The sequence below is a fragment of the Engraulis encrasicolus genome, chromosome 9 (assembly GCF_034702125.1).
Source record: "Engraulis encrasicolus isolate BLACKSEA-1 chromosome 9, IST_EnEncr_1.0, whole genome shotgun sequence".
Classification (NCBI taxonomy): Eukaryota; Metazoa; Chordata; class Actinopteri; order Clupeiformes; family Engraulidae; genus Engraulis; species Engraulis encrasicolus.
In genome coordinates this window covers 16,043,847-16,148,846 of record NC_085865.1, presented here as the reverse complement: position 1 = coordinate 16,148,846, position 105,000 = coordinate 16,043,847, and the positions used below count along the sequence as shown (strand labels likewise).

Genomic DNA, 105,000 nt, shown 5'->3' with positions numbered 1-105,000 from the left:
TACCATTGTGTCTCACTCAGAAGTCGCCTAATGGCTTCATAATGACGATGAGAAATGTTGAAATGTTTGCCAAGAAATTTGCCGTTTGTCTTTCTCAATTATAGAGAATATGGTAGGCTATTGGTTACAGACCCTTGAGCAATGTGGGATTGCAATGGATGTAGAGGGAGAGGTACGGGTGGGATTCAAGTTTAGCTTCTTACAGTACAGTGATTGGAGCCCTGCTCAAGAAAACTTCAGCAATGGATGTAAGTGGAGAGGTAAGGATGGGAATCAAACCTGTAACCCTCTGGTCCATAAAGATGAATCCACAGCTGCCCTGTTTTCAGCATGTCTGACCGTTCAGCACCTGACAGCTCAGCAAACTCATTTCAACGCAGCGCATGCTTGCTGGAGCCATGTCCAGCCCCCGAAGACACAACACCGATTATGATTTTGCTAAAGCCATAAGGGCAAAGCTGGAACTGCATGTGATTGTGAGGAAATTCTGTAATGTTGAAATTGTTGACAGCAAACATGATTTCTACAGTCAGAATGGTGTGCACTGAGAGGCTATAGACACAGTTCACGTGACACCTGACATGCTCAATATACCCACGGCATACAGCATTTTCACCTCCAATGTTCCTAATAAGGGATTTTCACCTAATAAGGGATTTTCACCTGTCAGTATATCAACAAGTTAAAACAGTGCACTGAAGCATCAGCCATGCTCAGCTGTATGTTAGTGTGTTCACGAGAGAGAGAGAGAGAGAGAGAGAGAGAGAGAGAGAGAGAGAGAGAGAGAGAGAGAGAGAGAGAGAGAGAGAGACAGAGACAGAGACAGAGACAGAGACAGAGACAGACAGAGACAGAGACAGAGAGCGAAACAGAGGTGTGGGGGAGGCCGCAAGAGACAGAGGCAGTGAAATGAGGAATAGTTTACTATTTATAGGATTCATTCAGCTAAATTGGGCCACTTTTAGGCAAATTCAGAAAGACTGATGAAATCTGAGGAAGAACATCAATACATTTACCAAATTTAAGTTTGATTGCATAAAGTGACTCATAATCTTCCATTTCATGACAAAAAAACAAGATGATTAATGTAAAAATTATACATTCTTAGAAGTTTTAGTGACAGGTGTGTCATCCTGGATGGAAAAAATTGCATTCAGGTAAAATTGGCCACCTATTCAGGGAAAATGGGTCACCTATTCATTCCAATGGTAAAACTAAGAATTGCACAAAAGAAAAACAAAATTAGGCAAGACTGAAATGTACTTTCTTCTGTCACTCTCCATATGAGGGTTCCCCCTGCCCATCAAAAAAGTATTATGCTATTCAAATGACTTTAAACAGATAGAGTAGTAATGTTGCAACAATTTCAGTACATTTGTGGTGGTTGGTATGTAGAATTAAAAGAAATGAGACACCCAATGCTTATCCGGCCCAATTTAGCTGATGGCCCTATTTACCTGAACGCACCCTACATCTCTGCAGTGACTGCTTCACCTTTCCTCTTGAGATGGTGTGGAGCACAGCTGGGCAAATGATAATGGACATATCTGTCTCCGTGCCTGCATGGCTGGGAGACCATTGGATGGCCACGGTTGCTGCTGCTGGGTCTCTGTCTGTCTGCTGATATGGATTGATTACTGTCCAGGGTTGGGCAGTGACGGCAGCTCTAGTGCACACATACACATGCACATGCACATGCACATGCACACGCTCATGCACACGCACATGCACATGCACATGCACACGCTCATGCACACGCACATGCTCTCTCTCTATCTCTCTCTCTCTCTCTCTCTCTCTCTCTCTCTCTCTCTCTCTCTCTCTCTCTCTCTTCTCTCTCTCTCTCTCTCTCTCACACACACACACACACACACACACACACACACACACACACACACACACACACACACACACACACACACACACGCACACGCACACACACACACACACAGGTTCTCTCTCTCTCTCTCTCTCTCTCTCTCTCTCTCTCTCTCTCTCTCAGCTCAATGGTGTGCCTATCTATCGATCACCGACTGCCTGCCACTGCCATTGTGCAGCCCAGTAGCCCAGGAAGGTGTTTGGCATCGTCCCCGTGGGCACATACTGAAGCAGATATCTGAAAGGGCCACACACGGCTGAATGATAACACACATTTCTTTCCTTTTTTAACTCGGGGTTATTTTTGTTATTTTCTACCTCTATTTTTCAAATAACAGTTGCCTTCCCAATGCAACACAACCCTAGCACTCATCTCCACTGACCTTGATATGCCTGTGTAGTGTGTATACGGTTGATTATTATGACCTTCTTTTGTAAGTCATTTGAAATATTGCTGATTACGTCCCATTTATCTTAGATGCTTTGGATAAAAGCATTTGCCTAATGCAATATAATGGTTTGGCTTGGCCTTCACTGTTGTTGCTGGAGCTTGGTATATGGTGTACATTTTTGCCACTGTTGTTATTGTAATTATTATTGCTTTTGGGCTACAATTTATCAAACAAATGCCACACAGAAGAGGTATAATTACAGTCATTGTCCTTCACATCATGTCCGTGTGTGCAGGTGGCAGTGCCAGGCAACGCTGTTGGTGGCTGTCATTATTAATAGCCAGGGACAGGTGTGTGTGTGTGTGTGTGTGTGTGTGTGTGTGTGTGTGTGTGTGTGTGTGTGTGTGTGTGTGTGTGTGTGTGTGTGTGTGTGTGTGTGTGTGTGTGTGTGTGTGTGTGTGTGTGTGTGTGTGTGTGTGTGTGTGTGTGTGTGTGTGTGTGTGTGTGAGCTCGCTCTCCAATTGGAGGCATCTATTTTCATCTGGTGTTCCATGGGGGGAAACCCGAGCCACTCTCCACAGCCCTGCTGGGATTCAAAATATGTCTGGCACATGTTCCAAATGGACTGGCTGAATCCACTGTCTATATTGATGATGGAGTAATGGGCCTCCCCCTCTAATTTGTGGGCCAACCCCCAGGAAAACAACAACAACAACAGCATCGGCCCCTGAGGACTGTAAACCCATCTGGAAAATGCTCTGTATGCCAGATGACCAGTCCAGCCCTGCAAATGGATGTGATGGAGGATGACACTGTGTTTTTTTAGGCCTACCTCGACTTCTTTATATCCAGGTCTGTCTCTACTAGAGATGCATGTCCCATTTGATCTGGCTGGAGACTCGCATTTTGCAGTGCCAAGGAAGTGCTTTGTGATTATGAGCAATGTTGTGGAAAGAAATATTTCTCTTATCTTTGGATTTGGACAATCAGTTAGAGTCCCCATTCATAACACTAATGTCCCATTTTGTTTCTTAACAGGAATTGTTCATAATGTTGTTTTTGTGTCATCTGAGGTTAAAGCTTTCTTGATGTTAGTTGGCATCACTTCCACATTCATATACGTCTGTGTCTGTGCACGATTCTGTGCATGTGTCACACACACACACACACACACACACACACACGGACCAAGCCCGGGCCAAATCAGGGCCAAACACTGGAAAAAAATCAGCTGAGCCTACGGGCCACATAGACCCCCACACCCACATCTCTTATTAATCACTCACAAGGCTCTCTCTCTCTCTCTCTCTCTCTCTCTCTCTCTCTCTCTCTCTCTCTCTCTCTCTCTCTCTCTCTCTCTCTCTCTCTCTCTCTCTCTCTCTCTCTCTCTCTCTCTCTCTCTCTCTCTCTCTCTCTCTCTCGTGTTCTGTTGCCTTCAGCAGGGTCAGACTAAATGGAGAATGGCATTTGTTTGAAAACAATGCTAGTGAGCTGAACTCCCACTCCCATCAGCACACAACTGACATGTTAGGGGGAGACAGGCTTGGAGACAGCTGTAGTCATTACATTTGCCCCAAGTTAGTTGCTAATGCATACGGACAAAACACATGTCAGCTCATGGAGCGTTATGTCTGGCCCTGTCCAATGATTTCCAATCGAGAGTCCTCTCCTGACCTCTCCCTTGTTGAGGTAGCGAGTATGAACTGACAACAAGAACAGCAAAATGCTCATAAAATACTCATGAACCGGCTGCACTTAAAATAAATAAATAACATAATGGAAAAGTGCTGTCTGCATTGCATTCAGAGCCCATTGCATTCAGAGCCCTGGCCCATCCCCTCGCAGTACTGCATCAATAATATCACACAAAAAATGCCCTTACCATTTTTTCCTGACATGGAACATATAAACCAATCTCCACTGACCTCCCATCATAATTATTGAAGGCTATGTTTCATACCATTTCACCGGACTACGCAAACAAACTGCCCAGACCTCCCATTATTTACAATGAATACTGTAGCACCCTGGAGAGCATGGCACACATCTACAGTATAGCATCATGTCCTGGGCTAGTGCAGGTGCACCAGGCACTGTGATTATACCCTACACAGGTAGGCCTACTCATTATACACAGGAGGAGAGGGGGGACACATGACAGGGGGTAAAGGATGGCCCACTTACCTTTATCATTCAGTTGTGGAACCTGATACTTAAACAATAAGAACAGGAGATATTGGAATTATATTTTCAGTAACTACGCGAGTGCATATGAGTGTATTTGAAAAATGATCACCATGGAAATGTGTGTGATATCTGTAAAAGAGTATTTGACCTGCTAAGATGAATGGATCCGCACAGTATTGCTGTGTGTGTAGCTACTGTGGTGGTGTATTTGGAGTTTAATGTCTCAAATTAATTCAACTAAATAAGCTCTGTGCAGCTGTGTTTTTACTGTAGAGGGTTTGTCTAGAATGACTTGCTATGTCTCTTCTGAGGATGGTGTGTATGTGTGTGCACACATGGGTGTGTGTGTGGCAAAATAGTGGCTGCTACATCTTTCATTTGAGTTCAAAGTGCCACAAAGAGGAAAAGTCCAGTAGTACACAAGCCTTGACAGTGAGAAATTACAGCAAGACGACACTGTCTTATTGGTCTTACTGAGGGTGAGGGAGAGAGAGAGATAGAGAGAGAGAGAGAGAGAGAGAGAGAGAGAGAGAGAGAGAGAGAGAGAGGATGAAGGTCTGAGATTGTGATAATAATATAATAATATAATACTTTCGTTTTATATAGCGCCTTTCAAAACACCCAAGGACGCTTCACAGAGTGTTGTGTTGGAGAGTGTGAGTGTGTGTGCGCGTCAGTGTGTGAGCATGTGTGTGAATGCGTGAAAGTGCTTGTGGAACTAGCAGCCATAAGCCTCCAGGAAGAGATGTGTCTTAAGGTGTTGCTTAAACATGGCCAGTGAAGGGGCATTTTGGATGTGGTCGGGCAGATTGTTCCAAAGAATGGGAGCAGCAACATGGAAGGCTCTGTCACTGGTGGCCTTGAGCCTGGCACGAGGGACGATCAGCTGGCCCTTGGAAGAGGACCGCAGGGATCTTGAGGGGTCATAGGGGTGAAGGAGGTCACTGAGGTAGTGGGGTGCCAGACCATGGAGGGACTTGAAGGTTAGGAGGAGGACTTTGTAGGTAATCCGTGACTTGATGGGGAGCCAGTGAAGCTGCTTGAGTATGGGGGTGATGTGCTGCCAGGGTCTAGTGCCTGTTATGATCCTGGCAGCAGAGTTCTGGACATATTGCAGTCTGTCTAGGGCCTTGTTGGGTAGACCAAGCAGGATGGCATTGCAATAGTCTAGACGGGAGGAGATGAAGGAGTGAGTGAGCGTCTCCGTAACTGTCTTAGAGAGTGAAGGCCGGAGTCTGGAGATGTTTCGGAGATGATAGAATGCCGATTTGGTGACTTTTTTGATGTGGGAGTGAAGTGAAAGTGATGAATCCAAGATGACACCCAGGTTACGTACTTCGGGGGATGGGGTGATGGTGCATCTATCGATGTCCAGGTGGAGATCTCCAACCTTCCTTTGCAGCATTGCTGGTGCCACCACCATGAGCTCAGTTTTATTGCTGTTCAGTTTGAGGAGATTGTGTGTCATCCAGGTTTTGATGTCCTGCAGGCAGTGGACGAGAGGGGTGGGGGGGGATAGAGGGGTGGGGGGGGACAGAGGAGATTGTGATGACAGAGGGAGGTGAGAGTGGATCAGCCCTCTGTGATAAACGACATCACTCCTGAAGTGTTGCTTATTACTAAGACCAGTCAACCTGCTGAACTGGCACAGTGCAGAGACGGCACTACACGCACGCACGCACGCACGCACGCACACACACACACACACACACACACACACACACACACACACACACACACACACACACACACACACACACACACACACACACACACACACAGCTCTGATGACGCATAATACATGTGCTGTATACACTAAAGGACACACACACACACACACACACACACAAACACACACACACACACACACACACACACACACACACACACACACACACACACACACACACACACACACACACACACACACACACACACACACACACAGCTCTGATGACGCATAATACATGTGCTGTATACACTAAAGGACACACACACACACACACACACACACACACACACACACACACACACACACACACACACACACACACACACACACACACACACACACACACACACACACACACACAAACTTACTTACACTGCTCAGTGAAGTGTAGTCCTTTCACACCAGGGTCAACAGAGGCCAGAAAACCAAGAGTGCATCACGCCAAGTCAATGTCCCCCTTGAGAAAACCTTGTGCACTACACACACAAATGCTGTTCACACACTCTATGGATAAAAATAGAGCCTGGTTTCCTGATAGACTTTGTCTATGGCAATTTATTTATTACCATGACCTTTGATATTTGATTAGATTCAGTTAAACTTTTCGATTAACTTTTTTTCTGTGATCTTATTGGTTTATTGCTTTTACAATCAGTTATTACTTTTATTTCATTTTTTAAATGTATTATTCATGGAAGATGTCACATGCTTTTTTATTCATTTATATATCTGATGTTTTTATTTTATGTACAGCACATTGGGTTACCTGTGTATGAAATGCGCTCTATAAATTAACTTTACCTTTAACTTTTACCTTTATGCTCACCCATCACTTCCAGTGAGGGCACAGTGCATAGTGTCCAAACTTTTCCACGATACTATGCACTAATACCTCAGTGTGCACAATGCACTAACCTTCAGTGCACTGAATGTTTCTGTAAGTATTTTAACACATCATAGGACTGAAACTCCTCAAGTAAGCAACTGTGTGTGTATGTGTGTGTATGTATGTGAGTGTGCGTTTACAACAATCATTTACAAAATCGTTTACAAAACTCTCTCACTCCCACTCATTTCCTGTCTCACTCTTCATTGCACTGTCCTCATTGTTAGAGCCATAATAGAAAATAGAAATAATAATAGGAAATAGTGAATAATCATTTTATTTTAGAACGGCATTATGTTTAGTTTTAAGATTTAGAAACATTTTACTGCTGCTTATTTAGTAATGTTATCTTCTTAGATTTAATATAACTTAATTGGTTAAGAAGATATGCATGATGTCATTTTGTGCTGAATTAACCCATTGATGCCTACACTGTAAAAAGAGAGACTGCAGTTCATTAATATTTAAGCATTTATGATAGAAAGATAAAACCCTGAAAAAATGGGTTTGTGCATTTTTGAATGGAATTGAGTAAAATTAATCATTTTCCAGCAATAATTCACTACATTTTACACACTTTTGAGCAAATAAAATTTGCTCTGAATACCAGAGTATTTATTACTTGGTTTAAATGAATTAAGTCAATGATATGGTGTAAGTAGTAGATTTTACTAGAATCGTATCTTAAGAACTTTGATTTTATTCATTGAGAAGAAGCTGTTTCAATGACAACTGCATTTCCGGCGCAGCCAACAGAGGAGAAGTCGCTGCACATGGTCATGGACTGTTCACGTTTTGGACTTCTGTAAAGGTAATGAACTGGTTTCATTATTATTTTGTCAACATCTTAAGTTTGCAATTCGATGTAGGTGTACAGTCGAATATCATTCCGGTCTCTCGCGTAATACAACTACTTGGTCTATTTGTAGGTAGGCATGCTGTCCAAAGCAACAACAATTCCCATTTTTAGCCGTGTTCAGTTCTAGACAAGTTCAAGAGCTCGTTTGAAGCTAGAAACGAAAATTTGTGTGAATTACATTAAGTTTCTCTGCTTTTCATCGCCAGTGCCTCTTTTTGATTAGGCTAACTGCACAGTTAAGTAACTTTTTAGTCCAGTGTAGCAGGCTAGGTACATTAATCTGCAAAGACTTTTTTTTCTGTCGAACTCGCTTTCACTGAACAGCTCGTGTTGGAAAGGCCGGGGTTTTGTGCACGTGCCCTTGCCGTGTTTCTCATGAATTCATGATTCACGTGCACAGTGAGTGGCAGGTAGATTATTCATGTTCCTGGGCACGAGTTGGTAAGTCCTTTAGTTGACTCTATGCCGCTTGCTGTTGAAGTCCTGCTGAAGTTTCCTTTATCCTATGTGCATAAATGACCAAAATGTAAGTAATCCTGACGAAATATTGAATATCTAGCCTTGTTTTCCTGTGTATGTGATGTGTGAGATGAAAGATAGAAGTTTTAGAGATCGTTTTTTGTCTACTCATTTCCAGCTAAGTTACCTTGAGTTTAGCTTGACTTTACTGCAGATTTACGGTGCTATTTGCTTCCTATGTATGCGTGGAGTCATTTCGAGTGCAGTGTGTCATAAATCAGCCCTTTATTAGACAGTGTAGGCTTATAATCTTGATGCAGAAGTTCGTTGGATTTTGTATTCATTTAAAGTGAAGATGCTGGAACTTCCCATAGCTGTCAGCAACCTGTTTTACCGCTCGTTGCCTACAGATGACGATCTTCCTCCATATTTGTCATGTGTCCTGTATCTCTGAGTTAGTGCACCAGTATAGTTTTAACTGGAAGATATTTTCCTGTCCCCCTTTTCCCTTGTAGACCACACACATACACACACACACACACACATGCCTTTGTTACCTTCATAATGTAAATAATTGGAAACCTACTGAAGAATATTTTATTTGGAATTGCATTCAATTGTACCCTGGTGCTTTGCTGTGCTGCATTCATTGTATTACCTTATATTGAAGAAAAGGCCAGTGAATTCCTTTTATTCCACATGTCCATACACCAAGGAGACGCGCACGTATTTTCCAATTTTCCTAATACAGTCCACCCATTAGTTACTGAGCTATGCCCGTTGTAATAGCTCGTGCCTAGCTGGATCGATGCCGCGTGAAGAGCGGACATGCTTTGTTTTGTCAGCGAACACACATGGTGGTGGTCAGCTAATGTCTCTAGATTCAGCTCTCAGTCAGATGGAGTAGCAGCAGCTATCACTGTAGACCAAACAAGAACATTGCTTGTGTGGTTGTGCATCAAAGGAAAACGTTAAATGCAAAATTCCAAATCGCATAGGCATGAACCCATTGAACTGTGCATACAAAATGTTAATGTGTAGAGTAAAATGGTGCAGGTTAAGGGCATTAAAGATCCATTTTGCCAAATTAATTGAACAGGCTAATGGCTAAAACGGAATAAAAAAAGGTTTTTGAAGGTTGAATTTGTGTTGAAATAATGTTCAGATTATCCTCATGCACTTAGTACACTATCACAGAGTAATTTAATCATCTGATGCATGTCCTTATCTTGTCCCCTCCCCCTTCTCCCTTCTTTTTCTAGCTGTTCGTGCAAGAGCATTTTTAAGTGAACTTGGTGCACGCATCACAGGGACCCAAGTGGTTGAACAGCACAGAAAACAGTGAGTTTTGAGTACAAAATGTAAAATTCAAATTTTTGTGCAGAGTAAAGGTGTGAAAGCCCCATATTTAAAAAAAGGCTTCACCTATCTGCAGACGGGCTGAACTTGGGCTGGGCATTAGCTTAGCGTGATGGAAGCCCAAGACAACATTTTTTGGAGATATTAACACATTAAAGGCTGACTTAAAGGGCAAAATGACTTATTTTGAGGCATTGCTTAAAACGGTAGTTTCATGTTTTGATATGTCTGTGATGGTATGTTATAGAGCTTGTCTCTTTCTAACCCATGCACAATTTATTATAGGATATTCTGGTGCCTTTTGAAATGGCTTAATGCAAAACTATGGTTTTGAACTGTTTATGTGTTTCATGTTTTAATGATGTTCACTTACTGCCCTCATATGTCTAGATAATACAAGGTGTGGACCTAAGATCTGATGTGTGGGTCTCTCTTGTGTTTTCTTCTTTCTCTAGTTGTTTGAGCAGTGAAAGTGTGATTCAAAGCAGATGATTTTAACAGCACCACGAGACAAACAGTTCAGCGGCACAGAGAACAGTAAGTTGTGCATTCAAAGTGTCAATGTAGATATTAAGATGATACAAAGTAAGGGCATTGAAGGACCATGGTGCAGTTGAATTGAATGGGCAAATGTAAAAATGAAGGTTGAAATGTTCATTTGTTTTCTACATGTGATTAAAAATGCAATGTTAAGGTCTCATATCTGATGCATGGGTATGTGTATCCTTTTCTTTCTCTAGGTGTTCATGCAAGATCCTTTGTAAGTGAACTTGGCGCACGTGGCATTCAACACAGCTGAGTGGGATACCAAGCATAAAACGGCACAGAAAATAGTGAGTTTTGTTTCCAAAATTTTAAATTAAAAAAGATAAAGGAGTAAAGTATTATTTTTATTTTTTTCCTAATATGCCAACTCCCGGCCTCCATTGCTCCCTTGCTCTCTCTTTCTCTCACTTTCTCCAATATGCAACCTTTCTTCCTTCACTTGTGCTTGTGGCCTCGCCCCGCCTCCTGGCCCCTCCGTGGTTACTCTCACTCACTCTTTGTCTCTGTATGTCTGTCTCACACCACACACCCGCACTGTCTAGTTTTCTCTCTCTCTCTCTCTCTCTCTCTCTCTCTCTCTCTCTCTCTCTCTCTCTCTCTCTCTCTCACACACACAAACTCTGTCTCTCTCTCTCGTGCACATGCATTATGTTTCTCTCCTTACGCCCACACACACACTCTAGTTTTCACTGTCTCTGTGTCTTATCTCTTCACATCTCTCATGTACTCTTGCCCTCACTCTATAGCTCTGTCTTGATTAAATACTATGTGAGGAATGACTGCTGTAGGATGTGAGGCTGAAAAACTGATAACTGGCCCGCTAGTTTTGGACAATTGAAAATAAGTGCTCCTAACTATTTCAAAAATAATCCACAATCAAATAAGGAAGTGTCACATGGAAACAGATTGTGTAGAGAGTGATGTATTAAATTGCAATCACAGGATGCTCAGCTAAGGCCTTTTGCTTTGACTGATCAGATGATAAATAAGATTTTGCATTAATATTTAATGTTCTTTTTATTTCAGGACGCTGATGAAGAACGGATGTCCGAGGACCTTGCTGCTCAAAAAATGAAGATCTACAGCATCATGTCCAGCTCAGCAGAGGGGCCGAGCGATGTTGGTGTCGTCATTGAGGGAGTGAAAGTTCTCACCACTCTGGGTACCTTTGCCAGGGCTTGCTGCATGCTCCTCGGGCTGACTTATGCACTAAATCTGGCCTACCCTAAGGAGCTCAGATATACATTTGAAATCTTCCAGAAGCTCCTTCTGGAGCTGGACTGTTCGAAGCAGTCCCCAAAGCTGCACACTTTGAAGAGTAAGTTGTTGGACTAAGGAAATGCCGAACTGGACACTTGAGCTGAGGCGATGCAATGGACACTTGACTTCAGTTTTTCAGAACTTAATGACTTAAAGATTTACCTTTTAATTTCTCCAAACACTACTTTTTCAAGCAGGTTGACACGCACAAAAAAGTCAAATGTGTTATGCCATCATCGGTTGATTTGTTGATATCTGATGTGTCTGTAGATGTGTTTGAAGCTGTGAACGAAGCATTAAGTTATATCTACTGTGCCGTTAGCAAACTTATGCTAAGACCGTGCGATGGACACTTGAGCTGAGACAGTGCAATGGACACTTGAGCTGAGGCAGTGCGATGGACAGTGCAATGGACACTTGAGCTGAGGCAGTGCAATGGACACTTGAGCTGAGGCAGTGCGATGGACAGTGCAATGGACACTTGAGCTGAGACAGTGCAATGGACACTTGAGCTGAGACAGTGCAATGGACACTTGAGCTGAAGCAGTGCGATGGACAGTGCAATGGACACTTGAGCTGAAGCAGTGCGATGGACAGTGCAATGGACACTTAAGCTGAGACTGTGCAATGGACACTTGAGCTGAGGCAGTGCAATGGACACTTGAGCTGAGGCAGTGCAATGGACACCAGTGTTTCCCACAGAAATTTTGGAAACTATGGGGGCAGCCGGGATTTTTTTTTCCGGGGGGGTCTTTTCATGCGTGGCTTTTTTTTGTGGGGGGGGGGTTGTATTCACGCAGTGTAAATGCAAAATGGCAAAACAATGAGTACAGTATGACATTGGCGCATGGAGAAACTATAGGCCTAGGCCTACATTTCAGCCATTTATATTTTGAGAAAGAAGGCTACATAACATTTTACACATGATATTAGTAGTACATTGTAATTTAAATATATTTTTAAAAATGCAGTACAGTGAATCATTTCTGTTTGCAACACAGTTTCATTCGTCCCTCATGCAGGGGTCTATGTAATGAAAAAAATAATAAAACAAAATAGGAGCAGAGATAAGAATTTACTATGAAATTGTTAACGCATAGACAAAAAGGGTCTAAGAGGGTAGGCTGTGCCTTTTCCCCACACACACATAGGCGTACACATTCTACATGAGTGGTGCTGGTCACAGGGCCAGTTTTTCAAAATTCCTCCCATTAAAAGGGCTGAACAACTTATTACACATTTATGTCTATATTCACAATCATTACACATTCATTTCTATATGCAGCCCGATGTCTCCTGTGTCAATGAAGGCCTGTCACCTAAGTCCTCATTACAACTGTCTGGGGAGTGTTAGTAAACTCATCCCAACTGTCCCTTCTCTGAAGGTTATTTTTATTGCTCCCAAACCCAAGTTAACTACAACAACTTGACTAGGCTTTTGATCCCTCTGTCTTTCAAGCACTTGTGTTTTTCTCTATAGGATGTATTTACTCCAGGAGGAAAATGCGAAGGAAATCGTAAATCGTTTTTAACAAAAACGGAAATCGTTAACAAAAAAAAAAAAAAAAATAAAAAAAAAAAAAAAAAAAATTTTTTTTTTTTTTTTTACATTTTCGAAACTATGGCGGCCAAATTTAAACTATGGCGGGCCGCCATAGTTTCCTCAATGTATGGGAAACACTGGACACTTACGCTTCTTCTAGAGTTCTTTAGTTCTTTATTAGAGATGCTCTGATGCCTCCTCTTACAGGTCTTGCTTGCTCAAACTCTGTTTCTCTCGCTCGCTTGCTCGCTCGCTTGCTCGCTCGCACACTATCGCTCACACACACACACACTCACACGTTTGTGTAATTGCAGGTACACAGTGAGGTCATTACTTCTTCATTAGAGCCTTTCAGGTGACTCCTTACACAGACCTCGCTCACTCTCTTGCGCACACACAAGATTGTGCATGCCTGTGAACTTCAGTTTTTTGGGGTTTTTTTTACATTTTTTTTCTTTATTTACATAAACATTGCACACGGTGCATTCCTCTAAAACCTGTTTGTATTTTGTGTGCACAAATGAATATGCTTTTGTTTTTTTTTCTGTTGAGCAACCCATTTTAGTGTTGCTAAATTGAAGTGGGAAAGACAAATAAATGTTATCTAATTTCCTACTACTTTTGTGCATGGTAGTCTCCTTTAGCAAATAAAACTAGCAAATATAATGTAAATAATATGAGGAGAAAGTAGTAAATATTACTTAAATTAACTTTGGTAAGTTGCACATTTAAATTGAGAGTTTTTCATAATAAATATTTTTTAAAATTTACTCATTATTTTTAAGCAATATAAGCTGTCATTAAACCTCTTAAGCTTCGGGGCTATTTTTGAGTGTTTTTAAAGTTTTGCACAACGTCTACTTAGATGCTTCCTGTGTCTGCATACTTTGACCCATCATGAAGTGGCTGGTACCATTTGAAAGTAGAGACTCTGTAGAATCTTCAGGAAGTGACAGGAAGATTTTGTGATGTACTGCCAAGGATTTACAGGGGTTAGAACATCTTTTTTCTGAAATGCGTTCATGAAGACCCCCTAGAAATTACTACATTTCAGCAGTATAGCTGATACATTTGGCATTGGAAACATATTTAAGACTTCATCACAGGTCTACTGAAGCTGTTTGTCAAAGGAGAACTTGCTACATCTATATATGACCTTTACCAAGACAATTATGTGTGGATATACACATGCGTTTTACCAAGTGTCTTTTTGTATTTTTTTTATTTAGTCAAAATGCACCCCCCATATAAGGTCTTACTGTACAAGAACCTTTTGAGCTAGAAGCCTTATCATAGTCACATATGAAAGCATACTCCTGGAGGTGTTATACAGTAATCAGCCATGGTTGGATATGCCTTTTGGGTAGTATTACAGAGATGTTGCTGTACAGTACTGTACGGTACTGTACACTATGTACAGTAAAAACATGGTAAGAAAGGGGTATTGTTGAGCAGATTTGAGATTCCTTTGTCCCTGGGTGTAATACAGAAGAGCTATATGACTCATTTGAAAACCTGGACTCTGGGCTATCACTCAGTCTTTGAATAGAGTTTCTAGCTCTTGCTTTGAGGGAGCTGCAGTCATTCAAAGCAAATGAGCCAATACGAAGCTGTGTAAAACAGGACCTGCCTACTTCTCTTCTAAGGCTTGTCTTTCAGGGTAGGAATGTCACAGAGCCACCCCAGTGCTGCCCATGTAATCAGCAGAGTCTGGGGATCATGTGGAATATCATTGATCATGTGAAAAATATGGAAGTGTGGACAAAAACAGCACAATTCCTGAGGGGAAAAAACATGATCATTTTTTTCACAATAAAGTGGTTTTGTTTGACTGGAGTTGTACAACTTTTGGTTGAAATAAAGTAAAAAAAGACTACACTTTCATAAACCTTGGATTGTAACAGACATTTTGAGACCATGCTGATAAGGATATGTTCATGTTTGGATGTCCACTCATCCTAGGAAGGTAGGGAGACATCAGGCGAGGGGTGCTTGAGGGGGTCAAATTTGAAAGGTGACATTGTGTAATAAATTGATAATAATGCACATACAATATGTTCAAATCCCTGTATAGTAGTGCTAGGTGTGTTCCTGAGGTTCTAAGCTTTCCAATGATATATAATGTTCCTGGGTTTATTACACCACCTGGATTTTAAACAATTGCGGAATGAAGATCAAGTTCAAGTTCAAAGTCATTGAACCCGGTACCGACCACCCCGAACTTTAAGAGGTAATACACACATCTATAGTGTCTTCTATTAGCCGGTATATATTATTATCACGTAAATTTAAGTGATATTTCTCAATTCATTTTAATCAATATTGTAGTCATAAAATATAATCAATTATATCACGTGTCACTTTCTTGCCACAATATTATTGAGTTAACCCTCTTCAAATTTTTTACAGTGTAAGGCACCTGCAAAAAAAGGGTGATGAATGCCTGAACACTTTTTAAGAAAAAGCTGCCCTCAGCCTATAAAAACCTAAATATCTCCGCTTCTGAAGCACATAAAAATATGCACTAAGTTGCATTTAAAAACTAAGACCCTCATCTTTCATTATAATGTGTTCATTCATCTCAAACAAACAGAGATTTTTAATAAAGTTGTCTCAAATCTCATGAGCCTGAATGTTGCGTAATGCAGCTCCAGGCGCCAGGGCTAATGTTGCGCAATGCAACATCAGGCATCAATGGGTTAAAACTGTTTTGCGTGACGAAGGTCAGAGCGCAGCAGTCTTTGACCGAGACACATCGAGACAAGCTGAGGCAACAACGAGACCACGCCAAGTCGAGATGACACGGAGACCACGAGGCGCGATAACTATGAGGAAGATTTCAGTTTGATTTTATCATTTTTTATTTGTCATGTGAACAATTTTCTTTAGCAAACAGTTTGAGTCTCGCGTCATGGACTTAAGCTCAAAGAACTGGTCATAAAATAAGAATGGAAGAAACTGCACCTACACTAATCAAGGCAAAAATGCCCCAAAATATAAGCTATTTTTGAAGAGGATCAGTAGAATAATTTCAAACTTTTCCTCTGCTGATTAACTGCGGGAAAGTCCATTTATCAAGTTCAACCAAAACTAATCAGAGTGTCAGACTCAGACCTCCTTCTTTATTTTCTTTCCTGCCTGAAACTTTAAATGTCAAGGTGAAGGTTGTCAATGCCAAATGAAGATGGTCACAACAGGGTTCCTCAGACAGCTGTGAAAAAAAGGATTTCAATCACTGAGGCTCAAGTCTGCTATCCACCCAAAGCTTCTCCTCATGACACACCATATGGTGACATGCTCATCACAGCCATGCACAAACAACATTCCTTGTTATTTTTTATTTACTGGTGTATTTTGTGGACCTTTTGTGCGTTTATTATTTGTTAGGACAGTAGAGAGAGGAAAGGAAAAGGTTGGGAGAGAGGGATGGGACAGGATCGGGAAATGACCTCGGGCATGCAATCGAACTCGATTATCAATGAAATGAGATGGATAAAGTTTAATTCAGGTGTTCAATTCAGTACAAAAGTGAACACATTATAGTAACTTTAAATAACTAACAAAAGAAAAGAAACTGACTGACAAACACAGCCTCCAGTGAGAGGTACCAGTCACCCTCCATAAACAAAGAAACCTAATCTGAATTCAAGGTGTAGCATGCCAAAGGCAATTTCTGCTCCTGACTGTGAATTTACGTAAACAACTTTCCATTCCTCCCACAGTGTTGCTGTTTTTAAGGCCCATATTTTCACTCAGTAAATCAGAGATGTTCTATTTTGAGTTTCACTTCAGTTGTCATCGCAAACTCAGAACCCCAATTTTTTTTTTTCAATCGAAGTTTCAGCCTCTGCCTTCATCAGGGTCATTCATATCAGTGTGCGAGGACAAATGTTTTTTATATGAATTTATTTAAGTATTAAAAATAGTATCAGTAGCCCCCAAAGGAACCCTGTCAGTGTTGTGTTTACAGTATATCACGTAAGTGAGTACACTCCTCACATTTTTGCAGATTTGTGAGCATATCTTTTCATAGGAGAGCAAAAGAAATTTCACTTTGACACAATGATTAGTGACCTTTTAACAAATTTGCTTTAGATGGTGTCAGGCATGTGTGGTGGTAAACAGTGAGTTTTACAAAAAAGAAGTGTATCCTCTCAATATTCAAGCATGGTAGTGGGACTGACATGGTTTGGGGATGGATTCATGCTGTCAACATTGGCAGTCTGAATTACACCTAAAAGAAACATGCATGTCAACATACTGTACACTGTGACTACTGAAGCAGATCATGATCGTCTCCATAGGATTGCATTCAAATCTCACACCAATCTATTTAAGCCAGGTGCAGACTCAAAATGTAAAAGTTCAATGTAAAGGCAAACTGTAATGTAAGGCACAATGTAAACCTACACTGATGACCTCCCTTTTAATACCTTTTCATTTCGAGACGGCCCCTACTCTACCGGATTTTAATCTGGGTTTGTACTAACTTTTGTGGGCATTGTTCAAACATTAATGGCTGTATTTAGATTTTTTATGAGTGAACAAGAAATTTAAGCGGTTATACACACTGTAAAAAATGCCTGTTGAAATTACGGCAAAAAACTGTCAAATTGCAACAGTCAGTGACCGTAAAATGTAAAACAGTTTATCTCTGCACTAAATATGGCAAGCCACTATTTAGTCAAAAAGCGCTACATAACTTTATTTTTGACAGGTGTCATATGTAGAAAATACTGGACTGTTCTCTGTAAACGAAGATATTGGAAAATACCGTTAAGTGAGATGAAGTAGTCAAGAAACGGTATATAACTTTATTTTTCACTGGTGTCAATATGTAGAAAATACTGAACTGTTCACTGAAAAGAAAATATTGGAAAATACCGTTAAGTGAAGATGAAGTAGTCAAGAAACGGTACATGACTTTATTTTTCACTGGTGTACACATATGTACACAGCAAATTTGCCAGAGTTCGATTGATCAGAGTTTGACTGGTGTTCAGCCAAAATCTAAACATCAAGAGTTGCAGCAACACTACAGAGTGTTATTTGACTCCTCTGGATCTGAGTTGTTGAGCTAAGAGAGCTAGAGAGTTAATGTTTAACTCCCTTGAGAGTTATGAAAAACATGCCTCCCCAATTTTCAAATGTTTTGGCAACATGAGCAGCCATTTTTGTTGAGTCCCCTATAAGTGAACCAAACTCAATCCTCTGTTAGTGAACCAAATTGTGAACCAACAGACAAAGAACTCTGTTCTGCTTTTCTTCACATTGTGTATACTACAAAAAGTAGGTGCTCTTTCTGGTCGTGTTAGGCTTTTTGTCCTCTTTTAGTCCAATAGATCTCTTGTGATTGCACTTGTTCCAGGTGTAACTTGTCAAACCACTGATAGGCTGGTTGTAACAGGCAGAGTTTGATGTCAACACGGTATTTGATTAGTAGCCATCAATGAGTATTTACTTAGAGTACAACCCTCTGCATGTGTTGTAGTTCATCCTGCGAAAAATTCTCCACCGCAATAATTTTTTCCCTTATTGGACTTTGAGGCTTTGCCATCAGAGTTTTCGATTGAGAGGCAAATTGACACGGTAAACCTCTTCAAAATTCAGAATATCTTTTTTTGCATTCCTCCTACCCAACAGAAAGCAATGGAGGTTATAATGAATTGAATATTAATTACTCCACAGAAAACATATTGCCTGTCTGCTTGGCTCCAGGTGCCTCCACGTTGTAGATTTGACAACAATGAAGCTGGCAACTGAATAAACTGTGCAACAGTTAAGGACTGCAAATGGCAACAGTTTGCACATTTTGCAGTAATTCACTGTAACTTATTATTTCTCCAGTAACAACCTACAGTTTAGCCTCATTTAATGTGTAAAATATACCTATAGGCTAGTATAATCTGAAAAAGTCTACCTGGGACAGTAATCCCTTGAGCTCTTAGAAGTAGCCCAGTCTATTTGAAACTGTCATTCTACCCCATCCAAATCAATCTATCAATCAATTCCTGACCTCACCTGAGTGCTAAGGGCTGTCATGCAATGATTAACTTACTGCCTGCACCTGCCAAATGCTTCATCACTCGGGTCACATGGTTCACTTGAACATGTATTTAAACAGGGACTGTTGCATTGTACTGCTCACTGGTTGCTAGCTAGCTAGCTGGCTGGCTGGCTGTAAGGCCGGCTGGCCGGCTGCTGGCCTGCCCTCACCTGGCCGGCCCGGCTAGCAGGTCACGTTGTAAGGGTGGCTGCATGGTGGCTTGCTAACTAGCTTGTTTGTTAGCTTGCTTGCCCCGCTAGCTTTGGCCTTCATTTTCCTTAAGGTTATTTTCAGGCCTTTTTTAAATAAAGAATGGATTTGCATACCCTTCATTGATGATACTAGACTGGTCCACCTGCCTGCACTAGACAATCTGGCAATTGGGCATTTATTTAGGTATCTAATTAAGTTGATGTTTATTGGACTCCAATGAGTAGAATCAGTCTAATCAGTTGCCCATGATTGCAACTCTATAATTGGACTCACCTGAGTATAATCAGTCCAATCAGTTGTCTGATTAAAAAAAATAATACCGTTATTTATTTAACGGTAGGCTTTGGCAACCACTGCTGCCATAATTTTACCGTAAAATGTAAAAAAAATTAATACCGTTATTTATTTAACGGTAGGCTTTGGCAACCACTGCTGCCATAATCTTACCGTAAAATGTAAAAAGGAAATATACCGTTATTTGTTTAAAGGTAGACTTTGGCAACCACTGCTGCCAGCAATTTTCCGTAAAAACAACAGTTCTTTTTTTACTGTGCATGTTGTTAAAAGGCCACTAATCATTGTGTCAAAGTTAAATTTCTTTAATGCTCTCCAATGAAAAGATATACTCACAAATCTGCAAAAAATGTGAGGGGTGTAATTACGTACGTGCTATGCTGTAGAATGTGTGTGTGGTTCTAGTAGCCTAGTAGTAGAGGTAGACTGGTGTGTGTGTGTGTGTGTGTGTGTGTGTGTGTGTGTGTGTGTGTGTGTGTGTGTGTGCGTGTGCGTGTGCATGTGCGTGTGCGTGCACACGTTTCTGCACTTGTGTGTGTATGCCCATCTTTAAGAATACAAATTGCCAGAGGAAAGGTTATGGTTAGAAGCACAGCATGGAACTCAACAGCACTGTAAGAATTACAGTATGTACGTAACATACTGTATGAAGGCTTCCTCCACATCACCACAGGGGCTGCGTCTCGTGCTCTGAAGTGATCAAATATCACACCAACCTGCCCTGCAGGTACAAACTCCTCAGTACAGCCTCTTCCTAACCTTAGGGGCTGAATAAGGAGGAAAACAGGAGGCTGCTGTGGGGAATAACATGCTGTCTACTAGACCTGCTTGATTTCCCAGCACAACACACATGAAGGAAGCCTTTGTAGACAAAGTCAGAAACAAAGAGAACAAGAGCAACAAATGATAACACTCCCCCTGTCCATCTCTTTATCTTTCCCTCTCTCTTTACCCCATCTCTTTATGTTGCTCTTTCTCTCACACACTTGTTTTTTTAGTTTAACTTTCTTTTTCTTTCTCAGGGGATCTTCCACAGCTTGTGAAAGGAATAAACTTGTGGAATATCACACCAGCAGGTTTAGCTACAGTTTGACGCTATTGTATCAGACAAGAAGATGGCTGTGATTAAGGCGAGAGCTTAGAATGCGTACACTGTATGGTTTGAGAATGGAGGATATATAAAGAAAACCAGGGGAAAGAAAGAAAGAAAGAAAGAAAGAAAGAAAGAAAGAAAGAAAGAAAGAAAGAAAGAAAGAAAGAAAGAAAGAAAGAAGGAAAGATTTAGCCTTTTGCAGGAAATTACTTTTAGTCATCAATAGAAAAGCTCAGTAGGCTACCTCTTCAGGCTTTTTCTTTCCATTCCACTCTCTTTCGATCACAGGGGTCTTCACACCTCCATAGCAGCTGAACCATTTGCTTTTTTTCTATACTGCAAACCAATTACATAGGATCATCCAAACACAGTGTTCAGAGCACAGGGCACATTGTAGGACAAGCCTTTGTGCAGCTGTAAAGTCCTTGAAGGAAATGGAAGTCTGTGTAATAATGGTAATAATAAAAGAAAGGTCATTGTAGATCCCATAATGTGGGGGATGTATTGCACTGTATGTAAGCCTACTGGATGTGTGTGCGTGCCGCACCAGGGAAACTCAGCAGGAAGTGGACTCAGCATGTGTCTTAGTTGTCATGTTGCCCTTGACACCCTGTCAAGTAGGAAGACTGGAGTAAGCACAGACATCATATAGGAAGACTAGATACGTCATCGCGTATTTCAAGCTCGTCCGCACAGGTCGACCATATTAGCGCAGCCTAAACTCTCCACAGAGCCCCCGTTACACCTGAAGTTAACTGAGGAATTCAGACGTTGAGATGCTGAAATATGTATGCTGTTATTTCGCTGAAATATTGACACGTGTATATTATAGTACGGCTCCTTAAAACTTAAGTGCAGACTGAGGTAAAACGCACAGGAGAGTAATATGCTTCCCACTTATTTATTTGTCCAAAAATAGAGATGGACCAATAGCAAATACACATTTTAACCGTTGTTGTGCATTACGTTGATGGAAGGCATATATTAATCGCATTTGCATCAAATTAAAGGCGACAGATGAGGTACTGGAAGAGAGATGACATCGCAACTATTTCATTCTAAGCGTCATGACTCATTTTGAACACAGGGTGGAGCTCTCGAGCCCAAAGCAGAATGTAGCACACATGGACCGTTTAATTGTTATTTTACTCAAAATATAAAAGAATAATAAATGCATTTGTTTATGGGATCTATTTAATTACTTGAATAAGCCTACTAAACCATATTATACATGATTGTAGGCCCATGTACATTATAATGTAATGTAATATAATATAATATAACGTGAATATTAATCACTATGCAGTATCAACATAATACTTACGTTCGGAATTTTTTATACTGTATAACAAACCAAGCCTTTCGAAAATACACGTAAATTTGAGGGAATTATGACCATCTGAAGAGTATGGATCACCAAAAACTCAGTGCAACTGGTTGAGCCAACAGGCTGCTCTAACATGGCCGCCATGCGCGGACGTTCGACTTGCATGACGGGAACGCGGATGGCGCATCTAGTCTTCCTATATGATGTCTGTGGGAGTAAGACCCTGCACCAGTAAGAGGGGCTGGTAAGGAAATACTATGATTCATGGGGTTTCACCTCTTTTCTATTCAGTCTTAAAGGGACACTGTGCAGGAAATGGTCAAAAAAGGTACTGCAACTATGCTGCTCATTGAAACTGTGCTGCCTGTTGCCATCTTTACATGAAAGTTTACTTAGTAATGAAGAAATATTTTCTAGGATGGTCCAAGTACAGTCATTTTTGCAGCTAAAAATTGATATTTTTGGAAATTCAAAATGGCGGACCATGGAGAAGATCCCCCTTTTCATGTATGAAAAGTGCAATTTTTCCAGTCATAATGAATACCTAGAATTTGATGGTGGTGGTAAGTATTCATGAAAAAGGTAACATTAGTGAATGGGCAGCATGAGTTCTGGAAATAAACAAAAAATCTCACACAGTGTCCTTTTAACATAACATGCCATTTACTGGATTACTGGGATACATCACAGTAGCCTATGTATGGATTGAACTACATATGACACATGAATTGAAATGGACATTGTACAGTAGCCAACATGTTTTGTTGGCCTAACCCAACCTAGATGAGATGTTCCTTTGCTGGTATCTCTTTCTTGAGGCAGGAATGAAAGCAAACATAAGGACAAACTGTATCTGGCTGGATAACAGATGGAAATACAAAGGAGGCATGAGTAATGATTTTTTTTTTTTAAATCAAAGAATGTGTCACACATGTTCATTACAAGTGAGAGCTATATACTGCAGCAAGGTGTGTGAAGGTAAGCGGATGAGTTATTTTGCCAATATGCGTATCCAACAAAATGTTTATATAAAGTAGGCTATGCTATTATGTCTTTACAGTACATTACCCCTGAAATGTGACAACATTTGTTTGGTCTTATTTATTCACAGTAGTGTTGATTGTTGAGTCTGGTGACACATAAAGGCAAGGCCAATGGCTCTCTACTCATCTCTGACTAATCTCTCTTCTCAGTGGTGCTCGAGTATAGAATTGCATTCCCAACCAATCTATGCACTGTGCGTTGGTATTCCACCAATGATGCAATCACTCATGACCTATAAAGTCGATGCCAGAACAACAGCAATTAAATAAGTGCTCAATGAAACGTTAATGTAGACTGTGATACAAATATGGATTCAGCATTGAATGGACGTCTCATCTGTGCTATAAAATGAGTAACTTTCCCATGTGCTATTCTAGTCAATATGAGGTTTACGAGTCAAGACAGGCCCACAGTTCAGTTCATTTGAGAAAGACACAGAGGAGCCTGTTTAGATGTGGAGCACTGTGTGCTTCTGCTTTGGTAATAGGTGTTCTGTTCTGGTGCGTTCCTGTGATTTCCAGCCACTAGCACAGACATCCATTTGGCTAAGAGGTATCTCTAGAGGGGAATAAAGGCCCAAATTGCCTTCGAAGTAATTAGATTGGTGTTACAGCACCAAAAAGAATAGCATTACAGATACCATTGAGATTTAGCCAACAGGATAGAACAGACTCAGACACAACAGAGGCAGATGGCATGTCTGATGTCTGAGTCTGATGCGTGATGGTGATGCCAGTGGTTAAAGCAGTCCCATTGTTCTGCCACTGAGTCTATTACTGCAAATGACTTTGTCCACACATAGGCCTACCATAATATCTGATCATGTTGTTGATGTGCACTAATGGACCACAGTGCATTTAGCAGTGTGGAACTCAACACTTGGAGGGTCACCTTCGCCTTTAGCACTAATGGAGTTTATGTACATTACTCTACAAGTGTGGCATTGACATGGCACATTTTATTGAGTGCAATTTATTGAGTATTACCGGTATATTAGAGTGCATAAAATAACTACTATATCATTCAGCCACGTGTCCACTAATCTTCTTCTGTAGCGTTAGCTCAAATGTGTTTTTGCCTGCACCCCCTTTTGGACCTATTTTTTCTGTGACCCCAAACACTCCCTTTAAAAAAAAAACAGCAAACATTGTTGTTCCATAATATTGGTAAATTTAAAATTCAAAGGAAATTATTATTTTTTATGAATCTGTACAACTAAAAACTGTTGCTAAACAATAAAACAATGGAATGGTTAGACCATATGAATATTCAGGGTTTTATTCACACATTCCCTTATGTCTGCAAGAAGCTCATTTGGATGGTTTAGACTACAGTATTGGCAGTAATGTTGTAAATCGTACCTGTACATGTGTGACTAGACACTCCATAAATACTGGGACTTTATCATAGCTGTTAGCAGTAGTAGTAGTAGTAATAGTAATATTAGAAGTAAATGGTCTGATCTTGCAGCTCTTATCAGGTATAGCCAGGCTCAATTTGTGAAGAAGGTGTGGGCATCCTTATTGTCTATGTGACGGAGGTCATCTTGCACCTGTTCACCCCCCTCGGGGATCGAACGTGCGATCTCGTCAACTACAACGGTCCGGCAATGGGAGACACAGTACGATACCGCTGGGCCAAGAGACTAGTCTCTCGGCCCAACGGCACGAGACTGTATGAAGCTATCGGAGGGAGGTTTACCAACGTTCCACGCCAACTCTGTGCTAGTTAGCCTCCGTTACGTCTAGTCAATACCCAAACATGAGACATATAAAAGCCTGTCTCCCCTCAACCCTAGACCCTCATCAGTTTGCATACCGGACACACAGATCCACCTAGGATGCAATAGCCATTGCTCTCCACAATGCACTGGAAAGTCACCTGGAAAGACAAGGGAGATATGTCAGGATGCTCTTCATCGACTATAGCTCAGCTTTTAACACCATAACTCCTGACACCCTAATCCCCAAGCTGAGACATCTAGGGCTTCCATCATCCACATGCTCCTGGATCAAAGACTTCCTTGTTAATCATCCCCAAAAGGTGAAACTAGGTCATCATCTCTCAATCATCCGCACCCTCAGCACCGGCTTGCCCCAGGGATTTGTGTTGAGCCCACTTCTGTACTCACTCTACACGTTTGACTGTAGCCCCATCCACCCACAGAACACCATTGTCAAATTTGCAGATGACACAACAGTGGTGGGGCTGATAACCGAGGGAAAGGAGGAGGCCAACAGGGATGAGGTCCTGAAACTTGGAGAGTGGTGTGCATCGAACAACCTGACCCTGAACATCTCCCTGACGAAGGAGCTCATCCTGGACTTCCGGCGAAAAAAAGATGCTCCTGCCCCCCTCTACATCAATGGTGAATGTGTGGAGCAAGTGAGCTCATTTAAATTCCTAGGTACATCTCCGCTGATCTCTCCTGGTCAATAAACACCTCAGCTCTGGAAAAAAAGGGCCCAGCAGCGATTGCACTTCCTGAGAGTACTAAAGAAACAACATCTAGACTTAAGCTTGTTGGTGACCTTTTACCGTTTCACCATAGCGAGCCTGCTGACCTACGCAGTGTCAGTGTGGCACTCAAGCTGCACTGAGGCTGACAGGAAGAGACTGCAGAGGGTGACCAAAACAGCACAAAAAAGCATAGGCTGTCCCCTGCCACCCATACCCACCATGTACAACTCCTGCTGCCTAAGTAGAGGCAGGAGTATCATTAAAGGTCCCTCACATCCTGGCTTTCATCTCTTCGCATAGTTGCCTTCTGGCAGGCGCTACAAGGCATTACCAGCCAGAACCAATAGAATGAAGATCTTCTTCCCCAAAGCTGTTATGACACTTACACTTACTGGACTATGTTCATCTGTAAAGGACTGTGCACCTTGTAGGGAAGCTCAAATCTCAGTATACTTTGTATAATGACAATAAAGACTTTCTATTCTAATCTATACCACTGTTTCACCAGGCAGGTACATATCAGAGTGTGGAGCCACATCAGCCTGGTTTCCTGCATGCAATGTTTTATTGGTATTGCCCCGTGCAGGGTACAAGGCCTCCTATGCAAATATATGATTTACTCTCAGTGCCGGCTATATTTTCTATTCAATATGACCGTCGCGACCTCATGAAGAGTAATTGATGGCAGTTTATTCACTTGGGTGGCACCTTGAATTGACTAACTCCTTCACCCTTGCTGAAATCAATGACTGTGTCACTATGTGCACTGTGTTACATCAAGGTCTAAATTGCATCTGCAACAAGATTTCCCCCTCAGAGAATGTGAAACTAGTTAGCCTACTAGCCTATGACATGCATGGTGGTGTGATAAAGTGTGGTGCTTCTCCCTTTAGCTCGGTATGCGTGCCTGCAACAATTTTCCTCCTCCAAGACCCTTGTGTTATTTTGCACATTTGAATCTCAATATAATGAAACTTTTAAGAGTTTACATAAAAAACAGGATAATTTTATTGAGTGGTTGAGAAATCATTGGAGATCACAAGTTTTACAGATTATGCATTTGGACAATAATATGGGGCATAACGATAGAAAGGAAGTTTATTGTTTTGATCATTTACACACTGTTCTTCATACAAGTACATGAATGGCATTGTGAACGTATTAAAGGGATCACGACTCTCATTCCAGATTTAAGTCTAGTCTGTAGGAAGAAATCTGAGCAGCAGGGAAATGCCAAGATAGAGAGAGAGAGTGTGTACGTGTGTGTGTGTGTGTGTGTGTGTGTGTGTGTGTGGGTGTGTGTGTGTGTGTGTGTGTGTGTGTGTGTGTGTGTGTGTGTGTGTGTGTGTGTGTGTGTGTGTGTGTGTGAGAGAGAGTGGTGGGGAATTGGGAAGGAGGGGCGGAGGGCTGAACTACTCTTCTGTACTATCCATCCCTGCGTATGGAGTGGGAATGGTGTAAATTATTGAGTGTGGGTAATATACTGTATGTTGGGTTGGATAAATGGTATAGGGGCACCATTAGTATGTTCTAGCCTAGTTTCCCCACAGCTTGTTAAAGCCAATTGTCTGGCCAATTTGTCACGCTGCCCATAACGTCTCTTCTCCTCCAGAAGGCCTCTGACAGGATATGGAAGGTGTGCGCGCACAGTGAAGATGAATGTCCTGAAAAACCAACCTGCCGAGGCCTAACATTTCACTTAACAAATGATAAACAAAGTAAAGTTAAGACAGATAACAAATAACACCACACTGGTGAAATATGTCCACCTTGTGTTGCATGTCTTCTGCAATGTTTAGTATTCAGAATTGTTGGGGTGGGGTAAAACAAGTCAGCACTGCAAAGGAGAGCAAAGATTTGGTGTGAAAAAAGGACACGCCTTTAGTGAGACACTAAAACACCGAATGCTACTGCAGTAATGTAGCCTACTGTACATTCACCACTTTAAAAACAACCCAAGACAAGAAAAGTAGACTATTATTATGTCTTAAGTGAACCAGTAATGGTTGGTGTGTGTAATGAAATGTGAAATAGCACAGAATTGTAAAATAATGAATCATGAATTAGTTTGGAATCGAGGTTTCTGTGAATTACCTCGGTGTGCTTAGTTTACTGTGTGTGTTCAAACTGACATTTCACACACAAACACACACACACACACACACACACACACACACACACACACACACACACACACACACGCGCGCGCGCGCGCACACGCATGCACACACACACACACACACACACACACACACACACACGCACAAACACACACACACACACATGTACACCCACGCACACTTACCTATATGCATATACTCACAGTGACACTCACAGATAACTCAAACACACACAGCGGGGTGCCAGCTTGAGATGCAGTAATGTGTTATTGCTGCATAATGCAATTTGGCTCAGAGAAAACAGATCAGGACTGTGTAATAATAACTCTCCAAAGGAATGGCAGAAATTATAATAACACACATACACACTCACACACACACACACACACACACACACACACACACACACACACACACACACACACACACACACACACACACACACACACACACACACACACACAGACACACACACACACACACACACACACACACACACACACTAATATTGATGAATACTGCAGGGCAACTCATATGTTTACATTAATTTAACATTGCATTGGACTCCCCCCAGCCCCTTCTCCCCCAGACCATTACAATAAAACGATTATTTTGAACTTCCATTGATGGCAGTAGCACCATTTAAACTGATTTGACATCCCAGAGGCCTTGGAGTGTAATGTAAACATGATGAGAATGATTGTGGTGATTACCGGCAACCCATGCAGGTGTGTGTGTGTGTGTGTGTGTGTGTGTGTGTGTGTGTGTGTGTGTGTGTGTGTGTGTGTGTGTGTGTGTGTGTGTGTGTGTGTGTGTGTGTGTGTGTGTGTGTGTGTGTGTGTGTGTGTGTGTGTGTGTGTTTGTGATGAGGATGCTACTGGGGATCGTAATGGATTTGGTGCGAAGTGAAGAATAGGTCGCCTCCACTTGGTGGGTCTCATCTGTTAATGACTTTCACAGGTACAGTACACAAGAGTTGCAAGTGATGTTTTAAATCACCAACCTTTCTAATATACACAGATCCATTTGAATATAGAATGCTTTATCACTCTGCATTCTGCTGCACAATTTATCCTTCTAAGGTTTTGACACATTCATGTATATACACATATTGTCTGTGTATGATTCTACAATCTAGAATACTGCATACATGATACATCAATGCATCTTAAAACATTCAATACCAGGCATTTTTTGGAATTTAGCTGTAGACTCCAAGCCAATGTCATCATTTTTTGTCATTCTTTGAACAGCCACCGAATATTTTGTCATCAACCCACAGTAACATGTCAGGGCTTGTTCGGACATGTTTTGATGCTCTAGAAAGAAAATGGAGACGTGACATGACGTGATCAGGAAGTGGTTTGATTCGCTATAATAAAACTCAAATACTGTGTGTAATAAAATGCACAGATTATGAAATATCCAGATCCTGACTTTGTAGATGTTTTCATGATCTATGTCAGTTCTGTTCATCACATTATTACGAAAATCACACAGAAGGTGCATTAGAATGTGTAGATTCAGAATCCAATAATAAAAAAAAAAACAGTAAAAACGTAATTTTACGGTTTGGGAGCCACGCATGGGAGGCAAAACATATTTTTACGTGACTTGGTAGTGAATGTGTTAAGACGAGCAGAAAGCTGTTTCAAAATAAATAAATAAATAAATAAATGGTACTACTAAATCATTAGCTATTTAAGGTGAGGTGTCAGCTGGCAGATGAGTGGGATGGGGGTGCGAACCTGCCATGGTGTTGTAGAGGGCAAGAGATGAATGAGAAACACCTGACTCCAATAACATGCCGTCATATCCATCACCACACCCATGTCATAATCAACACCCCTCAATTTCAGGAAGACCTTTGGGCTTAACTTTGCCCACTACTCATTGTCAGACAAGCTCAAATCCCATAATACTAGGAAGAATTAAGGTGGTCATACCCTCATCTGTGTATTAAGTTTTCCTCAATGTCATTAAGTGTTTTGTGCTTCACTTTAACTATGACTCACAGACAGATGGTGTACAGGCCTAGAAGACTAGATGTATGGTGCAGATCTGAACTCATAGGGATTTGTTCTTAGGACCAGATGGGGACCGGTTCAAATCTCATTCCAGTCGGGAGAATGTAAGTGGTCTGACCCTAAACTAGCTGTTGAAGTGTCACAGGAGTGGGTTTAATTCAGCATCCTTGCCTCAACTGAGGGTAGGTCCAGTGAACAAAATGCATTTAGAAGGTGAGTTTAGTGGGCAAAAGTGTATCAGTTGTGTATGTGTTTGTGTTTCATGAAAGTGTGACTCTGCTCAATGCAGTGAGAGTTGGTGTGGATATGCTGAAGGGAAGTCCCCTGTTGACCAGAGCTGTCAGGGCCTGTGTGTAATTACAAGGCAGGCCGAGGCCCATTGTGTGGCAGGGCTGGCTGGAGTGATTGACTTTGACAAGTGCCAGAGGGGCTTACAAGTAAGAGTGTACTGGGAAGTCGTTGCAGTTGCTACAAACAAACAAACAAACAAACAAACGCACACACGTGTACCTACGCGCATGCACACACACACACTCACTCACACACGCATACACAAACACACAGACACGCACACATGTCGGCACGCCCGCACGCATGCACGACCGCATGTACACATGCACACACACGCAATGAAGCTGTAGGAACTTCCAAGCTGCCTGATTATGGTGACATGGTGAAAAAGGCCTCAGAATAGCAAGCAATATGAATTCACACCCCTGAACACAGAGGGGTAGGAGGGTGAGCCAGCAGCCATGAGATGAAAAATATGGTGATGTCAGCATCCTGACCATAATACAAGATGTCCCAAGCTCTGCTTGATCTCCAGTTAGAAGATACATCTCACGGATGCGCTGGGACACATCATCAGTGATGTTTTTTCCTGAGCTCACAGGGTGTTTCGGGTCTTTCAGCATCAGACACCCTGACCCAGGCGACCCAACCGGAGGTGATCAGACTCCGGCCTGTGTCCCAGCAGCCCCTGCCCACGAATTTGCCCTCTTAATCCATAGCCACCTTGTGGTTTTCTCGGCGGCTTCAGTCTCGGATCTTATGGCCTTCCGCTTCGCCTCCCCTGTGAGGCCTAGCATTGAGAATACTTTGCAGAGGGTCAGCCCTGCAAATCCTCGGCAGCCCATCTCCAGAGGCTCACAGATGGTTTTCCAGCCCTGACTCCTGCATTCATCCACCAGTTCCTGGTACTTTGCGCATTTCCTTTCATTGGCCTCATCCATGCGCTCTTCCCAAGGAACAGTGAGCCCCAGCATGACCAATTGTTTGGTGGACTCTGACAAAAGGATCATGTCTGGTCGGAGCCGTGTAGGTGTAATCCTGTCGGGAAACTGAAGCTGTTTGCCCAGATCAACCTGCAGTTGCCAGTCGCTTGCAGTGGTGAGGAGGCCTGACCTTGCCCGCGGTTGTTCGTCGGGCTTCTCCCCGGCTCTGTGGAACCTGATGGTCTGTCCCCTGCTGTGTCCCTTGGTGCTGATGGCGGTGGCTATGCTGTCTTTAACTGCCTTAAGGACCTGGTCGTGGCGCCAGCGATAGCGCCCTTCTCCCAAGGCCCTTGGGCAGCTGCTAAGGAGGTGTTCCAGGGATCCCCGTCCTGGACAGTGGTGACAGGATGGTGTTTCTGATTTTCCCCAGACATGGAGGTTACTTGGGCTCGGTAGGACGTCATAAACGGCCTGGACTAAGAATCTGATGTTGTGCACGTCTGCTCTCCAGATGTTGGACCACGACACCTTCCTCTGCAGGACGTTCTGCCACTTCGTCCATGCACCTTGTTGCCCCATCCCTACCATCCTGCTGGTTCGATCCTCCTCCACGCCTGCCCGCACCTCCTCCTGAATAAGGCGCTGCGCTCTTTCCCCTGGGCCTTGTCTGCCCTGGTTACTGGGAAATAGCCCACCCCTGCACGGCCTAAGGCTATGGTTCCCACCAGGGCCTTCTGCATCAGCCTTGACTCTGCCACCTCCAGGAGTGCGTTGCAATATGCGACCTTGCCTCCTCCACTTGCCTCCTCCACTTGCCTCCTCCACTTGCTTCTCGTCATGATGACATCACTGACAACAGCATTATATTTCAATATCTTGCAAAAGCTCAATTGTAAAATCTTTTTCTCATTTGCAATTGGGATGGTGAATGAAAAACAGTCCCTCAAAAGTTGTTGTGGCTAGGCTGACAGCTGGGAAACTTTATCGTTTTCTCCACGGAGGAGGGGCCAGGAGGCGGGACGAGGAGACAAGCGCAAGTGGAGGAGGCAAGGTCGCATATTAAAACGCACTCCTGGATACCTGTTGATGCCACCATCTTATTCGCAGACTGCTGCAGGATTTCCTGTGTTCTGGACACCTTGAACTCTTCAGTGAGTCCACTGAACGGGAGCTGCAAGATGTTACTGCTGCCATACAGGGCAGAACTGCTGAGACTGCGCGGTAGGCCAAGCCATCTTCGTAAGAAGCTGCTTATCTCCCTCTCCATGGCTTCCACTGTTGTTATGGGAACAGCATACACCAACAGAGGCCACAGGATCCGGGGCAGGATGGAGTAGGGCAGGCCTGGTGTATCAACACGCTTCAGCCAGTATACTGTAATGAAAAAAGCTATTTTGACCCAAAATATCACACTGAGATCAAACAATACTGCAGACTTTACCTGCTTTTATTGTGCTTTAGTTCTTATTTGTCTTGCACTTGGCAAGCCTGGTGGTGCATACACACATCTAGTAGCCTATGTCTTTGAACAGTGTCAGCATCTTGGCCATCAGTCTGTCGGGGGCAAATGATGGATGGCCAGTATATTTTAAACATTAAGACCCTGCTGAGTGTACGGGTATGTGCTGTACTGAATGCACTTTAAGCCAAAGTGATTCTTCAGCCAGTCAGCCCTTTTGCTAAAGCGGTGACACTGCTGCTGCATCCATTTTGCACACATTCGACTGACAAAAACACACAATACTTAGCCTGTGGGTTGAACGTTTGTTGTGATGGTGTTTGGTGTATAACAATCCCTGGGTGAAACCAGCTCTGTTCTGAGTTTAGAGATATAAAATTGAGATTCAGGGGTAATAAATACCGTAAGTAGGCTACGTTATGCTAATTCGCTACCTTCTGAAAATGCAAAAGGTGCCTCTTGGGGTCTGAAATGCAAATATCTATCTGTTGTAACTATCTGTTGTATCCCTAGTCTAGATGGTGCATCTAGATACAAAATCCTTTGTAATAGGTTTTTTAAATTTAAAATCTTCAAATGAACTGTACACACACACCAATTTGTAGAATGCAAAAAAAAAATCTTATTTTTAAAAAATAATTTAAGGATTAAAATAACCAAGTAAAATCATCAAGTAACAACAAAGCGTGCCATGTTGGACTTCCAGTCGAGGTAGACTAGTAAAACAGTTTCTGAAAATGATTTAAAATAATCATACAGTGCATCTTATGGCACACTCATTGCCAATAGACATATATAATTATTTTTCTAGTCATGCAATCTTGTTTACTCCCACAGATATGGGACTTTTTCAAGTAAAGAACAGAAGCGAGAGCAATGTGAACTGCAATTAGGCCATTAATGCTTTAGGTGTCCCATACGACCCGTTACAGTGTAATGCATTCAAAGCCTTTCACTTCTTAACAATAATGTGCTGCCTTGACAGTCTTATCTGGGCATAGGAGCGGATTATCCTTGGCAGAACTTTCATCGAGGACCACCATTAAAGTTTAAAAAAAAAAGTACTGTGTGAAAAAATACAGTACAGTACACTACCATCTTTCTACTACCTCGTAAATACTTCACTGCTTCGTATTACTTAACCTGCCCCTCTGTCTCTGTCTCTCTATCTCTGTCTTTCTCTCTGTCTCTCTCTCTCTCACACACACACACACACACACACACACACACATATTCTTCTGCCTTATAGAAATTATGCGTGTTGGAGATTCTAAGACATGATCATGACCCTGTCACAAGCAACATTGCGAAGCATGTTTGCAGATTATCGGGTTTCTGTTTTAGGGGTAACCTTTAGAACAGAACACTAATTTGATTCCATTATAACTCGAGTATACACTGAATACTGCCGAATGTGCCAAAATGTGTTACCCACAGACAGTCATGTCCTTGATATTTCCCTCTGCATTTCTGCATTTCTCAGCAATATCCAGCTGTGGTCCACAGACCCATATTAAGCTGGCCTGCCCTAGACTAAAAGTTGCTGTGGGCCACCCTGGAGAAGAAATTTCACTACAGATTTACATAGACAGCGTCATAATTACGAGCTAGGAATTAACGACAATGTCTTCCAACTCATGACAGATAAATTTTTCAATATTGCATATTTTCGCAATTCTGCAATTTTTCACTTTCGGCCAATTAGCGCACACCTACCAGGTTGTAGCCATAGCCTGTGAATTAATCTGACCCTCTCCACATTGGCAACATCAATAATCAAAATAAATATGAGGAATATTATCTTGTACAGAAAACAAACCTGGACTATTTTTGAGTACTCTGCATGTAAGACAGCGGGCATTTATGTGCTCTGAAGACCCTGATCACCTGATCAAATTGGTAAATGTTAAACATCTGTGTATCCAATCAATTTTGTTTGAGGTTTGCATGCTGTGGTATAGAATAGCAATGCAAGAGAAGGCTGCCTTGCAAGCTGATTGTTGAATCTCTAAGTGTGCATGTCCATGCAAACAAGCAAGTGGCAGGAATGATGTATCATTGGTGTCAGATTTTTTTTGTCTCGGTTTGTTTTTGTCTTTAGACAAAGCCATTTTGTCTGTTAAGTTGACATACTAAGCACAAAAGGCACTCAAACATTCACTTTTCATAACAAGAAACAGTGATGGATTCTCAAGCATATTTCTCTCTTTCTCAGTCTTCGCCATGCTACAAATCAATACATTCAAATGCTGACCTTTTGCATCTTCACAAGTCCTAGGAGACTCGAAAAGGATTTCTTCGAGAATGGTTTAATGAATCCAAAGTGCAACAGTGAATCTATCAGCCTGTATCAGTGCAACACTCAGAAAAGCCCCCAAAAAAGGCTGGAAGTGAGGTTGAAATTTCCGATAATTACAGTATTTTCCAAATTGATCACAGAACAAGAGTGCAATGAAGTCAATCTGAGTATTCCGCAAAATAATTGTGCAGTAAGGACAGCGCCTTCTTCAGTGTCACCTCTGTGCTGTCGAAACGTCTGTCATATCAGTCCCTGCAATGTTTAAATAAAAAGAAAAGAACAAGAAAGAAGAAAAAATGGAGTGTGATCCATTTCTACTTGATTACTTCAGAGACGCACAACAAGACGGAAGAGCGTGGTGTGTGGAAGATAACCTTGTGAACATGGACTAAATAAATATCAATCTGTCTCAATATTCAGAAAATGACATGTTATTTTTTCACACATATAGGTATGCCTCTTTTCCACTGCCGGTTTTCTGGTAGGCCTACAGCTCAACACGCTACATTTGATACTCAATGTCTCACATTATCTGGGTCTGGTGAGTAAATGTCTGGCAAGCAAGGACAACTTCAAGAAGCTCCTAAGCTGAATGTACGCAGTCATTCATTTCCCCTTTTCACGGTGTTCACACCTGCTCTGGTATTGTGGGGATTTCTTCCTACTCAGGAAATTGAAAGTCTTTTTTTTTCTGTTTTTCGTGGCTATAGGCTACATCTGCAGGAAAATTAACTTTGAGTTCGAAAGTGATTCCTGCTTTACAGCTACTGATGATCACAAGCAGATGTCACGTCAGTCTTTCTGTATTATATAAATGTGATACAAGTGTGACACATTATGTACCGCAATCATTGCATAAATGAGCTGAATTGAAATGATAACGTGGGTGGAACATTTGAGTGACAGGGAGGATGCCATCATTTGCTACAATAAGTTGAAGTTAATATTATGCAGAACAGGCAGAGCTGAGGTGCACTAAACAATCCCAAATTACTGAAACATAGGCCTATAATTGAACACAACATGCCAAATGGACCAACATGGACACATCATTTGTTTTTATTGTCTGAAGTGTGGTCCATAAATCAGTCTGACTGCACTGTATGATAGAGATGCAGTCCTATCATAGATTGTGGATTTCCAAAGTCGTGCACCATGGCCAATGGAGACTCCCATCTGGCACTGCGGTAAAGCAGGCATGAGAGAGCTTGTCAATCCCCCTCTGAGCTGTGCAGAGGTTAGGGGACAGTCTGTACCTCAGCCATTAAAACAAAAAACTGAATCAGGTAATGCTAGAATATTCCAGATAAATAATAAAAACCATAGAAGACTCGATTGATAAATAAAATGAAGTGAGGTACCGTCTCGTCTTCCTAGCAGAACTTCACGCCACAGCTTGCATTTCTACCATAGAAGACTCAATAGACAAAAATGAAATGAAAGGTATTCATTAATACACAGGGAGGCAACATTTCTCTTTGGCGCAGGTCCCCGACCTGCAGAATATAGTTTGTAAAACGGGGGGCTCATATCCTGCCGATGATGAGGCAGGGGCGAAGCCTACCCCCATTACAGGACAGGGACCAACTGGTGACGGTGGCTCATGGGGATAAGGCTGAAGGAGGCTGAAGCGGACCAGGGAACCAGGACATCGGGAGACGTAGGTTGAAAGAGATGGGGTCCAAGGAGACGAAGGTTGCAGGAGATGCGGTCCAAGGAGACGTAGGTTGAATGAGACGGGGTCCAAGGAGATGGAGGTTGAAGGAGATGGGGTACGAGGAGACGGAGGTTGAAGGAGACGGGGTCCAAGGAGATGGAGGTTAAAGGAGATGGGGTCCAAGGAGACGGAGGTTGAAGGAGACGGGGTCCAAGGAGATGGAGGTTGAAGGGGATGGAGGTGGGGCGTCGGCGTCTGCTTACTCTGATTAGCAAAGAGCGGAAACAGACAGAGACTTTTAAAACCAAGGCGTAGACATTCTATTGGCTGAAAGCTGAGGTTAAGCGAGAGACGTGGTGGGATTCCCCATCCAGGAGCTATGATTGGATAATTAAGGGCAGTGATGAGTGTGAGGTACTGTCTCGTCTTCCTAGCAGAACTTAACGCCACAGGCATACATTTCTGTACAGAGAGGACAGTGTATTGGCAAGACAGGCTATGTTGATTTGATAGTGCATTTCATGGGCACAAGAAAGTCCTGAAATAGTACAACATACTAGTTTAGATGTAAAAGTACAAAAAGATCAAATAAGTAGTATGAAAGAAGAAGAACAAACTATTATCATTGAGTAAAAGTCTTAAATAAAAGTAAGAAGAATAAAAGAACATGATAGAAGTGTTTCTGCTACTGCTGCTCTCTCCTCTGTTTCTCTTCTGATTGGACTGATGCTGCTGCTGCCTCTCATCCCCTGCTGCCAAAGAGCTGCTGTTGTCCTCGCTTGGGGCGGCTCTGCTCTGCACAGTACTGCCTTGGCAGATGCTGCTCATTGTGCAGTCGCTTGTATACAGTGCTCATACAACACTTAGTTGGATCAAATACACTATCAGAGATTGTGAAATTTGACTCTCTATAGTGGCAACACTCTATGCGGTCCTACTGTATGTGTCTGTGTTAGATTAAAACTATACAAAACTGATGGTGCTCTCCTGGCTGAACAGCATAGTACTGCCTTGGCTTTTTCTGCTGGAGTCTCTGCATGCTGATCTGAGTGGCCTTGTCGCTGGCCTTCTATTGCTGACACTAGTCCTGCTGCTCCCTACTCAGCTGAGGGAATAGAATTTCCATCCTGGCTGCCCACACAGTGGCTGTGCTTGCATTGTTCCCACACATTAAAGTGCATACACTGTATAAACACTGTATATTAATCTAGAAACTTGAAATGCTGTTAGGTTACCATACAGCACATGCCTACTCAGCTGCAAAGCCTCCAACCTGGTGGACTGTAGTGACTGTGTTTACATTTTGCATGCATAATTTAACATACTAATATACAAACCCCAACTCCATAGAAGTTGGGACACAAGGTAAATTGTGAATAATAACAAAACACTGCCATTTTCCAAACGTCTGATTCTTACATTAGATGTAGAACGGCACAAAGAAAACATGTCAGCCATCAAAACTGACCAAAATTATTGTTTTGGGGGATATTCATGAATATGTAAAAACAACACATCTCAAAAGAGTTGGGACGGGGACAATAAAAGGCAGCAAATGTTGAGGAAGACTAAAAGCAAAACAAAAGACAACACTTAACAGTGAAATACATTAACCGATGAGATGAACAGTGTTAATTCCTATCTTGGACATGATTTCACCAGCTTAAATGGTGGGTGTATTTCTTGTCATGTTTTGCAATGTTTTCCTTTCTGTAGTGCTTATAATGTGACAGGTCTTGACCAAAAGCCCGGCATTTTATCACCTGCTGGTCTGATGGAGTTAAACTGTTAAAACATAGTAGAGAATACAATTTGTCCTTCCTATGTGGTAGTAATTGAATAGCCTATCTCCCTTTAGAATATAATGCATGAGTGGCTTTTTGTGCTGTTTAAAACCCATTTACATCTTTCAGCACTGTATTTAACTCTACAGATGAGTGAGAACGACTTAACCAATGCACTACTGCACCCCCATACCATCATGGAGGCTGACTTTTGAAGTTAGCACTAACACAAGTTGGATGGTCCATTTTCACTGTAGCACAGGGTGAGCAAGACTCTATTATTTTCCAAAAGAATTGACTTCTGCAACTTCTGCTGACTTCTGTAAGCAAAGGACCGTTTCCCATGTCTTCTGGGTCTATTTCAAGTGAGCATAGGAGTGCATAGGAGAATGTTAGACCCCTCTATCACTGTCACATATGAAGCATTCTTAATATTTATTCTTTATTGTGTTGACTGCGATGTGTGTTTGTCTTGTGTGTCTTGTGCCACCACCAAAACAAATTTTCCATTTCATGTAAGTTTAATGGACAATAAAGAAGTCTAAGTCTAAGTCTAACATGCCATAGTCCTTCATTAGACAGATGTAGCAAAAGTTGTGCTCTTATTTTGTGTAGCCTCTTTGCACTGAGCCTACCATGTAAACTCTCATAAAAAAGCAAGAACACAAGTTGACATTTTCTAACCAGATCAATAGTAATTTGTCAGCACACTACCAAAGCCCAACCTTAACATCCAGACTTTCAATATACTGAGAGAAAGATAACAAACGCACAATTACCTCATATCTGATCATTCGTCTAGGCTGTTCTGTGAACATTGCTTTTACCATGTAGTAGGCCTATGTAGGCCCAATGTCATTAACGTTATCTGCCTGTAAAGGGTTAGATGAAGCAATGGGGGCAGAGCTAGATAAATCCTTTGATGTTATCCCGGTCCAGGTCTTTGGTGCAATGAATGAACACAACATTGATGTCCCTAGTTTTACCACAATCGTGACAGTAATTTCATTGATGTCACCTTGCTAAAGTAGGAATGGAATTGGTAATCTCCCTGTAGACTAGTCCAGAGTGGCTTAATCGTCGCTACAATGTTATTTGCCTCCCTCGATTGATTGATTGTCAGAGGGATGTCTTTTAGCAATTCTACACCCTTTATTTAACACCTCCCGTCCCCCTCAGTTAAATAATTAAGTTTTACATTTTCTCTGTTCGTTCAGCTGTTCCCTTGGTCTGGTGCTGTTACATCTTTCAATAGAAAAGATCATTGCATATTATGGTTCCATCTAGGAAGGAAGAAAACAGTCAGAAAGGACAATGAGAGGTTCAAGCTGACAGCCCTGCTGAATACATTATGACTACTTACCAAACGTCAATATTCAAATACATCTGAGGATTATGTACAAGATGTGCTGCAATTAAGGTAATTTATAGCATCCACTGTAAATAAAAGCACGTTTTACACCCACAAACGTTAGTGTCCAGGCTGCCTGACTTTTGCAAGTTGACCAAACTTAAAATAATGTAATAAGTTGCGGGAATTTCAATAACAGCAGTTATTTTGGTCAACTTACAACATTCACATCAGACTTACCACAGACCTTTGTTAATTTGATATTGATGTTGTGTTCGTCTGAATAGGAAGCTCTTTGGCATTGCCATGACAAATGAACTCACTGATGATCCCTCCGAATGAACCTGTATGCTTGAAAATGTGAGACTGATGATGCATGCAGGACATATGCAGTGTGCACACCATAGCTCATTATTTAGATTGTGCTGATTTCACTGAATAGAATTCCTCGATGGAAAGAAAAAATATGACGTCAGATTGTCAAGGCTATTGTTCCTCATTTTACTCACGTCAGCATTTTAGAGCCCTTGTACAGAATGAGAAAAGGAATTTGTTCAGTGTGTGTGTGTGAGAGAGAGAGGGGGGGGGAGATTCTGTGTCAATTTTCTCCTAGAAATGGCCAAATCTCACAGGACACACCACTCACTTGCCCCTGTGGTTTAATAAAGGCTACTACTTCATATTATGTAACCTTGTCACATCCCTGCAGAACGCATCTGTCTGTCTGTGTGTATGCTTGTGCCTGGTCCTGCACCTGTCTGTGTGGATGGGCAATGGATAGAGATCCCCATTTCCTCCCCCTGGCTTTGCCAGTGACACCGCTCTGTAAGATGTTACCTGGAAATATCAAAAGGCACTAAATGACTTGGCCAACTGTCAGCTGTCACGACACATATAATAGAGTTGAGCGGGATTGCTGTGGCAGCAGCTACAGCTATATTTTGCAGTCCTGCAACAGATAGTAGCTTGCTAGCTCATAAAAAGTTGAAGTTACAGTCTTGTTATAAATGAAGTGAGGGAACCATAAGGACTGTGTTTAGTATATTAAACTCTGTTTGATATAGTTTTCAATTATTAAGTTATTTTGCATGGATATTTATACTTTATAAATGATAATGTAGAGACATACAAGTACACCACAAAAAAGTTATTAGCGCAGCGCACTTTATAAAATGCAAATGAACAAAAAGGACACCATACGTTTTATAAGATATTGTTTCAGTAACTTGTATGTGGTGTGTCTTATCTTGTCTGTCTAATTACAATCAATCAAATGCAGTGCTGACATCATTGTTCACATCATATTTTTACAAGCAGAGAAAAGGTATGGATTTTTTCATTGGCATTATAGGCAGGCCATCAGTCCTTGGTTAACAGTACAAACCAGTCATGTTGTGTCATTGGGCCAGATGGGCCGTGGTGTTAGTGAGAGAGCACAGGCCAGAGTCTTGGCACCAAACACTGATTACATTATTGACCTGCTATGCATCAGTTACCAGAGGTGTGTGTGTGTGTGTGTGTGTGTGTGTGTGTGTGTGTGTGTGTGTGTGTGTGTGTGTGTGTGTGTGTGTGTGTGTGTGTGTGTGTGTGTGTGTGTGTGTGTGTGTGTGTGTGTGTGTGGCAGAAATCATCAGTTGCCACAACTCTAGTAAATTAGAAAAATTTAGGGAAGCCATTTCAAAATAATTGATATTATTAGGCTGTGTAACATGATGTTTCACAGTGGTTGCTTGTTTGTGCACAAAATAAACTGTCTGGAAAATACACTGTCTAAGTGACTGAATAACTTGGAGCAATTGCTTAATGTACCCTAAGACTAAGCAAATGTTGTTCTCAAAGCCAAGGAAAGTACCATCAATCATCCCCTCAGTACTCACCCTTGAGGGAACTGAAATTGAGGTGGTACATTTGTATAAATACCTGGGTATTTTGCTTGATGATACGTTGACGTTCAAAGCCCACATTGAAAATCTTGTGAGGAAACTTAAACTAAAGTTAGGTTTTTTATTTAGAAATAAAATTTGTTTTTCCTTTCATGTTAAGAAGCGCCTTGTCTCTGCAACGTTTGTATCCATTTTAGACTATGCAGACCTGCTGTACATGAATGCTTCATCCCAATGTCTGAGTAAGATTGACTCTGTGTATCATGGTGCCCTGAGGTTCATCACTAACTGTAGGGCCCAAACTCATCACTGTGAACTCTATGCCAGAGTTAAATGGTCTTCACTGACTACCAGGAGACTTACTCACTGGTATATATTTATTTACAAGGCAATACTAGGACTACTGCCACCTTACATCTGCAGCCTAATCACAGTGAGGAATATTGAGTCTTATGGTCTGCGCTCTAAAGGCCATTTGTTACTCTCTGTCCCTTGCTTCCGCACAGAACTGGGGAAGAGGGCATTTGTGTTTTCAGCCCCTACCTCATGGAACAATCTACAAAAGGACTTGAAACTAACAGATCTGATTCCATTGAACGATTTTAATTCCAAGATGAGATCACTTGAGACAGAGTCTATTGTCTGTAACTGTTTCAATTGACGTGTTATTTTACTTGATTTGTTATTTTAATGCAACAGTGTAATTTTAATTTTGTAACTTGAGCCGCCACTTGGCCAGGACACCCTTGTAAAAGAGGTTCTTAATCTCAACGGGTTTATTTTTCCTGGTTAAATAAAGGTTAAATAAAAAATAAAAAAAATAAAGTACCCATGTTAAATGGTTCTCTATTGTTGCAGGCAACTAAGAGGCTATCAATGAATAACTTGTTTCGTTCAGGCCTGGATATTGTTGCCAATCACAGCACGAAAAGGGGGATTTGTGACAATGAACTCGTCCCAAATCGCCCACGGACTTGCCTAACTTTCGTCTGATTTTGAGCGCTGAGAGAATGCGAAATTAACAGTTTTGGTGTCACGTAAATCGCCCGGAAGCGAATCAGAGCCGTGGAGAGGTCTCACAGCAGGGTGTTAATGGCCCAACGATTAACATGAAAGGCAACGACAGCCAGCCCGGAACGCGGACTAGCCTTGCTCTTATTGGACGAAAAAGACACGTGACTCAAAGTAAAAGAGCTGCGCTGTTGGTTAGCATGGTCGGCAGCTACGACCTTCTATTGGTCACGTTGGATTAATTTATGCATACCGTAGGCCTATACGGTAGGTCCGTATAATTATGCAAAAATTATTATTACTAATATACCTAGGTTGATTTTATTTTGTGTATTCACATCATTATGTTCACATCATTATAGACTGCACTGTGATGGGGCTTCAGCATGCATGATGTGAATTTATTGCTAAAATGAAAATGAATGAAATGAAAATGATTTTTTTAAATGCTTTTAATATCACACCAAACAATGTACACACACTGAGACAGGAACCGTGCATTTCATAAATATACATAATTTAAAACTACATACATACCCTGCAAACAATATACTCTAGGCTATATGCAGTGATGTATAGGCTACAGTAGCCTACTCAGGTCACAAATGTACAACTCAGAAACAAACACGCATCTCTCTCCCAAGCGGCGTTTCCGATTGTCTCCCACGTCCTAACACTGGCCGTCAGAGCAATGAAGAAATCTTAATACTCAACAGCACTCAAATTTTGCCTAGTAGAACAGGTGAGGTCAGGCATAAACGCGTTGTCCTGACCGTCTGTTAAGACAATGCGATGCGACACAGAAAAGACGGGCGGCTCTCCGTGCATAGTGACTAAAAGTTAGCATCAACTTTGAAAAAGGGTCAAGTCACCATCAGAAGAAAACGGCCGTCTTGTAAAACATGTGTTTGAGTGAAACGGTAGACGGTAGGGACTTTGCGAGGCTATTTATTTAATGCCTACATATAACGTGACCCAAAATGTCTCTAAGCTGCACGTTGCAATATAGCCAAGTATTCGAGAAAACCTGATGCAGCCAGAGTCCAACAACTTCAATGCACCAGAAGTGAATTCGCCTTCTAGTTGGGTGCGTGCGTCACGTGTATTTAATAGAATATATGCGCATGTACAATACAGCTACCTTATTACCTGGAATATTTTTGAGGGCTGATATTACAAAAAGCTAGTAGGTAATTTTACTTTTCTTTTCTCTACCTACCATTCAACCATGAGTGGTTGGCTCTGTCCACCCACCAGTTTGAACTAAATAACTAAGATTTTTTTGTATTTTATTTTTATTTTATTTTTTTGGGGGGGGGGTGAAAGGGGAAAATAAGTTCAAAAATGTAAATAATAATAATTTAAAAAAACGGATTTCATAGGCCCCTACGACAGGTTAGGTTTGGGAAGGGCACAATTCATAAAACTCAGAAACATACAATGCTTTTTCAAAAAAAGGGTTCTATGTTCCCCGCTGCATCCAAGTAGACTGCTGCCACATTGCTAAGAGCAGGTTGTTATTACACCTCTGACAGGTTAGGTTTAAGGATAGTTTTAGTCAGGGCACATACAAAAATGGATTTGAGTAAAAGTTGTCAATTCATAGTAAATATGAAAGTAAGAGGAAAAATAGTACAGGTACAGCATTTTAGTGCAGACTATACAGGTATGTACAATATTATAAACATTGCTGTTGATTATGTTCTTCAGCCGCCAATCATGCCAGCAGGGTCTACTGAAGGTCTCTGGTCACTGCTTCCTCGTCATACTGCAACAGGCACTCAGTCTCACTTCTGGGAGCTGTAGAAACAACAAATAAATAAATACTTCGTCATGCACCTCATATTGACATAGCAAATATATCAATAAGCAAGACATATTGAGCCCAACAGGGATAATCTTACACTATATCAGTTTTCTGTGGTCTCTTGTAAGATTGCCCATCACCATCCTGCAGGACACTACCGTCTCCCTGCCAGGATCTGTAGGATGTAAGAAAATAAAATCAAAACATAGCAATGCACAGCATTGACAACTTATCTATAAAGTAGCACAAGTCATATTGACAATGTAGGACAGGGGTGGGGAACCTATGTCTCTAGGGCCGTTTGCGACCCTTGAGGCTGTTTTATCCGGCCCCCGATATAATTTTAATGCAATTCCATCTTCACATGAAATATGACATATTTTGTAAAGGAATCTTAGAAAATACATTAGCAATACAATTAAGTTATATTCAGGGAACCTGAAGAAGTTGGCGTTTGTTTAAATGTGGCTGCCTTCAATATAGGCCTAAAGTGAAAGGGAAAATCCTGGTTTGTGTTCATAGTACGGCCCTTGGAGGACTTTTATGGCCCCTCGGATGAATTTGAAGTGGCCATTCGAATGAGAAAGGTTCCCCAACCCTGACGTAGGCTATAGGTTAAGCTTACCCTCTTGCACGCTACTGTGCCCATTTCGGGTTGACCTCCACACGCGTCTGTAGCACAGCACACAGGATTGCAGGACACAGCATCCTGCAGGACACTGCAAAAAACAAGGGGAACGAATAAATGACCTGTCCAGTTCTATAAAAAAGAAAAGAAATTTGATGCAGTGCCAGAGCTGTGGTAAAAGTAACCTTGGTTGTATAATCTAGGACTAGGGTGTGTGTGAGTGTGTGGTAAATCCAGTGTTCACATTATTCAGATATGAGAATTAATTCATTAATTTTAACTGATATCACCACATACCGATATCAGTGCCATTTCACCCTGCCAAGACACTGGACCTTCTATGATCAGGGCGTCCTCGTCATACTGCAGCAGGCACCCTGTTGTTTCTACAGCTCCTAGAAGAGAGACAAATAAATGAAATACTTCACCATGCATCTCATATTGACATAGCTAATGTATCAATGAGCAAGTCATATTGGTCACAAAGAAGTTAATCTTACATTCTTTCAGTCTTCTATGGCAAGACTGCTCCTCATAAGAGCTGTTAGGCCTTCAAGTGACTCGTCTTCGCCATATTATGAGACAGCAGCCTGTGAAAACATGGTAAACAGAATAACCCATTAACCTTGGGTCCTAATATAATACATGGACATAAACTAGCCTACATTATTTAGACAATGTCAGTAGACCTCCACGTGAAACAATAAGAAAAAGTGACCATGCATAATTTCAATTTCTTGAAGAGGCCAGCTACACTTATTTGTGCAACAAGTGCTGTTTTGAGGACCCATACGTTTTAAGGACATGCTGCCTACTGTTGCAAATGCCAGGGTATTTCACATTGATTTCGGGGTGGCGTGCTCTATGCCAGTGTTTCCCAACCTTTTTTTGTCTTAAGTACCCCCTAAGCCTTTTCTCATACCACAAGTACCCCCTGACTCATGCTTTATATCCCAATGTGACTATGCTCCATACATGTTTTCATTTTTCCAAGTACCCCCTGCAGGGTGCTCGCGTACCCCTAGTGGTACACGTACCCCTGGTTGGGAAAGACTGCTCTATGCAACACTTATTTGTGCAACAAGTGCTGTTTTGAGGGCCCATACTTTTTAAGGACAGGTTGCCTACTGTTGCAAATGCCAGGGTATTTCACATTGATTTCCAAACTATTTATTTCCTAACTACAGGGACGTTAGTCGATACATAGTAATGACGCTACGACCAAGCTACTAGGGAATGTAATTAAACTAGTCGCTTCGCTACTGCCCAGCACTGAAAACCAACATACCCAGACGGCACACCAATCTTGCCAACGTCGCCTAGATGCATTTTTGCCGCTGTAAAATACATTGGCAAGACGTCCAAGCGTTAGTTCATCAGCGAAATGCCGGGCAGACGTGAAAAATGAGCAGTGCCCAGCAACTAGTTGATGAGCTAACGCAATAGCATGCTAACGGTAGCCTTTGTCAATCTTAAGCGCTGGGAGATGGTCACTCCCATGTAAGATCACTCCCGGACGTGTAGTCCCAGGTGACCCAATCAATCCCAGGCGTTCTATCCCACCCGATTACATTTCTCGTATTATCATACACTACCACATACAAGCAATTTAGGGTTAGGTTTAGGATTAAGGTAAGGGTTAGGTTTAGGGTACGTAACAAAAAACTAACATCAAAAAGATAACTAGCTCGGTGGGCTCGATAGTCTGGCTAGTGGGAGCGAACCGACTGGGGATCGAACCGCGCTGGGAGCGACAAACTGGGAATCATCTTTAGGCAGGGGAAAGGCAATTGAGAACGAGCAATGTCAAACAACTTACCATCAACAAGTATACTTAACATATTCACCGTTTCACTACTGCATTTTGTCATTACGATGCTCGCAAGTTATCAGAATTGACTAGCGTACAGCAGCAACAAGAGTAGTCACATTCATTGAGGGGACTTGTGCTACAACTTAGCAATGGCGGATCTGTGTTCAGAGGAGCTATTCAATCGCTCTTGAGTACTGAAACTTTAAACCACAGTTGAGTAAAATTTACTTACATGTATGTGAAGCCCATTTTCCGTTGGTATGTGAGGAACTTTCCCCCATGTCGCCAAGAAACTTGTAACAGTGAAACCACACAGACAGCGCGTGGTTCTGTTCAGATAGGTCGGTGTTGTTGACCGCGGTAGATGGCTTCTTTGTGGCTTGTGTGTGGAATTCGCATTGTGCGAATTAGTTGTACTGCCACCTAAAGGCTTGGTGTAGAACTAATTTAACCAGAGACAGTCTGTTTTGAACTTCCTTGAACAATCCTTGCTTTAGTTCAGAATAATTTAAAAACCAGAGTGGCCAAGCACATTGATGTTTTTCCTCAAAAGCAGGGGTGAGGAACCTTTTTAATTCAAAGGGTCACTTCAAAATGTAGGCTATGTCCAAGAAAGATCATTCAGATGTTTCTATTCTGATTTCTATTCGGTTCATTTAAATGTTTATAGCACCGATCGAATTGTTCGATCAACTTCATTTCTGAGCTTATAGTATCATAATAAAATGTACTGACAGCAGAGCTGTGGCTAGAAGAAAGGTTTAATGCAGGGGTGGGGAACCTTTTTCATTCGAAGGGCCACTTCAAATTCCTACCATGGTCATAAAATCCTCCGGGGGCCGTACTATGAACACAAATCAGGATTTCCCCATGAAATTTAGGCATATATAGACACCTTTAGGCCTATATAGACATATAGACACCTTTAAAGGTAGACACATTTAAAACAGTCCCCACCTTTTCTAGGTCCCCTGAATATAGGCCTAACTTAATTGCATTGGAAATGTAATTTCTAAGATTCCTTTAGGCCTGCAAAATATGTCATAGGCCTATTTCATGTGAAGTTGCAAAACATTATAATGATATCAGGGGCCGGATAAAACGGCCTCAAGGGCCCTCGAGACATAGGTTCACTACCCCTGGTTTAATGGTTAGTGATTCTGAAAAACACCACTGGGCAGCGTGAACAAACATACATACAGACACACACACACACACACACACACACACACACACACACACACACACACACACACACACACACACACACACATTTTAGTAAAAGGCCAAAAAATGCCCTGGGGCCCCCAACAATCCCGTTGCCTAGGGACCCCAAAATCCTAGAAACAGGCCTGCCAACCCCCCACTCCCTCCCACCCACCTGACCTCACCCCACCCCACCCCACTTGAAATTGACTGTAGCAGCTCCAGACCTGATCACTGGCATTTACATATTAAAGGCTCTCCTAAGAAGGGGATGGGAGGGGGGCATGGGGGAGCCGCAAATGCTGTGGCTTGAGGTATGAGGCAGTTTAAGGTGCAAAACTCATCCACATATTCCTCTTTTCATGCAGTGAATGTAAATTAAAAAAATAAATAAAAAAAACATACTGTTGTAAGCGTCTTCAGTTTTTGCAGGCAGCCTTAGTTGCTAAGTTGCTTTCTTTTAGACCATGATCCAGGTTGAAAACATAAAAACAAAGAGGGTAGAATGCCCTAATGTGGGACGATGCCTAATGTTAAGGGTTGTAGCTTTGCCCCAAGTTGGAAAATGTTGACAAAACTATAACCAAATCAAAGCCCTATCATCCTGTTATCATAATATCATGATTTAGAATCTGTATAGAAATACTTCAGGGAGGGGCTACAATCAAAGAAGAAAGGCCGTGGGTGAAGTCTATCAAATGGCAAATTACATAGCATTTGGCCGAATCTGTCTTTAGGGTATTAATCAATTCCAATCAAAACAACATTGTCATTGTTTTGATAAATATGTTGGGTATATGTTCATCAGAAAATAATGTGTGATTACGGTGAATATAAAATAATGTAATATTTTATTTTAAACCATAGTATTAGTGTGTCCCACTTTAGGATGTGCGGCCCTAAAGTGGGACACAAGATTTGCCTAAAGTGGGACAGTTGTAAAAGTAGTAATTTAATAAGTCAAACAATTACTATGAAGTCAAACACCATGTCCACATAAAAATGTATATTTAAGTCTTTATGAAAGGTAGTCGTTAAGGTATTCTGCCTTTGTATCATGGGCCAACAGTGAGGAGTCATGCTGAGCCAAAAGGCAGTAACTGCCATATTTTTTCCCTTTTTAACTTTAATTATACATTTTAAAAGAAACTATAAGCAAGGTCTGGTCATAATGTCTGTTTTAAATTACATAGATGAGAATTTGAAGAAAATATAATCAAAATTGAATAAAAGGCTATATTTATGAAATGGCAGTTGGAAGTTAAGGTACTCTGCCTTTGAATCATGGGCGAAAAATAAGGAGCCGTACCAAGGCAAACTACCTTAACTTCCTATTTTCTTTATTTTGACATTAAAAACAATTAAATTGGCTCACTATATTTATTCACATAATAAAGGTGGTTTGAAATACCCCAAAAATGACATTAACTCAATTTTGACCAAAATTGATGTTACGGTCTTTTGCCTTTGTAGGGCAGCACAGGCATCCACTTCCCCTGTGTGCTGAGGCTTCTCAGAGAATGTCTAGTAAGAGAACGGAATCTACCATTGACTCCCATTGTAGCCCTGTTGGCGAACGCAGCCAAGTGAAAGATGAATGGGAGCCTATTGGGCTAAATGGCTCAGCAGGGATTTGTGACGGTTCTGTTCTCTGGTTTGTAAAGATGTGTGCACATGCTGTACCTCATCATGGAAGTTGTATTAGAAGTGAAGTTAAATGTTCCTTGTATGACTTTGTTCTCCCAAATACTTGTTAGTTTTGTCCTGCAACACGCTAGCATTCGGCTAATACCAGCTGGCTGAGGAATCTCTGCGACTATTTACGACCAGAGCTGACGAGAGACGTACTCTGACTGATCCTACGGTCACACACCTCAAAACACCCCACCACCGTCCAACATGTTAATTGAAGGTGCCCAAATTCTTAAGGATGAGCACTGTCATTTCCTTTACCCTATTTAAATTTATCACTTTTCCACCACCTTAAATGCAATAAATAACAGGTGTCCGCAACAATCCAAACACAACTTAAACACATTGACATCTGAAGTCAGAATTAAAACTACAAAATAAATGGCTAAGTGCCGTAAAGCCGATTGTCACGTGTTGTGTCATTGCTATGGTTTAAATAAGGGTAATTTTCAAGAATCTAACGCTTGACAAGATGCAAACGTGTCGGCAAATGCTTTCACTCACTCCTGTCTATCGAACGCGACTTCATCATTTCCAGGGAAAAAATTACACGGGCAGATACAATTATTAGAAGCATACAGCCCCATTGGGACCCATTCATTATATACTTGGCAGCGAGAACATAGCTGCAATGCCATTCCTGGCCACCTGCCTGTGATCCTTCTCTTACTTTAGACATTCTCTGGGCTTCTGTTCTCTCACCCCATGCCAACATCCCTACCACCACCCCTTCCACCTCCACCAGCACCCCAACCTCCACCCTTAGATCTTCCACCTGCTACCCAACCCATAACCATAGCCCTTCCCTCCACTCCTGTACTCAAGGTACAACCTCCAATCCATACCTCTAGCCCCTCCACTTCTGTGCTCAGGCAGGGAACCCCTTGCTACCACCACCCATACCCCACCCATCCCCCACCCACACCTGCACCTGTACCACTACCCAAAGCCTGCCCTCTCATGGATGAATTGATTTTTAATGAACAAATGACTAGCAAATTACATTGAAGATATCAATAGGGTGTATATGTCTGTGTCGCATATTCCAACAATTACTGTGCCACATAATTGTGTAGGCCTATACAGAACAATAACGTTATAGGCCTAAATGAAAACAACATTAATAACTTCATCCACATCATCAGAGAGGGAGATATGACCTTACTGGTTCTGCAGTTGTATCACTGCCAGACTTATGACAGTTAGACTTCATGGTCAGCTGTCATCTGTGCCCCATGCAGTTGACTGGAATTCACTTGCGTGTTGTGTGTTGATGCCCGCCTTGAAGGAAAGGTTTTATTTATGCTCTTCTCAGCACGGCATTCACTATTCAACCTGAAGTTAAGAGGTCAATCTCACAACTGTCAATCTACGTAGGCTACATGAATAATTCCATGGCCACTGAGCGACTGAAATTGGAAATGAGAGAGAGAGAGGGAGAGAGAGAGAGAGAGAGAGAGAGAGAGAGAGATAGAGAGAGAGAGGGGGGGGGGGGCACCAGAGCCAATCTCTGTGGTGCATCTATTACTTTTGTGTCTGGTTAGAGGTTGTCAGTGTAACGAGCAGTGACAAGGCCATGTGTTCTCTTTGCTAAGGTCAAACACTACTGGAAATCCACCAGGTGGTGGAAAAGGAAGGATGAAAAGTTTTGATAGGTGTTATTGGTGGTTAGCAGCTGGGGTAGGAACTTTTCATTTTATTTTCTATTTAAACTGCATTTTTAAATCTGCCTTTTTTGGATGTATGTCAGCGCTGAAATCTCCTGAAAAAAAAAAAAATGTTATTTTTATGGTAGATGGACCAAGGCCACATCTTTCTATTTTGTTTGCTTACTGTCTGTAAGGCAGGCAGGCAGATAGGCAGACAACAACTGCAAAATCACAAGACTTTTCCTCATCAATCAGGATGTCCTGATTTTGTGACCTACAGTAAACGTGCATGTTTAACAATCAGTCACCACTTCTGTGACACACATTGACTTTTTGGCATTTGCAAATCACTGCCTTGAAAGACCAGCCTGAACTTAACCGTCTTGGACAGAGGACTGAAATGGTGGCTTCAATTGGATTATTCACAATGAGCTTGTTTCACACTCCTAGCTGTCTCATATTAGCTTCATGCCTACTTTCTGTCATAGAGTTGACATGTTTATGGATATTATTTTACCTCCTCTACTACTCTAGGTGCTGTATTTGCTTTTGTACATTTTCTTTTCTTCTTCTGGCTTTCACAAACATGTGTGATAACACTTAATAAAAAACATCCTGAAGTAGCTTGTATAACCACCTAACACTGAAAATGCAAAAAAAAAAAAAAAAGCTAAAAAATTCCCATTTTAAGAGCAGCCACTTTTTCGTTCTGTGGCCCTATTTTCTGGCAGATGTTTAAATTAATTTATCGTCTGAGAAAAATGTATAAATAAATGAATAAATATAAGCACAGACACCCCATCTTCCCCCACGATTCACTTCAAAGCAGAAACTCACAGGGGATTAAGTTCCTCAGTTAAATACCAACTTTAATGCAGCCACAGATGGTGTGTGTGTGTGTGTGCGCGTGTATGTGTGCATGTGCATGTCCGTGTATGCACGTGTATGCTTTGTGCGTGTGTGCATGTGTGTGTGCTTGTGCGTGTGTACATTTCTGTATGTTTTGTGTATGTGACTGGTGAGTACCAAAGGGCCTGAGGAGGAACTTATGTGTTGTCTTTCATTCACACAGAGATCGGAAGGGTTTGAACCGTGTTGCCATGCCAGGCGTCTCTCTTGGATTATCATCACCAAGCGAAAGCTGCCAGCCAAATCTCCAAACACTCACATCTGTCACCACCGCATCCTTCGGCTAGATCCCTGACATCAATACACGTCCCTACGAGCTGCACTTTATTGAGCAGCCTCCCATATTGTTTTCTCACTCTCTCTTACTCCTTTGTCTTTATCTATCTCCTCTCTCCTCCTCACTCTCTCTCTCAATGTCTCTCTTCGTCTGCCTTTCAGCTACTGTTGCCATGGCTCTTGTTTACAAAAGGCAGTGTGTTTCCTTTGTATCAATTTATTTTCTTTATCACGATTGCCCATTGCCAGGGCATCATTAAGACTGGAGGCCAAATATGTGTGTTTGAAACAAGTGAAACAATACGGATCCACAACTGACAAATGTTTACCGAATTACTTACCTTTGGGCTAAAAAGAAATGGCCACATTGGTCACACTAGCCGCAACATTGTTTGTTTAATAAAACTCAGCATGATGGACAAAAGAGTGTAGTATCTTCCCCTCTGAAGTGAACAAGTGCCCGCTACCTGAACCTTGAAACCTCTGGTGTGCGTTGGCTTTCTCTTCCAAAAAAAACCCAAAAAACAACACACTCCAACATGTACCTTAAAATCATTTACTTGGCATGCACTGTTGTATGATGTGTAAAGGCATTATAATCACAATGTACTGTACTTCAAAATCAAAGGCAAACATTTTATTTAATTATTTAATTTCACCAAATGTAGCCCCATATTTGTGGCAATAAACAATAACAACAGTGTGAATAGGCTTGTGGCAGCACATCTCTTGCAGCCTTCAAGAAACAACAAAAGACCTTCCTCTTCCGAGAGAATCTACTAGACTAATGCTTGAACTGGCATTGCCCCAGGGCAGACTCCTGACATGATGTTTAGTTTAGTTTAGTTTAGTTTAGTTTAGTTTAGTTTAGTTTAGTTTGTGTGTGTGTGTTTGTGTACTCGTTATTTACTCTTAAAAAAAAAAACCAACTAACCCCTCTTTGTAACTGCACTTGTTGTTCTGTATATCTCCTTTGGACTTTGTATTTGCTTGTGATGTTGGCTTGATTATGTCCTCTTTTGAAATTCACTTTGGTTATAAAGCGTCTGCCAAATGCAATGTAATGTAATGTAATGTAATGATTGGCTCTGGCTCATTGTTCCACGGTAGTGGCACCAGTGCACGTTGAGCCAGAAACCGTGTTATATTGGCCTGCTGGGTTTAGTCCATTTTCTTAGGCTCCACCGCATAGCCTGTAGCAATAATGACTTGACTGACAATTTGGATGTGGGTTAAGATAGCATCAGAGTTATGATTGGAATTTTAATGAGTGTTGTAACATCGTGGTCTGCTGTAAATGTCAGCGTTTTTGCCCCCAGGAGGTATATAGACAGCATATTCCACTGGACACGAGAAATAAATAGAAGTGCGAACTAGGAAGCAATGCACAGTGGAAATGTTTGTGAGTCCAGAGGAATCATGTCAGAGGAATCATCATGATGTTGGTTTGTATGTTTCTCATGGCGTTTGTGATTGGGAACTAAGTTTGTTATTTACTGGTATCATTGCTCTAATACTAGCGCTAGCGTTAGTTCTGACCAGGGGTCCGTATCTCGAAAGCGTCTTTGCTAACGACGGTAGCAACGTCCTTCGTAAGAGCGACTCAACTCTCTCTCGACAGCGACGCTCACCACTAAATCCAAGGAAACGGTAAGACGGTCTTAAGACGGTTAGCAACGACAAGAATCGAGAAGCGGACCCCAGGCTATGGTAGTCAAAAGCTTGCTGCTTATTTGTCTCAGGTGTTCTAGACCAGCTAATCAACTCTCCTTGCTCCTCATTGGTCAGTTTCAAATTTGGCGTAAAAGTTCTCTGCTTTGTTCCCAACTCCTGGCTGCTTGCTTTTTTCGCCACCCGCCACCTCCCCAGCACCACCTTGTCGTGTATGACATGGCATGGCCTACTCCTTGTCATGTTGCCCAAACTGTTCATGGGGGAATTGTTTGCTCTCCTAATCTTAAATTGGGTGAGCATTCCCTATGCTGCTGCTGTCCCCTGAATCTCTGCTTTCCGTGGTGCTCATGGGAACCAGGGGACTCCTCTGAAGAGAGCCATACCGGCAAATCTATTTTTTAAGTATTCAATAAACGATTGCATTGAGAATGTCTTGTCTTGTGTTTCTTTACTGTAATGGTCCTGACAGAATTACATGGGAATGATTCCAAATGGTGAATGTGTGTGTGTGTGCATGTGTACTGCACCAATCTACCTTCGGGAGGCCACTGATATTGGAGCTTAAAGGCCCTAAGCTTATTAGCCATTTTAATCACTGCTGTGATTAACAACTCGTGCTGCCATGCTGTTGCAGTTGGTGAGGAAGGTGTTAAGGACTCCACACAGCCCTAATTAACGACTTGTTGTTGACAGCCACTGCATAAGGACATGGCATTGGGGTTCCAAAGGGACAAATCTGAGTTTCATGCATCTACAGACCTGTCTGTAAAAGTACAGTAAGCCAGTATGCATGTGAGGATTACTTGTTGATGTGTTAATAGATATTGTGGATATGTACAGTAGTCAATGAGTCTGTTTGAGTGTGTACAGTATGTAAATGCAGACTGAACATGGGGTTGGATATTATACAGTCAATGAGCCTGCATGAATTCCTGTGAATTGAGCGTAGAACTGTATGTGTAGTCTATGTGTGTATATTGTAGGTTAGATAATATCGTTGTCAAGGGCTGCAGTGGTCATTAGGAAGACTAGACTCATGGATATGTTTGTGGTGTAGGCATTCATGTAGTCTGACTTATCATGACATTGATTTTAACAATGTAAAACAGATTTTATGATCATGGCTTGTCAAAATTGCTGCGGTAAATGCAAAACATTTAGGCATTTAAAGTGATACTGTCCCATTTTTGGAAATAAGCTTATTTTACACCTCCCCTTGAGTTAAATAATAGGGTTTACCATTCTCCTTTACTTTCGGAAGTTCTCTGGGAATGGCAGTGCAAATTTTACCCCCAAGCTAGCAGTTAACATTGAGTCCAATGAGACCAGCTGGCGGCTAACTGGTCTCATAGGACTCAATGTTAACTGGTAGCTTGGAGGCAAAATTTGCACTGCCATGCCAAGAGAACGGTTGAAAGTATAGGAGAACGGTATAACCCTATTATTTAACTCAAGCGGAGGTGTAAAATAAGCTTATTTCCAAAAATGGGACAATATCACTTTAAGGGGGGGGAAAGAGTACCACCACGTTGAACAAAAGTATGACATTGACAATACACATACCGATTTTGCCATCCACCCCTATGCTCTCAGCAATACCTCAGGAGAGCCTTCGTTGCATTAGCTGCAAAATGTCAAGAGTAAAGGCCTCATTTGGCCTCATTTGAAAGTCACCGATGACCTGTCTGATCTGAAGGTCATGTATGCCCCCTTGCTCATTTACTGGCAAGCCAATTGTAGAGGGCAATGCTCAAAAACGAGTCTAAAGAAGGACTCTAATGAGAGAGCACAGAGGTGAACAGGTCAATTGGAAGAAGAATCCATCTGCGTAATGCTTGAGAAGTCGGTGGGTAGAATGAAAGCGCCATGTCAGGTGATCTTAATTAGAGGATTGTTCGGTTCTACAGCTTTAAAGTGAGGTTAAAAAATAGACTTGCCTTTAAAAATCCAGACATGTTGTTTTAGATGGCAAGGTGTTAATTAGTGAAGGTGTTGAAAGTGAGGTCTTCATGCCTGATTAGGCATTTGAGTGGATGAAACTGAAGACAGCAGCAAGATTCACTGTAACTCACGCAGTTAAAAGTTCAACCTTGATGGAAAAAATCAGTTAGTATGGCAGGGATGTTGTCACAAGACCCAAACTGTAGAAAGACTAGTTTACAGATGCTCAAGTTACCATCCTAAACAGACGAAGAAACCAAGGGAGAAACTATGAGGCCTACAACATTATTTTAAAGTAAAGCTAACTATTTGGTTTTGTGAAATGAGCTGCCTTTTTTATATATATTTCACACTAGGTCTAAGTCTGTGTGTATTGTGTTAAGCCGGCATTCACTGTACAATATCAGTCGCAGGCAGTTCCTGCTCACACTGTATGAGTGAATAGCAGTGTTTAAATGGTCGCATCTCATGACTTATGTCCTCTCACAATATACAATCCGATAGTCAAATGTGACCTGAGTGCTCACACTGTACAACACGACAGACTTGTTTTTCAGAACGGAGGACAAAAATGCGGAAGGGAATCTTGCACCTGAGAGGTGGAGGCAAGGAATTGTAATGCCCTGGCAATGTGTGCCTTTTGTGCATGGGCAGTGTGAAATGACAGCCTGAGCTCACATAATGCTGTGCTCCAGGACATGGAATTGTTTTCAGTGATTGACTCACACAGAAGTGCTGTCTATATTCCCAAAATTCCTATATTTCAAATATTGCACAGTGCATACCCGGCATTAGACAACACTAGGGAATCGAGATAACAACACCCAGTGAACACACCCAGTAGTCACTAGTACACATCACCTAATGTCAGATGCTAAATTGACTTGCCTTGAGGCTGCTGTCTAGAGAAAAGAGTGGTAGGCCTATATAGGGTAACTTCTCGCACATCGGCCTCCTGTTGCTGCAGCTACAATGGCGATATCTGGAGGTCTGTGTTGTAGGAGATTGTATGGATGCGTGGATTCTGTTCGTTATGATGCTTCTTCTTGTTTCTTGCTGTGAATTTGCGATAAATATAAAGCTGAAAACGTAGTCCCTGACTGTGTGGCTCCTGTGTTGCAAGAACCAGCGAACCAGAACGTCTTGGTTTAGCTCTCTGAGACAATACACATTGGCTATGCGAGCATGAAATTGTAGTACTGAAGGGTTTAATACCTCAAGATATGGAGCGGAGCCTGCATTCCATTTCTTTTTTTTCTCAGCCTGCAAGGTATACAGTAAGGGCAGCTGAAGCAGAGGGATAAGAAGACCAAGATCAACATCTTCCGGCGGCGGCGCACGTAGGTTGCAGCAGCCCCTTGCTTTCCCAACTTTCAGTGTTTATTTGTGTTAAAATGTGTCTTTCGAAATGTCTATCGTCGGAAAATATGTCGGAACGCACGTACAGTCGGCAACAGCTGTTGCAGATAAGAATGGACAACTTAAGCAATGTATTGGATGTACCAATGAAGACTCTGGAAGAACTAGGAATTCTCCGGCGGCATAGGACTACATCGGACCCGTCTGCCTCGCTATGCCGACACCGAAAGCGATGCTCAAGAATTAGGAAAAGGGGCAAACGAGGTGGCGTCGAGACACGGCTTGCAGCCAACCCAACTCGTCCAGCAATACCATAAATTCTCTTGGCAAACGTCAGATCTCTGGACAATAAGATGGATGACATACGGCTACTAAGATCAGCGAACAAAACCGTGAGGAACTGCTGCGTTACGGTGTTCACAGAATCATGGCTGAACGACGGCATACCCGACTCGGCTTTACAACTGGAACAACTAACGTGCCACCGAGCGGACAGAGCCCTTGCAGAGAAAAAACGAGGAGGAGGAATATGTGTCTACACACATGATGCTTGGTGCAATAATGCTACGGTAGTACAGAGGCACTGCTCTCCACTAGTGGAGTTCATGATCATCAAGTGCCGACCCTTCTATTTACCCAGAGAAATATCCGCTATCCTATTAGTCGCCGTCTACCTCCCACCCAGCAACAACAATGGCGTCAAAAGCGAGGCACTGAACGAGCTGCATCGGGGCATCAGTGAACAACAAGATGCACACCCAGATGCCTTCACAGTGGTACTGGGAGATTTCAACCACGGAAATCTCAAAACAGTACTTCCAAAATTTCATCAACATGTCAACTTCCCAACAAGAGAACAAAACACCCTGGACCTCGTTTACACAAATCAGAAGAGAGCATACAAGGCAAAGCCCATCCCCCACATTGGATCATCAGACCACACAACAATTCTGCTACTGCCAGCTTACAGACAAAAGGCAAAACTCACCAAACCAGTTCAGAAGGAGGTGAGAAAATGGCCTGAGGGAGCCATCTCACGACTTCAGGACTGCTTTGAAACCACAGACTGGGACATTTTCAAAACAACTGCCACCCACAGCAATCACATTGACATTGAGGAGTACACAGACACCGTGACCTCCTACATCACAAAATGCATCGATGATGTTACAGAAATAAAACACATCACTACCAGGGCCAACCAGAAGCCATGGTTCACAGGAGACGTTCACCGACTGCTGAGGGCCAGAGACAAAGCCTTCAGAGCAGGAGACGTAGCTGGCCTAAAGACAGCAAGGGCTAACCTGTCCCAGGGCATCAGGAAAGCAAAGAAGGAATACTCAGACAAAATAACAACACACTTCAAAGACAGCAGAGATGCACAGAGCCTGTGGCAGGGCATACAGGCCATCACGGACTATAAGCCTGCACCACGAAGCTGTGACAACAACACCTCTCTGCTAAACGACCTGAACAGTTTCTTTGCCCGCTTTGAAGCACAAAATGACACTCACCCACAGAAAACTCCCCCTCCCCCCCATGATCAACCCCTTTACCTGTCCTCTGCCAGTGTTAAGAGGACACTGGCCACCATCAACCCACGCAAAGCAGCTGGCCCAGACAACATACCAGGCCGAGTGTTGAAGGATTGTGCAGAAGAGCTGAAGGATGTCTTCACAGACATCTTTAACATCTCTCTGGAGCAAGCAGTCATCCCATCACTTTTCAAAGCTGCTACCATCATACCTGTGCCGAAGAAATCATCACCATCATGCTTCAATGACTACCGTCCTGTAGCACTGACGCCCATAATCATGAAGTGCTTCGAACGGCTAGTCCTGTCACACATCAAAGCCACCCTACCCCCCACCCTAGACCCCTACCAGTTCGCATACCGAGCCAAGCGATCCACGGAGGATGCAATTTGCTCTGCCCTCCATCCAGCCCTCACCCACTTGGACAATAAAGACTCATATGTGAGAATGCTGTTCATTGACTTCAGTTCAGCATTCAATACCATAATACCACAACAACTCATCAGAAAACTGGACAAACTAGGTTTCAGCACCTCCCTCTGCAACTGGCTGCTGGACTTCCTAATGCAAAGACCACAAGCAGTACGGGTAGGGAACAACACCTCGAGCACCCTGACCCTGAGCACGGGGGCTCCGCAAGGTTGTGTTCTCAGCCCCCTGCTGTTCACGCTGCTGACACACGACTGCACAACGACCCACAGCACTAACCATCTAGTGAAGTTTGCGGATGATACAACACTGGTGGGCCTCATCACCAAGGGCGATGAGACTCACTACAGAGAAGAAGTAGACCTGCTGGCTAGATGGTGCAAAGACAACAACCTCCTGCTGAATGTCAACAAGACCAAGGAGATTGTTGTCAACTTCCAAAGGGTCCAAAAACAACTGCCACCACTGACCATCGACGGCGATGCTGTGGAGAGAGTGAGCAGCACCAAGTTCCTTGGAGTGCACATCAGCGACGACCTCTCTTGGACCACCAACACTACATCACTGGCGAAGAAGGCCCATCAGCGTCTCTACTTCCTGCGCAAACTAAAGAAGGCAAGTGCTACACCCTCCATCATGACAACATTCTACAGAGGAACCATAGAGAGCGTCGTGTCCAACTGCATCACAGTGTGGGGAGGAAGCTGCACGGAGAAAAACAGGAAGACACTCCAGCGTGTTGTGAACACAGCGAAGAAGATCATTGGAGTACCACTCCCCTCCCTGCAGGACATTTACACCACACGCCTCACCCGGAAAGCACTGATGATCATCAAAGACACAAGCCACCCTGCACACAAACTGTTCAGCCTCCTGCCCTCTGGAAAGAGGTACAGGCGCCTCCGTTCCCGTACCACCAGGCTGGCGAGCAGCACAATGCACCAAGCGATCAAGATGCTGAACACTCAACCCACTCTCCCTCCACTGTCAGCCTCTAGCCAGCAAGGCCACATACAACCCCCCCCCCCATCCCCCACCACCATATCTGAGACTGAACATTCCACCTGCACTACTATACTTGTGACTGAACTTTCAACCTGCACTAACTCAAAACATGCACACACACACACACACACCACACACACACACACACACACACACACACACACACACACACACACCCACACACACACACACACACACACACACACACACAAGCACACTGCACTTTCTGCACTAAACCCAAACATACACACACTGACACACACACACACACACACACACACACACACACACACACACACACACACACACACACACACACACACACACACACACAGACACACGAACACACACACAAGACGCACACCGCACCTTCTACCTGCACTAAACACATACACACACATACACACACACACACACACACACACACACACACACACACACACACACACACACACTGCTGCTGGTGTACTTGACAGACCTTTTTAATATTTATTTTTCTTCAAAATGCTACTATTACCATGTCAGAACGCTATAAAGGACTTTTTTTAGGAAAAGCACAAAAGCACAACAAATACCTCTTAATGTATGTCCTCTACAAGTCTTCTGTTGTCCAGTCTTGCACTTTAAATGTCTGTATGAGCACTGTCTATGTCCATACTGTCTTAAGTCCATGTATAAGTACTGTCTATGTCTATACTGTCTATGTCCTTACCTAGATTAGTCTATGTCTGTATGGGAAAGCAAGAAATGTAATTTCAAATTCTTTGTATGACCAGTGCATGTAAAGAAATTGACAATAAAAACCTACTTGACTTGAAGACAATCATGAAGGCAGAGGGAGAATAACATGTAATGGGGGCGCAATTCTGGGCCCCCTATCTCCCTGAGCCCGGGACGACATAACCGTTTGGGATTAGAATAGGACAGGTATTGATAAGGGCTGGCCTTATCGTTTAGGGTTCTAAGATGTTTTGTAGAACTCAGGGCAGACATGTGATAATGTGGTGTGTGAGTTTAGTTTAGTTGAGTGGTTAGTTTACTGTAGTGTTAATTAATGCCACCTCATTTTGCCCACATTTTAGAGCGAGGGTAGTAAATAAATAAAACCCTAAAATGTATCCGCTGCCTCCATCGTGCTTTGAAGTGGCCACAGCTCTGCGCTACACTTTAGTTACATAAAGGTTACATCAAAGATGTGCTACAAAAATAAATACTACCCTAGGCTGTATGAATTAAATGATGGTGTTCTTCTTAATTCTCAAAGAGGAATCATGACTGCTTCTCTCCTTGGACTCCTCACATTCATTCACCAGTGGTCTTAAAGACCATATGACACTTGGGAAATATTGTAATATACACAAACACATTGAAAGTAAGCATAAAATATAGTCACTTGAAGTTGGCTTTGATCATTATGATGGAAAACATGATGTTTTATGGCCTTTGAAAAGCGAGATTTTTGACATCTGCTGCGCGCTTCCCATAAGTCCGTCACGTGACCGATGACGTACACTCAGGAATCTATAGGGCTATCAGGACTGTCTTGACGCCTGTCAGGATTAGGCTACCTGTCACAACTAACATGGATTCCGTAGTGGGTCTACTCTAGACAACTCATCTGACGCATACTCGGAGCCTGAAACATTTTTGAAAGTAGAAGAGTCCGACCCGATACTGGAAGATAGTGGTGGAGGCATTATGCCTTAGGCCTACAGATAGGCTACGAGCCGTATCTGGATGAGATGGAGCGACGAGGCTCCGAAAGTTCGGATGGCGAAGCAGAAGGCGCTGTCGGTGGTGCTGCTGTGACAGACGGCGGGATGCCAAGAGACGTTGGCAGGCTACAGCGCGTGGAATGGTAACTACCTTCTTGTTCATTTTCCTGACAATGAACGGAGAGTAGACTCCGTAAGATAGTGTAGGCCTACTTTGTTGTAATATCGTTTGTTTGTACCACCGAGCATTTGTGTGCAGTCTACTTCTCACATCCCAAAAGTAGCCTAATAGCCATAGGTAGGGGACTGTACCGATCGCAAAATGATTTTACGTCTCAGTGCCTCATTGTCTTCATCTTTATGTAGTTAGGCCTATATTATTATTTGTTTTTATAAAGGAACACCAAGGCCGTCAGACCAATTACGCAGTTTGCCCTGCGCCATGGCTTGGCTCCAGTGCCTTTCCTTCCGCGAATAGGCTACTCCGGACTTTTACGCGAATCAACACTCGACATTGACACTTTGTGAAGTTCTGTGATTATTTCCAACACTCTTGCCTTTATCTGTCGCATTGTAGGTGTTCTTGTGGGAGGTGTGCGCCGATGCAGACAGTAAAGGACTCTGTGTGCTGCCGTGAGCAGCCCAACGTGTGCGCAAGGAGAGAAGAGGAGCGGGGACACACATCCGCTGCGTAACAGAACATTCTGGCTTTCAGCCCGTTTGTCTGAACGAGCACGTTCTCCGCACCGCATTCATTTCATTTATTTAAACTCGAAGAATCATTGAGGGCCCAGCCCTCATTTACAATGATGTCGAGTAAAACAAACAATTGCACATATAAAATCATATATAAACAACGAACATACACAATACACCATAAATCATATAAGAGATAAGAATTAAGACAAACTATGAATTAAAACTTATGAGTTAAAACAAGTGCAAGTATGTGATAAAAAACTTCCCAGTGTAACTTTAAAATGTTCTAATGGCACAAAGGCTTGAAGACCCATCCTTAGTTGTAAGTTATTCCAAACTGAAGGTCCACAGACACTAAAAGCTGTTTTACCCAGTTCTGTGCGGGCATAAGGGACCTCCAGTAAAAAATTGCTGCTGCGGGTTTGGTATGGGTTGGAGTGCCAAACTAAAAGAGATGAAATATAAAATGGGAGTTTGCCAGTGAGGGCCTTATAAATAAAAATAAAATAATGCATGTCCCTTCTGTGAGAAAGTGGAGCCCACCCAACTTTATCATATAACAGGCAATGATGTGTACTATATGGATCCCCAGTAATAAAACGAAGAGCTGAATGATAGACATGTCAAGTGCCTTCAGATTAGAGAATGGTGCATGTCTGTAAATAATATCACCATAGTCAAGGGAAGACAGAAAAGTAGCTTCAATTAACTTTTTTCTGCAGAAAACAGGAAAGTGATATTTATTTCTGTGCAGGAAAGATAGCTTTTGTCTGAGCGTAGTGACAAGACAGTCAGTATGTTTCTTGAATGTGAACTTGTCATCTAGCCAGATTCCCAGGTACTTATAATGTGATACTCTCTCAATAACAGACCCATCTAAAGTAGATATATTAAAATCATTTTTCATGCCCATGCTTAGATCGAGTAAAGACCATACATTTAGTCTTGCTTACATTAAGTAGAAGCTTAAGACTAATGAAGGCATTTTGTAGGATATTAAAAGACTGCTGCAATTTCTCCAAGGCTAGCTGTACAGAATCCGCAACACAATACAAAATTGTATCATCTGCATATAGATGAATAGAGCAGTTGGAAAGGAGAGAAAGTATGCTATTTATGTACATGGTGAAGAGTACCGGGCCTAATACTGAACCTTGTGGGACCCCCTTGGTTATTAGCAGGGGGTCAGATTGGGTAATTACCCAATTTTACAGTATGGTGTCTGTTTGAAAGGTAGCTCTGGAACCATTTACAGGCACTTGCATTAAAACCAATACCAGGCAGAATTTGTAGAAGCAGAGAATGGTCCACGGGTGTCAAATGCTTTGGATAAGTCCACAAAGATGGCAGCACAATGTTTTTTCTTGTCAAGAGAAGTGATAATATCATCCATTACTTTAGTAGCAGCAGTAACTGTACTATGTTTAGGCCTAAAGCCTGATTGGAGAGGGCTCAAAATATTATTGGTATTTAGAAATTCTTTGAGCTGATCATTTACCAACTTCTCTAGTATTTTTGAGAGACACGGTAGCTTGGATATTGGTCGATAGTTGTTAGGGTCAGTCTTATCACCCCCCTTGTGCAACGGGTAATGTGTGCAAATTTCCATAGTGTAGGGACAACTCCAGTGGAAATAGAAAAATTGAAAATGTGCAATAATGGCTCTGCTATTTATATGCCGCAGTGCGAAGAAAAAGGGGATCTAGCTGGTCTTCCTCCAGTGGATTTGCGACTATCAATTGCTAATAAAGCAGATAGCACTGTATGCTTAGACACAGGATGAAGCCTGAATTCCAGATCATCGTCTCTGACATTGTCTCTGATACGCATATCATGTCCAGCCCTAGGCATAAAGGAATGATTATTGCTATTGTCAAAACTTTGACTGGCTAAAGAAAAATGTTTATTAAGAGCACTGCAAATGTCTGATTTGTCTTGTAGTAGACAATCATCAAACTTAATTGAAGAAGGCATAGGTGTAACAGATTTATTGTTTTTTTAATTTACAGCCTTCCAGAATTTTGCAGGATCTGAGTACGAACTAGAGACAAGGTTTAAAGTNATAGTCAGATTTAGCCTTTCTTACAGATAATGTACATCTGTTCCTGATTTTCCTGAAACTTGTCCCAGTCGGAGGCATCCTTGCTCCTCCTTGCTATATGAACCAAGCCTTATTTCTTGACTGAAAAAGAGAGGAAGAGTTCAGGGGTGAACCATGGGTTTGTTCTACTTTTTACTCTTATCTTTTTAAAAGGTGCATGTTTGTCAACAATGCAAATAAATGAGTTTGAGAAAAACTGTAGAGCCAAGTCAGCATCAGGAATTTCAGTTGTTAGATGAATGTCACTTTCATAGAGATCATTTAAAAAAGCTTGCTCATTAAAATGTTTCATAGTTCTTTTAACCAAAATGTGAGGCAGTGCTTTGGTTAGAGTGCTGTGCCTAATACAGGCAATGGGACAGTGGTCGCTGACCCCTAAATCAAAAACACCACTTGCGCTAATTTTGTTCATCTTATTTGTAAAAAGTAGATCAATAAGAGATGATTTGCTAAGGTTCTTAGAGTTTGGTCTTGTTGGATCATTAATAAGTTGATCCAAAAAATAGACTCGAGAAAACATCTCTAAGATGTTTGGAGGCATCAGTTAGCCAGTCAATATTAAAATCCCCAAGAACTAGAACTTCTGAGTCAGTGAATCTAGATTATCAATTCTGCCAGCTGATCTATGGATTTAGAATCAGCTGACGGGGGGTCTATAGATCCCAACTATTATGAAGGAGTTGTTTATTGGTGCCATAATGAACCTTGAGTGCAATAAATTCAAAGGATTTAGGTTCACTTAAGGAATACAGAAATGTGACAGAAAAATGTGACTTCACGTAAATAGCCACACCCCCACCCCTCCCAACCCTGTCAATTCTAAATAAATTGTAGCCTGAAAGGTTGACTTCAGAGTCATCAATTTCACTCTTCAGCCAAGTTTCTGATAAAACCAAGATATCAGTGTTAGTTTGAGCAATTAAAATATTTAGGTGGTCCATTTTTATCTCGTTGCAATATACTTCTGATATTGAGGTGGATTAACCCAATGCCTTTTCTGTCCTTAAAAACACATGGATTGTCCAAGCGAACAACGTCAGGGGTAGACTCCAATGGACATGTAGCATTCATGACTTCAGGGCTTAGTCCATTATTGAGAGGGATATCAGGAGAAGAAATAGGAAGGACAGTCCTCTGGCAGGGAGATATCATTGCAGATGGGCAGCTTTGACATTTCCGAGGAGCCATCTGCTGGCCAGAGGAGGTATTTGAATGGGAGGGTGAGCAAGCAGCAGCAGAACGAAGTGATCTGACATTAAGAAGGGCCATCTGTAGGTGATGAGAGGGGCTACTTATTGCCTGTGTAGTTTGATCCCCAAGTGATACAGCAGGAGAGGGAGAGCTGCAATTATCAGGCAGGACCCATAGTAGAGCTGGGTGTGTTTGTGAACTGGATTGGGTCATGTTTGTGTTGAATGTCAAGGTGTGCTGAAAGCAATGAACTGAATAAAGTTGGTGGTTAGCTCTAGTAGGGCCCAGTTTGTTTGGATGCACCCCATCAGATCTATAAAAATGATTTGTCCAGAATATATCAAAATTAGCAATAAAATCATGACCAGCTAGATTGCAGAATTGTTTCAGCCAGGTATGGAGACTATGCAATCTGCTGAAACGCTCTGAATTACTGGAGCTAAGTGGGATAGGGCCTGACATTATGCAGCGTTTCCCGAGGCTTTCAACAGTGAGACATAACGTCTCCAGCTCATTCTGTAGCTTCACAGAGTTCCGGGCCATGACGTCATTTGTCCCCACGTGAGCAATGACAGTGTTTACGGAAGAATGTCTGTTCAATAGGGACGGAATGAGATGAGAGATGTCAACAACCCTTCCTCCCGGGATACAGTACGTGATAGCACTAGGAATAATCAGATCTCTGACAATCGAATCACCAACAATGAGAATTTCAGGAGGGCATTGAACATCGCGGTTAAAGTGTATAGAGGTGCGAGGAGGAAGTTGTAGACCATCTGGACGCTGAGGGACGCTGTCAGCCGTGGACAACGCCGGTGGTGTTTGACACGGGCTACACAAGCTAACGACACCAGCATCATTAGCCAACAGAGGCATCGCAGTAGCCCGATGGCTTGACAAGCTATCCGCTGTTGGAGATGTAGAGGCCATGCAATCTGCTGCGGCCATCGTTGGAGAAGAGATTCTGAGCCGCTTATATTTCCACTACCGGCAAGTCTACGGGGACGTAGAGGGAACGAGTGAGTAGCCTAGTCATATTGTAAAACCATTTGTATGGAATAGTAGGAACCGTATGATTTCATATGAATGATGTAAACTTGTCATGCAGGCCTACATCTAAAACTCTTCTGTTTTTTTTCTCTCTTCTGATCATCTTTCAACTTTTAGATACACTGCATAGACAATTTCTTAGATTTTGCTATGACTACCTGGGAATACACGCCAAGGTCCCCTTACCTTCCTTTGTGGTGTGGTCCATCCGGAGAACTTTTCCCTCTACAGATTACAGGGGGTTCCAGGACAACAGCCCGTGATGTTGCTCATGCACAAGTGTTGATAAATAAATGACAATGAATGTCAATACATGTTACCTGTAGCTTCACATGAATTTGTCTTCATTTTGCAACTCACAACAGCGTACAACAAATAGCCCTAGGGGGCGCCAAATACAACCTCACCAGTGGCGGTTTTAGAAAGTCTGAGGTCCTAGGCAAAGAACAGTTTCGAGACCCCACGCCCCTTGGCCTAGGTGACACCAAACATACAACTTCAGCAGTGGCGGTTTTAGGAAGTCTGAGGTCCTGGGCAAAGACCACATTTGAGGACCCCCCCGACACACACACACCACCACCACCACCAGCAGCATCACCTAAGATGTAAATGTATTGGATTTATTTTATCTATTACTTTTTGAGAAGAGACAACTCAACTTCTTAGGAAACAAATAGTTGAACATTTTTCTTTTAGTGTTATTCCAGAGACGAAATCCTGAAATAAAGTGATGAACCATTGGAACATTCTTGTACAATTTGTAATAGTCTTGACTGTATCAACCATTCCCATCCTGCTTAGACTTATTATCCCTACCTGCTCCTTCAAGCTTACTTTTACAACTCAGTTCTTTGCTTAGCAGTTCACTTGATGTCATAATAAATAAACTGAGAGTTACTATTTGAACAATTGTATAGTGTTATGATTTGACATATTTTCTATTGACATGTTCTTCCACTCTAATTACATCCACTGAGGATGTCTCAAGCAATGCACATCAAAGTCAATTGCACATTGAATTTTTCAGCATCAGTGGCCTCATGCCATGCTCAGGCCATCACAGTCATGGAAGGTAGAGGGGTGGAACAGTTAGTTGGTCAGGGTACCTCCCTTACAAATTGTCTCCTCCCTCTGTACACCATCTCTGGTGAACCTTTGCTCTTCAACATGAGCATAAGGCAGTCCCACCCCCCAAACACCTCCATGACCGAGATGATCTGATCATAGAACGGTGGCCCGCCCTAATCCACAACCATAACTGTGGTGCCCAGGGCATAGACTTGCTACACTGCACAGGTTCTCTACCCATCATGTGCTTATCACTCTTATATGGATAATGAGTAAACAATTTCATTGAAGAATGCTATCCTAACTGCAATAGGGGTGAGAACTTCTCCATTGGAAATATTATGCTCACCCACAAAAGATAAATGAGTCCTTCATTGAAAAGCAATCTATCACCAATTTCAGCTTTTAATACAACAGTAACATAAGAAAAATGCAATATAATATAGAAATGTTTCAAAGTTTCATCATATCACCATTTTAATGTAAGACTCAAACTTTGTATTAAAGCATCAAAAATATGATCACTCAGACAGTGAAGCCTGGAGATTAAATTAAAACACATGGCCATCACCTTTGATTTACTGAAATGTATTAATAAAAACCCTAAACAGATGTAAACGAACGGCCTCTGCGATATTGTGTGTGTCAATGTCTAAGTCAAGCGGACTAAGACATTCAAAGTGGTGGAACAATTGCACACAGGGCGCTAGGGCAAATAGATAGGGCCCACATGCAGCCCGCCAGGGCCCCCACATACAGCCCGTTAGGGCCCCCATTACCTAAAGGAGGGCCCTTGGACTAGTTGCAAATGCCCTAATTGTCCTCCTTATAGCTCTGTCCCTGATCATTCATTTGAGCTTTTTCACCATATAACTTGGCAGTTTTGATAGGTACTGTTTTTTTTTTTTTACTTCTGAGAGTTGTGATTGATCAATGACTGAGGCAGGAAGACAGAAATGATGGGGATAAGTTATGGAAAAATCTCATTTTGCCCCATAAAATTACTTGGGCATTTTTGCTAGCAAACTGACAACTTACACCTTCACCATGGAAGCTTATCTAGTAGTCTTTATCATGTGGTGTCCAAGATGTTGTGCAGTACTTCTGGGACAATACAATGAAAGCCCACATGGGTATTGGGGGGCACTGTAGCAACACAGACATGAAATGAGTGGGTAGGATATTCAAAATATCACCTCAAGGTCTCTCCATCTCAAATGACTAAAGCTAATATTACACACCCTGTAATAACCTTTTTCAGAACCCCAAGGAGAGGATGGAGCAGGTGGTTCCCAACACAGTAGATCAATGCACTCACAGAAAATATGAAAATAAATGTGTTTATTACATGCAGTCCAGCTCTGTCCAATTTTAAACAAAAGTATGAGTACATTTGTGGTGTAATTACAACAGTAGCACATAATACATAACTGTAACACCATGTATGATTGTACCTTATGTACAGTGAGACTGTCATTACTAAAAAAAACACTAAAAACCTAACAAGGACCTGGCCTGGTTCACACCAGATGGTGTGTGTGTAGCTTTGGCGCCCCCTGCTGGAGCAGAGCTACACATACTATCACCGCAAACTCAATCCAACCAGTGGAGAATCAGCTGAACATACGACAAGTACATTGGTCTACTTTTTACTCAGATAAGTCACCTGAGTTGGAACCATTTGTATGCATAAGTGTGAAAAAAAGAGAGAAAAAAAGTGTCCTTCACAAACACACCCTGTACTGTGGTTTTGGAATTACCTGCATCAAACTTTTGGTAATGTATTGAAGGGTTGTTTGTGGCGCTAAAGCGTGTTGTGTGTGTGTGTGTACTGACTGCTGCCCTCTTATCCGGCTTTTCACATGATGCGCTCAATGGCTCTGGAACAGGGGATAGGTCTGGAATGTCAAAGTCATCACAGCTGTAGTCCTCACCTCGACACATGGCCTCCACCATCCGCATCAGCTCTTCAGCATAGCCTGTTGCAGAAGAATATGGGGACAAGGTTCAAATTAATCCTACAATAGATATGGCACACGAGTACATCTCAAATCCTAATCTTATCTGCTATGAACTTTCTACAGTCACTTCAGAAATGGCCCCAGTCTATCTGAGACATACTACTACTCTTCCTTACCCTGTGCTAATGTCTTTTGAAACAAACAAAAGTGCAAGTCCTGAGACATTTACAATCATTGCTCTGTACATTTTTGTGCACTGGGAATGTTGCAAGCTGTAGCTAAGTCCTTGATTGAAAGCAGCTTTGGATAAAATAGTCTACCAAGTATAATGTAATGTCCTAGAAGTATGTTTCACTGAATATTTCTGTATGATTACCTGCTCTCCATCCCTTTGTATGAAAAGTGACACAGGCTATTCCCTGCCTTCCAAGACTCTGTGCGCACAAGAAGAGAACAGTCCCTCGAATCCGGTATGCCTGTTGTGGATGTGATCCATAACTGACGTCCATTTGTCCACCACAAGTTGAACATTGCCAGGAGGCGTCGAGACCACAGCCCAGTACAGATGGTTTATTATACTTCCCACCCAGGGTTTGACATCCTGGCAACCTCTGGTTTGACCAAGGCTCTGCAACTTCTTCTTGACACCTGAGTAAACATGTGTAGATGAATCAATAAATAGTGAATGTAATGTACATCTGGCACACACACACACACACACACACACACACACACACACACACACACACACACACACACACACACACACACACACACACACACACACACACACACACACACACACACACACACACACACACCTGGGGCAATGCAGGGATGAAATAATGTGGGGTGTGTATGTACCAATATATGTGTAGAGACATAGCTGGGAAATGTAGGCTACACTTCCTTTGAACTGCATAGCCACAGTCCTTGTTGGTGGCCTCAGACATGCTTGTATGCAAAAGTCACAGTGCTGATCTTTTGTTGAGTTCATATGAATAAATAAGAACATGAATATGTGCACATATAAAATGTGTGTGTGTGTGTGTAAAAGGAAAAATAAAATAATAATTACAAAAAAGGTTTCTTTCTCAACACAAAGAACCTATCTGAGCAAAAAGTAGACCCATGTACAGTGTACTAAACCCAACCAGTGTAAGGTCTGAGAGAAGGGGTTTACCTACTGGCCAGTGTGGTGTGTAGTCAAATGTGATCTGTATTAGTAGCCTAACTTAGTTGACCTACACAGTTTACCAAAACTTACATCAATTGATGGGACCCCGTCAGCAGTGAAGCCATCTCTTTCCTCTGCAGCAACATAGGCCTACTCAGACTGGCATTCCTGGAGTATCTGAAACATTATATACATATGATGCCGCGTGAATAGGAGAGAAACAAGCGCTACTGCAAAAACCCAAAACAAACATGACAGCAGATTGTTCTTGAACACAGAAAGAAGTTGCAAATTTACATGACATTACATAACAGCGGTTAGGCCTACTGCATGTTCGTTTGGTTTTCTGACAAGAGTAGGCTATTTGTCAACACGTAGAGTAGGTTCATGGTCCATTAGTCACGGACACAACGCTGATGGGGGGGGCAGTCGCATAGAGTTGCATTGGTTGTCTTTTCAGCTGGTAGGCCTACAGTAGACTATTTACCAGTAGACACATATAATTTTACTGTAACTGTAGGCCTACGGCGGCGAACTGAAATGTAGGAAGGCGACTTGACTTTTTGCAAACACTCTCCGAGATTCATTTAGATGCACGGCTGAAGCACTTTAGTTGCAAGCTTTGTTGAAGTGTTCAGAACTGGCACCAACTTCAACTACCGTTCACCAAGCAAGTGGATTACGCGGTGATAAAACACAAACCTCTTTGCACTTCCTTTCCCTCGAGTTCATGATTAGAATACAGTCCAAAATAAGATGGTACAGCCTACCTCCAGCCGCTGCCTTTTCTCCAGAGCACGAGACCCCCTGCAGCTGGCGTCGGTGCCGCTCGCCCCCCTCGAGCTTGTCCCCCGAGGGAATATGCTCGGCACTGATTTGGGCCGCAAAACCCTCTTCAGACGAACATCAATTCCAAGTTGCTCCTTCATAGCCGGGGTCGAGTCGTAACATTTATCCAGAAAATGTGCAGAACACAGTACAGAGGTTGAGCTTGGCTTCCACGGTGTTCCTGATCAGTTCTCGTCCTGCGAACTTGCCGTGTCCACAGCAAGTTCAATTCAGGGTCTTTTGGAAAGCGATGCAGTGTGAAACCGCTCTCCCTGGTGTTTGAGCAGTTCTATCCTGCAACGCACCGCTCGGGCATGTTGTTAAAAAATATTCGAGAAAGAACGTAGCCTACACTCTATCGATTCCTGTCAGGATGGTTGACAGCACGTGCAGTCAGGTGTAAATAGAGAGGTGTGGCGTGGCGGTATTCCTGAGCACACGTCATTTTATGGAAGGGCCACTGGCATGTGGAATTTAGTGGCGCGTGTTCAAATTTTGGAAATAACAGGAGAACCAGTAATATTTGTCATATGGATGCATCTCAACTAGAATATAATAGTTATTTCAGACTGAACTAAAAAGGGTTGTCTCCACGTGTCATGAGGTCTTTAACCCAGAGTGGAGAGGGTCAAGCCCATTGATTGTTCTATTTACTGCCGATGGTAAAGCCTTCCCTGATATTCTAGATCAGGCCCGTAGCCAGCATTGTGGTAGGGGGGGATGTTTTTCTCCCGAAAGTGGACTTCATTTGGGCTCCCTACTCCAATGTCCCCCAAATACAGTTATTTTCATTGGCCCAGTGTCGTCCCAGTGACTGCAATCTGACAGTTATCTGTGTTGGGCCAGTCTGGCCCAGACACTGTAAAAATGACAACATTTTCTGTTGACCCAGTGCTGGCCCAGATACATATCGATTGATGAATGCTGGCTAAGCTCTGGCTGGGTCCCCGGGCCTGTACTGGCCCACATACTAAAAACAGACAGTCCCTGGGATAGTAGGAGAGACCGGGGCTAGTTGGCACACTTCACAGTTATGTGCTTTGTCATTCATTGGCTTAAAAACCCCAAATTCCCAAACTAAGATACTGTAAAAGGTTTAGATCTCAGCTAAATATTAAGCTATGCACCGTTGGTTGATAATTCATTTTAATTCATATGTGATTTAAATGTGATTGACATTTTCTTTCATATCCTTTGTGTTGATAGCATCGCTGTGTGCAATATTGCGAAACACAGGGCGATATGCGCCAGTCACCTTTATTGGGTAAGGACTGGCTGGCCTGTATTTGCCTCTGATTGGATAGAATGTCTCTCCTAACATTAGGCTCGTTCGTGACGAAGCAGTGCTGCTTTTGGTAAGCAGCGAGCATGCACACTTGCCAGTTTGATGCATTGTGGTTAGAAAATTCTAACCAGGGGTGGATTTCTCGAATCCGACCAAAATTAGCCTTCGGACCAAGTAAGTCCGAACGAAGTCCGACACAACAACTAACCAACAACTATGATTTCTCGAAAGCCTCAAACCAACAAAGTCCGATGTAGGTACGAAGTAAGTCCGATGAAATTCCAACCAAGTAAGTTCAGACGCACGATGAAGTTGTCGGAAATGCTCGGAGTGTCTCGCCTCTGCTCGGGTGCATTTATCGCAAAGCAGTGACGCTACCACAGTGCCTGTCAAATACAGTAATTAGCCTACATCCCTATCAAAAGTCCACAAATCTTTGTCAACACAATCATGTCCCCGAATTCACCCCTTCAACTGCAGTTATGAAATGCGACATTACAATCCATCATGCATTAGGCTATTTTTACTTACGTTTTGTATAGGCCTAATGTTTGGATTAATAGCCTATTGTATAACCTACCACTAATTTGGAAGCACAGTTGGGTGAGTGGTTAAAATGTCGTACACGTTTGCCATTTCCTTATTAGTGGTGTGAGTTCAATCCACGGTGAATGAAGTAGGCCTATAGCCAAGCCTATAATAACCACCCATCACATATTTTTTTTCCAGAACGGCAAGCGAAGTCATTCTCACGCTCATAGGCAACGCAACACTTTCAACAGGTCATGGCCACGCATATTGGACAGTAGGCTAAATGCTGCTTGAAATGATAACTGAAATTACGCTCGAGAAACATATCAGGATGTTTATGTCATTTCCCAGTCAGCACGTCTTTACGCACAACGTAAGCTAAGGTGGAACTGCCCTTATTGCCGTTGTAGCCTAAAGACGCACAGGAAGGGATGGATGGATGTAGTAGTCCTATGGAAGGGGCCGTCAATGTCTAACATGGCACGTTCAAAGTCCTTCAACGTCGGAAAAGACCTGTCAACACAATCATATCCCCAAAATCCACCCCATTAAATGCAGTAACCAACACCTACACATCACTATCGCCATCAATGACTGAAGAGCAAGAGCATGATAAGCGCGAAGGCATAATCGCAGCTGCGTTTTCAGTATCTACAAGATTTTGATTCCCTCAGTAAGATACATTAAGCGCAGGTGCCTATTCCTCTGCGCAACTGTTTTTCACCCTCTCTCTGCGTGCGTAAAGTGGCCTATCCACGCGTGCTGTTGTGAGCGCGTGTGGAACTGTGGCATCCGAGCCTCGCAGCCACACACGCAGTCACATTAAGGCCAAGTAACTAACTGCTTTTCACCTGCAGTTTACAAAGACACAAAACGATGGCCCAATTTACACACAGAGAGAAATAAGGACACGATGCGCTGTGTTGTTTTCTCATCCCCCTGACTGCATAACGGACATTTCGCGCGCTATGGGCCATGGCGCTATTTGGAGTGTGCTCACTGCTGAAACAACATTTGTTTTAACAGTAGCCTATTGGCCGGCTGCTTGTGACAGGCTTATATTACAATAGTAGAATTAAAATGAAAAGAAGAATATGAATACAATGAAATAAGAACTAACGCGAAGAAGTGTCCAGTTCTTGTCATCACGCTCGCCTTTCCGAGTGCCTTTCCATTACGCACTATTCCAACAGGCTATGCAGTTGCATAATGTCCATTTTTGAACTTGTTGTAGCCTATGATGTAGTTTGGAGTTATTGTAGACCAAGACATAGCCTACAAAGCAAGGAAAACGAGAAGGATCACCGCACACTGGTGGCCTTTTTTTAATTAGTGAACAACGCATTTCATAATAACAACTAGGCCTACATGTAGCACATTTCCATGTAGCCTATGCTTATTGGAGTTTAATCAAAATATACTCTTCATTCCATCATATGTGGAGATAGGTGAGTGGTTAAATATTTTGCATTCATGCGAGATGCTGTTTTTGGTGTGGGTTCAAATCCCGATGGTAATCAAACAGGGTTTTTTTATTGGCGCCACTTTTGATTGATCGGCGCTCGTGAAGCACGATTGTGGAATATGGAATTTCCTAGGCCTGCTATATTTGGACAATATTGTTTTCCCATATTTGAACACTGTGTTGGTGTGGGGTTTTTTTTCAGCCCTGTTCGTAACATGACTAGACATTTTGGTGTAGTGTGGGTCAGAGGCTTGTGCACTTGGTGGCAGTAATCGATTGATGTTGCTTGAACTCTGCCTGAACCCGCCCAAAACCACGAACAAGAGTGACGTGCATCCCAAAACCAAGGTGAACTAGCTAACCATGCTATTCGTTCCAATTCCGACAGTAGTACTGACGAACAGCCCCTACTTCGTTTTGCAGCAACACCTGAGTCGTTTGCTTCAGCATCGGACGAACCACTAACTACATTACTTGTAAACATTGGGACTTTGTAAGTCTGAACGAAGTGTTTCAGAAACAGTTTTGTCGCACCTGAGTCGTTAGTTGCTACGTTAGTTAGCAACGAAGGTTTCGAGAATCGTAGCCCAGAATGCATCAAACTGGCAAAGTGCACATGCCCACTGCTTAGCAAAAGCAGCACTGCTTCGTCACGAACAAGCCTATTGGCTTTCATTTGACAAGGTTTGTTTTGAAAGCACACTTGTTGAAAGTGGAAGACACCAGTGACATGCATTTGCCATTTCAAAGAGAAATAGGGTGGGAATTTGACAATCTTTATGAAACAGCACACAGACATAATGTTGCCTAACTGAAATGCACTTCCATTCACAAGACGTTATTTTTATGAAAATGTGACTGCGCATAGTCACCCTATCTTTTGCAAGGCTGTGGTGCCCCCATATGAGCCAGTGAATAGCTGACTAGCTGTACTTAATCTAAATGTATGACTGGATAGCAGTCAACATTAGTGATCATTTAGCATTTTTCTTTTTAACTTCAACTTGGAGTTGCAGTTGGATTATACTGTATTGTATGTGTCTTTTGCATAAGCTACATAATTTTCGGTTGCTTTCTGAATCCATAGTGTCAAACTGCCTTTCTGGCTAAACCAAGCTAGCTATTTCATGCTAGCTTACGGCAGGTAAGCTTAGTTGTTTTAGGTAGTTCTGTGGATATGGCAGGCTACTGTTTTGGCGTTCTTACTGCCTCAAACCAACAAATAACTTTTGGAAAGCCTAGTATTCAGATTTTTGTTTGTCTTATGTCGAGCAAATTAATTAGTTTGGGTTACATTACCCCCTCTTGCCTGTCTTGAAATGTTCCACGTTTTTGACATCACTAGTAAAGGCATCCATTTAAAAATAGGATATATTGTCAACATTATATTGTTGTTTTCAGAGTTGCAGTTGCTGACAACAGCCAGGTGATTCGCCTACAGTTTTGTTTAGCCAGTGCAAAGCTGCCTTAGTTCTTCTAGCTCAGACAAAACATGAGAGGGGCTCAGAGAAGGGGTTCTCTGCGTGTGAGTGGGTGATCAATTGTGTTTGGAGTGAGGCTGCATTTTGGACCAGCTTTCTCAAGGCTGGACTTGGGCAAACGACAACAACCATTTTTAATTCCTTTACTTTAACAGGCAAACATTTACTACTTCGAAGGCTTATTTTAGTGAGGGGGATGAAATGGCCTTCCAGTCAAAGTGGGGATGCAACGTAGTTGGGGGGTTTGAGTGGGGTGGGGGACGGGAGGGGGATTCGAACGAACCCCTCAAACCACCCTGGCTACAGGCCTTTAGATCCCTCTTAATATTCCAGCCATCAAGTCATCAAGGTTTCTATGGTCGTGTGTGTGTGTGTGTGTGTGTGTGTGTCTAAGCATCTTGGGCAGCAGCAGTAGTCACATCATCCACCCCATTCCTTCCACCCTGGAGAGCTGCTTCTCCTGACACGCACGCACACACACACACACCCCCCCACACACACACAGGGGATGGGATGTGATGGGATGGGGTCTGAAGTCAACCCAAGGGTCGTCAAATCTGCCCAAATGCATGTTGTGTTATTTTATTGGTATCTGCATTCTGAACCACATGGGTGCTCAATCTTTCGCTCTCTGCCCCCCTCAATCCATCTCTCTCTGACACACACACACACACACACACACACACACACACACACACACACACACACATTTTCTGCCAAGAACTGATAAGGGAAAATTGCTATTTACCTATCGACCAACACATCATTTTCTCAAGTGAAGTTTCCACTCAAGTGCAATAACTAAAATCCACCACATGCCTTGGAAGTTAAAAGAGAAATAGAAATGCACTGTCAAAAGGAGGGACTAAAAAGAGGGCGAGGAGTGCCACTGCCATCAAAGACAGCAGTTTTAAAAATGCCATTGTGGTCACATAGGGGAGTCGGTTAACATATTTACCATTACGGAAGTGAAAAAGCACCAAACTTTTCATAGTGTTTCTTTAGGGTAGGCTGTTGGCGTATATGTTGTTGTAATTTTATCCAAGGAGCCCTTGGAAGAAAATGTTACGAGAATGTTAAGAAAAGAGTTTCCCATTTTATGTACAACGTACCATGCAAATCATATTAATAATAATTTACAACTACATTTATGTTGAATACAAATAAATATAGACCCACAAAGGCTTTGTGATGACCTTTTTGATCCAACAAATGCAATGCTCTTGTTGCATACCCAATGTGCACACTACTTTTAAAAGAATCAGATACATGTATTTTTGTCTTGCACTTGGCCTATTATAGAGTAGTTGAATGTGTACTGTACACCGTTCTCCTCTTTAAGGGCAATGAGGCTCAACACAGATGGCACAAACGCAGGAGAGAAGAGAAGAAAAGAAAAAAGAAGAGAAGAGAAGAGAATTTTGAAATTGCATACAGCTCCTCCATCAACTGCATAAATAACATTTGTTGTGGAAGTGGCAGTTTGAGATGTTACAGATTTTGTGTGTGTGTGTGTGTGTGTGTTGACCTACAATTCCTGGGCTGACTGCTCCTTCCTTAGCCTGGTTCACACCAGACGGTGTATGTGTAGCTTCGGCGCCCCCTGGCGGAGCAGAGCTCCACACCAGGGGGCGCCGAAGCTACACACACAACGTCTGGTGTGAACCAGGCTACTCCTTCCTGGCTTTGGGCATGGAAAACTTGGTCTGAACTCAGCCCCCAGTTCTAATGTTACCTCCTCTATGTCCTGTGCTTCATGTCGATAAGCCTGATTCAATCAATACGTCCGTCTGAAGGGTTTCTTACTGATTGTTCTTCAAGAGTAACCAAAGCTTGATGATGAACGAGTCAACTGAATGATTTCTGTGCATAGCTTTTTAACGAAGGTCAAGTTTGACGGCTAGAGTGGAAATATTATGCAGAGGAGAACAGACAGGGGAAAAAAGTGAGAAAAGAGACTTTTACTTTCCCTTTCCTTCCCTCCCCCCCTGAGGAGAACAGACCAACGTAACGGTTTGTCAAACTATTGGGAGAGGAGGGTAGTGTTTATGCACCGTGGGCTGGGGCCAGCTGCTAAAAAAAATCAGCACCTGCCTGCATGCTGCCAGCCACAACTAGCGGTCGCCAGGGCTTGCTACTGCTAGCTGCTAGAACAACTGCTGGCATTTCCCTGTTAGTTCTGTCTTCAAACTGCATGAAAGCGTGCATTGAGCACATTTACTCTCCTTGCAAAATAGAGCAAGAGAGAAGAGAAGCAACTCCAGTAGGCTGCACACAGTGAGGCCAGAGCAGGACTCTCTGTCACTCCCTTCGCCTGTCAGCAGGGAGATATATCAGCGAGGACACAGACGGTTCTTGACGTTGAAAATAGTGATTTTTTTGTGACGCCTCCAACTCTAATATTAATCGACATATGAAGAAGTATCTGTACAAATTTTAATACTTTCACAAAGTGCATGATCGATTCACTCATCCACTGCACTAAATCACAGGATGACAAACTGCTTGGTCACATGGCTCCTATCATTTTAGAGACTTGATCACTTATCACTTATCCTGCAATGCCTGCACTGTCTCACTCTCTGTCTCTTTCTTGCTCTCTCTGTCTGTCCACACACACTCTGTCTCTGTGTTGAACACACACATGCACACGCTCACACACAAACTCAGAACATTCTCACTAATGCACTGGCACACAGAGATACTCAAGAGGACCACACACACACTGACACATTTATGCTGTGGGACCACACACACTGGCAGGGGAATCATATTTAGCCACTGAGCAGGGAGCATGGGAGTGCTTCCGCAGCAAGCCCCAGCTAGTGTATGTGTGTGTGTGTGTGTGTGTGGGGGGGGGGGGGAGAGGATGGGAAGAGTAGAAGGTTTAACGAAGGTCAAGTTTGACGGCTAGAGTGGAAATATCATGCAGAGGAGAACTGACAGTGGAAAAAAGTGAGAAAAAGTGTGGTCTCTTTTTCATTTAGCCCACCAAAGTGATGATTGTGGAGTTGAAGGGTAATAGTCTTTCCCATTTAGTTTTTGATGATCTATATTATTTTTTAACTTAGTGGTGCCCACAATGTTAACCGTAACTGAATGAATCTTGTATGAACAACAGTGACAATATTGAATGGAACATTTAAAAGGGGGAAAAAAGGATAAAAAGGAAAGAATCGCCACATGTGATGTGGGCAGCTGTGGCCTAGTGGTTAGAGAGTTGATCTTTCAATTTGGGGATTGCAGGTTCGAATCCTCTCTCTACATCTCTATCCATGTCTGAAGTGCCCTTGAGCAAGGCACCTAACCCCACATTGCTCCATGAACTGTAACCAATACCCTGACAAACAATAACTGTAAGTCGCTTTGAATAAAATGAAAGCATCAGCTAAGTGAAATGTAATGTAATGTAACATGTGATTCTGAGCGAGAATCTCTCTCTAAGGAAAGACTGTACTTATTTTTTTCCCATTGTTAAGTCAAAGCTGAGAAGATCGAGATTAAAAAGTGTAATTGTGGCCAAAATCCACTCATCAGTGCAAGGTCAAGGAGCTTCTGTAGGCATTGTATTCAAACTAACCGAAAGACTCAATACCTCTCCAAATCAATCTCTTTGGAAAGTTATTGGATTACTGTACTTTATGGTCATACGCTCTGTTCTGTTGTGACCAAAAGTCCACTTGTTTCATTTAGTTAATTAGCTTGGAGAAATCAAAATTGAATTATTCATGAAACGTATTAAATGATACAGGTAACCACAGATTTTGAAATTAGAGTGTGTTTGGAAAATGTCACATCAGCGTACTTGAGCTTGAAGGAGGTTTTTAAACAATTCTCATTTATCCAGCCTTATCTCATTGGAATGCCATGGGGGCATTAGAGTAAACCACTGCATGAGATATTCAGTCTCTGGACAATCACAGGACATGAATTTTATTAGCTAATGGAATAGTTCAGAGTCTTGATGTAATCTGACAAGAATACGCACTGAACAGCACAATGTGCCATACGTGATGCAGTGACTAACCTCTGACATGCTGTTGGCACCTTCAATCCTTCAATCAGTAAAGGTATATGTCATGTTTTAACTAGATTCAAAGAGCGTTTAATTTGAATCAACACTTACAGTCAATTTTCACACACGCTTTTCTCTCTCAGACATAGCCTCAGCCTCTCACAAGCGTCATTAAAACTTTAAAACATGAATAACCCACAGGAGCTTTTTCAGTAGGCCACTGTTAGACAGGCTAATGTCATTGAGCCCATCAATGCTTTTTTGACAAGATACAAATGCCATCTCTCTCTCTCTCTCTCTCTCTATCTCTCTCTCTCTCTCTCTCTCTCTCTCTCTCTCTCTCTCTCTCTCACACATACACACAAAACAAATCACACAGAGAACACACAGATTACCTAAAGCTTCGTTAGCCAACCTCTTTCACTTTTAAAATAAATATTTCAGTGGCGGGTAACTTGTCTAATTTAATGTTGGCCTACACTCTGTTACTGAACAGATTTTCCTTTTTAAGAATTTATGACATGCACTGTGAGAGAACAAACTAGTCTAAACCATCCTTCCACATTGCACACAATTTTAATTAATGTCAATTACCTTAACTTTGTCATTTTAAGTTCAACTAAAGCTTGACAGATCTCATTTTTTGGCAGTGGGGCCAATTTCACCGTTATGACAGATTTAGAGCAGCTTGAGGGACTTTCTTTAATCAATTCCACAACATTTCCCAGGAGACTTTTACTTTCCCTTTCCTTCCCTCCCCCCCTGAGGAGAACAGACCTAACTGTTTGTCGAACTATGGGGCACCTAAGTCATGCCCTCTACTTCCTGGTTCATGGGGCAGAGGGAGTCAAAAAATGATTACTGGGCTTGAAAATGAGTGATTTTTGGATTTGTGGTACCTAGGTGGAGGTGCAAGGTTTGGATTGGTGTCAAAAAAACACTCATTTTCAAGCCCAGTAATATTTTTTTGACTCCCCCTGCCCCATGAACCAGGAAGTAGAGGGCGTGACTTAGGTGCCCCATAGGGAGAGGAGGGTAGTGTTTATGCACCGTGGGCTGGGGCCAGCTGCTAAAAAAATCAGCACCTGCCTGCACGCTGCCAGCCACAACTAGCGGTCGCCAGGGCTTGCTACGGCTAGCTGCTACAACTGCTGACATTTCCCTGTTAGTTCTGTCTTCAAACTGCATGAAAGCGTGCGTTGAGTGTTTTTTTTGTGACACCTCCAACTCTAATATTAATCGACATATGAAGAAGTATCTGTACAAATTGTAATTGTAACCCAGGTCATCCGCTCGTGGAGTCATACCGTCGCCATGGGAACCGAGTACGCTCGTGGGGCTGTTTACATTCTTCGAAAGACTTTCCGTTTGTCCTCGTCTACTGATGTCTACTGATTTAAGCTTACCGCCGATAAAATACACCATTCAATAGTGTTTTATTGCCAGTCATCTTTGCGCTAAAAGTGTTTACTTACTCCACTGGTGGAGTGAAGATTCGTGAACGTCGCAGGTTTTTAAACCGTGAAGATTACTTGTAAGTATCTGTCAACACTGTATGGCTAGTCGGTCGCTAGCATTTTACATAGCAACCAAACGTTACGGTTAGCAACATAAAGATCGGTTTATAACTTCATGTCTCTTGTGTTCATAAAAACAAAAGCGTTGAAGACCGGATTGGCGTCCGAGTGTCCGAGTGTGCGAGTCCAAACCCAGTGTGTTTCTTTTCCACGTTGATATCTGGTGAGTGATTAATTTAGTTTTAAAAGCAGTCATGGGGCTCTACTATACCGCATTGCACTTAGCTTCACTTCAATTGTTCTGAATGTATGGAAGCGTTCTGTATTATAATGTGTGTGTTATATGTATGTATTTACATCTTGAAGAGAACCGATTTTAATGTTGTTTTGGCCTGTACAGGCCGGGTCTTTTCTTTGGATCGATTCAAGTGTTCAAGTGAATTCAGCTGCTGTGCGATCGCCTTCAAGTACCTCCGTGAAGGCGAACCCCAACAGCTGTGGCGAGCCTGGCCTTCAGATAAGAACTGTTGATAACTGAATGAATGAGACTCTTTTATTTTGTTTTGTCTTGTTTTCTTCTTCGTCTTTTGTAATACAGTGTATTCAGCGTTTCATGCTATAGCTTCTATTACCTGTCCTATTTATATATTTCTATCTACTCACCCGGGTGATTTGGCCTAGTTGTCTATTGGATTATATCTGGTGAATGTAGTTGCAGATTTAATCGTCTGCAATATATATTTTTATTTTTAATTATTTATTTTATTTGAATCTGCAGATTCTCTTTTGTTTATCTGATTGTTGTTTGTTTATGTCCATCTTATTGGACAGAAAGCCTACTACACTAAGTTATTCACTCACCAATTTATGAAATATTAATATCCCCCTACTTATCATCTTGATTATTATTAATACAATATTTCTAACTTACAAACTCCGTCTGTGTGTGTTTTGCTTTTGCTCTGTGTTGGTACACTCCTTTCTTTAGTAGCGAGCCTAGGTTTTATTGATGCGCAACACAAGCAGAAGGTAAAGACAATATTTTGTCAAAATAGTGAAATAGTTTCACAAAGTGCATGATCGAATCACTCATCCACTGCACTAAATCACAGGATGACAAACTGCTTGGTCACATGGCTCCTATGATTTTAGAGCCTTTACCACTTATCACTTATCCTGCAATGCCTGCACTGTCTCACTCTCTGTCTCTTTCTTGCTCTCTCTGTCTGTCCACACACACTCTGTCTCTGTGTTGAACACACACATGCACACGCTCACACACGAACTCAGAACATTCTCACTAATGCACTGGCACACAGAGATACTCAGAGGACCACACACACTTTCACACACTGACACATTTATGCTGTGGGGGGGGGGGGGGGGTCTGCTGTGTCCTGAGGGAGAGAGAGAATGCTGTGTCCTACAAACTGAGTACTCTGCTGCCAAGTCGAGCTGGGTCAGTATTACCAATGAGGAGGAGGAGAGAGAGGATGGGAGGAGTAGAAGGTTGGAGGGAGTGGTGGAGGAAGAGGGGGGTTGGGGGAGGAGAAGAGGAGGAAAGTGAGGAGCAGGAGAGGTATAAGAGATGCGGAGGAGGAAGGAGAGTGAGGGAGGGAGACAAGTGAGAGGAGAGAGGGGAGTGGAGGGAAGGGAAGACGAAGTGGAGGGAGGGGAAGAGAAGGGAGGATAGACGATAGGAAGTGGAGGGAGAGGGATGGAGGATGAGAAGAAGAGAAAGAAGGGAAGAGAACAGAAAGGAGTGGGGAGGCAGGGATAGGGAGGAAGACGGTATGTACTATGCTTAGGTTGACTGCAAATGAGAGCCTGCATCAAATGCTATTTGAGCTCAATTAGTCAATTATTCATTGCATACCATCCAGACCAGCCTTTGCGTTCCAGGACAGGTTTATTTTCTATTGCTTTTTTTCCCGTTCAACAGCATGCATCCTGTTTTATGTGACGCACGCATGCAAGCATGCGCACACACACACACACACACACTCACGCATGCGCGCATGCACGCACGCACGCACACACACACACACACACACACACACACACACACACACACACACACACACACACACACACACACACACACACACGCACACACACACACACATTTAGGCCTAGTCAGTGTCATTTACTGTAATGGATGGTTGTCATGTTTCGGATTTCCCCCATAAAATACTGTAAGGCGTACATGATACCATCCAGTAAGTAACAATATGATAGCCATCTCCCAGTTGGCATGGAGTAAAATGTTTGAAGAACACTGGGTAATAATAATGCTAGACACAAGCCATAAATGAGCATTTTTAGTAACGATTAGGGAACAAAAAAAGAGAAATCATTCTTCCGTACTTGCACTGTTTTCCATTTTGATATTGAAGCTTAAGTGAAACTGAAGTAGGATGTTCTAAAGTAATACTGGGAGGTATGAAATGTTTGGATTCCAAGTAGTTTTATTATGAGGCATCTAGCATAGTTTATTCTGGGTTATGTAAACCCGAGATTTCAAATCTGTGTGGGCACATGCCGTGATCACAGTTGTTTCTGATTGGAGACCACATATAAATAATAAAATATACACCTCCCTTGAATTCAGGGCTGGGGTTTTTATTCCATTCCATGTGCTCATGCCTGTTTATTGACATGTTTATCTCTTTGGAAAGTCATCTATAGATACCACCAACTGCCTGAGCCTTTCACTGAAACTAAAATCTGTGCTGCTGTCCGTGAAATGAAAAGAGCAGCTGCAGCTTCGCTCCTGAAGCAATATCACAAAAAAATAATTAGAAAATGTTCAATTTTTGAACTGTGCGAAACTTTGGTGGAGTATGATTTGCCGAGCTCTGGGAGTGTTGACCTACTACCAGTGTGGTCCTCAGGCTATTTACTATTTTACAGGATTACAGTATACGTCACGTAATGGAACACATCTCAACATATTATAGGCCTATAGTATGTAGCAATGGTATTAATTGTAAAAAGGGAATGTTGCGGTAAATCCAAGTTTTTTTTTTACAGTACTGTACCTCTACTGTATGGTATTCTGTGGATGAAAGGCTATTCAAAATGTGTTTTAAAAAACCACCTGGCTAGTATTTTCAGTGTTTTTTTGTAACATCTTGCCCCCTTTTAGCCCCATTATGGTTGTGGTGCCGGGCTCAGTGGGGATATCTACTGCTGTCTAATAATGACCTTGGATTTTCTGAATATTGATTTGAGTTGGGCCAAATCTCCTGACCTAATTGAGAGTTGTGCAGTGGCTGTGCTCAGTGATTCTCAGTGCCATTGTGTGCATGTGTATATGTGTGATTCTCATTGGCTTTGAATAATTAATTATGTTTCATGCAATCAGGGTATAGATCCCAGTAATCATTTGATCTGTGAGAAAAAAAAAGCATAGAAAATATTGTCTCTTCAGTATTGCTGTAATAGGTACCAATGTGTGAGATAGACAGTCCACTCCAATCTGTCCATTCCGTCTTGAATAATGGACAGCATAAGAGGACGACTTTTTAAGTAGACATACCTGCTGCATCAAATTGTGAAACATACCTTTTCTGATTGGCCTAAAGTCTTGTCAATAGTATGTAATAGTGTGGGTTTCAACATACTAAAACGATGGTGAGCTATAGGAAGAGACAGAGAAAGATACAAGAAAAAAGACATAGGGAATGTAGAGGGAATGACAGGGAGAGAGAGAGAAGAGAAAGAAGGTGGCCAGGACATTGTGAGAGACAAAGTGACACAGAGAAAGAGAGAAAGTATATTGATGAACAAACTCTGATTTGCTACACAGCTTGGGCCTTTCTCATTTCCTGTGTGCTGTGGTCTTTGATTATCCTCTTTGAGTTAAGCCCCCCATGCTGTCAAGATCAAACCTCACAGTCCTCCTTATTTGATTTGAACCTTTATTTTCCTTCTCGGAAATACATTGAGGGTGGCCCTCTTTTTCGATGCAGCCGAGAATTTACAAGTATAAATGAATTAAATAATTAAGTTATCCAGGCATTAACGACATATAAGTTGCATTTAAAAGTATAAAAACACATTAAAAGAATATATGAATAAAAAAAAGAATAAAGAAAATAAAATAAATACTCACACATCACAAATATCACAACACAAACATAGACAGAAAGAGTGTATATAAACATAAAAGAAAATGTTATAGACATAAATAAGCATAGTCAGCACTAAAAAAAAAAAACCAAGCTTTCAGCGATAGCAATTGCAAACTGGATTGGGAAGGTTTGTAATTAAAATCTTAAATTGGTTAAAAGAAATCAAAGATTCCAAGTTAAAAGTGCGCTGAATTAAGTTCCATGACCTGGGGGCATCAAAACAAAAGGCTGATTTGCCCAGTTCAGTTCGTACACTTGGAACAGAAAGTAGGAGCTGACTGCTTGAACGTGTGTGATGCATACTTGAGTGCCAGTTTAGAAGTGAAGAAATGTAAGAAGGAAGTTTTCCTAGGATGGCTTTATAAATAAAAAGAATCCAATGTCTAAAACGCCTCTCTGTAAGTGAAGGCCAACCTATTGTGTCATATAATATGCAGTGGTGAGTATTATAAGCAGAGCCTGTTGAAAACCTGATGGCCGAATGATATATGGAGTCAAGCATACTGAGTGAGGATATGGTTGCATTTTTGTAAATAATATCACCATAGTCCAGAACAGGTAAAATAACTGACTCAATGATCCTTTTCCTACAGGATAGGGGGAGAGAAGATTTGTGACGATAGAGAAACCCCATCTTTTGCCTTAACTGCTTAGCCAGGCAGTCAATATGGAAAGAGAAATTAAGGTTCTCATCAATCCAGATGCCCAGGTATTTATAAACAGGTACCTGCTCAATATCACAACCAGTTAATGTTGTGAGATGAAAAGCGCCCGACTTTATGCCCTTAGCCTTGGAGAATAGCATAAATTTCGTTTTATTAGGGTTCAAAACAAGTTTAAGGTTAAAAAGAGATTTTTGCAAAGTATTAAAGGCCTGTTGCAGGCTATCAATTGCTAGAGTGATAGTGTTTGCAGTACAGTAAAGGATTGTATCATCAGCATATAGATGGACACGAGAACTACTAAGAGAAGATACTATATCATTAATAAAGATGGTAAATAGGATAGGCCCTAGGACAGAGCCCTGGGGGACACCTTTCCTCAGGGGTAAGAAATCAGATTTTGCGACTCCAGCTTTAACACACTGAAACCTATTACTAAGATAGCTCTTGAACCAGTTACTTGCGTTGGAATCAAAACCATCCAATGAATATTCATCACAAGTGCAAATTTTAGGCATTCGACCAAGCAATTGCAGGTTCCCGTCGCTTGGTCTGCAATTCTGAGCCATTCTGAAGTGGAGAGGAATGCAGTGGAACGCCACCCTACCCATCTCTCTGACACACACCACCTCTCACCTCACTTCACCTAACTCCCACCCATACCTCTCCCTCACCCCTCTCTGCATACCTCCAACCCCTGCAATCCACAAGGCCGTTGCCACATATCAAATCAATTCATGGTAATAAAACAAAAAGCTTTCACTGTTTGTTTGAGGTGTGGTCTGTGGGTATGGGGTGGGGGGTGTCTATGTCTCCCCTCACTGTCATTAGATGTGATTTCGCAACACCCCTCCACCCAAAACACCAGGTACCACCCCCCCCTCCAATTCCCCTTTCCTCTTTTCTATCCCCTGCCCTCAACCCAGTGTTGTCAGAGGTCAGAGTGCTTGAGGAGAGAGGCACAGTGGCGCCCGCTCATGCTGAAAAATAATCACACTCTGCCACCGATTTCAACACCATGCACAGAGCAGAGGACAGGGATATTGGTGCCGTGGGGAACATACAGTATGTGTCATGCTGGTTTAGGTGGTGAGGTGGCATATCTGTGTATGTCTGTGCAGGGGTGTACGTGTGCATAAATGAGTGTGTGCTAAGCCTTGCCTTGGAGGGACGGCTCTATTTCATGTTTTTAATGTTAGTCGCCACGCTCAACTCTCCCCCTGGTAAATGTACAGAGGGAGAGCAGCAGGCGCGCACACACACACACACGCAGGCACACGCATGCACACAAACACACACACACACGCACGCACACACACGCACGCACACACACACACACACGCAGGCACACGCATGCACGCACACACACACACGCAGGCACACGCACAACACACACACGCACACGCACACGCACACGCACACGCACACGCACACACACACACACACACACACACACACACACACACACACACACACACAACTGTCTAAGCCCAAAAAACCTTTAAGGAGGGGATAGGAACATGCAGGCTTCCTTGTAAACCACGGTTTCTTGAGAATGTGGCTGAAACGTTTTAAATTTGGTAAAAATAGTATATAATCACAGATGAAGGTCTTGACTGGGCAGCAATGTATCGGAACAACCTCTCCATATTTTACATTTTTCAAGAGAGAGAGAGAGAGTGAGAGAGAGAGAGAGAGAAAGAGAGAGAGAGAGAGATATTCCGAGAAAGACTTAGACGGAGAGGTGGATGAGAACAGGGAGAGTGAGAGAGACATTAAGGAGGGGAAAAGAGTAACCAGAGTGAAACAGAGACAGATAGAGAGGAGTTGAGGAAGAGAACAATAACCAGAGGATGAACAGAAAAGAGACAAGAAAGCATCTCCTAAACCACACTAAACAAAGAATGACGATGCAAAACAGTTTCCATTTGCAGCATCCCACCACTGCTGTGCAGCACACAAACACATGCCCGGGCTGCAAACCTATTTCACCTTGGGCTCCAGTAATGGGTTTATCCTGGGCCTGCTCCTACTGCCCATGTCCACCACATTGAATCTATTGTTTAATATCTGCGATAATGTCAAAAGGGGTCTTATCATGCCATATCTCTATGCAATATATAGCATATGTGCATAGACCACTTTGACCTCTGTCACACCATATGCAATATGCAAACCACGTACTATACTGTAGCCTACACACTTCAATAGACAGAAACACTCCAACAGACACGCACAAACCCTCAATCACATGAGCGCGCACTAATGCACAACGCTGTCATATTTTATTATTACATTTTAACACTTCTCTGAGTGAACATTCTGGCCAACTCTGTTGCACCTCTAAAATCTGCTAATGGCTTTGGCTGGTGTGTGTGAGTGCGTGCATATGTATGTGTGTTTGTGTGTGTGTGTGAGGTGTGTGATGCCTGGCTGGCACTGGGGAGGGGTGTGAGGTGGCATGGAGGGTCCATTAGGTTGGTGACCAATTTGCTGTATAAACTAACACTCTGATGCCCCCACTCCTCACTCTACACCCAAAGCCTAGTGGCAGTGGGAGTTGAGCTTTTTAAGTGCTCTCTCCTTGACCTGTTGTTGTACCCTTCACTAGGAGGTGTGTGTGGAGTGAAATGTTTTTTCTAGAGCTCTGGCCCAAATTTGATGAGTGATATATGAAAGTGACCATGGGGGCCAATGAGGTTGGCAAGGGTGGCAAAGGTGGCTTTGGATTAGACTCTTGGAAGCGCGGCGAAGCAAAGGCAAAACCACAAAGCCCTGGCTGCTATCTCTAAATTGTATTTATTTCACCCTCTGTCTGTCGACCTCATTCTCTCCATGCTACACTCTGGCTCCCACCTCTATTTCACCTTCTTTAATAAACAAATTGTTAGTTTCCACAGTGTTTCCTAAAAGAATATTAATGAAAAGGCAATAAAACAATACTTTAAGTTATCTTTGCCAACATGAATCTACAGTGTGATGCAGTTACTCAGCAGCTTAAACTACTTTGCTGTGTTGCTCCTGGTCAGGAGTGTTGTGAGAGAGTTCAGGAAATGTATATTCCTTTGGGTGCACATGCCCCACTATTATAATTGGTAGATGTCCCTGTTTTGTATAAAAAAGTTGTTTGTTTATTGTTTTCACCTGACAAGGCCTCCAAGCATGAATGTATAATGATGCTGCAATCACTGCCACATAGCTGGTTATACTCACTAACAACTCAGCTGAAACTACTTTGCTGTGTTGCTCCTGGTCAGGGGTGTTTTGATAGAGTTTGGGAGATTTGTATTCCTTTGAGTAGGCCTACACCGTCTCCAAGGGCCAAGGAGTAAACCAGTCTAAGTTAAGAGGTAAATCATCTAATAGAAGAACCTGATACCATATGATTTACCTCTTAAAGTGGTAGTTCGCTATTTTAGACATTATGCCCTGTTTGTGTGACTTCTGGGGTGAAGTAGAGATGTTCTCATCACAATTTTGACATTTGGTGCTGAACGGAGCATTTGGGTATCCAAGACTGCAGCCCCCCCACCTTTTCATTGACTCCAATAGAGCACTCAAGCAATCGATTATAAAATGGCATTAAACTTTTGTTTGAGAAGACATGGAACTCACCGTGTGGTCAGTGGTAGACAGCGATAAATTGACCCGAAAATTGCAGCGAAATATGCCTTCTAACTGTTGTTTAGCATTTGGCGGACCTATTTTTCCCCAGACGCCGTTGAATAGCAGTAGACATCCAGCCAGTAGGTAGCGATAGTGTGTTGTTAATGTAGACATCAAGGAGCGAGGTAGAACGGCTATCTTTGAGCGGGGCTGGCTACAAAAACTACAGCTTGCACACAAACCATAGATAGTAACGTAAACAAACGCACCCCCATTTCCGGTCGCGCGGAGTAATACTAGTCAAACCAATACAATCAATGAAGACGGACAATAATGAATATATCTTCTCTGGAAGCGTATTTCGCGGTGATTTTCGAGCCAACGTATCGCTGCCCACCTCTGACCACTCGGTGAGTTTCATGTCTCTGCAAACGAAAGTTTAATGCCATTTTATGATCGATTGCTTGAGTGCTTCATTGGAGTCAATGTAAAGGTGGGGGGGCTGCAGTCTTGAATACCCAAATGCTCCGTTCAGCACCAAATGTCAAAATTGTGATGAGAACATCTCTACTTCACCCCAGAAGTCACACAAACAAGGCTTAATGTCTAAAATAGCGAACTACCACTTTAACTTAACCTGGTTTACTCCCAATCCAGTTTTGTTGTATATGCCCCAGGTGAGTAGTGTCCAATAAACAGATTTTATTCAGATAAATTAACTGTCAGATATGAAGTGAATTACCTCTTCATTCACCACACCATAGCCAACTGAATATAGAATGGATGAAGACCTGAATGGCTTGGAAACAGTTAAAAGGTGTCAAAAGCTACAATCTAAACAAGTGAATAGAAAGTAAGGGTTGAATTATGGTGCTCTTGTCTCACGGTGCCTTTATAGGCTAAATGTTAACCATTAGCATATTAGTGTGAATGTTTCAGGGCATGTTTAAAGGCTGTAGTCGGTGCATTAATGTGTGTAACCTTATGAAATAGGCATGCAGATAACCCTGTGTCTTCCAGAGATGTAGCAAGCAATTAATCAGACAAATTACACCTTGCTGGAGTTAACGAAATACCACAACTAATGAACTGTTTCCCTTTTTATTATTTATGAATATTTTTGAGATGGTGGAGGCGGAGGGGGTGTGGGGGTTAGTAGGTAATGAGGTTTTTTATTGAAATGAGTTCCAAAGCCCATGTCATTTCAATATATTCCAATAGCTTGGGGGCCCATTCATAATTATGTTTGGTCAGTATAGTCCGGGAGCCGTGGGGTTGAACCCAGATTTCTTTGATAAAGTTATTTTTTTTGCTTTATCTGATAGATTTTAGGCAAGTCTTCAAGATTTCAGACGATGCCCGGTGATATCACTTGAGCATTTCCAGATTTTGAGCCTTTATTGTCCCATAAATGCAAATTATGACAAAAAACTTAAGACACCTAATACTACTGTGAATAATGTTACAAAATGTACCAAATTGCTTATATTACCTGAAAAACATTCACATTGGACTGCCTTAACACTGCCCTTATTGAAACAAACCCAATATGGAGTAATAATTAACCCTTTCATAACAGCAATCCCACAAATAAGGCGAGACACTGTAGGTGAATAGGGTATTTTTTTTTAACTTGCAGATATCAATATGAAACTTTATCAGATGATTACTCGTATGAATTGGAGAAAAAATGTATTACAAGTTTTCTATATTTTATGTTTAAATATGCTAATTAGGCTATTATCTAATCAAATATGCACTAATTTGCATTATATTTTGATGCAATGAATCTGACCACCTGAAAATGCCAGCTTCAAAATTCCTTTTTTATTTTGTTAATATCGCACATACAGGAATATTTACTCTATCTCCTTTTGTTATCCAGGTACAGAGAAAATACTGCTAATAACCTTAAAAAATGCGATTTCGGCCTATTTTTATGCATTTAGTTATATAAATCAGGTCATGAATGACAAATCAACAAATGCCTCAGTAAAAACATTCACAACATTGCTTAGAATAAGACTGTAAAGTATGGAACGGATTGTGCATTATGAGATCCTGCATAACATCACATCATGACAACATACATGACAACATCGCCGGTAGGTAGCCTACCACAAATAGCCAACATAAAAGAAGAAAAAAAAGAACAACAGAGTGTGGGGGTAACTGGTGAGCAGTCGTTGGCTGTTCCAAAAGATGAGTAAAGAAATGACATACAGTGCCATGAGAAAGTTTGGGCACCCTTTTCGAAAATCATTACATCGGTTTATTTCTCGTTGAACTTTTAAAGTAGCAACTTCATTTTCTGTAGGGAAAGAGAAACATTTCAGCAGTGGAAGAATTTTCATAGGTGTTATAGATAGAATTTTATGTGGATTTAAACAAAAATAGGCGTGTGCATAAATATGGGCACCCCAAAGAAGGTATACCATTGATATGAAATAGAGCTCACCTTTGCCGCACAAACTGGTTTTAATGACTTTGTAATCCCTTCAGTCACCAAGACAGACATGATTGGTCATTAAAATGTTATTTATCATACACAATTATAGACGAGGCTTGTCCTAAGTTCTGTCTTGGAGAGTGGAATATGGTGGGCTCTGAACAAACTGTAGTTTGTTGAAAAATAGTTAAAAGGGCATGGCTAAAGGATGGTAAGAATTGTAACAGGCACACTACAGAACAACTCCATAGAATTACAAGACCATAGCTGCTGATAGTGCAGACTTAGACATGTGTCCTTCTACGTATACTTTTCACAAGGCAAAAGCTCATTGGATGGGTGACGAATAAAAAGGCTTTCCTGTGTATCCATCAGAAATAAGTTGTTAAACTTATGCAGAAAGCTTATCTGGACAAGCTAAAAGCAGTTTGGGAAACCATAGTGTGGTCAGATGAGACTGAGCTAGAGTTATTTGACCTTAACAATGGGAGGTGGACATGGCAAAAAATGCACCCATAAATTCTATGACCTCTGGTCTAAAACACACCCTACTATATGTCTGTGTGGATAGTATACACACTGTAAAACTTATTACAGTTAAGGGCCTCACTAATTCTATTCAAATAGCATATTTTTCAAAAACATGTTCAAGTGTCAGTCACAAAATTAGAGCTGAGCAGAGTTTGGAATTTCCAGCAGGACAGTGTTGATCAAAATTCAGCAATGAGTTAATGCAAAACAACAAATACAATGTCTTGAAATGGTCATACCAATCTTGAGATAACACCATCATTGAAAAAGAATTAATTTATTTCAACCAGGATGTCTACAGAAGACAGATGAGTAATCTGACTGAATTAGAGGGGTTCTGGATAGAATAATTGGCAACTATTCAGTAGCACCAGGCAGTTGAAACTTGTCTTCTTGTATAGCAAGTATCCAAAGGCCATTAGATCAGCAAAGGTGAGCTCCACTTCATATTAATGGTATACCGTCTTTGGGGTGCCCATATTTATGCACACGCATATTTTTGTTTAAATCCACATAACATTCTATAACACCTATGAAAATTCTTCCACTGCTGAAATGTTTCTCTTTCCCTACAGTTTAACATATGTTAAAAGGAAGTTGCTACTTTAAAAGCTCAACGAGAAATAAACCGATGTAATGATCTTCCAAAAGGGTGCCCAAACTTTCTCATGGCACTGTACATCCAGTGTATCCAGACTGGTATTGAATGATCACTTAAATCCATAAAGCTATCAAATAAGATCTGTACATGCATTTAAATTTACACAGAAAGACCTATATACACTGCAACATACAGTACCGCACGCTCAGAGACACAGAGAGAGAGAGAGAGAGAGAGAGAGAGAGAGAGAGAGAGAGAGAGAGAGAGAGAGAGAGAGAGAGAGAGAGAGAGAGAGAGAGAGAGAGAGGTCTAAACATAGGAAAACAGCTATACATTATATATACTGTTGAGTCAAAAAATTAAGTCAATCCAGTGTATCCGGTCTGGTATTAAATGATCACTTAAAAGTCCATGAAGTCATCAAATAAGACATGTACATGCATTTGAACTCACATATAAAGACCTGTCTACACCTATACAACATACAGAGTCTTTAACACCTAAAACACCTATAGCCTACATCATATACACTACACGCACGCACGCACGCACGCACACACACACACACACACACACACACACACACACAGTAAAGCTCACACAACATTGGTTCGGCAGCATCCCAGCCGAAAACATGCACAGAAAATGGTGCAAGGCACACTGTTTACAGCACAGCTACATTTCTTAGAATTGCAGGGGCTTTTACTCTTGCAACCACATCTGATCATCTGTAAAATGTAGTCTGGTGCCACTTTGACATTTTCTGAAACACTTATTGGTATCAGTGCTTTGTTGCATGGGTCTTTCTTCCATCCAAATGCTTCAGGAGATAGTTCAGGTGGAGTGTGAACCAATGTCCTCCACAATATTGCTTGAAAATGAGCCCTTTTTCACATTCTCAAGAAATGCCTCTGTTGGTGGAGGAGCAGCCAGGCTAGGTGAAGATAAATGACCTTTCCCATTCTTTTTTCCCCATACCACCAACCTTGTATGTGACATGCTGATACTGTCTGGAATGCCATAACATGCCGACACAAAGTTAGTGGCCTCACTGGAAAGTTGTTGGAATGGTGCCAGCACATTACCAATTGATGTCAAGTGATATCCAGCTTTTAGGGTCTTGATAACAGAGCCTTTACCAATACCAAAATAGGATGCCGCAGTGTCACACCCTGATATGGCATGGGCTGGTAAAAGGTTAATTACAATGTCATTTTGTGGATTTACATTTTTAATTTTATCTCTTTCCATGTTAATACGACCACCACTGAAATTATGTACTTTGTAGGCAAACAAATAATCAGCCAAAAAATATGTAATTATTACTTACAATTTTTATTTTGTGTTACAACAGCACAGGAAGAGTAAATAGCAATTTATGAAATGGTGAAATTCTGTGTTGAATTAGTAATCCTTTCTGGGTATGTCTAAGCTGACACCACCAATATTCGCCTAAATGTTACATATTTCTGCTTGACAAACAGCTAGTTATGTAATTGTCTGAATGTATTTGGTACAAGGACACTTTCTCCACTTTGATGTGGCAGGCCTACCACCCAGAATGCTCTATGGTCCACTTTGATGTGGCAGGCCTACCACCCAGAATGCTCTATGGTTAATCATAGTGCAGTTATGAAGCTGTCAAAAGCTTGTGGGCTATGGCTGCAGCGAAATCAACATGAAAGGGTTAATATCTGAAATTGGCACATCACCCACTCTTATCCTGATGGGTAAGTGTTGGACAACTACAAACAGCAAAACCAAACAACCCACTATGAGATATAAAGCCACGTTTGGCGAAATGTTGGCCTTTGTGTCTCCGACTTGGAAAATCAGGCTTTTTGGGTGAATGCCCCGCCCCCAAACATGCATGACCCCACCCCCACTGATGTCCATACCTCACCACCTGTTCTTATACACATCCCACCATGTAAACAAACACAAAATTAGTATGGTATAGGGTATTTGGCCAGCATAACATGAATTGGGAGCCAAAGACTGTTGTAATCTATGGCTGCAGCACATCAAGCATAAAAGGCTCAATATCTGAAAATGCTCAAGGGATATCACCGGGCATCGTCTGGAATCTTAATAGGTACACCTTAGGCAACCACAAACTGCAAAAAAAAAGACTGGGGAAAAAGAAACTGGGTTCGGCTGATATTTGGCTTTTGGCTGCCGGACTAGTAGTCTGCATCTGCATGCATGCTTACAGGTGAGGAGTGACTAAAAAAAATGTGGAGTTGAATATAAACACGTTTTAGTTGAAGGTTATCTGCAATTCATCAAGTGTGTGTCTGTGTGTGTGAGAGAGAGCAAATTGTGCAACAATGTTTTGCTGGAATGAAGAGCGGGAAAGAGCAAGATACTTTTTTGAGATTATACATGTAGGCTAAATGTGTTAGTTAGTAAAAACAGTCACAGTGCGGTGGCAGCAGTACAATGAAGTCCCACCCACCACATATTTCAGCCAGCCAGAGCCCACTTCTCTCCTATCGTCATCAGAGATTCTAAGAGTATACATGTGTATTTTTACACAATCTCTCTGCAATGTCCCTCCCATATTGTAGGGTGCAAAGTCTGACTGTGTGTGTGTGTGTGTGTGTGTGTGTGTGTGTGTGTGTGTGTGTGTGTGTGTGTGTGTGTGTGTGTGTGTGTGTGTGTGTGTGTGTGTGTGTGTGTGTGTGTGTGTGTGTCTATCTGTCTGTCTGTGTGCCTTATGACCGTGTATCTGTACATTCTGCCTCACTGTCATTTGTAACTAATTGATCCAGGTGATCTCGTTAGCCAGTAGAGTGGAAGACAGTTGTTGTACATTTTGCCCTATAACACCCTGTTACAGCTATCACGATCTTATACAAAGACAAACTGCAGTAACTACCAGTAGGGGTTAGATGATTAAGTGACATGTTTTAGTTTGGTGGACACACATTATTCAGTGACAGATTAGGGTTAGGAATGGGTTTTGGTCTAGGCACAGCTCGACAAATATACAACAAACATGACCATATGAGCAGAAGTATTTGCATACCATAGCCAAGAATAGCGTTGTGTGACCACACTTGTAGTGGCATGTGCCAGATGCCCACTAAATCATCTAACCCAGGGGTTCCCAACCTTTTTCAACTTGGGGCCCACTCGAAATTGTCAAAAATCTTTGGGGCCCACCTCTGACCCAATTAAGAATAAAACTCAAATAAATCAACAGCAACACACACCAAAATATGATGATCATTTTTGGAAAATTATTTCAAGGCCCACTTGGAATACCTTCATGGCCCACCAGTGGGCCCCGGCCCATAGGTTGGAAACCACTGATCTAACCCCCTCTCATAACTACACTGCCCTACAAAGGCAAAGTGCAGTAACTAGGCTACACTGCCCTCCAAAGGTAAAGTGTAGTAACTAAAGGTGTAAAAGCTGGGCAAAAACAAACTCTTTTTTTGCCTTCATGTTAGGATGATTCTTCTGACTCTCCATCAGAATATACCAGTCCATCATTTAGGCTGTGCAAGAAAGTCATATTGCTGTGTGACAGCCATTTTAAAAGTTATTGAGTATGGGGTCCTCGTGTTGAAGCTGAGCTAGAAACCCTATGCTTACTTAGAGGAAAATGCTCTGTTGATTTTCATGTGCACTTACTTGCATGATTTTCCGGCACCTTGATCAGTGTTGCTGTCAATCTGAGTTCCACACTATCTCAGCCGCGTGTGAATATCCAGGAACAAACAGGAATCCAACTGACCTCTTTAGTGTCCTGCTGCAAAATGAGAACTTTTTTTACTCAGGTGAGGTTTTAGAATCATCTCCTTGGACACGGCATACAGGTCTATTATGACATCATTCTATGTCACAGACAAGTGACCACATTGGAATCCAGTAGCAGCCTAACATGCATGCCTGTAAGAGAGAACTTATCAATTTTTAAATGCAGCCAGACACAAATGAATGAACAGTTGGCTATGGTTTTGATCATGGTATCTATCCATAATCAATATAATAGCTAACTCCAAGGGTTATTTCAGGTGATACATGAGTGCATGCTCTGTTGGCTCTGCATGGCCTATTGGAGGTTATTATGGCAGAAGAGTATTGACTTAAATTCCCTATTTATTTTTGCTTTTCAATTTAGCAGGTGGCTAGAAACAGTTGTGGCATTATCAGACAGACAGACAGACAGACAGATAGTCAGAGAGACATGCGTCCACACACACACACACACACACACACACACACACACACACACACACACACACACACACACACACACACACACACACACACACACACACACACACACACACACACACACACACACACACACACACACACACACATGTCCCTTCTTGTCTGGGCCAGTCTAATCAAGTCCATTTTCATGAGCCCTCATAATGGCTCTGTATTAGCTATATTTAAACATGCAGTATGGTTAAGTGTCTCTGGCCTTTCACTAAAAGCCTCTAGCACACTCATTCTCCTATTAGTGTCTGACTGACTATCTGACTTCATTTTCCATTCAAATTGCATTGCCGATGCCATGTCAGTTTCATCAGAAAATTCCAGACAGATGCAAAAAATGGTCTGGTGAGGTGAGAAATTTGGACAGAATGTCATTAAAAGCAATTTCTCAACCTCTCCTCTTATTTAGTACTATGGGGAAAAGTACAATGAGAAAAGGTCTGTGGTATTGGAAGAGCTGTCCAGGGTAATTTCTCAGAATAGGAAAGTATCTACGACATCCTCTCAGTGTAGAGGGGTGTTTCCTAATGAATAATTTCTTTGTTTGCGCAATGTATTATCTGGGAACATAATTACTTCACCTCTTACACTTCACCTAAAATAGAAGAGCTGTTGCCTTTCCAGACAAATGACAATTGCGACATATTTGTTTACGACACACACAAAAAAGAAAAATGAAGGCAACAAGCTTTTTCATACACCAGGATTTTATCATCACTGCACCCGTAAAGGTTTTGTTTACCTAACTAAAACTAACATCCAGGCGCTATTCATTGATGGGGCCTGTGTGGAGAGGGTTGAGAGTGTATTGTGGATTTGGAGGTTGAGAGTTCAAGTCCTGGGTGGCAGACTGCACAGGAGGGCCTCGATTTCACAAGCACCGACCAGTGTTCATGGACATGCAGAAGTATGTTCAGCTATGTAAAGTAGGCCCACCTTTGCTCTCCCCTGGTTCCTGATCTCACTGAGATACCCACATTCAAGTGTTAATTAAAGCCAGTCCCTTTAAGCTGAGAAAGTGCCTAGACATTCTTACGGACTTTACGGACACTCATTCCTCAGCAGGATTGATGAGTGTCTGCCCATGCCATCCATCACAAGGCTGAGAATGAGGTTGGACATTGGTTTGTGTTGTGCTATGACAGATGGACTTTATCTCCACAACCAAGCCATGCCTGATGTCATGATCACATTCCTCTATTCAGGCTGTAAGATGAATCATTCTGGCATCTTGAAAAGGATCTCTCTCTCTCTCTCTCTCTCTCTCTCTCTCTCTCTCTCTCTCTCTCGCTCTCTCTCTGTTACATGTGCATCTGGCATCTGCCTGTGTGTTAATGTGTGTATTGTATGTGTGGGTGAATATGTGTGCATTTGTTCGTCTGTGTGTGTGTGTGTGTGTGTGTGTGTGTGTGTGTGTGTGTGTGTGTGTGTGTGTGTGTGTGTGTGTGTGTGTGTGTGTGTGTGTGTGTGTGTGTGTGTGTGTGTGTGTGTGTGTGTGTGTGTGTGTGTGTGTCTGTGTCTGTGCGTTTCTGTCTGTGTCTGTGTGTTTCTGTTTACATTTGTATGCACATCTGGTCACAGTGACAGGCTCTGGCTGTAGTAATATCAGTTACATTCACACTTACTCATTTTTCATCTCCGTCCAAACTGACAGTGCAAAAATATACGTGTGTGTGTGTGTGTGTGTGTGTGTGTGTGTGTGTGTGTGTGTGTGTGTGTGTGTGTGTGTGTGTGTGTGTGTGTGTGTGTGTGTGTGTGTGTGTGTGTGTGTGTGTGTGTGTGTGTACGAGTCTCTCTCTCTCTCTCTCTCTCTCTCTCTCTCTCTCTCTCTCTCTCTCTCTCTCTCTCTCTCTCTCTCTCTCTCTGTGTGTGTGGATATACTAGCCTGATAAACCAGACTAAATGTGGATGTCTAATTTAGTCTGGCCTCGATGCATAATACATCCAAAGATTGTTGATGAGAACAACCTTCCCTCAAAACCCTGCCCGCTTTGATTCAAAACACATCTTTGTGTTGTAATTGGTTTGCCAGATTCATGGCATTCTGGCTTCATTGCATCATTATGCGAGGCCAGACCCACCCGTAGACAAAACATTTTGCCGTCCAGCGGGTGGTGCTGGTTCACCAAGCTATGGATATACTACACTCGAAGAAATTTCCCCTGCAAAATAACGGCAGTTACTGGCAATTATATTATTTACCTGTAATTCTACTGTTTCACACCAAACATCAAATACAGCTCAGTGCTGTTTAATGTATCACAGTATATAACAATGTTTCAGCAGCAATTGAACTGTTAAAACAATACTCTACAGAATTTTCACAGTATTAGTATTGTTAAAGTAAAAGTGCTCTACAATATTTATATTGTAAATATATAATATATAGTAGGCCTATATGTAAAATAACTGTACACTTCAGTTAAAAAGTTGAAGATGTACTGTGAGATGACAGGCAATTACTGGGTCATAGATGCATTAATGAATATGGCCATGGCAACTTCCCGCCCACCCATCATTCTCCATAACTCTGGTACCCTGGCCATTTTACCTCCCACCCTCCCATCATTCACCATGACTGAAGTGCCTTGAGCATGATACTATGGCGCTACTATGCTTTACTGAGATGCTGGTTTGCAGTGGTCCTTTGAATGTGTGTTGCATGAATACAATTTCAGTGTACGCAGTGTTATGTTACAATGACAATGGGAGTGTGTGAGGTGGGCTTTTTGATGTAGCCTATCAGCTCTTGGTGAGCCAGTGATGAAAATAGCATTGGCCAGTCAGTAAAAAACGTAATTTGCACCAAGTAGCACAGCAAACAAGCAGCACTACAAGCTAGTTCTCAAAGCAATGCCTAATTTGCAGCAAGCACATTATATGCAACAATGCCACAAATGATGCCACACACAGCAAGTGCCACAAAGCAAGCTTTCACAAAGAGGAAAGTATGCAAGCAAGCTTGTAGGCAAGCAAGTGCTATGCTCTGCCATGCAGGCCAGCCAGCAAGCAGGCAAACTGAAGTGTTGATAGTTCAGATTTATATCGTCTGCTTGCTACCAAAACCGCCTAAGTCCGAATTGTGTTTTCGGGAAACAAGAAAAAACTAAGTTGTCTAGGGGGCGCCAGACACACAACATCAACAGTGTCATTATTAGGAAATCTCAGCCCCTGAGCAAAGAACAATTTGGAGACCCCCAGCCCCCCCTAAACATCAACAGTGCTCGTATTAAGAAATCTCAGGCCCTTGGCAAAGAAAATATTTAACACCCCGCTCCCCCCCCCCCCCCCATGAAAAAAGAAAACAAAGTACAACACTGCCCCATCACTGCTGCACCCCTTGTCTTTTGTGTCATTGGATAATTACAACACTCATAAGAGTAAACAAACACAGTGTTTGTCTAAGATGTTGTTGACAATTATTTCATTAATTTTATTGACAAGTCAAACATTAAACAACTTCTAAGTAAACCAAAACACTTCAAAATAAATTAGGTGTAACACAGCAAAAATGCTGCATTGCATGACTTTGCGTCAGACTACTGTTTTTATTATTACTCTTACTAAAAAGTTTAAATCCTGAAATAAAGTGATGAAATGTTGAATGAAACATTCTTGTAGACAATCGAAACAAGACCCATCCTAATAATTCTTACAATGGCGACTTATTGTTAATGTTTTCTTTTACAATTCATACAATTACTTGTTCATAAGTGCGCTATCTGAAATTAGAATTCAGTAGCCTATGTATGCATACATCTTCGTTCTCGCTGGAGAACGGGCTTCTCGTGATCGTCCGCATGGCGAAGCGATCATGAAAGTGCTTTACGGGGTCGCTGGACCACTGCACTCGAGAAGTCATGAAAGTGCTTTACGGGGTCGCTGGACCACTGCACTCGAGAAGTCATGAAAAGTGCTTTACGGGGTCGCTGGACCACTGCACTTCAAGGAACATGAGTTAAAAGCAAATAGCAAAAATAGCGTGTTGGGCAAGGTCGCTGGCCATGGTGCTGAAATTACTGCCGAGCCCGAATCCTGGTATGGTTAAAATCCGATGCATGGGCTCGGGAGTATGGGGCTCCAACTGAGAGCTCGGACAATACCCGCGCCCGCGAATATGTGCGAGGTCTGAGCGGACACCCCCTGGCCGGTTATTGGGAGAGCGAACGGAAGCATAGTTAATTTGCGCTGTTTAGAGGCACACTAATTGAAAGCAAAGAAATGGTTGACCTCAAGTCAAAGCGTGTGCGTGTGCCTTTGTGTGTGTGTGTGTATGTGTGTGTGTGTGTGTGTGTGTGTGTGTGTGTGTGTGTGTGTGTGTGTGTGTGTGTGTGACTAGCAGGATAGGTGTACTAGTGATGAGGGATATTTCCGTAGTACTTGTGGGTCACTCTTGGTAGAATAGTATCACAACTCTCATAACAGTAAAAATAGTAGGCATCAAAACGGAGGTAACACTGCACAAGACTTATGCAGTTTGACTGTTTAACTTACGCAGTCTTGTTACAAACAAGTTGATTTCCAGGCAAGCGATTTGCACGCAAACTGTCAAAGAAGAAGAAGCAATTGACCTCAATTCAAAGCTGATAGCATAATTTCCTGTGTACGATGTGTGTGTGTGTGTGCGCTAGAACGTGTACATGTGCGCCTGTCTATCTGTGTGCGTGCGTGTGACTACTATTTGGTAGGATATGTGTACTAGTGGTGAGGAAGGTCGTCATAGTACTTGCGAGCCACACTTGGTAGAACAGTTTTCATTGACTGTAAGTCATTGTATTTCCTCAGGGTGATGGGCAACTGAGCAGGAAAGAGTGGATCCCAGTTGAATAGGTCTTTGTCAGGTATGCTGACACGGTGTGGAAGATCTTCCCAGTCAGATTCAAACTCCAGTTTGTACCTGATCCGACCATCAGCTAAGTACTGTAGAGCCCGGAGGTCATGGACCGTGGGATCACCAGCTTTTTTGCCTGGTCGGATATTGGTGATGTAGGCGCCAGATAATTTCCTGAATTCATTGTGATATAATTGAGTTACAATGGCCCTCATTTATCAAACTTGCGTAGAAACCATCGCAGAAATGAGCGCAGATCTCGTCGTACGACGAAGCTCACGTGAGATTTACTAAACATGTGTACCTCTCCAATCCCATCGTAAGAGCGAGCGGCTGTTGATAAATCCAGCGTCTGAAAACCATCGTAATTAGAATAATCACACCTTCTCTAAAACGGCGGGAAGGAGACCACACCCCTAAGTTTGCGACATGGAGAAGCGCAAACCGGCCAAAACATCCAAGTTTCTGGTTGATTGACAGCTTGAAATTAGGCTTTACGCGAGGTAGACAACAAAATAACACGTGGAAATAATCAACAGCAGTAGTCAACAGTGTTTCGGTTCTCAATATGTAAGGGGTAGAGATTGATTTCCAAATAGCCTACCTACTTCTATATTATTATATTAAATAATATATATATATATATTAAAATATGATGATACATCTTTTTATAAACGAGGTCAAGAAAGGGTTCCTACGTGAAACTGGCAAACAAACAGTGCCCAAACCATTTGTTGGGGATAGGAGAGTTTTACATGTCCAGTGCGCTGTCCTTCTCGCGCTCACGTGCGCCCTGCTTCTCTCCTGCGCTCCAGTCCTTCGAGGGGACAGCCCTAGCTTTTGCCATCTAAATGGACGACTATAACGTGTTATCGGACACACACGTGTCAGGTGTGTATTCGGATAGTCGTGCGTAATGGCGAAACTCAACCGGGAGATTATTACTATAGGCTATTGATTGATGTGCGCCTGAACTCCCAGGTGTTAAAAAGAAAGGACGTCGGTCCATTGATTCCATGACTGAAGGCACATTCCAATACTCGGCTGTATATTGCACAATTATTCACACATCACGTCAAATCATAAATTAGAAGTCTCTTGCAGTTGTTGACCTATGCCAAATTAACGCAGCGCTCCCAGGAAGGGTGCACCAATTCAAACAAGTAGAAGTTGGCTTATAGGCAAAATATACAATGTAAAAACATTTTGTAATTAGGCCTATGTAGGTCACATATTTATGATAATGAGTTGTTGCGCGACAACTGCTGCTCAAGTTGGTGATCATAGTCATCTCAAGTCCAATTTGAAAACGGCGTACACCGTCTGAGAGCAGTCGTAGGATTTCATCTTTCCTGCGCTTACGATGAGATTTGATAAATGCCAAGTGGTCGTAGAAAAAGAACGTACGCACGACGTACGTACGATTCTCGTCGTACGCTGCTTTGATAAATGAGGGCCAATGTATGGAGATGGATTAATGCGTGCAGCCTTGAAGAGGACAATATAATCCTCAGGAGTGTAATTATCTTTCACTATGCGGCGTTCTATTACGCTA

At 42.2% G+C, this 105,000-nt stretch overlaps 4 long non-coding RNA genes across 6 annotated transcripts; 2 read left to right on the top strand and 2 right to left on the bottom strand.

The window, feature by feature from the left end:
- Nucleotides 1-8,945: 8,945 nt before the first annotated feature.
- On the top strand, nt 8,946-12,183 carry LOC134455021 (uncharacterized). Of its 2 annotated transcripts, XR_010035974.1 has the most exons (4): nt 8,946-9,734; nt 10,208-10,289; nt 10,493-10,585; nt 11,325-12,183. It is a non-coding gene; the product is annotated as an uncharacterized LOC134455021 (long non-coding RNA). The 2 variants fall into 2 exon arrangements; XR_010035973.1 differs by having other exon boundaries at nt 8,946-10,289.
- A 32,638-nt stretch (nt 12,184-44,821) lies between these two features.
- LOC134455020 (uncharacterized) lies at nt 44,822-47,872 on the bottom strand. Of its 2 annotated transcripts, XR_010035972.1 has the most exons (4): nt 46,864-47,872; nt 45,319-45,408; nt 45,116-45,213; nt 44,822-44,909 (listed from the first exon to the last, which is right to left on the bottom strand). It is a non-coding gene; the product is annotated as an uncharacterized LOC134455020 (long non-coding RNA). The 2 variants fall into 2 exon arrangements; XR_010035971.1 differs by having other exon boundaries at nt 44,830-45,213.
- A 21,235-nt stretch (nt 47,873-69,107) lies between these two features.
- On the bottom strand, nt 69,108-72,417 carry LOC134455019 (uncharacterized). Its single transcript, XR_010035970.1, has 4 exons — nt 72,039-72,417; nt 71,359-71,445; nt 70,468-70,739; nt 69,108-70,109 (listed from the first exon to the last, which is right to left on the bottom strand). It is a non-coding gene; the product is annotated as an uncharacterized LOC134455019 (long non-coding RNA).
- A 9,804-nt stretch (nt 72,418-82,221) lies between these two features.
- On the top strand, nt 82,222-83,449 carry LOC134455018 (uncharacterized). Its single transcript, XR_010035969.1, has 3 exons — nt 82,222-82,407; nt 82,534-82,613; nt 82,791-83,449. It is a non-coding gene; the product is annotated as an uncharacterized LOC134455018 (long non-coding RNA).
- Nucleotides 83,450-105,000: the final 21,551 nt, after the last annotated feature.